General features: G+C 31.0%; 12 protein-coding genes, 1 long non-coding RNA gene and 2 other non-coding genes across 20 annotated transcripts; 6 read left to right on the top strand and 9 right to left on the bottom strand.

Moving 5' to 3' along the window:
* Positions 1-389: 389 nt before the first annotated feature.
* Positions 390-4,384, top strand: LOC100817506 (probable pre-mRNA-splicing factor ATP-dependent RNA helicase DEAH2). 3 transcript variants are annotated; one of them, XM_003554511.4, is made up of 7 exons: positions 390-868; positions 1,102-1,304; positions 1,442-2,526; positions 2,929-3,054; positions 3,151-3,389; positions 3,516-3,634; positions 3,933-4,384. In XM_003554511.4, exons 1-7 carry the CDS (start codon positions 602-604, stop codon positions 4,057-4,059), a joined length of 2,166 nt encoding a protein of 721 aa, XP_003554559.1. In that variant the 5' UTR covers positions 390-601; the 3' UTR covers positions 4,060-4,384. The 3 variants fall into 3 exon arrangements, 1 of the variants encoding a protein (XP_003554559.1); XR_003265814.2 differs by lacking the exons at positions 3,516-3,634; positions 3,933-4,384 and having other exon boundaries at positions 464-868; positions 2,824-3,054; positions 3,151-3,174; XR_003265815.2 differs by lacking the exons at positions 3,516-3,634; positions 3,933-4,384 and having other exon boundaries at positions 464-868; positions 2,830-3,054; positions 3,151-3,174.
* A 1,507-nt stretch (positions 4,385-5,891) lies between these two features.
* LOC100818394 (long chain acyl-CoA synthetase 1) lies at positions 5,892-12,668 on the bottom strand. Of its 2 annotated transcripts, XM_006604687.3 has the most exons (20): positions 12,583-12,668; positions 11,629-11,837; positions 11,368-11,431; positions 11,199-11,288; positions 11,066-11,122; positions 10,912-10,960; positions 10,666-10,742; positions 10,515-10,554; positions 10,342-10,436; positions 9,586-9,753; positions 8,940-9,050; positions 8,322-8,409; positions 8,177-8,243; positions 7,980-8,055; positions 7,697-7,814; positions 7,105-7,350; positions 6,882-7,021; positions 6,573-6,755; positions 6,285-6,404; positions 5,892-6,176 (listed from the first exon to the last, which is right to left on the bottom strand). In XM_006604687.3, exons 2-20 carry the CDS (start codon positions 11,772-11,774, stop codon positions 6,123-6,125), a joined length of 1,989 nt encoding a protein of 662 aa, XP_006604750.1. In that variant the 5' UTR covers positions 11,775-11,837; positions 12,583-12,668; the 3' UTR covers positions 5,892-6,122. The 2 variants fall into 2 exon arrangements, with proteins under 2 accessions (XP_006604750.1, XP_040868649.1); XM_041012715.1 differs by having other exon boundaries at positions 11,629-12,657.
* Positions 12,669-16,922: 4,254 nt separating this feature from the next.
* On the top strand, positions 16,923-17,787 carry LOC100527356 (uncharacterized). Its single transcript, NM_001251776.2, has 2 exons — positions 16,923-17,393; positions 17,476-17,787. The coding sequence occupies exons 1-2, from the start codon at positions 16,923-16,925 to the stop codon at positions 17,668-17,670; spliced, it is 666 nt and encodes a 221-aa protein (NP_001238705.1). The 3' UTR covers positions 17,671-17,787.
* A 568-nt stretch (positions 17,788-18,355) lies between these two features.
* LOC100818926 (SWR1-complex protein 4) lies at positions 18,356-25,662 on the bottom strand. 2 transcript variants are annotated; one of them, XM_006604689.4, is made up of 17 exons: positions 25,414-25,662; positions 25,234-25,320; positions 25,075-25,140; positions 24,637-24,696; positions 24,460-24,516; positions 22,795-22,924; positions 22,594-22,661; positions 22,421-22,513; positions 22,277-22,324; positions 21,275-21,421; positions 20,910-21,020; positions 19,673-19,768; positions 19,424-19,495; positions 19,239-19,275; positions 19,103-19,137; positions 18,926-18,993; positions 18,356-18,692 (listed from the first exon to the last, which is right to left on the bottom strand). In XM_006604689.4, exons 1-16 carry the CDS (start codon positions 25,522-25,524, stop codon positions 18,934-18,936), a joined length of 1,278 nt encoding a protein of 425 aa, XP_006604752.1. In that variant the 5' UTR covers positions 25,525-25,662; the 3' UTR covers positions 18,356-18,692; positions 18,926-18,933. The 2 variants fall into 2 exon arrangements, with proteins under 2 accessions (XP_006604752.1, XP_003554562.1); XM_003554514.5 differs by having other exon boundaries at positions 19,239-19,299.
* A 2,096-nt stretch (positions 25,663-27,758) lies between these two features.
* Positions 27,759-33,830, top strand: LOC100777233 (gibberellin 2-beta-dioxygenase 2). Its single transcript, XM_003553625.4, has 3 exons — positions 27,759-28,180; positions 31,986-32,331; positions 33,312-33,830. The coding sequence occupies exons 1-3, from the start codon at positions 27,786-27,788 to the stop codon at positions 33,600-33,602; spliced, it is 1,032 nt and encodes a 343-aa protein (XP_003553673.1). The 5' UTR covers positions 27,759-27,785; the 3' UTR covers positions 33,603-33,830.
* Positions 33,831-35,583: 1,753 nt separating this feature from the next.
* LOC100819467 (uncharacterized) lies at positions 35,584-37,064 on the bottom strand. Its single transcript, NM_001254995.1, is given in 3 exon segments — positions 35,584-36,094; positions 36,673-36,802; positions 36,923-37,064. Coding segments are annotated over 3 exon segments (783 nt in total).
* Positions 37,065-40,944: 3,880 nt separating this feature from the next.
* On the bottom strand, positions 40,945-41,044 carry LOC113000507 (small nucleolar RNA R30/Z108). Its single transcript, XR_003265841.1, has one exon. It is a non-coding gene; the product is annotated as a small nucleolar RNA R30/Z108 (small nucleolar RNA).
* A 118-nt stretch (positions 41,045-41,162) lies between these two features.
* Positions 41,163-41,272, bottom strand: LOC113000604 (small nucleolar RNA Z107/R87). The gene has a single exon (XR_003265936.1). It is a non-coding gene; the product is annotated as a small nucleolar RNA Z107/R87 (small nucleolar RNA).
* On the bottom strand, positions 41,164-41,537 carry LOC106797203 (uncharacterized). Its single transcript, XR_001386372.3, has 2 exons — positions 41,401-41,537; positions 41,164-41,287 (listed from the first exon to the last, which is right to left on the bottom strand). It is a non-coding gene; the product is annotated as an uncharacterized lncRNA (long non-coding RNA).
* Positions 41,538-44,223: 2,686 nt separating this feature from the next.
* LOC100777760 (transcription factor MYB2) lies at positions 44,224-46,199 on the bottom strand. Its single transcript, XM_003553626.5, has 3 exons — positions 45,713-46,199; positions 45,471-45,600; positions 44,224-45,377 (listed from the first exon to the last, which is right to left on the bottom strand). Exons 1-3 carry the CDS (start codon positions 45,867-45,869, stop codon positions 44,948-44,950), a joined length of 717 nt encoding a protein of 238 aa, XP_003553674.1. The 5' UTR covers positions 45,870-46,199; the 3' UTR covers positions 44,224-44,947.
* A 14,075-nt stretch (positions 46,200-60,274) lies between these two features.
* LOC100819991 (galactinol synthase 1) lies at positions 60,275-62,349 on the top strand. Its single transcript, XM_003554516.4, has 3 exons — positions 60,275-60,729; positions 61,111-61,566; positions 61,811-62,349. Exons 1-3 carry the CDS (start codon positions 60,412-60,414, stop codon positions 62,042-62,044), a joined length of 1,008 nt encoding a protein of 335 aa, XP_003554564.1. The 5' UTR covers positions 60,275-60,411; the 3' UTR covers positions 62,045-62,349.
* A 6,205-nt stretch (positions 62,350-68,554) lies between these two features.
* LOC100527744 (ADP-ribosylation factor) lies at positions 68,555-70,921 on the bottom strand. 2 transcript variants are annotated; one of them, NM_001354835.1, is made up of 7 exons: positions 70,702-70,921; positions 70,326-70,479; positions 70,106-70,176; positions 69,314-69,433; positions 69,087-69,205; positions 68,919-69,000; positions 68,555-68,801 (listed from the first exon to the last, which is right to left on the bottom strand). In NM_001354835.1, the coding sequence occupies exons 2-7, from the start codon at positions 70,471-70,473 to the stop codon at positions 68,796-68,798; spliced, it is 546 nt and encodes a 181-aa protein (NP_001341764.1). In that variant the 5' UTR covers positions 70,474-70,479; positions 70,702-70,921; the 3' UTR covers positions 68,555-68,795. The 2 variants fall into 2 exon arrangements, with proteins under 2 accessions (NP_001341764.1, NP_001341763.1); NM_001354834.1 differs by having other exon boundaries at positions 70,326-70,484.
* Positions 70,922-72,428: 1,507 nt separating this feature from the next.
* On the bottom strand, positions 72,429-76,118 carry LOC100775624 (nitrogen regulatory protein P-II homolog). Its single transcript, NM_001254410.2, is given in 8 exon segments — positions 72,429-72,751; positions 72,846-72,881; positions 73,612-73,681; positions 74,306-74,373; positions 74,854-74,941; positions 75,588-75,615; positions 75,748-75,793; positions 75,874-76,118. Coding segments are annotated over 8 exon segments (588 nt in total). The 5' UTR covers positions 76,061-76,118; the 3' UTR covers positions 72,429-72,686.
* Positions 76,119-76,316: 198 nt separating this feature from the next.
* Positions 76,317-77,841, top strand: LOC100778297 (uncharacterized). The gene is made up of 3 exons (XM_003553627.5): positions 76,317-76,449; positions 76,613-76,687; positions 77,463-77,841. The coding sequence occupies exons 1-3, from the start codon at positions 76,324-76,326 to the stop codon at positions 77,631-77,633; spliced, it is 372 nt and encodes a 123-aa protein (XP_003553675.1). The 5' UTR covers positions 76,317-76,323; the 3' UTR covers positions 77,634-77,841.
* An 11,721-nt stretch (positions 77,842-89,562) lies between these two features.
* On the top strand, positions 89,563-94,243 carry LOC100776705 (boron transporter 1). The gene is made up of 12 exons (XM_003554519.5): positions 89,563-90,121; positions 90,275-90,357; positions 90,519-90,711; positions 90,841-90,979; positions 91,121-91,286; positions 91,436-91,602; positions 91,703-91,876; positions 92,129-92,224; positions 92,316-92,453; positions 92,628-92,953; positions 93,051-93,318; positions 93,643-94,243. Exons 1-12 carry the CDS (start codon positions 90,018-90,020, stop codon positions 93,958-93,960), a joined length of 2,172 nt encoding a protein of 723 aa, XP_003554567.1. The 5' UTR covers positions 89,563-90,017; the 3' UTR covers positions 93,961-94,243.
* Positions 94,244-103,570: the final 9,327 nt, after the last annotated feature.

Here is a 103,570-nt window from a genome sequence, read left to right on the forward strand (position 1 = left end):
CCTCATTCTTAGAATATGTATTATGCTAGAATTTAACCTAAATTTTTCCTTACAAAGTCAGCTCTAAGTTACTTTCAAATTTGCTAGCCAATCCAGACTCTCTTCTACATTCTGCAACCACATTCAATAGCCACTTTTGTAGCTATTTTTCGGCCTGGGGCAAATCTTAGGTTGCTATTTATATGTGACTACGTGTACCGTAAATATTTAAGCACCATAAATGTATGTTCCTGTAAATGATGCATCAATACAACATTCCTTTTGTTTTATTATTTTATTTGGGTCTGCTATTGGTTGTGTAAAGACCGCTTGACCCAAAAAAGATGGCCCGGCCCATACAGAGATTTGGCAAGACGTATATTGGGCTTGAGTAAGTGAGCCAAGTGCTCACCAAAAAACAAAGTGGGCCGCATGACAATACAATAATGAAAGAGCCGTGGGCTCACTTGTAATTGTAATCAGGAAACTTCATCTTCCTCAGTAGTCACTAGTCATTAGGTCTGGTCGTCGTTTTATAGTTACACACAAAAGCTTAGCCCTAAGCTAGCATTTTCCCAGCACCAATTTATTTGCTTGGATCGGAACTAGGGTTTTGAAATTGATGGGTACAGAGAGAAAGAGGAAGGTGAGCTTGTTTGATGTGGTAGACGATTCTGCGGCGAAGATGGCGAAATCCAATGGCGGCGCCGCTGCTAATAATCTCACCAATCATTGGACCGCAAGGCCTTACTCCCAAAGGTACTTCGAGATTTTGGAGAAGAGAAAGACCCTCCCCGTTTGGCACCAGAAAGAAGAGTTTTTGCAAGTTCTCAAAGATAACCAGACTTTGATTCTCGTCGGTGAAACTGGTAGTGGCAAAACCACTCAGGTTTGTTTCGTTCAACTCATATGTTTTATGTTTTTATTTTTTGTTTTTCCAGAGATTGGTTTTATTTAGTTTCAATAATATGTTTTGTAGCGTGTTTTAGGGCATTTTTTTATAAAAAAAATCATTTGGATACACAAATGTTACGATGATAGATGTGTCTTATCTAGGTTACACCATGTGTGTATGTCTCTAATTTATGAAAAGATTATGCTTTTTTTTTCTTGGGGTTACAGATTCCTCAGTTTGTTTTGGATGCTGTCGAATTAGAGACACCGGATAAACGTAGGAAGATGATGGTAGCCTGCACTCAGCCTCGGAGAGTAGCTGCGATGTCTGTTTCGCGTCGTGTGGCTGAAGAGATGGATGTAACTATTGGGGAAGAGGTTGGTTACAGTATCAGATTTGAAGACTGCAGTAGTGCGAAGACGGTTTTGAAGTATGTTTACTTTTGCTATTGAATTGGTTTATATTATTGATTTTGAGCTTGATATGTGTTGTCTGTGTTTTTGTTTTCCTTCTGCTCTTGTTTTGTGTTGTTTTGTCTAGTCTAAAGTGGAGTGCTTTGTCTCACAGGTATCTTACGGATGGTATGCTCTTAAGAGAAGCGATGACAGATCCGCTTTTGGAACGGTACAAGGTTATTATTCTTGATGAGGCACATGAGAGGACTTTGGCCACGGATGTGCTATTTGGCCTTCTGAAGGAAGTGCTTAAAAATCGACCTGACATGAAGTTGGTTGTTATGAGTGCGACTCTTGAAGCTGAAAAGTTTCAGGGTTATTTTTTCGGTGCCCCTCTCATGAAAGTTCCTGGAAGGCTACATCCTGTTGAAATTTTCTATACGCAGGAACCTGAAAGGGATTACTTGGAGGCCGGCATTAGGACAGTGGTACAGATACACATGTGTGAGCCTCCAGGAGATATACTTGTATTTCTGACTGGAGAGGAAGAGATAGAAGATGCTTGCCGCAAAATAACAAAAGAAATTTCTAATCTGGGAGATCAGGTGGGGCCTGTCAAAGTTGTACCCCTGTATTCTACTCTTCCTCCTGCTATGCAGCAGAAGATTTTTGAGCCAGCTCCACCTCCACTGAAGGAGGGTGGACCTCCTGGAAGGAAGATTGTGGTATCAACTAACATAGCCGAAACTTCCTTAACAATTGATGGTATTGTTTATGTCATTGACCCTGGTTTTGCTAAGCAGAAGGTTTATAACCCACGAATTCGTGTGGAGTCTTTATTAGTGTCACCAATATCGAAAGCTAGTGCACATCAGAGATCAGGACGTGCTGGAAGAACTCAACCAGGGAAATGCTTTAGACTTTACACTGAGAAAAGTTTCAATAATGATCTTCAGCCACAGACCTATCCTGAAATATTGAGATCAAATCTTGCCAACACAGTTCTTACTTTGAAGAAACTGGGTATAGACGATCTAGTGCATTTTGATTTCATGGACCCTCCTGCTCCCGAGACCTTAATGCGTGCATTGGAAGTGTTGAATTACTTGGGTGCACTGGATGACGATGGTAACTTAACTAAACTGGGTGAGATTATGAGTGAATTTCCCTTGGACCCTCAGATGTCAAAGATGCTCGTTGTCAGTCCTGAATTCAACTGTTCAAATGAGATTCTGTCAGTTTCTGCCATGCTTTCAGGTATTAATCTTTTATCTTGTTTTTTTATGTCGGTCCAGTATCCCCCCATAATGCTAAGGCAAATTAGTTATGCTGGGATCCATTTTGAAATGGACTCCCTGCTGTTGTGCTTGTGCAAGATGATAATCTTGTGAATATGATGGGGGATGTTTGACTGCTTACATGTGTGCTTAGTTGCACATGAACGTGGTCAGTTGAGTGTGTCCTGTTAGGTTGTCATCAGCAACTGTCTTCTCTGGGTTCCATGTCCCCGGTTGGCATGCACCATAGGATTCTAAGCAAGTGCTGATGCATTAGTTGCAGTTTCTCAGTATTCTCATGAAGCAAATGGTGTGGTCTCGCCTCTATGCATCTGCTGACCTTCCGTGGACCTCCTCTGTGATAATCAATTTCTTTCTTTAGTACCCAATTGCTTTGTCCGGCCTAGGGAGGCACAAAAAGCTGCGGATGAAGCTAAAGCTAGGTTCGGGCACATTGATGGAGATCATCTCACTCTGTTGAATGTCTATCATGCGTACAAGCAAAATAGTAAGTAGTTATTTCTACTAGCTCCTTTTTTTTTCAATATCAGGTTAAATTATTAATTTTTTGTATTAACTTTGTTAATTGTAAATGTTTTTTCAGATGAGGATCCCTCTTGGTGCTACGATAACTTTGTTAATCATAGGGCATTGAAATCAGCTGATAATGTTAGACAACAATTAGTGCGTATCATGTCCCGGTTTAATCTGAAGCTATGCAGCACTGACTTTAATAGCCGTGACTACTATGTCAACATAAGAAAAGCTATGCTAGCTGGGTATTTCATGCAGGTAGCTCATCTGGAGCGTACAGGACACTACTTGACAGTGAAAGACAACCAGGTTTGTTAAGATGAACTTCTTTTGTCTTCATCTGTCTTTCATTTGTGTTATCGGAGGAGCTAGACTGTCAGCTTTAGTATTGTATTGTACTTTTATGGTTCCTAAATGTTTCTGTTTTGTTTGTAGGTGGTGCATTTGCATCCATCCAATTGCCTGGACCACAAGCCTGAATGGGTCATTTATAATGAATATGTTCTTACCAGTCGGAATTTTATTCGTACTGTTACAGACATACGTGGTGAATGGTAAGATTCTTTCTCTGTATATGGATTATTGATGTTTGTACCATCAGAGATGCAAAGTCGGATGAAATGGGAACTCGTATTCTCAATTAAAATGGGAACTGCATGATGAAAAACATTTGAACACAGTACTCAGACAGATGCAATTTGTGACTGAATTACATCGTTAGATTTTAGAGAGAAGAGTTGGGAGGTAGTTGGATTGTCTAGTATAGTGTTGTGTTTTTTTTTGTTAAATAAGATTTTGGGTTATCTTGTTTCCCTATTCCTGACATGCAATTCTCATTCTCACCTTATACAGGTTGGTTGATATAGCACCACATTACTATGATTTGTCTAATTTCCCCCAATGTGAGGCAAAACGTGTCCTTGAGAGACTTTACAAGAAGCGAGAAAAGGAAAAGGAGGAAGCCAGGAGCCGCAGATGAAGTCATAGCTGTCCACACTATTTTTGCCTTCGGATTTGGATTGGATATTTTGCCTTCTGCAGCTGAGACTTTCATGATTCCTCGTGACACTTACCTTGTAATATCCTTCACATCCGAAAGGAATACTGAATGTCGATAGTTTAGTTCAAAATGAGCTTAAGTTCCTTGTACCATTGCTAGAGTAAAGTGAACACTTTTTTAATCACCGTCCTTCTTCTGTTGTACCTTTAGTCCAAATTTGTTTCTGGATTTTATTCTCGTTAAAGGATAGATTATAAATGTTTGGATGCCTGGATATACTAAGCAGTCTATTATGTTTTAGTTATTCTTTCTTTCTTTTATAACTAATTTATTGTTACTCCTATTCTCAGTTCTCACTACTTGGACATGTAGCCACTTCCCAACTATCATGCAGTATTACCTAGATGTTTGGTTTAAATATATGATTTTCGTTGAACTAGACTGTCGAGGTTTTCACAAAACTGTCCATCACGTAGTTGAACACTGTAGTCCGATACAAAAATTATAAATAATTTAATAATTATAGATGAAAAACTATCCTATGTATATGTTTGGTTTGTATTTAAAAATACTGACATGTGTTCCAATACAAATTTATTAGAAAAAAGTAAAATAAACACAAGGGTCATGATTTATTGGTAAAATGACTTTGGTCTTAAACAAAATTTTGCAACGGATTTTCAAGCATGCCATATATGTAAAAGCTCTAGCCAAAGTCCAGTCTCTCATCTCTCACCACAAAATAGGCCACCAGTGCTTATTGAAGGAATTAAGAGTGAGAGTATAACCACCCGAACCTGGAAAAAACAAACGAAGTTTTGGAGTTGTATTTCGAGATCATGAATGCAACTCATGTTCCTTGGACCGTATGAGTCCACCATAACAAAGGCCCTCTGCTTTGGTTGGGATGTCAATATGGCGGCTCAGCTTCTACTGATCAACGTAACTTTTGAAACAAACTATCAGTGATTAATGGATGTCTGGTGGATCCACACCATGAAGCTACCTCCAAGGGATAATGGAGGACTACAGGACCTTTCGGATTGAGGATATTTCCTACCAAGTATATCGTATTGTCCTTTCTAATATACAAGCTTTCCCAATTCTATAAAAATGAAATTTATCCAACATTTACTCCTAATAAAAAGGATGAAATCATTGCTGTTAAGCTTAGTAACACAAACCAAAATATATTAAGCTGGGTAGTGTTGCTTGTTTTATCCGTCGATGAAACACAAACGTGAGATTGATGAAAAGAGGAGTTTCCTTTATCACGGCGACAACAATGATAAATAAACTTGTCTACACCATAAACACTTATTTAACACTTTTTATTTCTCTCCTTTTTTTGTCATGCATATTACCTATCACATTATCATTAATCTTTCTTTTTCTTTGTGTCTTTCATTCTCATGATGTAGACTGGCATTTAGTGTTTACAAAACATTATTTTTAAGACATGCTATTGAAATGTGACATTTATGCAGATTACTGGTTTAAAATTTTAAACAATGGCTGTTAGAATCAATTAACTTCAAAAGCATACATTATGCATTAATTTTTAAATGGATGCAACTAAATCCGCGTTCCTTTTAGATTAACCCCAAAATAAGCATAATTATAACTTCTATTTTAAAGGGGATATAGTATTTAGACATTCATTTTGTTTAAATATGTATTCAACATTTATCATTTCTTTCTATATCTCTTTTCCTATCATATTATATCACCTTCATAATGGATAAATATATTTGGACATCAATTCCTATTTAACACCTAGTGAGAGAAATTAAAAAGATAAAAGATATAGATATAATAAATAATATGATATTGATGGAATGTTTAAAATTAAGGAGTGTTCAAATATCATTGTCCTTGGAAAATACACATGGCAATTAGGTACTCGACAATTTTGCACCTGTGGCACAGTACATGATAGAACGAACCATAGCACTGACTAAGTAAGAACAACGTAAGTGAGAGTTTTGGGAATGGGAACAACTGGTATTATTATCCTTAACAGCTTCGTCTGGCAAGGAACCTCAAATTTTAGGCTTATCTCCCCTCAAACTTCGGTATAGTTCATCTATTTCAACCTGTTAGAATGTCACCAATTTGTGATTGTGAGGACATGCTATATAAATTAACTACTTTGACAGGGCTGCAAAAAGAGCAAGAGTGAGAAAAGGATCATATGTGATTACCTGATAATACTTGAGCATATTATTTCTTCGCTTCTTCATTGTTGAAGTGACCAAATCTCTTTCCATGTCAAATGGTTGCGGGTCTAATATGACCCCTTTGATATATTCAAAGCCCTTCAGCTATTACGTTGAAAGACAAAAGGAAAAAGGAAAACAACAAAAGCACAAGAGCACCAAAAACCGGATTAGAACATATAAGCGTGTAGAAATAGTCACGAAGATGGAATAAGTAGTCCATTTACAATATATATATAGTTAAACTATTATTTCAATATTCATGGATGTTACCTTGTTTCTCTCAGCGGTCATCTTGAGTTCAGATAACACGTGCTTCTTCAATTGGTCAAGAGAACATAGTTTTGAGAAAGGAGCCATGTGACCATTTGAAAATGCCCACTTCTTGGTAGTTTCTTCATTTGGAACTACTACTGCAACCAGAGCTGACTTGAAGCTATTCCCATAAACCCAGACCTAGCAGAACAAATTAAAAGCAAAAAAGTGAAAAAGAAAAATCACTAGCATATATCATTAAGAGTCTAAGCAGGGGAAATTCTAGGTATCAAATCAACAGTACTAAATCCATGAAGATATGCTTACATCTTCAACTATTGGAGTGATTCCATAAACATTTTCCAAATGCTCAAGAGCGATATACTCTCCTTGAGAAAGTTTTATAAGGTTCTTCTTCCTGTCAATAATCTTTACAGCCCCATTAAGTTGCACTTCAGCTATGTCTCCTGAGGAAACCAGGCAATGACACAACACAATCAGATAAACACATGTAAATATTCAAAACAAAAATAGATACAGTTGAACCAACCTGTGTGAAACCATCCATCTTTTATGGCTTCCCTTGTTAACTCGGGGTTTTTGTAGTAACCAGTAAAAACAGTTTTCCCTCTGAGACATATCTCACCACATGAAGGACTTCCAAGAGGGTTGTAGCCCATCTCTGGAACCTCCTCCAGCCTCATTTCATTGTAGATAGATACAGGACCAACAGTGCCAAGCATGCACATTTCATCAGGATAGGCAAGAGTAGTTGACCCACAAGTTTCAGTCAAACCTGGATTAACCAACCATAATGTCAGCATTTCATTGTATTGCATGCTTTATGTCCCAAGTCTGAGAAATAATCGTATGATTCAAGATCACCATATGTCCATGTTCTTGATCAATTTCCATGTGGAACGTAGTTGAACTTTTTTCAGTTTATGAAAAGAGTTAATAAAACTTACGGACCACGTGAAAATTGATTGAAACTATAGACACGTGATAATCTATGGTGTATCTAATCTTCCACACGATAATCTCATATTATACAATAATTTCCTCCTAACTCCCAACACAAAAGTTTTTTTTTTTATCTTTTATTTATGAATTATGAGCTGTATAACAAGAATGTTCCTTACCATAGCCTTGGCATACAAAGGCACAAGAAGTAACACGCAAGAATTCTTCCACCTCTGAGCTCAAGGGCGCACCTCCAGATATTATTAGTCGAACACGCCCACCTAGGCGAGCTTTGACCTGACTCACCCGGGTGAGGGAGAGAAGGGTGGAAAAAAAAGTCAAGGTTTTACAAAGAAAAATGGAATGAATTGGGAAATTGGCCTTTTTAATTTCTAAAAGCAGCTGGGATTAAAATTTGGAAAATAGCAGTTTTCAAATACAGGTTGGAAGATTAGATACAACCTTTCTGAAGGCTAACAGATCTGCTAAAGGTGATGCATTACAGTGCTTATATCCTTTGTTCATCCAACCAAGCTTGCTGTATCAAATATAGTGATAATAGCAAGATTACATGAACTGAAAATCGACAAACATATAAACAAAATCCACCTTCATAAAAAAAATAGTCACAAGTATATAATTATAGAATATCAACTTACTGTTTGTAGAGCATGCCAAAAACTCTTCTCCTCACTGGATTGAGTTCTTCCACTGCTTTTTTGATACCTGAAACAAGATGATCTTTGATGAGTTTTATACTGAATTCAAATAAAATATATATTTTCTGCTGATGTGTGAACTTGCCTTCATGGACCTTTTCAAAAACTCGGGGGACCCCAGCAAACAACGTTGGCTTCAATTCCATTAAATCATCCCTCAACGCATTTAGATCCTTCATGCAAGAGATTCCAAAAATTCATAAGATTCTTAAGTAAATAAAATATTTCTTACGACGTATTCAAAAGGACAAGGAAATTGAGGGTCCTGTACTTCAAATTGGTTTCAGAAATTTACGGAAAATCATATGGAGAAATACATTGCTGGAAGATTATTAACTTAGTTAGACACAAATAACTGAACAGAGAAATATATCAGCATTTTTTTTTTTTGTTTTTTCTGTTTTTTTTGTCAGCAAATATTAGTTGTTAGTATTGTTAGCTTTTGTTAGCAGAGGATTCTAACCCATGACCTCTCCTCCCTTCCCTTCTCTCTTTACCACTAGACTAATCTTATATCTTGTTAGCATTTTTTTTTGTATGTATAATCCTCTGACATTACTTAATTTGGATTTACTATATTGTTTATTAGTCCAAACTTTTGTTACCCTTTTATTAGCATCTATCTTCCTCATGATCTTCTACTCATATTCACATTATAAATCATCATGCAAATCCAAAACAGAAAAATATTCCTTCAACATACCCCATGGTAGTAGCCAACAGATGCCCCCTTATGGAAAAAGTACTCCTCGATCGTGCGATCAAGAATATGAGCCAATGGGAGGAAGGACAAATACACATCTTCTACAGTCATCTATGCAACATAAGATACAATGTCAGAATGGTTGTTAACAATAATAAATCAGTTAGACAGTTATTAAAGTTAGTCATTTTGCAGATTAGAAAATTAGCTATTTAGCTTTTCATTCTATGCTATAAAAACCCATATATATACATGTAAATGGTCACTTAAGGAATGAGGTTTGAACTTCTCTCTCTCTTTCTCTCTTTTCTGTGGTTCATTCTCTGAACCTTATGTTTTTCACAAAGCTAGAAAGGAAAGTTTCAGAATTTGAAGCAAATGAGTATAAAACATGAAAAAGTCAACGCAAAGTCAAATATATCAAGTTTACTGCATTATCACACCACATAAATTTTGCATTGTCATTTATTTAGTATTTTTCTATCCCTAGTTATTTATTTAGTGTTTGATTCAACATAGTCGAGACAGAATTTCATATTTACAAGATATATTTTGTGCATCCCGTTAAATGTACAAGGATTTAGAAATTATTGATGTATCACTATATGGAACTGTTGTAACGGAAAATAACTTCATAAAAGATTACCTTATCTTCAAATTGTTCCATGAAAAGATCCATTCCTCTTACGAAAACCGTTATGTTTTCATGCGTCAACACTACACCCTTGGGGTCTCCACTGGTTCCACTCGTATACATTATTGTGCAGATACTATTAGGCTGGGGTGGTGAAATGTTTGATGGATTTTCTTTTCCCTGTAAGATATTAAGCTGTTCAGATTGACCCGAATAGAGACAAGCATGCGTAATTCACAGTCACAGGCTCATAGAAAACAGCATTTTTGCACAAGGTTAAGTATTTCTATTACCAAACCTCGAATCCCAAAACTAATGATAAAATTTTATTGTCTTGGAAATTTGTTCGGAAAAGTTATGTGACTTCTTTAAGTAGTAGTAGTAATGTGATCATTAGACAACTTTAATCTTAATCATTTACCTATAATTATATAGTTCAGATTTACTTATTTCACTCTCTCATACAAATTTTTTTCTCGCTCACTCACTTGTACTAACATAAATTAAGAATTAAGTTATGTGACATAACTTAATGTCACGTAATGTTAAATCTTGATCATTTAAATATATTTTATAATCTGTCTTTACTTCTTTCACTCTTATACAAACAAAAGTTCTCTCTGAATGTTCCCCCATATATACATACATAGAAAGACCATTATTTAATAACTTTTTAATGATAACAAGCTATTACAGAAAAGAGAAGTTCTTTTTGCAATGAGAATGAGAAATATGATATTTTAAAGGATAAATTCTTTATAGACCAACCATGTGCAAGAACTCTTCCCATGAATATGGCTTAATTCCAATGGCGATGGCCTTATCTTTCTCTTCCTCTGTTAATGAAGTGAAGGACACCATCGCTGTATCCACAACCAAACTCAGTTAAATGCCTTCTGTTGTAAGCTACAATACAGTAACATTAAAGTAGTCGAATTTACCTTTGAGTCGTTGGGCAGATTTACAATCAGGATTCAAAAGCTGAAAATAGTACGTGTACCCAATCAGAACCTTTATTTGCCTCTGAAGTCTCTGGTATATAAATATAAATCCACCCGGAACAGAAAATGATTTATCTCAAGAAAACCTTACATGTATAACCTTCTTATCTTGGACAAACACAAAATCCAGTTCTCCATGATCTATAATAAAGTTTACAGCACCTGGCCCTGCGTTTGGTGTTTTAATTCGGAACAATCAATGCTGTATTAGAAGTAAAATGAAGAAAATCCAAAAAAAAAAAAAAGAATACCCTGACTTGATCATTTATAGTCATAGCTCCTCATTGCTGAAAAAACAGAGGATAATAAGCTAAATTTATTGATTTTTATTTCTTACCAAGGGTGTCATATAGAGGAACACAAATCAAGTTGTGCGCGCAACAAGCCTACATAAAAATAAACATGTTTGTGAGTTATGATAGGAACAAATAAGAATAGTTGAAAAGTTGAAGAACAGAATGGATAGGGAAGTGAGTGCTTAAGTGCCAAACCTCCATTGCCACGATCCATTGAGGACAGTTAGCTCCATAAATTCCTATTCTAGAACCCTGTGACAGGATCACCACAACATATATTAAGAATATTCCCTTAAATGATAAGAAAATTCCTTCTGCAAGCACTTACAGGTTCAGCACCAGATGCTCGTAAAGCAGAACCAATATGCAAAACTTCATCATAAACTTCCTCATATGTCTTCCAGACATATGGTCCTATCTATAAACAAGAAAAAAAAAATTCCCTTATTTTTTTGTAGTTGAAGTTTTGAACACATAATAAAATTACCATAAAATACCTTTCCATCAACAAATTCACGCCATCCCAACATACGATTTTTCCGGTACTTTTTAACAGCCATGCTGCAACCATAAAAAAAAGGGGTCAATTTAAGTCTCTACAAGTTTATAAACCATTATGAAAATTATCATTCATTAATCAACTAGTACTAAAGTTCCATTTGATGGAGTCCAGCACATTATTATTATATGGGTGAAGTCCGTTATATAGAATAGTATCTATAACTATCAGCTTTTAGTTTTACTTAAAAAGAAAATACCTGAAAATATCCCAAGCGGTACTTAAATCAGGATCTAGTGGAGGAAATTCATTTTTGGAGAGGAGGTTGCGATATACAGGACCTATAGATAGCTCACCATTTGTACCTTCTCTTCCTTCCTCAACCTTCACAGCAAAACCCTTCATCCTTCTTGATTATCACTCTATGAAACCAATGTAAGAAGAACACCAACTAAATCTATAGTAGACCTGTGAAGTGGAATTAAATCAATGGATGGTGATTCCAGAGTTGTTTAAAAACGGTAACCTTATGCTTCTCCTTTAGTTTTCCAAAATTTAAAGTGACAAATAAAGCATGACGTGAGAGATATATATGTGGCATGGCATATGCCAACTTGCAACCAAAGCAAATAGATTTACGTGTTACATTAAAAAGAGTACGGGTATGAGGAAACCTGGTTCCAAGCACCCAGGAATATTGCAAAGGATATAATATTAGTGGTTTTACCCGACACAAACTATAAATTATTAGATAGTCCAGAAGCAAACAAGAAATTACTAGATAGTTCGGGAGCGTTATAGTCTTAACTGATTTTCACCATATGAATGTTATTAATTTATTTTTTTCGTAGATTAAAAAGCTTGAATCCATGTCACAGAAAAATCGACAAGGAGCATGGATGCGTAGCAGAGGTAGTATGGAAGTACCTAATAGTTTTTGGAGACCAAGAGGAGTCAAGTGGGAATTAACTCAAATAAACAATGACTTTATTATAAGGCTTAAAAAAATTAGCCTGAGGCCGCACGCATTCAAGCAAAAGCCCACGGAAAAACCAAAAGGGTTGGGTGTGGATGTAGAAAAGAAAAAGTAGATATACTCTTTGACCATCTAGGAAATACATGACAATAGTTATGATGGCAGCAAAATCGTCTATCATATCATATGCGCACAAATAGACACAAAATCATCTATCATATCGTCCTCGGTTATCACCTGTTTTGTGTCTTGAGAGAAATTAAGGTAGAAGCAAGAGGGTGTAACTTGGAAGTGACTAGTGAGATATGCAATAGGAATGAATTATGAAGGCGATGAACATGGTTCAGATTCTTATAGCAATAGAATTGGAGCTTTGATATGGGTTAGTTGAAAGTTGAAACCGAATCCGCGCAACCATTTGCATATTGAATTCCATTTATTACTCTTCATGGGTCCTTGCCTTTGTCTTGTCCAAAAGTTTAGCAAAAAATGAGACGGAAGAACAAACTGTTTTATTTTTCTTGGTAGTTGGTTTTCTTATAACTAATTTCCTTCATTTATTTTTCACGTTAAAATTCAGTTCATCTCTGATTTATTTATTTATTTTATTGTCGTTCATGAAGTCACACTAAGACCGCAAATATGTCATATTTCTTAACATTTGTTCACCGAATTAAACAATAGTTTAATCTGAAGTTGATTCAACTGAAATTTGAGTTATACAAAGTCAAATAAGTTTTTAAACCGTCCAAATAAGTTAAAATTTTAGCTTAAAATCTTATTAACACACAACTAATATAAAAGTATAAGCTTAATTGTTATTTATTTTGTGTACTTTAAATTTATTAAGAATACTAGGTTGTTATATTATTGCAGTCAAAAATAGGTTGTTATATTATTACGACAATATAATTTTAACCATGATTTAGTAAAATGAGAGGCTTGTGCAATTTGTATCCAATATCTCAGGAAATTATGAGTGTACACGGTACACCCTTCTTTGAGGTGTAATTAGCGAGAGGAGAAGAGAAAGAAAAGGAAAGTTAAAGAGAAGTGGAATTAGTGTACTGAGTAGTATATGAATATTATTATTGTATTTAGGGTTATATAATTTACGTCCAAAATGTTATAAATTGCACACTCGTTTTACGTTCGACGTACGGACATGCATGTTTTTCATTTTTTTCTTACTGATATAATTATAAAATTGACTTTAGGCTAAAATTAATGATTGATAAAGAAATTGTTTTCAAATAACAAGATAAAGTTATTTTATACAATTAATTACTACCATTTTATAAATCTAATTCTTCTTTAATTACTAGACTATTTTATAAATCTAATTCTTCTTTATGGTTGCCATTGCTGGTTGTTAATTTGCTACCATTCTCTTTACCATGGTCTTTTAATGAAAACCAAATAACTAATGAATAACAGTACAGGTAATATTAATCATTTACTACAATTTCTTTGCTTCACACTTTCAAATAAGATTAATGAATACAATTTCTATGCTTCACACATTCAGGTAAAGGAATTGGTGCGTTTACAGCCTTGTGAAGTTTGGTGCGATGCCGGATGAGATTATATTTAAAATTAGTTGCTAGCGGACTCATTGTGAGTGTCTTATCCGTGAAGTTAGTTCTTTCTATTTTTTTGTTCTTATCTTTATTGTAACAAAAAGATTTATTACTTCCTTTCATCTTTTTTTTTTTTTTACATTTAAAGTTGTCGATAAGAATTAAAAATAATAATTAATGTTCTAATTTTAATGAAAATTGTTAAATAATTAATATTGTACTCATATATCTTATACAGTATTAATTAATTTTTTCCAAAAACACACATTAATTTATGAGTAATGTTATTCTCACAAATCACGATAATTTTTCACAACTCGTGTTTGACTGACTTAGGGCTGTGTCCAGAAAATTTGGGCCTAACGCAAACTTTTTAAAAAGATTAAATATAGTATTAGTAATAAATTTTTATATTTAATATTTTTGTGCTTTAAGTTGTAAAACAAATATAAAAGTTTTAAGAAAAATGGTTACAAAGTAAATAAGGGAAAATGATAAAATAATAGAACCTAAAAATGGAAAGAATTATCTAGCGCAAAATACATGATGATATTATCTAACCAAATAATTTAATATCAATTATCCATTTTGACCATTCACGTTCAGGTCTTAAAAAAATGAGATAGTAAAGAGAATTTAAAGTATAAACATTAAATTTTATAATATACATGTATATAAAATAAAATAACTTTTTTTCTTTCGATTATTAACTACTAATTATTAACATTAAAAATAATTGACCTTTCAATTTTAATAGAAAATCATTTATTACTTACAAATAAATACTATTAATGGCTATTGACTTGCGATGATAATCATAAGTAAAATTGTATAGAATCACGATCAAATTTCACTTAACATATAATATGGTGGCTTTAAAAGCTTAAGTTTGGGATTGATGTGGTGTGAGTTATGTGAATTAGAAAAGGGAAATACTGAAGGTTACAGGATGGTTTTCGTAAAAGCACACCAACCGTTTATTTGTTCAAATTTGTTGTTCTTTTTTTTTAACATTTCAATTGATAGTTGTTTTTGAATAAAGCCTAACCGTTGAAAGTGTAGTTTTGGTGCTATTCGTGCAAGAGATTGTTGTGCGAAATTACAAAGCTCAATGGATATACTACATAGATATTAGTTACTATTTTCCTATCAATAGGCCTTAGTCCTAAGGAATTCAGCTAAAAAAAATCAGAAGGCCAAAGAAAATGTACATTTTAAGTAAAAGAAAATGTAAATATTTTATTGATTTTATACATAAAGATTTTGATAAGAAAATGTACATTTAAAAAAAAACAAAAGATCTAAATTTAAGCAAAAACCATTTGAAAATTACAATTGTATATTAATTATGATATAAAGATTAGAGTAAGGTTAATTATGTTTTTGGTTTTTAAATTTTTTCAAAATTTTGTTTTTAGTCATTGAATAAAAAATTCATTATATACTTAGTTGTTCTTGATGTTTTTGTCAGCGGATAATTTTTTTCCTTTATCATTAAATGTTAGGATGATGATATGTCATTATTTTTAGGTTAAATTATTCATTTGATTCCTATAGTTTTATAATTCTTACTTTTTTAATTCCTATAATTTGAAATTGGTCTTTTTAATCTCTATAGTTTACATTTTAATTCTCTTTTAGTCTCTATAGTTTGGAAAGTGGTTTTTTAGTCCCTATAATTTCATTATTCTTACTTTTTTTAGTCCTATAATTTTCCAATTATAAAGACTAAAAGAGAATTAAAAAACTAAAAAGAACACTTTTAAACTACAGGACTAAAAGAGAATTAAAATATAAATTATAGGGATTAAAAAGATCACTTTTAAACTATAGAGACTAAAAAGATAAGAATCAAAGAGAATAATTTAACCTTATTTTTATTATTATTTAATTATATTTTTTACTACTAATCACTAAAAATTACTTGTCCAATGTGTGTTAGAAGGTTTTTGAAATTTTTTGCTCTTTGAACGGCAAGAAAATAATTCATATTGGCTATTGAACTCGCATTAGAATATTTGTGGATATCTTCGTCATCAAAAATTAAATTCTAATATTTATTATAAACCTCTTGTTGGGGAAAAATTAACAAATGAAAAAAAAAGGAAAATCTACTCATATCTGCATAGAAAAGATGGATGTCGACTTCCTTGCTACCTACTCGCAAGACCTGCTGACGGTGTGCAGGTTGCAGCTGTTAGGTTTCCATCCTTTTTATTATCTGAAAAAATAAAACAAAAGAAAAAGTAAAATAATAGTGGGCAGTTTTTATGAATAATGGGGTGTGAGTTAGTTGAAGAGAAAAGTGATAGTGATAAAAAAAAAATATTTAAAAAGGTAATTGTAAAGGTAAAATAAGAAAACAAATATAGATTAACAAAACATCTTATTCTCTTTATATAGTTATATAACTTGCGTTAAAGTCTGGGTATCGTGAAACCAAACCCAATCATTTAACTACTAGTACCGGTTACCGCACATGAAACCAACAAAATCCAATTGGTGCTACCAGTTACCATATTTGAAAGCAACCAAGAGCATGGTACATAGGTGAGAATAGTGTTTTATTATGAGTGATAAGAAAATTAAATAGTAATTTTTAAATTAAAATAAAAGGTCTATATTTAATTGTTAATATTGAATAGACATGTAGGTTTAATTGTTGTTAATATTAAATGTGCGTGAAAGAGCCAATATTAAATGCACTTAACAATTAAATCTGAATCTTTTATTTTGATCTAAGGCTACTATTTAATCATCTCATCTTTCATAATAAAACATAAAACACTCATTTCACCTTATATGCCCAGTGATTCTATTATGTAATATTTTGAACAATTATTAAACTATTGGTCAAAATAAAGTAGTATATGGGATTGGGCTAGTTAGAAGGAATGCAAAAGCCCAATAGGCCGAACTCGGAGTCAGATTGGCTATTAGCTTTAGGAGGCACTTGTAGTTGTCCTATTTGAGTGTATCTTGACTGCATTTATGGCCATGGCAACTCTAACCCCAATGTGTTGCTCATGTTCAACACCCAGATTCAGTGGTCAACACCATCAGCATGGCTATCAACTAAAACTAAAACCCTCAGTTTTGAATTTCAGACCTCAGAAGCAAAATAGAAGCATCAGAATCCGATCACCCTCTGCCTCCAACCCGAACCAGAATGAGTCTTCTTCTCCCGGATTATACTCTGCCAAGAAATTCGACCTCACCGCATCCAACGTCGACCTCGTTCTCGACGATGTTCGCCCTTACCTCATCGCCGACGGCGGCAACGTGGACGTGGTGTCGGTGGAAGACGGCGTGGTATCTCTCCGTCTCGAAGGAGCATGCGAGAGCTGCCCCAGCTCCACCACCACCATGACCATGGGGATCGAGCGCGTTCTTAAGGAAAAATTCGGAGACGCTGTTAAGGACATACGCCAAGTCTACCTTACCGAACCAAGGGAGACAACGGTTGAGGTTCGTGTTATTTATCTAGATTTCAATTTTAATTCTAATTCGAATATCAGAAATGGAAATGATGGTTGTTAATTTGTTATAGGCGGTGAATAATCATCTTGAGATATTGAGGCCGGCCATTAAGAATTACGGAGGGAGCGTGGAAGTGGTGTCCGTAGAAGGCGGGGAGTGCGAGGTAAAGTATGTTGGACCTGACTCCATTGGATCCGGAATCAAAGCAACCATCAAGGAGAAGTTTCCAGATATTCTCAATGTTACCTTCACCACCACCACTTAGCTCTTTCTCTGTAATTATTCCTTCAAAAGATAAACTTCCTCTGCTGCTAAATGTATTAGTAGTAGATTGTCTCCTTTTTTCGCTTGAATATTACATGCATCAGCTCTGAATGAATTTAAGTATGGAATTGTTATTTCCTTTTAGAGCCTAACACTAGGAATAATTTGAGTCAGCCTTCCTGTGATATCAATTTCCATGGTTGGCTAATTATTGATTGCTGAAAGTTTCATTGGGGTAATGGATGATGCACAGATACTTCAGGGTTTATTAATGCAACTAAACGCAACGTCGAGGCGCTGAGGAGGAATTTCAGTAACCTTCTCCGTTCTCCCATTATATTGGGCTAACCCACTGAAGAAAATACCTACGGATGAAAGTCTTTTGCTAATGTTCTATTGTAATTAAGTTTTCAATAAACTTCTCTGTGACTCTTTTATAAAAACAAAAACTTTTCTATGAACTAAAATTAGCTTATACAGAAAATTATTTCAAATATGGGAAGGAGATATGTTCAATTAGTTACTCGTGGCTTCTTCCTTATGCTCCTGTGCCATTCCACAAATTTACTACAATGACAAATTTGAATAATATTATCTTCGTTTAGTTTGAATGATCATGTTGAATAAAAACATTTTTTTTTTCATTGGGTGTGTGAACGATTAGAAACATTTATGAAGCAGGACACTTGTTCCATCCGCACCCAATTTCTACATCCCGACATAAGCTGTCAAAGGCATCTGGAATTCCCATGTCCAAACTTATATACATGCATATTCAAATAAGATGCCTTTTTTGTACCTGGTCTCCCTACAATTCTACAAAGCATTAACAGCACAAGAAATAAAGTCCAGCTTCTCAGGGCATGGTTAAGATGGCAGATCTCACTCATCTCAGGGATCTCACTTTTCTTTTTACATCGAATAACAAGAGTGGCATTAATCTAAAATTGCAGACCGAAGTAAACCAAATTTCAGTTTGATTGAAAGAATTCTGTGAATTGAAACACCTTTCCCGGTTGCCACCTGATGGATAACATGCAAAGCATCATTCAGTAAATACAATGCATTAACAAGCTTTTTGTGCTAGCTACCTTTACAAGCAACAATCGACGGAACAAGTACCATAAGGATGTTGAAGAACCCAAAGATATCATATTACAGAAGCACACAAATGGTACAGATGGATATTTAATTATTAAAAAAAATGGTACTTAACAAAGTTGTGTGTATCATCTGCGCAAAATTTAAGCTCTCACCTGAGAAACTAAAGATCTGAGGCCTTTAGTTTTCTAGGTCTTTTATGAGCTGATGGAGCTCCAGGTGCCTGTAAAATATAAAATTTTCAAGATACAAATAATGCATTAGAAAATAGTCCAACGGTAAGTGGGAATCGACAATGGAGAAAATATTTAGACAAACACTTTGCAGTGTACCTTGCGCTTTTGGTCCTTTTTGCCAACCCTTTCCACTGAAACCACATTTATATGCATAGTTTTAATAACAAATAAATGAAATTCCCATCACTTACAGAAAACTAGGTAGCAGGTGCAAACATGAGTAATCTATTACCTCCGAAATTCGTTGAATCTGGAACAAATGTTCGGTCCTGATCCCCAACACGATGTAAATGCTGTCAGTAGTTTCCAAATCACAAATTCATGGTTCGGGTAACAGAATGGAATGCTTGGACAATCACAGACAAACAATGAAAGCAATAGAGGGGGTAATACCAAAATAAAAACCAGATTTCTAACCTTTGGTGTTCCAGGTGTTTCACCATATGACCCATCACGAAAAGAGGAACCTTCAGCCTCTTTATATTGCACCTGAAACAAATATATTAACAAGTAATTAAATTAAACAAATTGGGGAAATGCAAGCCAATATTGATGTTGCCACTCCTATGGACATTCTAACTAGTGAAATCCTCAAAATCTGGTCAAAATACAAATTAATTAATAGCATTCCCACTGGCAAGTATATTCCTCTCAACCCTTGTATACCTGCTTCTGGAGATTAAGCCAAGTTAGTATTTCTTTTCTTAATTCAAGATGCTCTGCACAAACAGCTTTCGTTGGAACCCTTGGCTTCAAATTGACCTGCAATCACAGTAAAACCAAATTAGAAAGGATGCATAACAGAGTCAATATTGTTTTTGTGTGATTGGGCAACGCTCATGAATCCATAGATATGCTATAATTCAATACATAATAAATATTTCTGCTCAGATAATATATATATATATATATATATATATATATATATATTGTTGGAGAATTTAAAGCAAGCTGATTTTAACCTTAAATAAGCTCAAGTATATTTATTTGTTAATGTAAAATATGATAAGGCTAGTTAATCAGACACAAGCTGAGAGCCTGAGCCTAAATAGCTCTCTGAAACTGAAAGTACGCAGCTCATTTACGGCCCTACTCACAAAACCAAACATCAATTTAATAGTTCAATAAGGCGTTCAAAATCATCAGCCCTCCCAAAATGAAGAATGTAAGGGTTTTATACATGGGCTCTACTAAATACTACCTTTAGTCTTTTATATATAGGGCCCCTTTAACCATTTCACAAGAATTAAGAAATTTAGTTAGTGATATTGAATTTGTCAAAATTTGTATTATTTTCCCATAATTACCCTTAAAATTACAGGGATCCTACTCTCTTAATCTATTTCTACCTAACTGATTAACGTATTTCCACTTAAGTAGTGACTTTTTGCATTCTATACAAAGGCAAGGTGAACGAAAGAGGCAGTTCTGACTAGTGATCTTCCCCTATCTTCAGGAGAGAGTCCAATAAATTAACTTACAGCATTTATTATTTATTGACTAGGAAAAACTGTTGAGTAATTAAGGACATATCTTTGTAAAGAAAAATAATGCAGTAAATAATTTGAAAGAGGTCTTACAAAAAGGACCAAAGCATCCTAAAAGGTTCCTTGAGAAAAGCAGAGGGAGTACTAATCAGCTCCCAAAGGAGGGTACTTGTTAAGGAATTAAAACATGTGAAGTATTAAATGAAAAGTACCATTAATACATTGGAAACTTAAGAGAGTTTATTTTTCATTTAATATTTTCCACTTTTTCATCCTTAACAAGTGCCTCACTCATTAACATTTGCCTTTAAATGTTGTTAAAAATACAGATCAGTGAATACTAAATGACTGCACCAGCAACAAAAACAAATGAAATATCTAAACTGCATTAAAAGTTCAAGGGAATAAAGACAAACCCCAAGATCTTGCAAAGTTTGTTCAACCCGTTTGATAGTCCGAAGTCCAGCAGATGCGTTCGCAGCTTGCACCATTTGCTCAAGTGCATATGTTCTCAAATATACACGAAGCTGAAATATTTCTCACTATCAGACTATGCTCAGATGTATAATTAAAAAATTGTTGAAATGGTCTCAAAAAAAATAATCATTTGAAATATTATGATCAATGCAAGATCAAATTTTTAAACATCAGTATCTGTGTGTTAACCTTCCCTATGGGCAGGGCAGAGAATGAGGTTTGGGAATTGAGAGGTGTAAAGAACAAAAGTGTCAATGAAGAAAAGGCACAGGATTCATCACTGGAAACCTTCCGTATAACTTACCATACGAAGAGAAGCTAGAGTAGATGCATTATCTGGAACAGCCATTGGAATTTGCACATTTGATGGAGATATGGTTTCACCAGGGACAGCCCTCTCTGTAGCTTCTGCACCAGCATTAGAAGCAACCAACTGAGACTGTTCAGCAACCTAAAACACAAAATCAAACACGGATGTTATCAGGTGAAGACCTCAGTCAATTTCTAGTGTATACCATGAGCAAAAAAAGAGAGAAGTCTATCCCACATCCCTTATGCCATATATTCCATGACCTAGACAACTACTCTCCATTGGCACCCGATTGTGGATGACTTATGGGGACATGCTCTGTATCCCCAAAGGCATCATTCAGTATATGGTTTTTAATATAAGACAGCATGGGTGATGATATTTTGAATCCAATTCCATTAATAGCAACAATCAAAAATCCTGATGACCTGCATAAAATAATTTGCTCGGGGACCCAAAGAAAGCCCCTATAAATGAATTGGGTCATGACCAGAGGCAGAGCTTAGTCCACAATTGATACTAAAGATGGAGGTAACAATTAGCAACTAGGTCAATCCATATGATGCCCCGAATAGCATGATATCACAATGACAGGCACACAGGTGCTTGTGGAGCTTAAAGTGAATATGTTTAATATATTCCATAAGTTTTGCTCCCCCAAATTGCTAATTGAGAACTGGGAACAAACAATTCAGTGACACCCTTCCAACATGTATTTTACAGTCAGTAAAAATGCGAATTAACAAAGTTATGAGTTATGACTACATAGCTCTAATTACCTTCCAGCTCAAATAAAAAGATACATGGCATGAAAATTTTGTGTGATACATAAATACAATTCTATAATAGTTTAAGGTAGTGAGTGGGAAGGAATCTAGAATCACAAGTAAACAAGAAAAAGAATTAGATCATCTGAAACTTAATTTTAATTCATGAAAACAATTCCTCCCCTCCACAAGTAATGGCATTATAGAAAAGCAATCTTAAAAAAATTACCTTGGGAGGTAGGCGTTTTTCCGCTATTTTTTTTGCTTCAACAAGAACCTGCATAAAATAACAGAAGGTAGCTATACCTTATTTTCTATGAAAATGCACAGATTGCAGAAACTACTAATTTTAATATAAAAAACCGGTCCAAACCTCTTCATCTCTTCGTTCTTGTTGCCTTGTTTGAGAGAGGACCATGGACAGTGCTCGTTTTCGTTCCATTTCTTGTGCAAAATTATATGTTTCCTACAATGGGACAAAGGACAAGTTACTACTAGGACCATTTGGCATTGTCCTGAGGAATATCCAAGCTTTTTTTACGGCACCTTAACAATAGGATGTGCTGCGACATCCCCAGAAGATGGAGCCCTAGCAATCAATATAGCCCGGGAAACTACATGACAAGCCATGAGAATAAAAAATCATGTTAAATATATTCTCCATAAAATCAAACTGAAGTATGAATAAAAGAAAATGTGCATTGTGCAATATATAATAAATTAATAATTTATTGAACAAATACATACCACTATAATATCTATCCTTTAATTCCTCTACAGTCCGAGAGGATGGAAACCTATCAGCTATTACAATAAATCGGAGATCAAATCTCTCACATAAGTCAAATAGTTGATCCGTCTCCTCTTTGGTCCACATCTACATATATAAAGCATAATGGAATAGAGCAATGCACTTAAAACTTGATAAAGATACATGTAAAAATACTGATAGAATGTCAAATGTCTCAACTTTCAATTGTGAAAAGCACACAGAATCACAGTTGCAGTTAAGGGTGAGTAGTTTTACACAATGAAAAGTACAGTTTAGTGTAGTGAACAAGAGAAACAGATGCAAATTTAAGCAAGGTTCACACATGCGGATCCTTCCAAATTGATCACAAATTTGTCCATTTGTTTATAGCTATACCGATAATATTTTCCTGTTCTTGGAACCAATCATCATGATAAAGTGTAAGGAAAAGGGCATGATCCCATATACCCATCCATATGGTTGCCTGTTTGATTCAAAATACAGGTTCTTTTTAACAAGAAAACCTCAAGGTAACAATTCAGAATGTGACCCAACTCTTACTGTTGTAACCCAATTCAAAAGCTTTAAAAACAATCCAAAATTTTACTATGATCATTCTACCAAAACCGCCAACTACATCACAAACAGCATTAGTTATCCATCTGGGAGGTAATAAATTTTCCTAAGCCACCCACATTAATGTATACATAAGCTCAAGTAAGAGCAGGCTCCAAACAAATTTTGTCACATCAAACCAAAAGGTATCCCTCACAAGAGACAATCTCAGCAAAAGTAAATTGAATACTTGGTCAAGAGTCCAAGACTCAATCACTGAAACTAAATTAAGCTGTGATTGTGATTATTATGACAATATGACTCTGATGATATGATCAAGTTTATAGAATCTTGCTGTTGTCATCCATACAAAACTTGGGGTTCAAGGATTTAAAATGGAAACCAAGGAACAGAGATGTGTGGTTGCATTATTGAATAGAGAGAGAAAAAGAACTATAACCTCCCCCAACAAAGCAAGTGCTCCACAGAGAAAACTATCCCTGCCAAAGCTAGAAGCCAAAAGGAATCCTGAATACATGAAGATCACTCCTCCCCTATAAGGCTATAACTATCCACACTATCGGAATATCCCACAAGCCAAAACAGAAACCAAAACAAACCGGCCTACATGTATTCTGTTTTTGTTTTTCTTTATTGTTTCTCCTAGAGTAAATCTCCAGGTCTTATGCTCATTTGCTTGGCTGACCATTAATAGTTCTCAATCAATCCATCAATTCTTTTAGACAAAATCTCTTTTAAATTAGTGACGGAAGAAAACCTCTCATGGATGTAACAGGGTAACTTGTGTTGTCATTAGACCACACAAGAATAACAAGATATCCTCTTCCAGAAAAAAGAAATGGCTTTCAATACTATGATTTATAAGCTCCAACATAAGTAACAAGCAATTTAACACTTCTAATGGTCCATACACAAAAATACCTTTCAATACTACTCGTGCACTAGAAGCCAATGGAGACCCCAAAATCACAACTTGATACAGTGAATAAAATACGGTTTGGGTAGCACAGAAAATGGCAACATTATGGTATGAGCACAAAATTGAATAAGTTCCATAAAATTGTACAGTTAGACATGGTACTCACAGGATCTGTCAAATACTTGTCATACTCCTCATCTGTGTATTTGATAACATCAACGGACTGCAACACACCATGTAAACCAACATTCAATCATACAAAAAGATGATGCTAACTAAATTCATATTAAAAAATAAAGCAATGCAGAGCATGCATGAAGACAAAAAGTACACTCGCATTTACCTTGTTATACTTGGCAAAAGAATAGTCCCCTGTGGGAGGAACACCATTAACGACTCGTACCTGAATTGCAAGAGACAAATAACCATTACTCGCATGCTCATAATCACATATAAGGTTAAACTATTCATTTGGTCTCTTTATTTGTCTCAAATTTAAGTTTTAGTCCCTATATTAGAAAACAATAAGTTTAGTCCCTAGACAAACTTTTGCAGCAGTTTTCACCACCAGAAAGTTTCACCGTGGTTGTATACCTCCAGAAAATTATCTCCGGCGTTAATGCCAAGGAACAAAGCTTAATTTTTATGCATGTGTATGCACTAAAACTTACAATTTTTCTCATACAGTGACTAAAACTTAAAATGGGAAGAACTATAGAGACAAAATGGATAGTTTAACCCACAGAGAATGTTTTAAAAATATCCTGAGACTGATACTGACCCAATGGTAAAGATGAAGATTATCTTTACGAGCAGAACTGGTGAAAGGAAGCCACTGCCAAGTGATCTGAAAAAGGAAGAAAAAGGTGAAATTACTCATTAACTTAAATCACCAGAGTAATTGAGTATTCCCAAAACAAAAACAAAAGAAGAAACAAACCTTTTCCAGAGGAGGAGGCTTTTTCTTCAACTGAGAGGCTTCAGTTGCAGGCATGAGAGGGGCCAATCCACCCGTAAGCGCATACACCTACAAATTCAATTGAATTGAATTGAATTCAGTAACCACAAACAAAATCTTGAATGTGACATTGTTATTGTTGAAATTGATAAAGATAGGTACCTCGCGTGAAATGCCATCTGGTTTTCTTTGAGACTCTTTGGGAGGACGAGACTTCTTCTCGAGAGTTGGGAATGAGTTTTTGGGCAATCCCAGGATATCCTTCGCGTCCATAATTCACAATCATAGACACAACGTTAAGGTCTATTTAGGGTTTCAGGATCAACTTCGGATTTGGGGGAATTAAACAGGTTCGTTCTTCCTGTTCCAGTTTTCCCTCTCACTTTTCTCTACTGCGGATATTAAAATTTAGAATAGCCGATGCAACGACGTCGTATTAGCTTCTTGTTCACAACTCTTCTTCTTTTAATTCTGATTTCTGTAATTTTCTATGTTTCTTTTTTAATTCTGATTTCTGTAATTTTTTATGTTTAATTTCTATAAATTTATGTTTTTTCAATTTTGAATCCAATAATTCTTTTTTGTTCACTTTTATTTGATGTAAGTTTGTTTTTGTATTTTAATTCCTTTAAAATTGCATTTTTTTTCATTCTTAGTCATTGTAAGTTATAAACATTAAAATTAAAAAAAATACAAACTCAAAGGAACTAAGAAAAAATTATAAAAATTAAAAATAAAAGAAAATACAAATTTACATAAACTAAAAATAAATAATAATACCAAAATTGTAAAACGCAAATTTACAAGCACAAAAACATAAAATAATAACATATTTTGTGAACATTGAATTTAAATTTTTTCTCGCATTTAAAACTTCTTTCCTCTCTCTCTGATAATAATGTATTTTGTGGAAATCAAACTTTAATATTTACTCAAAAATTTAATTTAATGTACACTTCAGCTAATTGAGTCTCAACAACTCATTATAGCAACGTACATTCCATTTTTGAGTGGATAAGGATAGATATAAGGAGGGGGAAAAGCAAAAGTGATAAATATTACAAGTGATATGATAAAAAAAACAGAATAAATAAAAAAAATAAGACAAGAAAAAATAGATGTATACATATAAAAGTATTAATATTTAGACACCCACAAATTGTAAACACCATGTCAATTACCCTTCTCATTTATCTCTATCTTTCTCTTTTTGTCATATTAAACATTTATTTCTCATTTTTTTTTCTCTCAAGGTGTAAACATTCAAAGGAGTGTCTCATTTTTTATTTCTCTCAGCGTGTAGACGTTCAAAGGTCCAAATGCAGTGGGCATGTGAATCATATATATTTGCTGAGCAGCAAAAGTGTATACAACATATGCACGAAAAAGGAAAATGTTTTTTTTTTCCCATAAAAAGGTGGAACAAGTTTTATTATTTCTTTTCATTTTGAAAAGTATATATATATATATATATATATATATATATATATATATATATATATACGGAAAAGATAAAAAAAGTAAATAATAGATAAATTATGTTAAACACTAATAATATAAAATAATTTTATATTATAATAAATTTATTAACTTTTAATGTAATTACTTTCAAGTTTTAACTTGATTTATATTTATTTATCGGCATAATGATTTCTTATCAATTGATATTATAAGATTTTTCATACTAATAGAGTAATAGCACACCGCCAATATAGATACTTAAATTATTTGATGCTTAAATTATGAAATTCATTCTAAATATAGAGATGAAAATTAAATTACACAAGTACGAGTTATATTTTTTTACTGCACTAATGTAACTTATATATATATATATATATATATATATATCATCTCACCGTTGATAGAATATATATTCTATCCATATGCATCCCTAATTGTATTTATAACATATAGACAAAAAATCAAGATGTCTATGAAAAACAAAACAAGACTGAAACTTTATCAACATTTCCCTTTCAATATGATCCGTCTTTATTTCGAATAATGCAAAAGCAGCCGGTTGTTTGCTTACCTTACGTTAATTCTTCTACTGTTTGTTTTTAATCTGATCAGCTGGCTTTCTTTTTCCTTTTTTTTTCTTGGTCTCGCTTTTGTTCTTTCTTCCATTACTGTTTGTGTATTAGTAAATTGAATTTTCAAGTGTACGCATAATGTGGACATTGTCAAACAGGATAGAACTTTCAATTCCTTCCTCTTTCAAGTTCCCCACTGGTCCGTCTTATCTACAAAGTCCATCCTCCTTAAATTAATAAACATACTACAAAAGTTAATTACTTTTTCTTAGTACACAGTTGTTCACCGTACCCCATTTTAATTGTAAAATTTACAATTGAATTAATTTTAATCATAACATCGTACGTCTCTCCCTCTTCCAGCCCTTGAATATATATACATGCTATATGATACCACCTTTCTCTGACCAAGTCATACTCTATACCCTCCATAGCTAGGTGTTCTGTGTGTCAATCAAACCAGATATTTCTTTGTTTTATCAATATATATATATAGCAATGGTTGTGCCTTCTCCTTCTCCAACTTCTATCAAGACAAGTTACAAGAAAAAGAAGACGATAATAAAAATTCCAACGATAGACCTATCCATGGAAAGGACAGAGTTGTCGGAAACAGTGGTGAAAGCCTGCGAGGAATACGGCTTCTTCAAGGTTGTTAACCACAATGTTCCGAAGGAGGTTATTGCAAGAATGGAAGAAGAGGGTGCAGAGTTTTTTGGCAAAGCCACCTACGAGAAGCGTGGAGCTGGCCCAGCAAGTCCTTTCGGTTATGGCTTCAGCAATATCGGGCCCAACGGAGATATGGGTGACCTAGAGTATCTTCTGCTTCATGCTAACCCTCTTTCCGTCTCTGAGAGATCCAAAACCATCGCTAATGACTCCACCAAGTTCAGGTACCACTACTTCATTATCATCATTTGTTGATTTTTCTCGCCAACAATATTTACCTGTAGTACTAATCCTAGGTTTCTTTTTCTTTCCTAGATTATGGGTGAAAACGACATTAACGAAATAAAGTGAAAATGTTTTCTTTATTTAAACACCATGGTTGGTACAACAAAAAGCTGTCGTTTCCTTTTCCTTTATGTGTTTTTTTAGTTTTTTTTTTTATGTAATCACCACCGTAATTAAAGTCTTTTAACTCTAGATATTTTGCGCTGATTATGAGCTTTGACTTAAAGTTTAATTATACTTAAAATTTATAGTTTTTTTCAAAAATGTATTGTGTAGTATTTTTTTTAGTTTATGTATAAAAAACAAATATAGATAATTATATAACAATACTATCATTTTTCAACATTCAAATATCAAACTATTAATGAATATAATATTAGTACTCACTATTATTTAGCAAGTTAGAATAATTTTTTTAGTTTGTTTTTATTTTATTTTAATATATTGGTTATCAAAGGCTGATATGCAGTCTAATTTCATATAACTATCGCTTGAATTACTTTCATACATTTTATCTTATAAATTTTTATTTATTTATTATAACATACTGAAAAAATTGTTTAATTTTTCACTATAAAAACTTACATTATCAATTAATCATAAATGATGATAAATGACTGACTATGTTTTTTTAGGGTAAATTTGATTTGAAGGAAAGACAGGAGAAGAGAAAGAAAATAAGAGAAAGTTTAAAATCAGATCCTCCATTCCTTGTTTCCTATTTTGGAACTGTTTCAAGTAAGATAGAAGGGTGAAAAAAATAAGTGGGACCCTATATTTCTACAATATTTCCATTTTGGGAAGGAAAGATAAAATAAATTTGATTTTATATATGTAACTTAAATACCAAATGACATTTATTTTTACATTTTATATACATATTTTCTATCTTTCTATTTTTTATACAACCAATCAAGAGAAAAAAAAGTTTTATCTTTCTTTATTTTCATTTTCTCTCTTGCTAAGAAACAACCTAAAAATCAGCTCACATACTTTTTTTTCCTTTTCTTTTTCTTTCACTTTTTTTCTCCTAAATCAAACCAAGCATGAAAGTACGTAATTACAATAAAATTGAATAAACTTATCATATATAATATATTAAAAGTTTAATAATTATGCACACTTAGTTTAAAAACTTTAACAACATCAACTAATAAAATATCACCAATGACATACTTTTAAGTTAATCAGCGAAAGTCTACTTTCCATATACTGTTCATATTTATTTTTCTCATTTGTAAATGGATAAAAGTGTAAAAACCTTTTACATGTTTTATACTGTAATTACATTTAAATTAAATTCCTAAAAATAAGAAACGTACAAGTAATTAGTTGTATATAAACGAACGTAAAGGAGGAAAGTCAGGGAACAAGTCAACAAGGCCTTCTGTCTTTGTTTCTTAATTAACTGCCTAGCAGAGTAGCACCTTCAATATTGGTCTGTGGCTATAACTTGTTTGACCTATATGTGATATCGATGTCTAACTTATTGGATACAGGCGTTTAATATAATTAAAGTTGAATTATTTAGATATTATTTAAGTTTGATCCTTATTATAAATGTTTTTAATTAAATTTTACTTATTTTTTAACTAAATTCTAAATTAATTAAGATTTTTTCTGATAAATTGGAGAATTAAGAAAAAAAATTGTGATGTGTTTCTTGTTCTTGTATGTCATAATGAAAGAAGTTCTTTGCCAAAACCAGGCCATCTATAGCATATATATGGTATCCTAATCAAGGATAAGCATGCAAGCTACCTTTTGTTAATCAATATGAACCGTTTATGTAGTTGATTTCACGTGTTTGTTTCGTATGCATGATTAAGACTTATATGTGCACCTGTGAATAAATTGGATCAGGGTTTTCACTGCAACTGGATCCATCCATCGATCTGTGTTTATATCCATGATAGTCACGGTGAATTAATATTCTATTTACATAATAGTTTAAGGATTTAATTTTCATATATAGTAAAAAAAAACATATAACAATATCAACTAATTAAAAACTATCTTAAATATATTTTTTAGATTTATTATTACAACAGTGATCACTATACATAACAATATACATCTTATATATGATAGTATAAAAAACTTTACATCATTAATGTATTTTAATTAAATACATAATTTTATAAATCATGCACTTTTGTTTAACATTGGAAGGATTCAATTACTTTATAGCATTAAAATATGACCAAAAATATTTATCTTATTATAGTCTTATACAATTTAGCTGACTTTTGAAAAAATGAGCTGACTTTCTTTATGAATTTTCTATCAATTTAATAATAATATTAGAATTGCAAAAATGCGACGCAGCACGTGTACCGTCAAACAAATGGGCTACACCAACCAACATTTTAGGTGTGGATCTGATATCCAATTTTAAACAAATAAGACTATTAACGAAAAGACAAAAAAAATGAAAAGACAAAGATACACAAAAATAAACGAAATGATTCTAACAAACCATTTATATATATATATATATATATATATATATATATATATATATATATATATATATATATATATTTGTCACATTTATTCATTTAAAATAAAAATTCTGTTAAAAGAATAAAAAGTCTGTTTTTCGTATTTTATCATTTTTTAAATAATGTAAAATTAATACAATAAAATTACAGTAAAAATAATCTATTAAATTTAATTGAAAAAATCCCCCTAATCTATAATTTTCGAATAAACAATAATATTTTAATACGAGCATATCATAATTTAGAACAAACATTTTTTTGCCTTTATGTATAAATATCTAGCTTAAATATGCTTTTAATCCAGCAAATTTTTTTTTGTCCTTATATGTTTATTTTTAATGTTAATTCTTGTAAGTTGATTTTTTTTTTTTAATTTTGATCTTGGTAATGAACAAAATATCTTACCGATATCAAACTTAAAAAAGTACAAACTTATATGAATCAAAAAATTAAAAAAATGTTAATCTATAAAGACCAAAAGCATATTTAAATCAAAATATTTTAATATTTGTCAGCGATTAACCTAAATTATTGATTATATTTTACCTACATTAATTTTATAACCGCTCACTAGCAACATTTTAGTTCTTTATATTCATTTGCTTAGGTAGATTTGATTTCAAATATGTATTTTTTGTATTACAAACAGATAATGTGTTGTATTTACCAATTTAGACTAATTGAAAGTATAAGTAATAATTTAAACTATATATAATTTGGCAGCCTAACCTGCTACAAGTTAACTCGCATTGGGCTAATTAAAAATGGAGCTGATATTTTTTTGATTAGATGGATCTTACTTTCCTACTCAGGCTGGGCCCATTGGCCCAAAACATAAACTGATAAAAAGCAAAGTAAAATGTACTAGAATCATGTTACACCTTGGGTTTTAGCATAAGCCGACAGTGACTGAGTTATGGACATTGCCCCCAGTGTCACAGTTCATGAACCTTCGTTAGAAAGGACAGCAAATTCAGGTTATTTGTGCTGGCATAATTTGCATTGGTTTCTCTTTGTACAATCTTGTGAGCGTGCCCACGCGTGACCAAATGTCCTTTTGTTTCCTGAAAATAGACCAAATCTTAGATGACTGAAGTCATGAAGAAGTTAGTAACTGACAAAACCCAAAGAATAACAAAATATCTGTTAGACTTTTCTTCGGCTTTTATTTTGTGGTAATAACAAATTGTATGTTAGTATTTACTATAGTATTCATAATCCCTCTATTTGTTTTTGGTAGTTGTGTTGTGAATGATTATGTAGAAGCAGTAAAAGAAGTAACGTGCGAGATTTTAGATCTGGTGGTTGAGGGATTAGGGGTCCCAGACAAGTTCGCACTAAGCAGGCTCATTAGAGATGTGAATAGTGATTCAGTTCTGAGGATCAATCACTACCCTCCATTGAACCAGAAGGTGAAGGGCAACAAGAATAGCATTGGTTTTGGGGCGCATTCTGACCCTCAGATCTTGACCATCATGCGGTCCAATGACGTGGGTGGGCTTCAAATTTACACCCGTGATGGGTTGTGGATTCCTGTCCCTCCTGACCCCAATCAATTCTTTGTCATGGTGGGTGATGTCTTCCAGGTTGGTCCCTTAATCAAACTCTATATCATAGCCACGATCAAGGTTTTCCAAAGTACAATTTTACATTCATCACATTCACATTTGTAAGGGAAAAAAACTAAAACGCTCATCAATTTTGGGTGTATTGAAGCATAGGAATAGAAATGAAAAATAAAATAAAATTATAAACTAGTTGAAAATTTATAAACTAGCTTAAATTTACAAGTTATAAGTTAAGAGTAAAAAAAAACTTTAAACTTATAAATCAGCTTGTTAGCTACTAAATTGATTGAGTGACTTATCAAATGCACTCTAAAGAAAGAAAGCCCTATACATTATAAGTGATGTCACGAGAAAGGGATTGAAGAATAAAAAGAAAATAGGTGAAAATGAGAGAGCTATAATTAAAAAGAAAGAGAAACTGAATGTATGTTTTAAATGTAGTTTATTGGAAATCAACTTATTCAAGAAACTGAATGTATGTTTTAAACGTAATTCATTGGAAATCAAGTGATTTGATATAAGTGATTAATATGTTAAAGATAAAGTCGGATCATTCAAATATTATTTGAGATTGATCATCGGTAAAAATAGTTTTTGATTATGTTTTATTTAACTTCTGATTAAACTTCAGTCAAAATCTATTTCTCCTGTTAAATTGAATGATTAAGAGGACAAACAAAATACAATTTCTTAGATATCGTATTATTCTACTATCAAACTTAGAGTTTCACATTCTTAATTTGCATCCATGTTTAATGTCAATCTTTATTATGTAAACTACCAAAGTGAAACTTTAATTTTTATCAAACAACAATACTAAAAACATATAAGAAACTACATTTAAATTTTATCTTTGTAACAATACTAAAAACATATAAGAAACTACATTTAAATTTTATCTTTGTAATAATCTCATTTCTAAATATATGGCAAAGTATTAGCTTGCAAAACATATACTGATAAATTTACATTTTTAATTTATGTTGACATGAATGAAGGTTTTGACAAATGGAAAGTTCATGAGTGTGAGGCACAGGGCATTAACCAACACATTGAAGGCAAGGATGTCAATGATGTACTTTGCAGCACCACCACTTGATTGGTGGATCACTCCGCTACCCAAGATGGTGTCACCACCACAAAATCCAAGTCTATATAAGCCCTTCACATGGGCCCAGTACAAGAAAGCAACATATTCCTTACGCCTCGGAGATTCTCGACTTGATCTCTTCAAGGCCCAGCTAGATACCCATCATGTATCTGCCTCTCCATCACAAATTCAATGTTAGTATGTACTATGTTATTGCCCTACATAATTAGTCAGGACACGGGAGGAGTAAGAATTGGGTAGTTATTTCTTCTTTTTTCTCAAGTCCTTTTTAGTTTGGAACATTTTTATATTCTTTAAAAAGCTGAAGTTAGGGATTTGTTTTATTTACAATTTAAAAATGTCCATTGAAGTGGTACTGTTGTGAAAAATATGACACCACTGTGAAGTCCAATTTTAATTCACGGGAATTCTGATATGATGACAATCTTCATACTATTTGAATTTCCAATGTAAAACATTATTCTATTATTATAAAAAAGGACTTTATTAGTAATTAAAAATTTCTATATTCAAAAGATAGGATATTTATGCTGATGATTTTGAACATAAGGAACCTAGCTTAGCAGTTCCTTCAGAAACTGATAATTTAGGTTTTCTATATTTTTTTAAAATTACATTTTTATTTGCTATTTCAAGAATGAAGATAAACCTAGGTTAGAAGTTCCTTGTGGAACAGTAAAAATAGGTTTTTTGGGGAAAAAAAAATTATACTTTGGATGGAAGAATCACTAGCTTCTTTCTTTTTTTTTTTTTTTCTTTTTTTTGTTTTTAAAAAAAAGTCTAATTCCTATCATTTACAAAACTAGTACCTCATATAGAGGTGAAGGATAATTGCCCGAAATCAAATCAGAGCCAAATTTAATTAAATCCTAAATCCCGATTTAAATTATTCTCAAACCCATCCATCCGCAAATTATATTATTTATCAACACAGTGCACACAGACACACAAAAAAAATCTATATCAGATCCTCTACATTTATTAGTTGTTCTATAAGGTTAAGGTTGTTAAAATACTTGTTTCAGAAGATCCAGTCATGCCACTGCAGCCACTGATGCATGTGTTCTATAAAGAAGAAGAAAATAGGTCATGCCACTGCATGCATCTCACAGACCAAAATCTCCTCAATAAGAAAATGTCATGTCGATTAAAAAAAAAAAAAGATGCAACTTACTTAACAATTAACAACAGGTTTTATGACGATTAACGGTGTTATGTTCCTTGGTGTACGACCTTGAGTTGGACCAAATAGATTAGAGTGTGTAGATCTGGGCCTATTTGTAAGATCTGCAGCAATTACTATTAATCGGGATTTTGGGTCAGCTGTGCTGTGACCATGCATGGGACAGAAAAATAAAAGAAAGTTGACTGTCCAGTTACATGTGAACATCTCAAAACGAAGAACTAAAAAGTTTTAGTTTCAAAGGTTGCTGCTGTTAGTGCCTCAGCTCCAACAACAAAGTCATCCAATTTGAATCATATTATACTGAATATCTCCTAGTCTTAATTCATTAATGTCAAACCTCTGTCACGTTTTCGTTCTTCTCTTCTAGATAACACAAGTGTAAAAGACCGTGACTTGCAAGCCACTCCCAGAAAACTAGTTTCCAGATTAATTTTCCATTCGCAATAATAATCAAACCCAACTTTTCATCTCTCAGAATTAGCAAAACTTATATATCGTGTAGTAGGCTCCATTAGCATTCTTCTAGAATCATGAACTCATCTCTCTCTTTCACATTTTGTAGCGTAAAATTTATGATAAAAATTAGGAAAAATGCTAAACTACACGAGCATGAAACTGCAACAGAGATAAATCGATTTTCATTGATAATTTTTTTTTTATATTTATAAGCTGTTTTTTTCCAGCCAAATACAACTCATCACATGTTATTTCTGTCAAAAACTTACACTCATGCATTTGTATGATTTTTTCGAATCACATTTTATTACTCTATTATTAATTCTATTTGTTGTGAACAAAATCGTCTTCTGGGAAATTAAAATACTCATCATTATCTCTTAGAAATCAGGCTAAATTAAATTTACAACAAATAGCAGTTCTCTTGAAATTAATTGAAGTATACATAATAATAGTTACGTTGATACTTGATAGATGCAAATTAATTTCACCTAAGTTTAAAACAAAGATGCATGTTTCACGACAAGTCATGATCAGCGAGCAGCTGTTGCAGAAAGCAAATATTTTCATCCGTCCACAAGTCCGAACCACCAAAACCATTTCCTGCTATGTCCGAGTAGTAGCAATATTCTGCACTATACGATGAGGAACTACCACCACCCATTAGATTGTAAGACGCACTAGAGTCATAGAGAGAAGGCGCGTGGGCATCAAGGGCTGATGATGACACCTCCGACAACAAACTTGGGTTGGTCGTCATGACTCCGCAAGGGTCACTGTGTGCTTGAGCGTTGGAGATTAACGTGGTTTGGTGGGCTTGGCCTGATGATGATGATGATGATGATGAGGCCTGAGCTTGGATCCGCTCTAACATACGTGGCATCCACACAAAACGCAACGTGTCCCTGAATTGCTTGCTGTTCACCTCACACTTTAGTTGCTTAGCCTGCTTTACCACTCTCGTTCTCCAATAGTTCTTTATCTCGTTGTCTGTTCTTCCTGGTAAATGTTCAGCTATTTTCGACCACCTTCATTTTATAAAACAAATAACACAACATCACTTCAATTACCAAGTTCTATCACTAACAGATTAAAAATTGGTCAAACTGCTATTTGCTTGCTTCATCTTAAGTTTCAGTTCTGTGCAGGAAATCACCACCTAATTAGGGGATTCAGCATAAGTAATTCATGTGCTGTTGAAATTAAGGTTGAATCATTTGAATAATATTTGAGTTTGCTTCTTGATAAAAATAATTATTAATCAGATTTTATTTACCTCCTATCTATATTTTTCTCATTAAGTATATGATGGTATATTGAGTGTTTCTCAAACATTTTTCAGTTTTAATGTATGTACAACATTTTTTTAGCGGCTTATATTAATTGGAGAAAGTGTTTGTGGCTGCTTTATACTACTAAAACCTAAAAAGTCTTCCATATATGTTAGTAGTGACGCGAACCAAAACTTTAGCAAACATGGATGCATGTGAAGGGATTAAAATTTACAATTTTCTTGTACAAGAGACTAAAAATAAGAAAAATTACATGAACCAAGGAATATTTTAACCTAAAAAATTTAATGAATAATAAACATAAATGATAATACCTGTTGCCCCAACGGGAATGGAGGTCAAGAATCAAGAGCTGTTCTTCGAGGGTTATGTTCCCACGTCGAACATTTGGACGCAAGTAGTTTAACCATCTTAATCTGCAGCTTTTGCCTGTTCGTTTTAGACCTGTAGTTGAAAACGTGATCAGTGTGAGTAACTAGGATTAAGATAATCATAAGACTTAATTTAATCAGCTATATATATATATATAAACACATAAATATAAATATATGTTGTTTTGCTTGCCTGTGTAGCGAGCGACAGAGTTCCAGTGACCTTCCCCATGGACAGTGATGTAATTGAAGAGAACAGAATCCTCTTCCTCTGTCCATGGACCTTTCGTTATTGACATCTCCTCTTCACTACTTCCTGATAAACTCCTCTCCATCTCACAAAAATTTAACAACTTAATTAATTGTTGTGTGGCTTTTCTTTTCCGTTTATGGAGTGTTTGTTAGAGAGAAAAGAGAGAGAGGTAATAGTTTTGGTTGAGATATGGTTTGGCTAATTCTGTTATAAGTAAGATCATACTAATGAAGGTGATTATATAAATAGATTTGAGGATCAAACTCATCCGTCGTTGGATTTAGGAGGATTTGCACTTTTGGGTAGAAGTAATTTTCTATACCAAAACAATTTTGGTGGGCTGCCAAATAGTTCTGCAACTATGACTTGTTAATCGATTATTAGATATTAAACTAGTTTTTATTCCTTAGCTTTTCCTGTCTTTTAAACTTTGATCTGAGGTTAAGCGTTGACTCTTTGACTTCTTAACACGTTTATAGGACAAGTGCACCTTAATATATACTCCTTTGATTTGACCACACAGAGTCAAATACACAGTGGGTTTGCGGCGACTTTTGGTCAGCATTCTGGAAAAAAAAAACGGAGGGGTCTTGTATCTGCCCAACTTTATTGCGACCATAATTTCTATTTATTACTATATTTTGACACATTCTACGCGATTTTGCAAAACGTTGGTTGTGTCAAAAAAATCTTTTTTTTTTGTACGAAAATATTCAATTTAATTAACATCAACTTATGTTAGTATAAAAGTGGAAGTATTTTTTATTAAAAATAAATGAATAATTTTTGTATGATAAATACTTCCTTTTTAATCAAAATACTCCTTTCTTATATCCTTAACATCAACCCTGAGAATTAGTTCTAATAAAACCGTTAAATATTATTAGATTTTTTTCCACCACTAAACGTATGAATACAGTACTGATGATGCATAATTGTTTCAATTAGTTAGTGGTTCTGAATTTAAACCTTAATATGTAATTTTGTTAAATATTTTTTACTTTTAGAAAAAAATTCCTAGGGGCCTTGCTCCCGCCCCCTCCTCCCTCAAGATCCTTCGTATACATATACATGAGAAGAAAAATAAGTTAATATTAATAAAGAAAGTTCGATTTAAAAAATAGAATATTAAATTAATGTTTACTTAATCTTCCTTCTAGTAATAGATTTTATCTTTAGTTTACACAAACTTAATAATAAATACTTTTCTGAAACTTTCTATTTATCAAATAATAAAAGACAATGTAGCAATTTTTCACTCGTGTCTATTTTGAATTTTTTATAGTTACAATTTAATCAAAATAACTGATAATAAAAAAATTAAACATTATTATGTTTAACTTATAATAATTATTTAAAAGTTATTCTTAATTGATTAGCAATATAAAAATGTTTATACTTAGTAGATGAAACTTTAACTCTTATAGTTGACATATCACTACCAAATCTCCCCCAAAAGATGGTTAGTTAAAGTTTTACCCACTAACTATAAACATTTTTATATCTTAAATCAATTAAGAATAACTTTTAAATAATTATTATAAGTTAAACATAATAATGTTTAATTTTGGGTATATTTAGATTCTTGTCAAATTTGAAAAATATTATTTTAATTCTTATAAAATTTTTGTATTAATTTGATTTCTGTAAAAATAAAACATATTTTATAGTCTTAAAGTGATAACTCCATTATATGATAATCTAATGTAGATAAAAGATAAATATGTAATTTGATTACAAATAAATTAAATAATTTGTGGTAATTAAAATTCTTTTAAAATAATGAATTAAACAATTTTTTGTTACTAAAGCCCCCCAAATATTATAATGTCACTTTATGGACAATTTTCTCACACTTTGTGATTAAGGGAGAAGAAGAAATAATGGTGTGTTTTTGTGTTTTCTAGATGCACTTGAAAAAATAAAATAAAAAAATTAAATTCAAACATACTTTATAATTAAAAAATAAAATAAAAATTGTCTAACAAAATTATAATTAAAAATTATCAAAAATGTTTTATTTTTATAAGAAATAAATTAATACAAAAAATTTAATGAAAACCATAATAATATTTTTCAAATTTTACGGTACTTCAAACATACTTTACCAAAAAATTAAACATCATTATTTTAAATTGTTAACTTAAAATAATTATTAAAAGTTATTGTTGTTTGATTAGCTATATAAAAATGTTTATACTTAGTAGTTGAAACTTTAACACTTATAACTGACGTATCACCTCGTAAAAATATTCCTTATTAGTAACATAACCAAGTCTTTTGTGGGAGACTTGGCAGTGAAATAAAAGATCAACAAAATAAAGTCAACTAGAATATTTAAGATAAAATAAACAACAAAGTAGGGAAAGGAACAATGACACGTTTTTTCTTTTAAGAAACTATCTATTCTTTCAAGACCCAAAAATTGATCTCAACTCTCAAGAGAAGATGTAAAAATTGCGGAATAGATTTGTCCCTCTACTTATTCCTTTGGAATCAAATATATGTTTGATACAAAGTTGTAAAAATATATGTTCAAATTCTAATATGAACTTGCATGCTTAATGTATAAAAGGAGAAGGAAAATTTTATTCCTTTAGAATTATCGGGTTCGATTTTAATTTTGAAATGAAAAAAATGCAAAATAAACAAAATTTTCGTCCAAGTATATATGTGTTAATTTTGGATTGACAATAAATTAAAAATTAAAAATTATTTTTTAAAGAACAAGTCAATATCACTCTCACAAATTAACTTCGGCTAGAGCTTTCTTATTCATATTACTTTAATCTCCCTAAACATGAACCTCCTTTATCTACTAAATCAGTTTTTTTAGCGACAAAAACAAGTGTGTATTTTACTAATACCCCAAGGAAGCATGTGTAATTTACTCTCATCTTAATCTCTACGAGGCTTTTTGTCGCTGGCAATGGAGGCTGACCAAAACTCAGAGGGAGCAGGGCAAAGTGAAAGCAGAGGAGGAACGAATGACCAAATTTCTTCCACTCGGAATGAGGAATGAGAGGAGGCATACATGATAGAGAAGAACAAGGGTAATTGTTGATCTGGCATAATAGAAGAACTTGCATGGCGGAAGCATTGATTTGAGAATTTTATTGTTTGATTATTGATTGTGTTTTGATTTTGTATTATTTGGGTTTTATTTCATCCGATTGATAAGTTGACAATTACTTAGGATCTTCATCTGCCCCAAATTTGTTCTGCATCGCCGTTATTCTTATACAACAAAAATATTTTGTTTTAAGAACAAAGTTCAACAAACGGTTCTCAAAGCTAACGATCCAAGATCAACACCGTGGACGAACGAATACAATTGAGTTCACCCTTGTGACAAAGGGTGGGAAGATCCACTACTGGTTATGCTCCATATACCATAAACAAAAGACTAATCTACAGTCATTCACATGGTCTGCTCTATAACAGAACCCATTAACAACTAACAAAATTCAATCACTAGATCTAACTTAACAGCTGCAAAATTTTAAACCGCATAAACTAAATCCAGTAATACAAATTGTTAAACTGAATCCAGTATATTTAAATGCAGTGAACAAGCACAAATAATTGAACGCCTCTTTCATTGTTTATATACACTTTCATAAATCTTTAAATTTTATTCGTCTAGTTTCTTCCCTCAATTTCAGTCTTAATCAGATAATGTAAAAAGCATCTTCCACAAGATCCAAAATTAAAAATCCATTTGTGTTTCGCAAAAATCAAAATACACATTCAGTGGTCTCAGACTGACAAGACACATCATAAAATAATAAAACCAGATACTCACTCAGCCAATGTAGGCAAATTGAATTCATCACTGACCTCAACGGTATCAAAACAGAACGTAATAATAATTCATAAACCGAATTAGATTAAGAGAAAAAAAAATAGGTACAATGATGATCAGTATAAGAGAAAAAGGCAAAATTTAAGGGGGAAAGAGATCACTCAGTGATGACTAAGATTTTATGGTTCGATTCTGCCAGCAATTTTCCTCAACTCTAAATCAGAAGAGGGAGCTTTTGTATCCTCATTGCGATGACTCTTTCCCCACACACAAAACATACTAACAATTGCAACATTGAAAAAAAAACAACAGAAAAACAAACATTTCAACGAAGCGAGTAATAATCAAAGAAATAAGAAAACTAAAAATGGAAGAGATCACTCAGTTCAGCGGGGTAATCGACACGCATGGCAATCTCCACAAAGAGAGAAAGCTCTGCATTCCGGTCTGTTGAGCTTGAATTTTATGGAGTCATCACCGTGATCTTATACGATCCATAGCTAAAATTCATCACACAAAAATATAATAAGGAAAAATAATACATATATATATGTATGTATGTATATATATATGTATGTATATATATATGTATGTATGTGTGATGAACCCAAACCTAAGACGTTAATAAGAAACAGAACGGAAAGAAAATGTAACGCGATAAGGTAGCGTCGCCGGTTGCCCAGATGCAGAATGTTGCTGTGACTGTTAAGGATGGATCTCGCGTTCTTAATTTATAGGAAGCATACTAGGGTTTCTGATAAGGCGAGAACAATGGACCAGACGCCGTCGTTTTAAAACAAATGAAACCTCGATTAGAGAGACTAGTGGGCTGGGCTGGCTACAATCCCTTGTTTTTTTTTTTTACTTTTTAGTTGAACAAAAGAAAAACGACACCAGAAATTACAAAGGAACTATCATTCCCACCACCAACTCTTGCTATTGGCACTACCCCGTGGGTAGTTTCTTTTTTATTTCCATAACTGCTCTTTACAGTAAAATATAGTTCCATTGTGTATTATATGCAGAGGAATCAAAATTTAGTTGTGTTCAACAATAAAATCATGATTTCGTTATATATTGTTTTGTCCCTAAACAACACAAACAAAATCATGTTTTCTTTGTGTAAAAGGGGTTTAAAAAAAAATACACAAAAAAATCTTAATTCTATTGAATTGTTCAACAATAAAATCATGATTTTGTTGTATAAAAGGAGGTGTAAAAAAAATACAATAGAAACATGATTTTATTATGTATTTAGTAAAAAATACACAACAAAATTATGTTTCCATTGTATTTTTTTTACACCTCATTTTAATTAGTTTTAATTGCAAGTTACTTTTTTCAAAGCAATAAAATTAATTGTGATATAATTTACCATTTTTAATAGTAACCATTTTTTTAAAAATTGAATTAATAGGATAGAAGTTACCATTTATAAGTATAACCATAATTATTATTATAACAATTACCTTAATCAAACCAATTTATGTTAATTTGTATCATAATTCATTTTATTACAATTAAAAATGGAGTGAAATAAAATAGTTTGAGAGGAAGGAAAATGGTGGGATTGTCATGATAGAGAAGTGAAAGAGGAAGGGAGAAGGATTTAAGATGTAGAAAAACTCACTGAGTATAAAATGGTCATTTGCTAAGGCGTGGATAGTGCCAATAGTAATTCTAGTAATAACAAATAGCAATGCTCAAATTACAATCAGCTTGCGTTACGATCGTGTTCTGTTTGTTAGAATTGGTGCCCAATTTTGATATTTAACTATTTTTGTTGCTCTATCCATTTTTTAAAAATTAAACTAGTGGAAAAACAGGTACATGCCTGTCCACATTTTTATTTTTTATTATATATTAAAAATTTATTATTTACAAAAAGATGTGAAAATGAGGAGGATATGACAGACTAAATAGAAAATGATAAAATGAACTTAAAATAGTTCATGTAAGTTAATAATTAAATAAATATTTGTAATAATCAATATAAAGCATAAATTAAGAAAATAAAATTAATTTTTCCGTAGTCTAGCTCAATTCGTTAAAATATGGGTCACTTCTAACAAATCTCAAGCAGCTTAAGCTTATCCGTTTACCAATTCTATTCTTACCTTTTGTTTATTCTGTAGTTACAATTAAATGATCTTTTTTTAGATTAATGCTGTTTGGTAAGAATATTTTTTAGTGAAAATACTATGAATCCCATTTGTGTTATTTTGATTGGTTAATTGAATAATTTAACAAATGGATACAATTAGGGAATTGATGGAAATCACCTGGGGGTGTCTTCGTATACAAGATTCGTGTATTAACCTTTCATACCAAACATCATTGGACCCTTATCTTTATTCCACTCAATTTTTGTAGCAAAAAGTTGGAGGAGCCTAAAAGTTATATGCCATCAATAAATCTGTTCAGCCTCCAATTTATTCATCCACTTGCCATTATTACATTTTATTATCAAGTGTTACTCAATTGCTAGTTACAGGGTACACCCTCCCTCTTTCTCTCTTTTTTTTCTGTGATTTTTTTTTTTTATTGTTTCTTACATTCATTGTGCCTTTGCACGGGCCCATACCTAGTTTTATTTAAAAATTGTCAAATAATATTACGTGAAATGAAACACGTGTTATCATTTCAAACATGAATACATTTGCTATTCAATATGTGTATCATGAATGTATTTTTATATGTTAGTTTCAATTTTTTACTTTAAATAATATACTTAACAATATAAATAACATATATAACAACGACTTCAACATATTGAATATGTATTTCATAGTTTACTTACTTTTAAACCACATACATCTCTTAAAAAAATTGGTTAATGCAACTTCATTTACAATCTTCCATAAATAATTAATTATCTTGCAATTTATTTGCTGTCCACACATGTACTACACTGATTGATCAAGAAGATATGCTTGATTTTGTTTTTGCTTCACATCAAGTTTTATACAATGGATGTGCTGCTACATATACTCATTTTCGCCTGCCATTATGCTACACTGATTGATATTTTGAAGTTCAAAATTTGTCTTTTTGCAAATATTATACTATAGATATTAAATTCAACATATATATAATTTATTGTCAAGTTTCTTTACAACATACACGAGTATCGTACTAGTTGTCAAATAATGTTAATTAAGTAAAATAAAACACTTGTTATCATTTCAATGTATACATGTTATGTTCTGTCATTTCAATTATTAATCAATTAAAATAGTTTATATAAGTTAATAAATAAATAAATAATTGTTTTTATCGTGAATTAAGATTGGATGTTTTTTTTTCTTTTTTTTAGTTTACTTAAACGACTTTAATTTCAAATACAGTACCACTCAAAAGTGAGATATGTGGAGGCCATTCACCAGCCGTGTCACTCGTGCTGAATATCAATCTAAGCACAGAAACAGAAACAATGTTTAAAAGAAGAAAAAATAAAAGGTCAACTTTTCCAAATACAACATATTATCGTCTATGCTTTTGACATATCGAACGGGACCCGTGTAATAACTTCTTACATGGAACACATAATTCTTGCTTCATTTACATAAACTCTTCTTGTACAAGCGTAAAAGCAACTGAGAGTTGTAGTCGAGGTGATCCACATCTTTCACCAAGCTTGTGGTAGGGGTTGGGTCTAGTAAACACTGATTTGAGTGTCGAAATCTTTGAAGATACCTCATGAAAACTTGATAGAGAAAAAATAATCTTCAATTTTCGAATCTGGCTCGAATGTTCTTCGTTTATGTAACTCTATGGGTTAATGCTTATTCAGCCGAATAATAACTAATACACACATGGATGGATATATATATATAGAGAGAGAGAATTGTAATAATCCAGGTTAATTGCCCTCGTACCATTCCACTCCATACCAAAGAAAATAAAACGTAAAAGCAAGCCACTCGCCTCTCTGAAGAGAGCACATACCAAAGCTAATAATCATAAAGAAGCTTACTTTTATTGGTTAATAAAGTAAAAGACAAAGCGCATGCATCTTTTTAAAGTAGAAGCAACTCTAGGACAAACTCATTGACCTGTCCCTTATGACTGATGCGATTTTACTTACAATCTTTGCTCATCAAAGTCACCAAATTAGCACACACTTGCTCTGCTTTATTTGGCTTTGTTTTTGTGCTGCGTCACGCAAGGAAATTGTGTTTAATTTCCAAATCATCCCACAAACTTTCCATCAAGTCCCCACCACCTAAAGGTAACGTGCTATTCCCATTGAAACAGTGGCATGCACCCCAAACATGATGTTCAGAATCTAAAGGAGCGTTTAACTCCAAGGAACCATGAAACTCATGTTGGGCCTGAGCGGTTGGGTTTGGGCCAAGTTGCGAGGTGGCAATATGGGCCGGGCCGTGAGTTAATTCCGATGGTATTGGTAATGGTGGCTGAATCCGCTCTATCAAACGGGGCATCCACACGCAACGCAAAGCATCTTGGAACTGTTTACTGTCCACGTCACAATTGAGATTCCTTGCTTGCTTAATCACTCGGGTCCTCCAATAATTCTTTATTTCGTTGTCTGTTCTACCCGGAAGATGCCGAGCAATTTTCGACCACCTATAACATCATTCTTATTAACGTACGTGGTCGATTATGCGGATTAATTTATTCCACTAACTCACAAACATGTTCAAATTAATTAATAATTACCTATTGCCCCAGCGAGAGTGGAGCTCCAGAATAGTTATCTGTTCTTGGAGTGTTATATTTCCGCGACGAACATCGGGACGCAAGTAGTTTAGCCATCTTAACCTGCAACTTTTCCCCGATCTTTTCAGGCCTGCACATATTATTAGAATTGAAAAAAGAATGGCGTTAACTAAATGATTTTCTATTTATTTTTTAAATATGCAGGAGATCGAAGAGAATTTTTGTTTTGGCAAAATAAGTGCCTGCAGAGCGTGCGAGGGAATTCCAGCGACCGTCGCCGTGGGTGGCGACGTGATTTTGGAGAATGGTGTCCTCTTCAACGCTCCATGGACCTTTTCTGATTTCTTCTTCACAATCCAGCACTATGGACCGTGCTTTCTTCACCTTATTAACATCCATTTCTCTTATTATCTATACATCGTTAGCTACCGTGCTGCCTGTGACTTGTTGGGAGATAAGTGTAAGTTATCAGCACTATATACTACTATAGGAATGCAGGGGATGGATGTTGCCTTTGTTTTTTAAGCGTGACCAAGTATATATAGCTACCAGTTGCACCATCCATTCGTGTCGGTTTTTTTTAACAATATTTTTATTTTTTTTGTTTTAAAAGTTAAGCTTAAATAAATATATTTTTCATACTTGTAAATTTTGATTTCCTTGTTTAAATTTCGCATTTTTTTTGTTTTTCTATTCAAAATAAAATTATGTTTAATTTTAGTATTTGTGATGGGTCTTGATCCATTAAGTGATGATGTAATATTTATGGATTTTAAATGATAACAAATACTAAAAATACACATAAAAAATTTAGATAATAAAATTTAAAAAAAATCAAATTAGATAATAAACTTAAAATAGAATATATTACAAATATAAAAATATATTTAAGTCTTAAAAATAACATAATTTTCTACTCTTTTTTAGTCACGGGTTAATTTTTATTTAGTCTCCTACTTTTTTAACTAAAATACATTTATCACCAAAAAAAAGTAGAGAAATATATATATAATAAATGTAGTAAAAGTATTTTTAACATGAGAATCGTAAATCACTATTTAGTGAACCCTACAAGTCATGTAGAATCGCAAATCTTAATAGTAGATCTTATTCTAAGATCTTAGATAAATTTTGATATACAAATTTCACATGAATCTCATGTTAGTGTTCTTCTTCCCCACTTTTTCTTCTTCTCCCTTTCCCCTTTCCCTCTGCCTCGACCCCCCCCCCCCCTTTCCCTTCCAGACCTAGTTTTTTTTTTCCTTCATCTTCTTCTATTATTGCATTGCAACTGTTATTCTTCCTCTTATGTTTTACTATTACCATCACACAATTATTTTTTTTATTAAATTGTACGAATCTACACTATTCTCCCCTAAGAAGAATTGGAGATCTTGATGGGTGCTTTGTTGTTGGATGTGAGAAAGATTAGATCTTTAACTTAAGATCTATCTCAAAGATCCAGCATTAAAGATGCTCTAACTACTTGATCAAAAATGAAAAAATCCATTACATTTCCTAATTGGTGTATAAAATATTAAAATTTTTAAATGAATGCATAAAACTCACGGGACTACCCTTATTTAATTTTGTCTTATTCTCTTTTTCTCCGAGTTTAGAAGAAGGTTTTTAAAAGGGCCTCATTAGTTTTTATGTATATATATATTCTGTCCTCTCCTTTCCTTCCCCTTATTTTCTTGCCATTTAGTTAAATATAGAGTGTAAATGTACTTGAAACTCACATCAAAACTTGAATGGTTGTTGTGCTTGAAATTATAAGACAAGGGTAGATTAAGATTATTAGCTTTCTCTTAATAACTGTTTTAAAAATTATATCTAAAATAATTTGTAATTAATCAATATAAATAAATCTTTTCGAAAATCAAACTCAATGAATAACACCTCTGACTACATTCGTAAGCCCAAAAGAAAAAACCCGACAATTGTCACTGTTTCCTATTCACCTTCTTCTTGTTTTCTCCTTGCGTAATGAATCAATGTATAGACTTGTTAAGGAATAGAGCAATCAATCCAAATCAAATCTTTCCCAAGAATGAAGGTGTCGTCCGTGGAAAACATGCTCTTACTGCGTGTCACGGAACAAACAAGATCAAGAAAAGGTTACTCATTACAACTACAAGATATAAAATTTTAGTAACTACGAGAATTAATAACTCTATATATATCAGTTGCAATACATTATCATACACTGAACAAACATATGCAAATACATTGGTAGACCATATACATATCAACAACAACGTGTCAGATTGTCGATGATGCTTCAAAACTTTTTTTTATTGAATTGACTAATTTTTGTGTTTTTTAAAATCATTTGATACTTAATCAAATAAATTTGACTAATGTATAATATACTTTTTTAAAATCTAAATAAATGTTGATTATAAATTTTCATTTCTGTGGAAATATTTCTTCTTAATATTTTATGTTTGAAAATTGGGATCTGAGAGCTTCGGATAATGGTCAAAAGTTTAAAAAGAAACTAAATAGTTTAAAAAGAAAATAAATAAATAATATATCCTTAAATGTCAAGGAGATTTATTAAGTTAATTGAACATAAATTATTGTAAATTTTTTAACATTGTCTTTATATGAATAAAATAATACCCTTGAATATTGTATGAGCTCCAAGTTCATCAATAATAAATTCCATGACCAAACATAGGAATATTACTAACACATAACGGTGCGTTAGCTGTGGTTTAAAGCAGTTATGGTTTTCCCATATTTACCCAAAACCCTACGCCTATTAAATATTGTATAATATATATTTGTTATGTTGAAACATCCAAAATATATAAACCTCATGACTGAGTATCGGATAACAGAAATACAAGATAATTAAGCTGTGTGCATTCATTTTATTTTGATTTTTGAGAGAAAGAATGATGCACTATCAATGTCAAAAGTTTTATATAGTTATCTAATTACAATAATAAATTTATTAATTTTTAAAGTAATTATCTTAAAATAATTTAAATGATTATTTATGATTGAATAACAATATAAATAATAACAAATAAATAAAAATTATATTTTTTTAAGGAAATATAAATTATATTTGAGATACGGGGTTAGGCAATTAACTATACGAGTTAAAGATAAAAAAAAAACTTATGATTTTCATATTTTTCAATATCAAAGGTTTGTGTTTTAATTATTTTAAAAACTATATCTGAATTTAATATCAATGTCAAAATATACATATCATTTTTAGTGACAAATTAGAAGTTAAATTATTGCATTCCAAAGTTAGAACACAATAAAATTCAACATAGATCCATTAATTGACTGCTATTGGACATGATTACATGGTTTACTTAACATATAGTGAGATAGCTAGTCATCAAATATTGAACTTCAATTCATAATATATGCCCACGCCTTATATATCCATAGAGAATGCCGGGAATATAATTCTTTGAAAACTACAACAACCCACACACAAAATACTCAGTTATCCATAAGACACATATAAATAAAACTTAGTATATGTTTTTATCTTCGGAAGATCTTTTTATAATTATCATTGTAATTTTTTATATTTTATAATCGCCTAGATAAAAAACTATAATTACAAATTGTTCGATAAATTATTTGTCTATTTATAGGAAGAAATGATGGTATATGAAAAGATAATTATTAATATTAATTGTGTATTCATTAGCTTTTGAAAATAAAACGTATAATTGAACATTAACTTGGATTTCTTAATTTTTGATTGAAATGTTACCCAAAGGTAATTAATTGAGCAGTTAAGTTATAATGAATGCTCTTCCATTAGTGCAAATAAATTTTTCTGTTATTATTATTCTTTGATTTTAATTTAATGACTTGTTATTTTTTTAGTTTATTTATCTTTATAAGAATTGTTATAGTTTCAAAATTTATATATGATAATTTAACTATTATAAGGATTACTTATATATAAGAATCATTATTTATATGTGTTAATAATTTTTTTAATATTATTATATGTTATTTCATATGTCATTATTTTTTTAATTTGAAATGAATTAAAAAAGATAACGTTAATAATAATAATAATAATAATAATAATAATAATAATAATAATAATAATAATAATAATAATAATAATAATAATAATATTAACTACATTATTATTTACAACTATTTTATATTTATGATATACGATGGGTATATTATTATTGTCTGATTTGTATATTATTTTTATTTTTTATATTAAATTTAATCAATATCATAGATTATGGACTATTTAATTGATTATCTATAAATAATTCTATTTATTATATTATTATTAACTAATATTTTCAAAATTATATAAGAATTATCATTAATGCAGCCCTTATTTATTTATTTATTTGTTAAAAGTAGATCTCAAGTCTCTTAATTATATCAATTTGTCCAAATATTAATTTAAGATAGTAAAACCATACTTAGATTGTGATGACGCATAAATGTAAATTTGATATAAGTTAAACCATAGAATTAGCATGTGCAACGGTGAGAAAACACATTCATATAATTGTGCATAATTGAAGTTTTAAGATTTTTTAATCCAAAAGCCATTTGATATAAGTTAAACCATAGAATTAGCATGTGCAACGGTGAGAAAACACATTCGCATAAATGTAAATTTGATATAAGTTAATTGTGCATAATATGAATCTTACGGTGAAAAAATATTAAAATTATGCATAATTGAAGTAATTAGAATTTAAAGTATAAATTAATATTTAAGATTTTAACAGGTTACACATAATTGATTTAAAGGAATATATATTTAAAAATAAATAAAATAGCAAAATAATTTCTAAAGAATATAACAGACTAAGAAATTTAGTCGCCCTCAAAAGGATGAATTTTAATTCAATATAAAAAATAGTATTAATATAAATTACAAAATACATGTATATATATAGGTTCCGAATGGAGGAAAAGTGTTCAATCACTACAAAAGTATAAATGTCAATTATCCAAGATAAAAAATGTTAAGTACTCATAATGTTTTTGTTAATATATTTTTTTATAAACCTAAATTATTTATATAGATATTATAAGTTCAACTTAAAAGTAATAATATATATAACATAATACCAAAAAGTAATAATATAATATAGTATGACATAACTTTATATATTCTTATAATTAAATATGTTATTATATTATATTTAAATTTACTATGTATATTAACAAAAATATTTGTTGGTATTAAGGGAGTTAAGGGAATTAGTTTAGTTAGTTTGACACAATGTGTAAATTTTTGTATATCTTCTAGTATAATATTTAAAATCCTCTGTTTGAATAAATAAAAATCACTAATTAATATAATGTTTCATATTTATTAATAAAAATCGTTGAGTTAAGGGAGTATATTAGGGATTTCATTTCTATTAATTAAAAGTTATAGAAGCTAGCTAATTTAATGCTAGGTGATAAATGTAAAGGCAACAAATTAAGAGACATGTAACTTGCCTACAAAAAGAGAGACATGTAACTTAGGATTGAAAATGAATAAATGATTGACTTAAAGTTTAATTTGTATACATTCTCAAAATTTAAAAAAATTGCAGACATTTAATAAAAATTATTTTATTACCACATCATATTAATGAATGAAGAAGAATTAAAAATCCTAATTATAGTATTGAAAAAACAGAAAGTATGATAACCGAAAACCTAAAATAATATTTGGAAATGGTCTTAAGAATACTATTACTCTTTCTATTTAATTCTTTTAAGGAAAATATAAATACTAATATACTTTCAAAATCTCATAAAAAATAAAATATTAGGTGATTTTAGACCATCTCTTATCTATAATTTCAACCAATCTTCACTTGAAGTGTTTGAGTTTTTTAATTTATGATAAAAAAATAATAATACTTGATAATATGTTATGCAGAGGTATGAAAATCATGTGATTTTGGACACCTAATAATTTATTCTTTGAAAAAAAATAGGATGCAAGAGAAGAGAAAATAAATTAATGAATTAATTTAAATATATTGTCAATGTAAATTTTTACACATTTAACAAATTAAATATACATTTTTTTACAGAGAATTAAATAATACCTTAGATATGACTTTTTTTTTTTACGAACCTTAGATATGACTTAGTTATCACAAAAGCTAATGATTTTAATTTATATGTACTAATGTACTGTGATTATATAACCGTTTTATGAGACTTGAAATATATCCCTATAAATTTTTATTTTTTGGACTAACGGTAATATTAATTCTTAATTTGAAAATTATTTATAACTTAACTATTTGTCGCTTCTCAAAGATATATTTTGTAGAAATTATAGGAAGGTCTATCTCCACTGGCACTCGACGGACATACTTTGCCCTAAGATTATGATTTCTCCTACATAATTTTATATTTCATTAACGTTATTAAAATTGGGGGCTTCTGCCTCAGTAAATATTTGTTTTATAATTTAAAATTTATAAAAATATATTACTTATATTAATTTTGTGTTTATAAAATAAAATATTTGTTTTAAAATTAAAATTCATATCAATACAGTTTGTTACATTTGTTTTGTTCTATTTTGATTTTCAACAGTTATGTAACTTGAAATCTTTTGTTGTTGGATAAGGTGATCTATGTTTATATATATTTCTCTTTTAACAAAAACACCGGTTTTCTTTTTTTTTCTAAATTTTTTCATTTCCTTTTCTTATATAAAAAAATTATCTTCTTGCAAATAAGAACATTAGTGTTAAGGTTTGAGATGCTTTCACATGCGATCAGAATTAATAAATTGTTATATCTTGAAAGATAAATACAATCAAAATTGTTTAATAGTGTACGGAGAATATTTGCGTACTTTAACCAACCTAATAAAAAAAATTATATTATTGATTCATATTCTGTTATACTAAAATTACATTGATACTGTTATTTAGTTATTTAGTTTAGACATTACATTTTCTTATTATTTATTTTATTTTAATTTTCTAAAAAGGTACATGACCGTACTATTCAGGAAAGTCGTATGAAGAGAAGAAGCAAGACCGACACATAATTTATTTATTTCCTGTGTGTTGCTTTTGATGCGGTGTCCTATATCCTCGTTATTCTGATCCCCCATTATCGTGTTACTGTATTGCGTGCATGTCGCACTTGCTGTCTCTTGGATTCTAATCTTTCTGATGAGAGCATTTCCACTTATTTGTTACCACGATTTTTTATTCCGAAGAGAGTGAATAATGGGTTTGACATATTCTACGCAAAGGATCTGCTCGCATAAAGATAAGTACGTGTTTGGTTCTACATCCATTGAACCAAAATTATGGTACCGCCAGTTTAACGTAGAGGCAATTCTACATAGCTTTAGATTTTTACCATTCGTGTACATTCGAATAGTCTCCAGCAACATTCTTTTCCAGCCTTTTTTTCATTCCAATTTAATTTAAGTTCTCTCTCTTTTATATTATCTTATCTCTCCTCTTTATGTGTTTCTTGCTGTAGAGGCAATTCAGGCAAGAAGCCAGAGGGGATCCAAGTTACATTTAAGCACGTAATCATCTCTTCCACGTGGAATAATGTTAATTTTTTTTATTGTTTAAAGATTAGAATAAGTAATATATCTAGTAGGGGTATTCGGAGTGTTTATTGATTCGATTTTTAGAATAAAATAATTAATTAAATCAAACATAAAATAAAAATGTGGTTCAATTTTATTCAATTTTAATTTAACACAAAATTCAAATTAAACAAAATCAATCTTTTGTTATTTGATTTAGTTCAATTTAACATTTTTTTAATATATTATCATACTTTAAAATCTATCAACTAAAGTTAAGTAATTATTATGTTATATTATTTAAAAAAGAAATTTATTTTTTATTAAATTTTATTCAACATATTTTAGTTAAAAATTATTATTTGTATTTATATTTAATATTAATATAAAACAATATTATCAATTCGTTCTGTAACATAATAGTTATTTATGCATAACTTATTTTTTGTACTATTAATATATTTTTTTAACATATGAAAGTAAATTATGTATATTGATTATAAAACAAAATAAATTTAATAAATTATTTAATACTTATTATTAATTATCATAATAAAAATAATATAATTATAATATACGATTTAGGATCTAAAAATCAAATCAAATGATAAAAAAGTATGTAATTTTTTAAAAAAATTATTTTGATGGTTTTCGATTTAAGTGATTTTTGATTTTTTTTAAATCGATTTAACGGTTTATACACTGTTCAGTTTTGAACATCTTTATACCATTAACCCTACATGTATTGACAAAAAAAGAGAGTAAATAGAATATATACTGTTGATACTAAAAATAAATAATATTTAAGTAATTTTCATTTGCGAATGTCCACAAGTAAAGGTATCTTACTATCTTTTTTTTATGAGGTATTTTATTATATATCTATCCACACTATAAATAAGTGAGAACTCATTAAGCCTTAAGCTATCTATTTTATACTAATAATATTAGAGGATATCTACGTATGCAAATTTTTTTGTCATCCATTTATACGTACAATAAACTTCTTAAATTTGATAATATCTTAAAAATCAAATTAAGGATAGTTTCATATTAACTGAATGTATAAAAACTCTTATACCAAGAATGCATGTCAATTAAACTCTTAAAATAAATAAAGAATTAAAATAAAAAATAAATTAAAGGATTAAAGTACTTATTTCACCTACATGTAATTTGAACCCGGCTAAAGTCAATAATTTTCCTTCATCAAATACGGATTTTTGTCGTTTTAAAGAATTTCTCGTTAAGTTGCTACGATCAGAATTCAGAACTGTGGCTTTGGCGAAGCGGAGGGAGAAATTTATTGGTTCTCTCTTCTTTTTGGTATAAAAGAATGACGGATTCTTCATTGTTCTTTTCCCCTTACATTTATTGGGTTGAAAAATGATAGAATCGCATACTGGGTCACACCTTTAGACAAAACGAACTACTGTATGATATTCACATCATATTCCAATGGAAAATTATCATAGCACTTCTCGCTCTCTTATTCAATGTATGGGTGAAAGAAAATAAAACGACGTACGTGGTCGTTTCTTTCTTCTAGTACGGATGAGTTTGATTGTATAAAAAAAAATATTTAAATTAAAATAGAGAAAGAAAATATGAGACTCACAGTAATTTTTAAAAGTTTACTCATGAATAATAATTTTTTTCCAAAACCAAACAAGCACGTGGTTATGATTACAGGAGAATATGGATTATAATATCGCCTGTAATCTGTTTGTGATCGGAAAAGAGATCATGATGGAAAAAAAGGACGTAGTAAGATCCCTTGAGTATCCTAGTGATTTGAATGTTCAATGCAAGTGAATGCGCACATTAGTTAAAGCGAGTCACTTAATGCAAGTGAGGACACTTCTCTCTCTCGACAAAATCGACACATATGTATATAAACAGTTAAAAAAAAATGTAGATGTAAAGCTTGAGCACGCGTCAAGACATTTGAGCTTCCCTGTTGATGACATGGTGCTTTATGGTAGGGACCTTTGGTCGCCAGAACGTGAAATGTGTTCCAATTAATAAACAATATCACTATCGGAGTTTCAATTCGTTGACGTCACAAGTCCTGGAGCAGCGGCAATGATAAAGTCCTCAAAATTATTATTAAGATAAATTCTAATTAATATTCTTAAGTTATTGATCAAAGAATCAAAGAATTTTTTATTAAAATGTTTAAAATCGTGTTATTTATGATTTTTTTCCACTCTTCAAATTTGATAAATGCTATCTTCCAATTTAATTAAAAAAGAAAGAGATAAATATGTGAATAAAAGAATAAAAATAATAGTACCTTGTCCTCTTTTTTTTTTTTTTTAAATTATTTTCTTCACCTGTATTTCCACTCTTTGTTATTTTCAGCCAACGGTAATCCCACGGACTCAAGTGAAGCAAATGCCCAAGGCCCCAACCCAAGCACACGAAACTATGTCTGTGCGTAAGCGCTGACGCGATCCTCTTGATCTCACTATCCTATTAAGCTATTTTATTTTATGCTCGAATCCACTGACCTACCATGGCATAAAAATAATCTTGGAGTAAATTATACTCTATTACTATGACATTATGAAGATATATTCCCACTATGGGCCTGAACAATTGTATTTTCTTAGTGTCATTTCAACTTGAGGAGAGTAGCACAATTACGACATTGGGAGATTGAATAACCTCTTATCGAATAGACGTCTAGACAGACTAGACGAATTATGTTCCATGTCATTTTGAACCAAAAAAGGAATGACACACTTATGTTTGTACACATAAAAATTGAAAAGACATTTTTTTTTTTAAAAAAAATGATTAAGAATTATAAAAGTGGATCATTCTGCATTTGGGCTAACACTTGCCACAAAGATGAGCTCAATTTTTTATCATTAATATCATATTGTTTTCATTCACAAAATTTAAATTTAAGATATTGTTAAAAAAAACCAAATCTAATACCATTCGTTTTAACAATTGCTACTTGCTGGTAAAAAAAATAAAATTGGTGTTAAAAGTAAAATCCTAAAGAAACTTAAGTTGTCTTTGACCAATCAGGAGCTGGTTGAGATTGCCAATTCTGGAATTTGTCCACCTCGTCATCCTCATGCAACCATTGTGCAGAGAATTATGGAGTTCAGGAACCGTGACTGGCATATTTCGTTTTCTTATGTTGCTAGAGATGCCAACTGCATAGCTCATTCTTTAGTTGGTATTGGAGTGCGTCAGCTCTATAGTATTTGCATTTGGGATTCCCCTCTCCCTTCTCTCAACAATATTCTTCGTAGAGATAGTGTCAATTAGTTTTCTTTTGCTGTAAACTTTCAAAAGTTATAAGATTAGAAAAGTAAGAACAAAAAAAAAACCATTTAGTCCATTATTTTCCAAACAAATTTTAATTAATCTAAAAAATCATACGTATCAATTTAGTTACTAAAATCACAAATTAAAAAAGTCATCTTTATCCTTAAGTTTATCTAATTAAGATAATTTTAATATTTAAAATTATAAAAAGAAGGACTAATTATTATGAACTAAAATGGTATTTTTATAATTTTAATAAATACATTGATCAATTCTCATAATTTTAGTCACCAATTTGACGTGTTATTCAAGTCACACTATAACCTTATTTTTAGGAAGGCGGAAAGGAATTTAATGATATCTCTTTTAAGCTGGTTCTAGAAATATCTATTGTTAATGTTTTATACAAATCTCCATATAAGGGCGTTGGAGCAAAGAATACCACAGAATTTCACACTTTCTATTTCTCTCTTTTTCTTCTTGCACTGTATAAACACATATTAAGAGTTAAATTCAACACTTAACATATCAAGAGGAAATATCAAAATGAGACGGACACAAACTCGAGTTCATAGGGGCCCAAAAGCAAGGAATAACCCAAATCTGCCTCAATATATTTGTGAATTGTGATTAATGTCGCTACATCCTTTTTTTTTTTTGGAACAAACTGAAGTTCACCAAGGCCCAAGCATGAAAATGGCTAGGGTCGCTATCAATTTTTCTTTTCTTTTCTTGGAAACAAAAGTGAAAAGTGTCCCAAAAATATGTGTTTGAAAGGAAAGATGAAAATAATATTAGAGGAATTTTTTTATTGAGATGGGTTCCATACGCGTGGATCCTTGAGTCGCTCGGTTTCTTACGCGTGGACACTAGGGATACATTTGAGATGGGTTCCATTTTGTTGTGTACATGAGGGCCATGAAGGGTTTGATTAATAAGGGGTGTATTTTATTTTATTTTAGATTAAAGTGTTGAACGACTAAGATTTTAACTATTTTATATACGTACATGTAATTATATTGATTTTTCTAAAATGTGCCCCTACAATCTGGTTATTATTTTGTCAAGTACACTCATTTTTCTTTATTGTATTAAAATTGGAAAATGATTAATTAATTGGAAATGGATTGGGCAGGGGGAGCAGAATTTGTGGAATGTAGCAAGTTGCAAGATGATGTAGTTGGAGGGAGACTACATTCAGGAATTTGAAAACAAATTCAGTGATGCACCTATATATCCTTTGGTTTGGGAGTGAGTGCATGAGAATTGAAAGGGTTGTTTCTGGTTATTGTTCTAAATTCGACCTTACATGGAGATATAGCGAGATGCAGAGGGAGAGGACATAAAAGGTGCTGATGCAGAAATGGTGGGATATCTAGCTTCTTGGCTAGACTAGAAGGCATTGATGGTGTTGACACTGAACATGCTGTATCAGATGTTGGTCATATGCATGTTCAATATGTTGCGGAGATTCACGTCATGCACGAGAACAAGGAATAAAAAATAAAGCAGCAAGAGAAGTGAGAATGAAAACGTGGAGGAGTAGGTGCAAGGCTAGCTTTGCGGTCCAATGAAGGGAGGTTTCCTTTTCTTCTTTTTGTGTATAGATGGGAGCTCTTCAGCTTATGGATTTTTTCTTCTTCATTAAATCCCCATCTTTTGGTTTAATTAGCCTCTGTTAAGATTCATGGGTCTGTTCTCACTGTTCATAGTTTTGCCTCCTGTAGTAAATTAACCCTAAACCCAAAAATCGATATTGAACCCGCTTTTGGCCAATTTTCTGTCTTTTTATCTTCATTTCTTAAGATGTCTTCAAGTTAATTAAATTGTATCCCTTAAAAAAATTCAAGTTAACATCATATTTAATCAATTTAAATTTTTATGTTATAAGAGATACAATTGATGATGATTTCAATTTTGATCAATTTTAATTTATTATGAACATAACTAAACATTTCAAATATCAACAGCACTCTTTAGAAACTGAATGTCACAGCATTCTAATACATAATTGATAACAATCAAATATATAATTATTATTTTATTATTCTATATATTATATTGGATAAATATTTATTTAATATAATTATAAATTATCCTATATATTATATTGGATAAACATTTATTTAATATAATTATAAATTATCATACATATTTTTCATGAAATATAAGATTAAGAGATGATTTTTTATAATCTCTTCCTATTTAAAATCCGATTACTGGTAGTCTAAAATTTACTTTTTTTAGATTTTTTTTTCAGATTGCAAATCTTTTGTATTACTCCTTCAAATTGACTCTATTCAAGTCTTCCCTAAGTAGGACCTTCTGTCATTGCTACTTTCAACACATATTTGGATATTTCTTTTATTCTAAACTCTTCCCTTACATGTTAAGATATATGATGTGTGCGATTCTCTATATGATTGTTTTAGAATTTCTTTATTTGACTTATGTTTTTGTTTGGATTTTGAGTTTTTTTTAAATGATTATTGTGAAAAAATAATTAAAATGAGCACTAACTATTGTAAATACATAAAAATATTTACATTTGCAATAACAAAACACTTTTACAGATTTTTATTTTATAAAAAGTGACGAACTTATTATTTCAATACGAACTGCGAAGCAATTCAAATTGAGGTTTTTGAAATCTTAAAATCAAATACTATTAGTTATGATATATTATAAATTCAAGACATTATATTGGATTAAATTATCTTCCGCAATTCCTCTTTAAGATGCATTAAAAGGAATGTTGTTTGTATTAGATTAAAATTTGCTATAATATTTTTTTTTAAAATTAAGCATTTAAAAGCACGTTATAAATGCTTTCTTGAAACTAATAGTTAGTGTAAAATTAGTAATTTTAAATTTATTGATTTTAATTATTAAAAAATGATAGATGTTTTTTTTTAAAAACAATTACGCTTTTAAAATGTTATAAATTCTTTTTTGATTACGGTAGTTATAAATGCTTCTTGAAAGTAGGTTTAGTTGGTGTTGATTAATTAAATTTAATTTTACTAATTTTAAAAATTGTTATACATATTTTATTCTTAAAATTTTAGGTTTTAAATATATCATCTTATAAATTTTAATTTATAAAAAAACATTATTTCATAAAAATATAAAATTATATTTTCATAGATTTTTGTCTGATATATCGCACGAATTTATAATCTAATTAGGAAGAAGGAGGAAGTTATAGATCTCTCTTTAAGGATGCATAACTATAATGATCTCTTGTTAACGTTGTAATACAAATCTTCACAAGGACGTTTGAACAAAGAATACCATATAATTTTTCACTTTCTATTACTCTTTTTTTTTTTTCTCTTGCATTTGTATAAACTTAAACACATTATTAAAAGTTAAATTCAACAGAGCTACGTACTGATAACAAACTGAGAGTTCGCAGAGACCCAAGCAAGGAATAACCCAAATCTGCCTCCATGTGTGTGGTTGATTTTATTTTATTTTTATTCAAAATCTAGGAGTGCGACTCAGAAGAATGCGAATTAAGAAGCTATTAATATGAACCCGACGTAGACCATACTCATGATGAATGGGAAAGCACTGGTTATGAGTATACATGGAGATATTTTTTGAAGCAGAGAAAGCTTTGACTGCATTAGAATGAGAAAGAGATTGTGCGAAAGTTCAAGAGTTGTTTGAGAGTCCAGCCAGGTGCACCTAAAGTGGGTCCAAGTGGCGAGACCACAAAACTTGATGCTGACACTCGGTGACCGTGACTGCGTGGCATGTGAACCATGACTTAGATATTGCCATGGACCCTATTCTAGTCTCTTCTACCAGATACTACTACGGTTCCCGCGGTCACCCTTTTCCAGAACCTTCCCATGATGATTCCTCCCCGTTGGATCATTTAATTTGGACACGTGGCAAACATACAGTTTACGATCTCCTAACTTGCATGATCAAATGTAACCACAAATTCGTCAAATCACACCATCCCCACCTCATTTATACACACACCCACCCCCTCCCACTCTCCACCAACAAAACAAAACTTCTGCATTACTCTCTCACTCTCTTTTAGGCTCACTCACCAACACTTTTTTCACTACTTTCATTACGAACGTATATTATATGGCTCCTGAACTTGTCCCCACCGTTGCGTTCACGAAACCCGCAACCCTTCCAAGGCGTGCCTACGTGACATTCCTCGCCGGAAACGGTGACTACGTGAAAGGGGTCGTTGGTCTTGCCAAAGGGTTGCGAAAGGTGAAAACCGCGTACCCATTGGTGGTGGCGGTCCTCCCAGATGTGCCGGAGGACCACCGTAAGATCCTGGAGTCTCAGGGCTGCATCGTCCGCGAGATCGAACCCGTTTACCCGCCCGAAAACCAAACCCAGTTCGCCATGGCTTATTACGTCATTAACTACTCCAAGCTCCGTATATGGGAGGTACGCCTATATGCCTGTGTTTTTTGTTTTTTGTTTTTGTTACACTTAGATTCTCTACTCGGTCGGTTTCTTACGCGTGGAAGCCTCAGGATACACATGACGTGGCCTCCTCAATTTCTGCACCCTGTCTTCTTAAATTTTAGTACTCTTTATCTCACTTCTATTTATATTCCTTTCGTTTTTCTTGACGAAAATACCCTTGCTCTTATCATAATTTAGGGTTTGATTTTAGATTAGTACGTATTTAGGTGTTAATATATTATGTTATATTATATTGAATTGATTTCTTGATTGAGTAAGGTGTGAGAATTGTTGGAAAAAAAATGCTATACTATAGTAAATTGTGAAAATAATTAATTGGAAATTGGATTATGGATGCAGTTTGTGGAATACACCAAGATGATATACTTGGACGGAGACATTCAGGTATATGAGAACATAGACCACCTATTTGACCTACCTGGTGGTTACTTTTACGCTGTGATGGATTGTTTCTGCGAGAAGACATGGAGTCACACCCCTCAGTACAAGGTGGGGTACTGCCAGCAATGCCCGGAGAAGGTGCAGTGGCCCACCGAATTGGGCCAGCCACCTTCTCTTTACTTCAACGCCGGCATGTTCGTGTTCGAGCCCAGCATCGCCACCTACCATGACCTATTAAAAACAGTGCAAGTCACCACTCCCACTTCGTTCGCAGAACAAGATTTCTTGAACATGTACTTCAAGGATATTTACAAGCCAATCCCTTTAAATTACAATCTTGTCCTTGCCATGCTCTGGCGCCACCCAGAAAATGTTAAATTAGACCAAGTCAAGGTTGTTCACTATTGCGCAGCGGTATGGGGCTAATTTCCCGAACTCATTAATTAGTTTAAACAAATTCTAGTCCGTGTTTTTAAGAAATTTTTTAAAAAATTAAAAGAAAATATTTGTTTTATTGAAGTACGTAAAACTATGTTACTGTTTATGACTTTTTTTAATATAGTTTTCAAAATAAGTATTTTGTCCTTTTAGTTTGTTTTAATAATGTTGCTGCACGTACGTAGAAATTAAAATGGTTTTTGTTGTTAAATGTTTGTAGGGGTCGAAACCGTGGAGATATACGGGGAAGGAAGAGAACATGCAGAGGGAGGACATAAAGATGCTGGTGAAAAAATGGTGGGATATCTACAATGATGCTTCGCTTGACTACAAGCCATTGATGAGTGCAAGTGAAGCTCCAGCACCGGATGGTGTTGACAATATTGAACCATTCGTGCAGGCTCTGTCAGAGGTTGGTCATGTTCAATATGTCACTGCGCCCTCAGCAGCTTAAAAAAACAAGGAAGTGAAAAAAAATATATATATAAAAAAAGAATTGTGAAAAGAGAAGGTAGAAAACGAGGAGGAGTAGGTGGAAGACTTTGCGGTCAAAACAAGGGAGGTTTCTTTCTTTCTTACTTTTTGGTGTAGTTATTGGGAGCAGTCGTGGCTTGCTTTAGAAATTGGACCTCTCCAGCTTTTATGTATATTTGTTTTCTTTAATTTTGCTCTTTTGGAATATTCTTAATCTTTGGTGGGTCTGTTCATAAGAGTCTGTATCTGGTCTTGGTCTACAAGTATATGTGTTTAATTTATGTATATTTCTGTTGTCTCCTTAATTTCCTTTGGTTGGACTTTGCCATTGTAAAAATACTTTTAACTTTTAAGGCAATGCTTAATGATTAAGGGAAATGATGTCCTTTTTATGGTGTAAAGGGTTTCTTGTCTGTTTCCCGTAAAATTTAGGATATATATTGATCGCTCAATGTGGAATGATAGATTGCTCGAGGAAACAATGCGATTTGTTTTGAGGAATTTCCGACTTTAATTGGTTCTTCCTAGTAAAAGTAGTAAAATGAACCACTGGTCAAACGACATCAAGTTCCATTTGTCCTCCATATTGAAGCAAGGGTTTATTTGAGCAAGAAGCTAGATAAAAAGCTTTTACTCCTTTTATTTTAGTGAATAACATAAAGCGTGCAAATCTCTTGATACCATCATGTGTCTCCCCCAGTCTTCGGAATTAGTTCTTTAATTTTTTTTTCTTGAGGATATTATGTTAGCATGAACGGCAGAAGAAATAATAAGCCTGTCAATTTCCCGAATCAAGGTATGCTTGAAATAACTTTCCGATTAGACGCGGATAATTTGAGTGATCATATATAGAGTAAATTAAGTATGTTTTCCTTAGAAAATTATACATTTTTTTTAATTTTCACGTATTTTATGATATTTAAAGAAATTACACTGTCTTTTTTAGAAATATTATCTAAATATTTGATAATAAAAAATCATATGCATTGATAATTTTAATTTAAAAGATTAAAATATATTTTTTATTCTTATAAATATAAAAATGTTTAAAATTTATCACTTTAAAAGAATTTATTTATTTTTTATATTTATAAAATTTAAATATGTTACTGAAGTGATATTAGTCTTTTATTAATTAAAATTGTCAATAAATATGATTTATTACTTTAAATACTTAAACAATATTTAGGAGACCTATGTAAGTTTTAAAAATAAAAAATATATATGTAATTTTCTTAAATTTTAGGAGAGACATATATAATTTTTTAAAATCTTATAATTCTATACATAAATAAAATAGACATGTATAATTTATTTTCTTTAATATCATATGAGGTATATATAAATGTAACTTTTATACATTCTTTAGGATTGTTTGGATATGGGTGAAAATAAAAAATAGAGAAGACATAAAAGATAATAATGTGTTTTTATTTTTTTTCCTCTTTAGATATTAACTTGCATTTTGTTCAACAGATGTCTCCTTCGTAGTAGTTTCCTTCCTAACACCTTCAAAAGTGGTTAAGTTTTCTTTTCCAGACTTAATTATTACCAAAAAACTTTATTGTTGCAAGAAAACGACACTTTCAAATCAATAATAATATAATATTAATTCACTTTATATTGCTGGATCGGTGCATATTACGTTATTATGCTTACAATTGTTAATATAATATTTACATTTATTCCAAAATAAAAGTAGTATAAGACTAATATCATCGTGTGTTCATTTTTGGAATCGTTGGTTAGCTCTGAAGGATGGATTGCTTGACATATTGTCTATTCAATTTGTTAATTTTATGATATATCTATGTAGGGTAGGGAAAACTTTGATAAAGATTAAATTTTCAAATAATTATTTTAGAACATGGATTATAGATGTTATTTATTTTTATATTATTTTTTATTCGATTCTAACTAATTCTTATAAAATTGACTTGTAAGATGAGAATTACTTCAATATATTTTCACATAAGAAGTTCATCGTATTAGATCTAAGATAAATCTAAATATCATTTTAGATGTCATAAACTTAATTCAATCTTACATTATCACAATATAAATATATCTTTAGGTCAAAACCAATAATATACAAATAACATTTTTAGAAAATATAATAAAAGAATCCTAATAAAGATTTTTCTTATAGTATATTCTTAGTACTCAAAACTTGAAGTGTTACAACTATCCCTCACAAATAAGTCATGATAAAAAATGTAATATTTTTCTATCAAGATCTTTTTTCCACAAGCATTCCCTTTCATTCAAAAAGCTCCACATCTATTTCCCTACCAAAACTTTATTTATTGAAGACCTCTATTTTTTTTATCCCTAGACCCCCTTTTTTAATAGGTGAACACACCACTCCCCATTTGATCCCAGAAACTTTCCCTTCCTCACCTTTGACCATCCACAAAAATTCTTTTTAAATTCTATTAAGGATAACAATAACTTTTGAAGGTACTTTTAAAAAAGAAAAGAAATACAAGGATAAAGATGACAATACTGATTTGATGAGACAAATCCTTCCTCCGAAAGACAAATGTCTTCTACGCCATGGTGCTAACTTCCTCTTCATCATGTCAATGATTGGTTTCCATGTTACTAGCTTTCTTGCATCCACTCCCACAGGAATACCCAAGTAAACAAAGGTAAATTCATAGTTGCATAGTTGAGGATGGTTGCACACCTATGAATCTCCCTTTGATCAACATTAACACCCGCCAATCTACTCTTGTAAAAGTTCACTTTTAACCTGGCAACTAAGTCAAAGCATCTAAGAATCACCTTCAGTTTGATTGCATCTCTCGTACATTCCTTAAGGAAAAAAATGGTGTCATCCGCAAATTGGAGAATTGATATCTTCAACTTACCACTTCCCACCTCTGCACCAAAAAATAGCTCCTTCTGTTCAGGTTCTCATATCAAACCGCTCAAGCCCTTTGCTACCACCAAGAAGAGAAGTGGTGCAAGCATATCACCTTGTCTAAGCCCCTTTGTTGCTACAAATTCCTATGTTGGACTTCCATTAACTAGAATTGAGGTAGTAGACGATTGCAAGCAACCTCAAATCCAATCGATTCATTTAGCACAAAAAATCCCAATCATTGAAGCATGTAGAACAAAAATTCCCATCTCACAAAATCATAAGTCGGCCTTAAAAATGAAGCACAATTTTTTTTTTGCTTTAGCCCCATCAATAACTTTATTTGCTATCAGTAGTCCATCCAATATGTTCCTCCCCCTTAAGAAAGCTGATTGCCTATGATCCACCACTTTGTCCAAGATTTTGCTTAATCTTTTAGCCAAAAGCTTAGCAATATTCTTGTACAAGCATCCAATGAGGGATATTGGCCTATATTCTTCTAAGCCTTGTGGATTATTTCTTTTCGGAATAAGAGTCATGAATGACGCATTTGTTCCTCTAGGCAATCTACCATTTGCATGGAGTTCATAAATAGCTCTAACAACATCGCAATCCCAATGGCGGCTTTAATATCCTCCTTTGAAAACATAGTAGTGAGCAAATCATTGTCTTCCTCATCAATAGAACTAAGCTTTATTCCCTCCAATTGAACCTCCATGTTTCCTTCCTCAAAATTTTGTTGTTGAAAGAAGCCATGAATTTCCTTTTTCACCTTCCACTTGTATGCCTTTGATGCAGTTTGTTCTTCTCTTCCAATTTACCGTTGTGTGAAAAAATCTAGTATTTGCATCCCCTCCATGAGCCATTTGATTCGTCACTTGTAAATTGTAATGGCAAGACAAGACGAGCTAAAATTATTCATCGAAATCCAAATGGTAAGCTCATAAAATGTCGATTGAAATGAGAAGGTTAATTATGCATTCTATCTCTGGACTGGTACATCCTCTTTATATTTGATTATATGTAAATTCGATTAATATCCATTTGATAACAAAGAATTCTTTTAATATAAATGCATCACCATGTTATGTATACTGATGGCATACCATGTAATTGATAACATCTAAATGATAAATGCAGCCACGAGGACTTTCAACTCAATTTTTTTTTTCAAAAAAGAAAAATGAAAAATGGAAACATTGATGCAACACTGAACTCGACGGTTCGATTAATGAAAAATGGAAACATTGATCACTAAAATGTGAAGGAGGAGCAATAAGACTTGTTTGACATTGTGTCAGGAAGATTTGCCTTTGTTTTTAGGATAACTAGGAGGATACCCGTGTATATTGTAGCACCTATCAATAGTGTGGCTAGATAATCCATAGTGGGAGTTGCTTGGGGCATCCAGCAACTTTTTAAAATACAGAAAATACTCTTATGATATTTTCATTTATAAATAGCAGCTGCTTTTTTTCATTTCTGCCGTGTCATTTTTATTGCAAATTGCCCGTAACTTAGTGTAAGTCCTTTTCATTAAGGACGGTTTGGAAGCGTATTTCGTCTTCAATGATGTGTGTGAACTTGTTAAGTAGGAGTATACGGTGATTTGTGGTTGGTTTTCATCGTCGGAAAAGGAGAGGTAAGCAAAAAAAGTGGTATGCACATACGGATCAGCAATTCGTATGTCCATACGGATTGTCAATCCGTACGTGGCCCATAAGATTTTTTTTCTCAAAAATATAATTTATGATTTAATTTAAAATTAATGGTACAAATAGGGATCAAACTTGTGTAACCTGCATTATTAATAGAACACTTAAATCAATTGAGTTAAAAGACACATTATGTTATAAATAAATAGTTATATATAACACTAAAATTTTTAATTTATATTTAATGTATATGTAAATTTACATAATAAATTTTGTGATGATTATTTTTTATATAATAATTAATTTGTTTACATATATAAATTATAAATAAAAATGATAAGTTTAATAAGTATTAACAGATGTAACAAAATATCAAATTTATTTAATTATCAATTGCTATAAAAAACATCTAAATACATCATTCAATTAAATATCATATTTTTAAATTTGATTTCAATCATTATCTTAAACTAACAATCTTATCATATTTTTAATTTTAAATTTTAGTTTCAATATTTTTTATAACTACAAAATCAAATATATTTTTAAATTTACTTTCAATCATTATCTTAAACTAATAATTTTATCATATTTTAAATTTTTGTTTCCATATTTCTTATAACTAACAAATTTAATATATTTTTAAATTTGATTTCAATCATTATCTTAAACTAACAATCTTATCATATTTTAAATTTTAAATTTTAGTTTCAATATTTTTTATAACTACTAAATCAAATGTATTTTTAAATTTGATTTCAATCATTATCTTAAACTAAAAATCTTATCATATTTTAAATTTTAAATTTTGGTTTCATAATTTTTATAACTAACAGATTTATTGTACAATTAAAAATTATGTTTCAATACTTTTATAACAAATTTTAATTATTACAAATTTTCATTTAAATATTTATTCTAACTAAAAATTTAAATCATTTTTAATTATGATTTCAATATTTTCATAAGTAACAAATTTAATATCTTTTAAATATTTGTTTCATTTTTTAAAAAAGTTAAACAAATATAATATAACAATATTGAAAATTAATTGTTTCACCAATCTAATCTTAATTTTAGTAATCTAATTTAATCTTAGTAATAACTAATATATTTTTTGTAAATAAAATCAATACTTAACATATATATCAGAAAAAATTATAAAATTTCACTAACATTACAAAACAACATGACACTACGAAACAATTTAAATAATAATTGAAAAATAAAAAATTTCAAAAAAAAAAATTTATTCAACAAGAAAAACAAAAAAAAAACTCATACGGATAAGCAATCCGTATGGTTCATACGGATTGCCAACCTGATTCATACGGATTGCCGATCCTTATGGTTCATACGGATTGACAATCCGTATGAACCATATAGATTGATGATCCGTATGGGATTTTTCCATAAAAATGCCATTTTTTTTTGTTGGAGACGAAGAAGAAGAATCACAACGGCACGGGAAGCAGACGAAGAAGAAGAACCGCTAGGAACAACCATAAACACGAACGGTGACAGAAAGAAAAAGCGGCGTAGGAAGAGGAAGACGAACAAGAAGCGAAAGAAGAAGGCCATAGGAAGAGGAAGAAGAAGATGAATGGACCATAGGTGGCCGTAGGAACAGGAAGAAGAAGGATGCGTATGCGGTGGTGGTGATCGTAGGTACAGGGATAGGAGGAAGAAGAAGGCCATACGGACACTAGCTTTATTTATATCATTAAGGTGAAGGACATTTTTGTCATTTCATCCTACGTGTTGGATGCACCAATGCTGGGTGCACCAAGTAACTCCCCTCCATAGTTTGTGCATTGAAGTTTGTCCTTCTTGGCATTGTTGGGTTTATCATCAATAGAGGAATTCAAATTGGTAGGCTTTAGAAAACAAAGGCTAATTGAGAATGAACAAAATTGGTAGGCTTTAGAAAACAAAGGTTAATTTTATGTTTAATATTTATGAATAAATGTAAAAATTTCAATGATAAATTGACTTCACAAATCGATGGGTAAGACAAATGCCTTTTGGTTATACACGGAGAAAAAATGCAAATTATTTTGATATTAGGTAGTAGACAATCTGTTCTTTATCGAAGACAAATAATACATGCTAGAGAAAATAAGATTCTAAACAGGGTAAGCACATCAAACATTGGAAGTCACAACCGCTAAACTCAAATGAACTTTGATGCAACCCATGACCGATAATCACTATGCCTGCAATCACAAATCATCAAAAAGAAAACAATTTAGTTAATGCATTCAACTGAAATCTTTCAATCTGTATTTAAAATTGCTGAGTCCCTGAAAAAAAAAAAGAAAATCTGTATTAACCTTGTTTGCAATGTTGTTTGAGAGCCAGTCAAGCCCTTCATAAAGCCCTTCACCAGATGTGGCACATGTGCTCTGGATATACCTGCACGTGAAGAACATGTAGATGACAATGGGTAACGGAAGGAGCAAGGAGACAAGTAAACTGCAGACAACAATATTTTATATTACCAGTGACGCTGACGAAGAGAATGAAGACCAAGCTTATCAGTTATTTCAGCAGCATTCATAGCATTTGGAAGATCTTGCTTGTTTGCAAAAACTAGAAGCACAGCATCTCTCAACTCATCCTGACAAAAATTATAGGCAGCCATACAAGAGAAATAACAAAATTAAGCTAGGAAAACGGGTCCTCTAAACTAAACTAAGCCAATTTCTCATATTGAATCGTTTACTACCTCATTCAACATCCTGTGCAGCTCATCCCTAGCTTCAACCACACGATCCCGGTCATTGCTATCAACCACAAAGATAAGCCCTTGGGTATTTTGGAAGTAGTGTCTCCACAGAGGACGGATCTAATAGGAAAAAGTTAGAAAACATTCGGTGTTCACTACTGTATCTCAAAAATTTAATTCTAAATAATTCTGAGATAAAAAAAGATAGCAAAAGGCCAAACATTAGACAATTTAAGCCATATATAGAAGTCAACCTATATAATGGTAACTAGATGTTCAGGACCATAGCCAGACCTTGCTACAGTATTGGATCCAAGCAACATACATTAAAAAAGAGAGTAGAAAATGCCAATTTAGTTAATGGTTTAATTTTTATGTGCTTTCCGTGTAAAGACTAAATCCCAAATCTTTCACAATTTTAACTAGCTGGATCAAAATTGAAATTGATAAAAGTACTCACAGAATGTATAAACAGCACTATTTGGAAAGGAAAAAAAAACCCATAATTACAAATTACAAAATAAATGAAATGCAACCCCAAACAAAATATGCAGTTTGAATCATATGTCTTGTAAAGGAGAGTGTATGTATGATAGCACCAAGTTAATATTATTCACCACCAACCAACCCAACATTACTAGTGTAAGAAATTAGAACTACATTTCTCTCTCAAATAACACATAAAATGTAAGCAATTACAGCGAATGATAATAATGTTATAAAAAAAATCAATGAAAACATTCAGAATCTGACATGAGTATAGATAGAGAAAGGGAAGGGAAAAAGAAATACCTTGTCCTGGCCACCAACATCCCAGACAGTGAAGCTGATGTTCTTGTATTCCACAGTTTCAACATTAAACCCTATAAAACAAAAGTTACAGATTAACAAAAACCACATTCTTTTTCATTTTATTTTTTGATCACATATATTGTTGAGTGCATAATTTACAATGACATTGGATTTAATTGATGGAAAGGAATGGGAAGAAAAAAAAGGAGACGAAACATACCAATGGTGGGAATGGTTGTGACGATCTCTCCTAGCTTGAGTTTGTAGAGAATGGTGGTCTTACCGGCGGCGTCGAGACCCACCATAAGAATACGCATCTCCTTCTTCGCAAAGAGCCGGCTGAACAGCTTCGTGAAAGACAGCCCCATTTTCAACTATTCTGGAACAAACGTTAAAACATCATCGCCACATTTAAATTACCCTAATTTTATCGCTGAAAATTCAAATTGGAAAAAGAGAACGAAGATTGAAATCGTGATCTGAAGACACGGGACGCAGATCGAGGCCAAATCGTAGATTAAAACTCAGATCGGGGACGGAGAAACAAAATGGAAGGTGAGCATTTCAAAATTCAAATGAGAAGAGAAGGGACTTGCCTTGGTGATTTGAGAAAGAGAGATCTGGTTCTTCTCCTTGTGTTGTGTTTGGTTTGCAAATTGATTGCAGAAGAGAAGAGCGTTTAGTAGTAGATTTTATTTATGAGGGAGGGGTACCGTTCATTTTACGCGTTCCAGTTTTCAAAATCAGATTCAGAGCTTTGTTCTAGATGCCTTCTCAGGACTTCTTGTTCAATTTTGGGTGGCCCCTATTTTTTTTTCTTCTTCTTCTTATAACTCTATTCACAGGGATTTTTAATATTCTAAACAACAAATTATATTGCGTCGATGTGGAAATTAAATTCTTTTTTTCTTTTATCATAATTCCGTTTCATTTAACGAATAATATTTTTACATAATATAATAGTATTATGTTAAAACATGTACAGTAAAATATATTTAAATTTTATTATTATTTAGAAGTTCCAATGATAATAATATAAATTATTAATTTAAGATTGAATTATTTAAGTATTATCTGAGTTTAATTATTAATGAAAATAATTCATAATCAAACTTTATTTATTTTCCTTGGACTGATTAATAAGAATAATGATAATAATTTTAAGGAAAAGATGTGTATATTTGTCAAAAATTTGTCACCTTGGACTGATTAATAAGAATAATGATAATCATTTTTAGGAAAAGATGTGTATATTTGTCAAAAATTTGTCACAATTTAAGAAAGTTACCGAATAAAATTGACATATTATGAAAATGAGTTAAATGATAAACATAATTAGTCAAAAAGATTAGAGAACATTTTTAAATATTATGCTATATTTTGACTTAGTATAACTTTTAACATGATAAACTTATAAGAATTTAATTTTTATGCATTATCATTCCATATTATTAATAATAAATTATTTTAAAGAATCTCATTCCATACTATTAATTATAAATTATTTTAAAGAATCTCATGGGCTTAGATATGTAAATATTTCAAAATTTTATTCTGATTTAGGAAAGTTAGAAAATATTTTAAATGACGCACACATAATTAGCCAAAAGGATTAGACAATATTTTAATATTATGCTATATTTTTGTCTTTTTTATGTGAATATTATAGTACACGAAAAATGAATAATGAGATGAATGTAAAGTTTCTTTACATTGTTAATATTTTCTAATTAAATTCAACTTGTAAATATTATGTCTATTTCTTTAAACTTTAATATGTTTATATTATTTAATACATAATTATAAATATATGTATATATATATATATATATATATATATATATATATTATTTTTTATCAATATATTATTCTATTATTAAATGTATAAATAAAAATAATATATATAGTTATCACCATTTTAGCCACGATTATATTAATAAGTTGTGTTTATCAAAGTTAACAATAATAAGGTCAACTCATAAGGTTATCAAATAGTACTTGTATAGACGATGAGTTCCATGGTATTTTCCCATAAAAACAAAAGAAGTTAAAACAAGAGTTAAAGGATGTATTTAAAAGTAAACAATTAATTGTCTATCAACAACTGAGCCAATTAAATAAATTAGTATTCTGATGATTAAAAAATTAATATGTAATTGACATAGTATCAAATTACTTTGAAAAAATTTAAATGCAATATCATAGACATTGATATCATTCTTCAATCGAAAGTGGCATTTCATTGATTTTTGTCACAAATATTAACATAACAACAACTGAGATTAAATATAAATTTTAATTAGAGAAATTACGCTCACACTTATGGCACTATATCTAAATTATGTCATTAACTTTATTGCACATCTTGGTGTCATATGGCATATGAAGCAACTCAGCATTTGTTTATTATTTTCTCTCAGTTTTCTTCACCACATAACTACAGTGCCCTTCCAATACTGTCTGTCATATACATCTTCCCACAATTAAGTGCAAGACATATAAAGCATACAGCATAGTAAATTCAATATTCCACAAGGGTAAGAGAAGCAGATGACAAATGCTTATCTTTCATTCCAACCAGTCATACAGCAGATAACATGTCACTTCGGCCCCCAGTCATCCTAGCTGCCTGCTCCCCACGTTCACCTGGAAAATTCATACTCAAAACCTGAGTGGAAATGCTGACAACAGAAAATTATATTTTTTGTTAGTTTGACAACTCCAGGAAGAAAACGGTTACCTGTCCGAATTCTTATAACATCTGAGATGGGGATCACTGCAAAATCAAAGTTCTATTAGAGATGTGACTCCAAATTGAGGCCATTACATTTACTTGTTGACTTTAGAAATTGGAGTTTAATTCATATTGCCTCAAAATCTTTCGGCAAGAGTAAGCATGAACAATCTAATAGTTCTTGAATCATAAGATCACTCTTGCAAGTTTCTAGGCAATCCAATATATTAAGGATTCTGAAGAGTTCGGCGAACAGGCATGGGCGCTACACGTGAATATAATAATGTCAAAATGTCCATTTTCTAGATTAAAGACTCCCAGACTGTATTACACATTCGGTTGTGTTTTTAAACCGTGAGAACTGAGAAGGATATTTACAATAAACAGAAAAACAAAGATTTTCAGCTTGAAAACAGGATTCATAAATTGTTATTATCTCAGACTGCATAATTCATTTTAGTTTTTTTACTTCTTCTTTCAGTTGATAAACATTTTTATTCCTGCCCAGTTGCAAGAAGAAAAAACAAATCAGTGTTGAAAATGGAATAGCTATTGAGCTTCTACATTTAAACAGGATAAGCTGTTTGCCCTGGACACCAAGAAGAGTGATATCTGTAGTTTTGTACGAGTCAGCCTAACTGACTAAAATGGCCACATAAATATCCCTAGATTAGCACATAACATAATGATACAAACACATACAAAATAAAGAAAGCTTCAAATAGCTCACAATGTACAGTTCAACACCAGATAAAGTAGGTTTAGGCCTTACAGAAAATTTTGCCATCACCAATCTCCCCAGTTCTTGCCTCCTCAATAATTTTGTCAATAACTGCCTCAACCTATAGACATGTGTGGCAATATAAGGGAAATGAACACTTTCGTTGGTCCAAAAGTTATTGATGTGAAAAAAATTCAGAATAACATTGAAAGTGCTTATTGCAACTTCTCCAATCATGTTCTTTGCTGTTACAAGACAATATTCTGTTTTTCTTTAATCTTTTTAATATCCAGAAACTTGAAACAATGACCAGTCCTGTCACTGCAATAAGAAATTATGAGAGAGACAAAGCAGACCTGATGGTAATGGAATTATCATATCCATTAAAAAAAGTTTGTGCTTTTCTGTGCCTGATTGTTCTGGTGATGAAACTTGAGAAGATTTAAATCCATATGGAACGGATTTAGATTTTAGAACCCATGAAAACTATGGAGCAGCTGATACAATGGTGGTTATGGACATTATCATATTCATTACCAATAATATTAATCATTTAAATAGTAATAATTTGTTGATTTTTTCAGAGAAAATGGTTACTAGAGATTCAAAGCATATAGGCAGTAACTGAGGAATCTCTCATTCCCCACCTTGCTTTATTGCACTAATAAGAAAAGTACATTCTACAAAGTCAATTAGAGTGTATGAAGCAGTGATGTTACTGCCAAATGTCTACATTCTACCTTACCTGGTCCTTTCTCACCACTACTTCCATTTTAACTTTGGCAACAAAATTGTCTTCTGAAAATTCGGAGCCTGTGAGGAATACACGATTAGTTAAAGACAAGGGTGTAAGTGAAAGTGAGCATGTGACATTACTAAAAGACCTATATGCATAAAAGCAAGTATAGAACTCAAAGCCAAAGGAAAAAATGTATCTCTTGCACTACAGGTGATTAAAATGAGTTACGAACTTAAAACACAGCTAAAGTTGGTTGGCCACACAGGTATGGATGAAAACTAATTACTAACGATTAGTTTCAGAATGAAAAAAAAAATGGAATGAAGACAATAGAAGAAAAAAAAAACTACTTTAAAGTGAGTTTGTTTGTGAGGTAAACAAGGGTGTATTTAGTATTTGCCCTAAAATTTTAGTGGGTTAAGATTGCAATGCATTTTAAATTAAATTAAGGGTGAATGCACACTATCACTTTAAATAATAGCTCAATTTAGGAGTCTTCTTTATGGAAGGACATATATTCAGTTTTCAAGTACTTGTAGTCAGCTATGACTTACCTCCCTGCCTCTCTTTTGAACCACCCTGAGCACCAAAGCCCCTGACATCAGATACAGTGACACCACGAATTCCCATTTTCAACAAAGCCTTCGAATCAAGAAAACTAAAATTTAGTATCAGCATAAACTTGGTAAATCTAATGGCACAAGACAAAAAGTCTACGAGCTACATTAGCCAGCCAAGCCAAAATTATTCAAGAGTGGAGAAGGTAGTTGCTTTTCTCTAACACTGTCAATTAGGACAAAAGCAACTTACCAACTCATAGCATGTTTGGCTAACAGTTGCAACTTTTCTAAATGCTCAAAATAAAATATACAAAGAGTATTCTTCTCCAGGAGCATTCAATTCATTATCCAAAATCAAAAAATACCTTTAGAACAGTTATCCAAACAAGCACTCAATTAACAAAAAGCCACAACTCTCTTTCCAAAGAAGATGCCCCTTTCCATAGACAGTCAGTGAGAAATCAATGCAGTATTTTCACTTCTTTCAGAACAAAATTATTAGTAGTAATAACAACAACTAACAAGCACCTCTTAATTTGCACGAATTACCAACTGCTAGAAATCTACTGCTTAGCTCCACTTCAAGAAAACACAAGTATCAAAGTGAAGGGATGTTGTGGCAGTGCATTCAATACAGTGAAAATAACAATACTATATTTTGCTGTAGATACCCCACGGTATATATAAATTAAACCCCAAAAAATATCAGTCAAAAGGTAATGTCGTACCGCAGAAACCTGGGGAACTCGCCATGGCCTGTTCCACAAGAATTCAACAACATAAAAACGCCGAATATATATACATCAAGCTAGAAAAACTCATTTCAACTAATTACATAGCAAGAACCTCCCCGAGCCACAAAAAAAGAAGAGGGTTTTAGCTTGTAACCTGAGAATCGCTTCTACTTTGTAAAACTCGGATTTTGGAACATAATCTGGGAAAGAAAAACAAATAGCAAACAACAAATTAAGTAACATTAGAGTCATAGAGAACACATGCATAATGCATTTGTACCTGGAAGATTCTGGGCTCTGATTTGGGGAAGAATTGTTCCATTTACTCTGCGTCTTAGAGCCACATTGCGCTGAGGAGAATCTCCAATACGCTTGCGGATTAAGCAAGAACATGCAAAAGGCATTTCAGCTTGTTTGAGCTGAAAACTCACAACACCAAAAACGTGCGTTCCCGCGATCGCAGTCATTACTTCTCCTCTGAAGCACTCGGTCGGAGCAAACGCCGCTTTTCAAGTTTCAAGTTTCAACCCAGACAAATTTTATTTTTTTTATTTACTTACTTTTTGGTAATTAATAATTTTAATTAAGGTTTGGTCTGCCGATAAAGTAGATTAAGAGGAAGCCCAGCCCAATTGAAAACGGGCCCGGCCCAGTTGGACAAGCATGAGTAACGAAACGACGTTGACAGTTACCGATTTGGGAAAGAACATTGATTTTGTGTTGGTTGAAGATGAGTGAATTGGTGTACAGAATCAGTACGACGAATGAGTGGGAGGAGTTACAGAGCAATGGGTCCAGTTTGGGTGGGGACCTTGACAAGTCTTCTGGTTTCATCCATCTCAGCAAGCTCGACCAGGTTCATTTTTCATGCTTTTGTCTTATATCTGATGCGAACTTATATTAATAGTTCTAATTGATTTGGTGGTTTACGGATTTCGTATGCTTCATCGAGGTTGCGAATTTCTACAATGTCCGATTTTTTTGTTGAAAGACGAGTTATGATGTTGATATTATTGCAGGTTCGGTCAACATTGGAGAACTTTTTCTTGAACTGCAAGGAGGAACTCTACCTGCTTCGAATTGATGCTAAAAAGGTTTGCACGAAGTTTTCTATACTTTTCAATGGCTTTGGGTTTGATTGTCATTCTAGGAAAATTAATGCTGTTTGTAAAATCAACTTAACATAATAACATGTCTGTCTTAAGATTAAGATTGCGTTTGGATAGAAAATTTTAACTAAGGAAAATTTGAATTTTTGTAATTTAAAATTCATTATTTGAATGTTTTTTATGAAGAATTTAAAATTTTGGAATTTTAAAACAGAATTTTAAACAACTTAAAATCTGAAATTTCAATTTCCTTCTAAAAGATAAACTCTTAAAATATCGATCAGGTATAAGCATAGAAAGGAACACGTATAACTAGTACACAAAATCATATTTTCTCTTTTTTTTTCATTCTCATAATTTTAATTTTTTTTATCTAAACACAAAATTTTAAAAATAAAAGAATTTGAATTGAAGTATTTGAAATTCTTAAAATTTAAAATTTCTCAAAACTTTAAATTTTTCCATCGAAACACACTATACATTACTTTCATTTATTCAATGAAATAAAATCAAATGTACAATTGAATTAAGGCTTTTCAAGTTATATTTGACATTAATAACTGCCGAGCAAGCCCGTGAAAGTTGAAACTTGGAACTTCCAAGCAACCAATTACTCCAAGATAAAGCGGCCGAAATGCAGGCTCAAATTTTGTACTTGCGTCAGTGTTAAGCTCTGATGTAGATTGTGAGTATATAGAGTCTCACTTATTTTCTTGTTAATAGTAATATTTTCTCTTTCTGTGATACTGGTATCCCTCAGCTTGGTGATGGTTTGGTGTATGAAATTGTGGATGGTTCAAATAGCTTCCCTCATTTCTATGGGCCATCTAGAAGCTTTATTCCTCTCCCTCTTGATGCAGTAACAAAAGCAGAAAAGCTAACACTATCAGATGGTCGATTTAGTTGTAGTTTGCTTGATTTATTCTGCTGATCATTTGCCATCTTGTTGTTGTCTCATTCTTCTTTGTATTGAGTTTGTAATGAGAATGCTTGCTGCGTGTTATCTATCTAAGAATCTCTGTAATGGATAAACTAGACCTTAATACCTTAATGAAAAGGAGATGGATGCTGAAATGTTGTTAGAATCTTATGTGGGTTTTTACAGACAATATTTTACTTTTATTTTTTACATATCTCAGTCAACATTCTACTCTATTTTTTGTACCCTGCTTACACCCTCTTTCCCCTACAGTATCACCAATATCCGATACCTAAAATTAATCACCTGCATAATTAAATCCCATTGCTTGCAAAGTGAAGATTAGACCCAAGAACCACGCATTGCTGACAGTTAGAATGGCAGAGTGAAACACATGGGTACAATAATTTCATAGTGCAATGGCTGGGGTCTTCGAGGATGCATTACCTAAGTCGGTATTTATGCAATTAATTAACATCACCACAATTGTTAAGGTTTTTTTATTCAAGACATTCATGAAAATGAAAAGGGGAAATCATCAAGTTGCAAGTTTTCTTTGTTGGCCATTGTAGCAAGCTTTGCTTATTAAATTGTTCCAGGTTACTTTTTCCAAGCAATCTCAATTATTTCCTTGGTTTGCTTGATTTGAAAAAGTTCCATCACTTTAGTAGTTTTTGAGACCATTTGGCCACCTTAAAGAGTTTTTGGTGATAAAATAAAATGCTTACTACTTAATGATATGTAAGTATTCTATCATGGAAAAAGTTTAATGGAGACCCAAAAGTCTCTGCAACACTTAGAAAGACAGTAAAAAAAATATAAATATGATAGAATTTTTACGTGATACGAAGAGAAAAATAATGAAAAATGAGACCAATTTAATTACAAATGAATCATTTTTTTATGGAATGTTTAAAATAATAGAGTGTTTGTGTATGATACTCTTCTACTATTCCCATTCCATCATCTCCGCTAAGGATTGGTTAGTAGAAAGATTAAATGAGACCAATTTAATTATGAAGGAACCAAATTGCTAAAATTGATTTGTAAGGAAATATGAAAATATTAGCAAGGGACGAAAACACTGAAAGTAGGGGTTTCGTCGTTAGGATATCAGTTCGCATTTGTGAAAAGCAATTACAGTCCGAATGTTACTTGTCGTAAAGGTTGTTTTTACTCTTGCAACGAATAATCAGAGTACATAAGTTAAATGTCATGTATAAATAAGTGGTTGTTGGAAGAATAAGGTGAGATAATTCTCTCACATTAAAGCAATTAAAATTTTATAATATAATAATGATATTTTTTTTTAATAATTCGGTTGATACTATTGTTGTAACCTTTATGGTTGTCCATTTTTCGGTTATTCTCACACTCTAACATTTCATATGATAGTATTTCATTTAAGATCCTTATAGATTAAAATCCATTCATTGGTCAAAATCTTTGATATATAACCTTATAAGACCTTTACAATCAATTCTGACATAGTTCAACTATTCTCAAGATTATTTCTACAGACCAATTCAAGATTTTTTAACATGTTTTATCTTCATTTATGTTTCTGGAAATTTTTTTAAAAGGTTATCCATTCCATAACTACTCCAAATCAAGCACTCTTATCTATGAAACTCTTAAGTGATTGACTATCGAAAAAAATAGATGCATCTTGTTGGTACAGTTAATACCAATTAATTCCTTTAAATTACCTATATAATCTCACATTTGTATTATCTTTAGATCCCTTTTATTTTAATATGATTCGATTGGAATATTACAACTACACTAGCATTGCATCTATATGGTGGAAAAATTAATCTATATACACAACACCAATTCTTTGTTGGAAAAATAATTAGGTGGTCTAAAATTATTACCTATTCATGATTTTAACCATTTTTTTATAATGTATTCAAAATTTTAATTTAAATAATAATAATAATAATAATAATAATAATAATAATAATAATAATAATAATAATAATAATAATAATATCTGATTGTATGTTATGCATAAATTAACAATAACTGTATAACCTAAATTACCTAATAATTTATTCCCTTAGCAGGTGTGCTGCCAAAGAACTTGCATTATGTTCTCACAATGACATTGATATTGGCACCTTTAAGGAGCTTTTAATAAAGGGATTCACGGTAATTAAGAGGAGACCGGAATTGCATGTGGTGAGCATCCATAGACAAGGTTATCAAACTCAAGAATTTATATAAATTCATGAGAGTTCCATAAACTCGACTCATGGGTTCAACTTGTAGACTTGTAAGAGTTTACTTCATATAAAAATAATAACAAAATATCTATAAATAACATATTAATTAAACATTTCAACAATATAATAAAACAAAATAATAAATAATAAAATTTAGAATATTTAAATAACCAAGTCTAGTAATAATATATCACTAATAAATAATAACTTGCAGACGTTATAGTAGTGTTAGATTATTCTCATCGAGAGTTTGATGTTATTAGATAACAAGGATTTTATATTATTAAAGGTGAGAATTTTGCATTTGAAAATAACACACTAAATGAATGTATGTTGAATGCTAAACATACAAAAAATAATTAAAAAATGACTTATATTTTGGTATAATTTTTTTAACTTGTTAACTCGTTGATTCGATAATAAACTCGAGAGTCTACCAAATTTACTTAGAATTTATAGAAGAGTCAACTCATAGAAGACAAGTGTACTTATAAACTCATAAGAGTTAACGAGTTAACTCGAGAGTTTGATATTCATGTCAAATATAACATTAAGTACCACCTCAATGCCATCTATATATGTCTAGAGGTTGATTGTTTTTTTTTAAATGCAAAATAATTCAATTAAAATATAAATATTCGATGTTGATTGTTGACCAAAAAAGTAATAAAAATTGGATACGCAACTGTTACATTTGAAAGCATGGATTAATTAGCTTGAAGACATTATTTACTCAACAAATTTTTAACATATTTTATAATTCATTTTCTCTCTCTATTTCTCATCGTACCACCTATTTTATCTCACTATTTTCTTTTTTTCCTCTTCCTATCTCTCTCTTTTTGGTAAAAGTAAAATAAATTTGATGCACAATATAACTTTTCATTAGTTTGTTTCTCTTTGTTCTGATATACCGTTTTTGAAGATCCATTGATGGCTTGTTATGGATATGGGATTGAAAGGCCTTCAAATAGTTACAACGTTAATATAACACGCGACCAGCAGGCAGATTACTATAATATGGGAACTGCCAAGATAGCATGTTATTGTTCAGAGCATAATAAGCGCTCAGTGAAATTATGCGACAAGTTGCCCGGAAATGATTCAACACTAGCCACAAATAAAATAAAATTTCCAATTTTTTGAGGCGTACATTTTACAGCTCTCCTCGTTATGTTCATGAGCATGATTGCTTCCTTGTGGATCTGGTTCAATACATTTCAATGGAATCGCAAACAGTAAAGTATATGTCAAGAGTCTTGACAGACAAATAGTCCTTTGAGAAAAAATAAATAAGAGAGATAAAAAGGGAAAAAAGAAAAAGAAGAGTGAAAGTGTAATAAATGTTTTTATTTTGGTGTTATAAATATGGTAATTGCGTGTGATGAGAAAGAAGGGAAAAAAATACATGGTTGTAATTAATCTTTCCACTAAATTCATTTATTTACAAAGAAGCTAGCAAAAATACTGTTCAAGAAATAGGTGCACATTTTCAACACAACACATTCTAATTATATGTCTTTTCATTTTTAAAATTGATGCACACATTTTAATTAACAAAGTATATGCCCTTTGGTGACACTAATGCAAAAGTAAGACAATTATGATTAAGTATCATGAGCTAAATTGAAGATTTGAATAAAATTGTGAATTTTTAAAATTTTAGTGATTACAATAAAAAAAAGGGGTCTGAAATTGCAGACTATGAATTAAAGGGGACAAAAAAATGCAACTTAGCCTAATTTTTATTTGGGATAGTAAATATTTTTATTGGAGTATTTTTTTTAATATGTAGGCTAATAGAGATGTTAAAATACATTAAATTATGCGTTTTTTTATACTATTTTTATCTATTATATATTTTTGTATTATGTTGCCGTTTTCAATCCTTATTGAATGTTTTCTTTTCTTTTAACACATTCATAACTTCACACGTATAGCAAGACAATATATGCGGGCATAAATCTAACAATACAATTGGCTAGGGTCAATCTATTGGTCTACAAAGTACAAACATTGCCACCTGCCTAATGCCTACCAAATGTATATCATTGTGGGGTATAGGCATGAGTAATTGGATCAAATCAATATCTTTGCTTGTGGGGTTGAGGTTAGGGAGTACAACAAAAGAGGTAATTAAGGAAGAATCAATGTTGGGAAGAAGCTGAATTAAGTCAATGGCAAGTTCTACTTTGATGAGTTCGTGCTCTTTTGTCCTCTTGTTCGAAGTGGAGGTGATGAATCCCACACGAACGGCCAAGACCAATTGACATTGATGATTCAAATCGATGCTTTGAAATTGTTATAGATAGGCATTATCTTTGTCCAAGGAAGGAATATCCGTTGGGTGTTTCTAAATGTAAGTTCACTTTCGCCTACTTCATCATGTGGCCCCTTCCCTTTGGTTTTTACTTTTACGTGCAATTTAAGCCACACAGTGTTGCTAAAGCGTTCAAGTCCTAATGATTAATTACCCATTAAACCGGTTTTACCATATGAGGTGGAAATTCATGGATCCGTTCAGACAAAGATTTTGGTTACAAACTTTGTAGCAAATCTAATCGTCCAGATCATCAAACACGTGGAAAAGTAAAACAAATCCACATATATTCGAATAATTTTTGTTCACGAGTCTCACCTGAAAGAACCTTAACTCCCACGGGTAAAATATTTGTGGGAACTGGGAAGTACCTCAAAGCAGTTTGTGATGAATTTCTCTCCCTTTTAGGATCTCAATCATATGTTATAGCAGCACCTAATCTATTTTTTTACTACTATTTTCATTTTTTTAATAAAAGAAAAAATAGACATTTAAAACTAATTATCAACAAATATTACATTCTTCTAGCAATTTAGATTAAGAGTATAATAAATTAATAATCATGTACTAAGCTTGTTTCAGTTTAATCTAATCGATAATTTGGAGTTGACCATGATGATACTATAAAACTCTTAACAAAACTACTTTTCGTAAAGGATATTTGTTGTCTAGAATGAAAAAAAAATAAGAACATAATATACAAGGAATGAATATATGTAGGGACGTCCGGTGCTGTTATTCTAACTTAATTTTGACAACAAAGGACATTGGACGGTTCAATTATATTCTGAATATTAAAGCTAGCTAGTGACAGAGATTGGGGAGAGCTGATATATCACAGATTAGGCTATATCAAAGGTGCAACCGATCGTTGTGTACATAGTACATACATTGACTCAGCCTCATATAAGCCAAGCATAAAACAGTATGTGAATACCAACTAAGCTTTCGGTTGCAATTAGTCACAGGCTCTAATATTTTATTTTTTAATAATTTGGTTTTTGTGGAAGCATGCTTTGTATATTGTTCATCAGTTACCTATAGTTTTCAAAGAAGTACTTATATGGAACTTATTTTACTTAAGCTGCCAATGGTATTCGTGTTAGTACCGACACCCATGTATCCATCTCTTTGGCATGGACTATGGGAATGGGAAATTAATGGGGTATGCGTATTGGTGCTTTTGGTACATTCTGTCTGGAACCAGATTCAGCAATATTGTTGAATTGAAAAGGCAGACATGATTATATATAGTTGAAATTGATTTTTTGTTGAAGGAATTTCCTTTTTATGGACAGGGTCAGAAGTAGAGATATGGACGAGTTGATCTATTTCTAAATTATTCGAGTTCGATATTGTTTGTTTAATTAAATAAATAAATATAAATTTAAGATTAATTAAATAAGTTAAACTCAAACTTTAAAAGTTTGACAACAATAGTTTGTGATTATTTAAATTGATGATGCAGTTTTTATCCTTTATTATTTATATATTCATTATGAAAGTATGTAAAATTTTATTAAGAGTATTAAAATCAATCTTCAATTTTACATGTTGAACACATATTTTAATATGTAGATTATCATCTAATACTAAAATATTTATTAAATACTAAATAAAGTTAAAAGATAATATAAGGAAAAAATTCATAAACATAATAAAATTATAAAATGAGTTAAACAAGTCGAGTTTAAACATTTTTTAACAAGTAAAACTTAAGTTTTCAATTAGACTTTTTTAAGAATCATAGGAATTGAACTCCTTTAGTTCAATCCATTTTTCTTAACAAGTATAAGCCTAAAGTTGAACCTTTGAAATAAGTCAAATTGTGATTCCATAATAATCAGGGTAAGGAGGAGATTTGTTGGAAAATATCTTTTTCAGGATGGCATTGAATAATTGATTGTTAGCAAATCAAGTCTTTGAGAGAAGTTTAATTAATGAATTGTTTTCTGTTATATTTTATTTCTAAGAACACTATATAATAACAATACTAATTTAAAAAGATTAAAAACATTTTTAAAAAGTTTATTTCCGTTTCATATATAATAATTTGTTTGGTTTTCCGTAGGCTGCAAATAGACGTTCCAGTTGAAAGGAATAATTTTTTGTTTAAAACGCGGTGTCTTGGAATGAGTGCCATAGCTGATCAAATGTGTAAGCAAACATAGCATATTGCGTGCATGTAAAAACACTTCTCACAGTAGCATGACAGGCCCGTAGAGAGTCCTTGTGTTGCAAATTAATAAAGTATGACTCTATGAGCGCCATTTACTACTGATGTATGATGATATGATCCATTTTATGAGCAATCAAAACAATATAGCCACACAATTAGTTTACAGCCTTCCCCACTCTAGCCTAGACTGAAAAAAAAAGTTAGAAATTAGAGAAATGAAGTAAATTAAAAAAACTTCTTAGTATACAGCGAATTGAAACTCCAAAAAAGATGTAACCAATTTAGTGAACTAACCATCACACAATAGAATGGACCTACCACTTTGTCAATGACTCAATGGTGTTGAACTTCACATTAAGTAGGGTGCTTAATGCTTATCGCCTTTATTGGCAGGTTTATTGTTCCTTATTTGCCTTTGACATCTTCAATCATGTGTAAGACTAGAATAAAGTTTTGTGCTCGACAAAATCATTTCAAGCCTAGCAACAATTATAGTGGAGGAAAACTACTTTGGAGGGACAAGTTTTGTGTTCATATGAACCTTCCCCAAGTTGTTACATTAGGTGTGCGACTGAGCAATAATGGCATGCGATTTTTTCTTTAATCATTTAGATGAGTTTCAAAGTGTGTATATGAAATATACTAGTTTAAGATAAACAAACTGAGGATGAAATTATTCGCGCTTGCACATGATAATCAATGATAAAAAATTTGTTCTGGATTGCTTTATTACCAGAGTTTCATTATTGCAATATCTCTAATATTAGTTCAGCCTTTAATCATTGATATTAAAATTCTTAGATTCAATTCAGAACCATAATGCACAACGCTTTAAACAAAAGAAACAATTAATTAAATTAAAAAGGCTTATGGTGGTGAGGTTACTGGATAGTGCGATACAAGGTTTCAATCTTTCTGACAAATTAGGGCATAAGAAACATCGTTTGTTGCCAACATACGAATAAAGAGGATTTAGATATTCTTATTTATTAGAATTTAATTGAAATATAAGTGTAAGTTTTTTTATTCTGTTATCCAATAATGAATTGTCAAATGATTGAACATTGTCAATTATCATTTATAATAATCATTTTAAAAATCATATGTAGGTAAGTTTTAATCAGTTTACATTACAATAAGAAAATCTTCACACTTTTGCGTAAAAAAAAACTTTACACTATCAAAATTAGACTCGATTTATTAGCATCGTCACTCTTATTATTTTTTCTAAGCAAAATGATTTTTGTTAATGTAATTCACATTAATATCTATCTATATATAGATATACACTTAATCTAATACAGTATTCAATTATTAATGTGTATGATAAAACTCATTTCACTAATTTATACGTTTTAAGGAATTAGTGTTGTGGCTTTCCGCTAAAAGATATTTTACTTTCAACGAAAAAGAAAACACTAAAGATTACAGAGAAAAGCGAGCAATCGAAGAGTAATTAATAGAAGAAGTTTTTTTTTTTAAGAGATAAAAATATTATTAAAATCACTTAACTTCACACGAGACGTGCTTAAAGCTAAGCCCAGAAAAATTACAGTCTTGTGAGTAATTAGCTACCGTTTTTCAAATCAAGAAGATCACAACTATTTGAAAGAGGAGCACGCCCAGTCATATTCGCATAATATATTATCATGATGGGTCCAAACTTTATAGATACTAGTACGAGTGTTAAATGTTATTTGTTTAAAATTGAGTTTCCAAACAAAACTTTAATATACAAATACATTTTTAAAGGTAACTATGAGAATATTTGGAAAGCAAGAAAATAAATATTTGAGACAAAAGTATTTTATAAAAAGATCAAGATTTTTATTTTTATCTGTTGGATGATATTAAAATGCATCTATAATAATTTAAACTTTTTAAGTGTAAATCAAACATGTACCGAATGTATTACAAAATTGAGTTTACTATGCAAACCTGAAATGCTAAATGACGTTGACCGATGAGCATCTTTTTAGTCCTTTTGCAGAGAATGAACGTTGGGCAGCACAACAACATGATCTGCATTGAATAGTGAAAATGTGATGAGCCCGAAAAGCCCAACGCTATTTTCACAATTAAAAAGCCACCAGATTTAGAGAATAAAAACAGAATAAATGGATTTTATATGGGCAAGTTGCAAATTTTTGGCTCAACGACAACGAATCTCTCTTTAGAATTGGAGTTTGTTACAGAGACTCGGGGCAATTGGGCATGCTCGTGCATGAATCCTTCATGACCTAGCTAAAGTTGTTAATGCTACTACTTTATTAATACGTCTGAAACAGATATTGGTCCCATGCCAATACCATAGCATGATGCGACATTCTAAACTTAAATATGTGCGACTCAGTGTCCTATAACATTATACTCCGCATCATTATTATTCTTAATAAAATAAAAGAATTTTATATGATAAAGATTTTGTTTTTGCTTTTGCGACATAGTCCTGTTACTATTATTTTGTTTAAGATTCAAAGCATGCATGCTACTTTTTTTTTATACTAATTTAACTTTTTTTTTGTGCTATACTAATTTAACTTTTAATTATAAAATATAAGACAAACAATAATTGATAAACATATATGAATTCTAAATTAGAAACTCAATTTTGTTATATTCGCAATTTTCACGTACTTTGTACATTTATGATTTCTTTTATAAAAATGACAAAATGAGTCAAACAATTTTGTAAATGATTGAGTCAACTCGCCTTATTTTTAGAAAATAGATCCAACAGGTTAATTCACTCCATTTTAGAGTGAGTTAGCATGATAATTGACCTAAAAATTGAAAGAAGACAATGAAACCAAAAACTAAAGAATAAAACTTAAAGTTTCACTCAAATAAATAATGAATTTAATCAATTAACTAGAAATAAATTAAAAATTCACAAGTTCACAAAGAACTATCATTTATAAAAATTGCTTAAGGTGTAAAAAATATACTTTAAGTATACATCTACAAATAGCGGTCGGCATTCTAATATAATCCCCGACAATTTATTTTGAGTTCAAAATAATTTTAGATATATTTTTATATATGTTTGGTTTTACCTTTAAGAAAAATTTAGAATTTATTCTCATCTAAAATTGATTTTTGGATCCAAACTATTTGAATAACTTCTATGTTTGATTCAAAATTTTGTATTAAATTTTATTTTAACTTATTTTATAATAAAACATACATGGATTACATTATTTCAAAATCAATTTTACAAAATCAAATTTTATTTAAAATTAATTTTGTCAATGTCCATCTAAATAAACAGTATGTTTTTTCTTTTTCAATTTTTCTTAATTTTTGTGATTTTTCTTTTTCATCAAATGTATTATTCAAGTCAAGTACTAACAAAGATTGATTCAGTTGGTAAGAATGAAACTTATATTTTATAAACATGTGAGTTTGATTTTCTCGTCTTGATGAATAACTAGGATCCAATTCATCTAAACTTTTTCTATAAGAAGAAGAAAAATTATTGTAGTATAAGGTTTTCATCCTATGACCAAAACCAATTGATGTTATACGTGTGAGTGTCAACCATTAAGGAACACCGGGAGGTATGTATAAACCAAATTCTTGAACGTAGAATTATACAGTTTAACATGACAAGGGGAAGCTAATAAATATCCCGGAACAAACCTCTATATGCATGACAGCATGAGTTGTCAAACTTCGAAAGGCACATGGGCAAACAAAATATACATTATGGGGCTTTGTTTAGGTGTTTAATAAGCTGTTGAAATTTCTAATGTTGTCTTCAGAACAATTTGGAGACTAGTTTGATACATAGAGAATTCAATGTTGGTTTTGTTCAATTTAATAAACAAACCATAGCGGTTCTGTCAACAACCAATCATTCTGAAATGTTTAATCGTTGAGTGAAAGTTTAGAAAATGAGAGAAAAAATAATTAAAAAATTAAGTGGCGAATAATACCACCATTCTTTTGATAAAATAATGATGACGTTTAAATATGATTTACTTCTGTTAAAATAAATAGATTAATACAACTTTAAACTCATTTATTATTTTTTTTCTTTACAAAAATCCATTTATATTTTAGAAGTTTAAGTTGCTATTTAAAGGTCAAACATTATATATGAGTTTAATTTTTATGTGTAAAAACAAAATCATTATCAAGTGATTAGACATTATGATACATTAAAATTTGTTATTGAATTGAATGATAGTAATTTTATATGAGAGTACATATATTATTTTCTCTAAATATATATCCCTAAATCTTTAACACGTGTTTTGATGTAAAATTTGACTCATAAACTTTAATTTTGTTTTAGAAAAAAACGAAAACACTACTGCATTCTTCGGAACAACGCGAGCAGTCATGTACTCAGCGAAATAAACCGAAGGTGGTGGATCTAAAATTAGATTAAAAAAGTTAGAGAGTCTTTCATTGGGTTGTTTTGTATTTTAATTTTTACTGAAAATAAAAAATAGTGATAAAAATGTATTTGATTGAATTTTTATTTTTAGTAAAATTATTTTTCCAAATGAACCAAAAACTAGGAACAATAAAATTTCATTTTTAATAAAAGGAACCTCATTTTGGGTAATGAAAACGCGGTGACAATATAATTTTAATCAAATTAAAAAATATATTTTCTTTTAAAAATGCATTTTCAGTATTTTTATTTTTTAAAAGCAAAAAATAAGAAATTAAATCAAACATGTTTTTGAGAATTTTAATATTTTAAAAATAAAAATAATTTTTAAAAAATGAAAAAAAAATAAAAATATATACCAAACACACCCTAATAGTGAAGTAAATCGGTTGCTATATACTCAACGAGGGATGATATCGCATCTCTTGCCACTATATACAGATTGATATCACCTATCAGTTGCATTACTGCTTGAAAGTTATGATATGTTTTTAGAGCCAATAAGCTGCTGTTGACTACTCGTGTTAATTACCACAACTTTTTTAAAACATTATCTTGTAAGTTAAGGACGGCATGGCGTAAGTTACTTTCTATAAAGGATTCAATATGTACTTCTTTTTGTAAACTCAGCAATTTTTATTGAAAGATCCAACATAATTCAGTGGGTCCGGATTATAATTGATGCTGACTTTTTGGCATAAAAGCATTGAAGGACTATTGATGATGAAGCTGGAAAGATTGGACTGATCTGTAGTATTTACATTTTACGAGCCTGCCAGTGGCACACAAAGTGCTTTCCACACCAAATCTACCTTCATTTTTTCTTTCTCCAATGCTTGCTTTCTTTTTTAAAGCTTATAAATACTCTCTACCCACACACACATTGTTGTTATTAGGAAGAATACAATACAAGTTGCTCTTTTCGTGGTTCTAAGTGCTAACCAATAAGAGCATCTATCCCGAGTTCCAAACACTGCTTTTTGGTACAGCTGGCTTCTCGGCATATTCATCCCATTGAACCTCTCACTCTCCCACATGTCTCTTGAAGCCAGACTGCACCATTCATGCTACATTCTTGTTTAATTTGTCCCCACATTCTTCTATTTTCCTTCCTCAATTTGCTTGTGATTGAGCCTTGTCAAGAAATCTAACCAAAATAAACTCAAAACAAGAAAAATCATGTAAATTATACATTGTTAGTTTCTGGTTAGCATTTGAAGGCCTATATTGATTCCCTTTGACCCTTTTTGGTGGGGAAAAAGATATGGAAGAAACATTTGTACCCTTTGAAGGAATCAAGAATGATCTGAGAGGAAGGTTGATGTGCTACAAGCAAGATTGGTCGGGTGGAATCAAAGCAGGTTTAAGGTATGTAATGTATATATATGCTAGCTGAAATTGTTTAGCGATTAGTGGGGTATGTATGTACTGAAAGGTTTTAATGTTTCTAGGCTTCAACCAATGGTGTTTAATTAAACAGACATATATATAAGTTTCACAATTTTTGCTTCCCTTTCACAGGATTTGGGCCCCCACCACATACATATTCTTTGCTTCCGCAATACCAGTCATTTCATTCGGGGAACAACTAGAACGAGATACTGGTACTAAATATTTTGATTTCAATGGATTCTTCTTTTTCCTGAGAAAAAAAATAGTAGTATTATAATATATGATCCTTTTGAATTGAAAGAACTCTGGAAATAGGACGGTATTATAATTTATAACTACACTATCACAACTTGATGTTGTTTTGCATTTGCAGATGGTGTTCTAACTGCTGTTCAAACATTGGCATCCACTTCAATATGTGGCATTATACACTCAATCCTTGGAGGTCAACCTTTATTGATTTTAGGAGTGGCAGAGCCTACGGTGATCATGTACACGTTCATGTTCAATTTTGCGAAAGAGAGACCAGAGTTGGGCCGGGATTTGTTTCTGGCATGGACTGGATGGTGAATAATTTTTTTTATTTATGTTCTTGATGTCTTCATATGGAGACCTTGATGCAATTGTTTTCTAGTACAATTCATCATGATTTGGCTTAACATTGTCCTATTTTCTTTTATAACTTGACTTTGTAGGGTATGTGTCTGGACTGCACTGTTGCTATTCTTGTTTGCCATCTTAGGGGCTTGCTCTATAATCAACAGGTTTACCCGTATTGCAGGAGAGTTGTTTGGCATGCTTATTGCAATGCTCTTCATGCAGCAAGCTATCAAAGTAAGAACAGTTATCAAAGTTTACCTTTGCCATTCATTTGCTGTTGCTTAATACTAAGAGTTCACATGATATATTAGTATCTGAATTAGCAATGCACTTTGGCCAAATTCATTTTAACATCCTACCGGCATCATTGTTTAGGGACTCGTGGATGAGTTTCGCATACCAGAGAGACAAAATTCAAAATCAATCGAGTTTATACCTTCATGGAGGTTTGCTAATGGGATGTTTGCTTTAGTCCTTTCGTTTGGCCTTCTTCTCACTGCATTAAGAAGCAGAAAGGCTAGATCATGGCGTTATGGTACCGGTAAGTCTTTGTGTTCGGATCATAAAGGACAGGCACACAAGCTCTAATAGACTAATACCATGTCATAAACTGGCAATCCCAAAAACTATTAGCTGAAGACACTTAACTGGTTTTATATTACATCTCTTAACACTATGAATTTATTACAGGTTGGCTTCGCAGCCTAATAGCTGACTATGGTGTGCCTCTTATGGTCCTAGTTTGGACAGGTGTATCCTACATACCAGCTGGAAGTGTTCCACATGGTATTCCAAGGCGTCTGTTTAGCCCAAATCCATGGTCACCGGGTGCATATGAGAATTGGACTGTTATTAAGGCATGTAAATTGCAAGTTCTCATCTAATTATCCATTGTTTACTAACAAGTTGACTTGTAATAGAAGTATATATTGTACTGATTTGTTATGAATATAACAGGATATGGTTCATGTTCCTGTTGTGTACATAATCGGAGCATTTATCCCAGCAACCATGATTGCAGTACTTTATTACTTTGACCATAGTGTGGCTTCCCAGCTTGCCCAGCAGAAAGAGTTCAATTTGAGAAAGCCATCTTCTTACCATTATGACTTGCTCCTTTTGGGATTTTTGGTAAGCCAGTTCTTTGAGTTCCTTCCTAGCTTCAGATTTTAGCATTGAACTTTAATTTGTCATATATTCATACTTAGAGAATAAATTCTCATCCAACCACTGCCTTAAAAGTCATTTCAAAGATTATTTCTGATTGCTTGACGATATAATTTTTTTTTATACTGATATTTAGTACATGCCTATTAAAATTATACTTAATTGAATAATTCTTTTTCTAATGATAAATTTCAAAAAAAAAATTCTGGATGGAAGACCTTAATGTGTGGCCTGATTGGAATTCCTCCTGCAAATGGAGTCATACCACAGTCTCCAATGCACACAAAAAGTCTGGCAACTCTTAAACATCAGGTAAATCAAGTTGTCAATTTCTCCCTAATTAATTTCTAATTGCAAGCACTTTGTCAACAAGTCTCATTGAAAAAGAGCAATGGTGGTACAGTTGCTTCGTAACAAACTGGTGGTAACCGCACGAAAAAGTATGGGAAAGAATGCTAGTTTAGGACAGTTATATGGCAACATGCTAGAAGCCTACAATCAAATGCAGACCCCTCTTGTTTACCAGGACCCCTCTGCTCGAGTAAGTTTACTAACTTTTTTTCTTGTGTCACTGAAAATCATTGCTTAATCACTTTTAATCATTGCACAGAACAATTCCTGCTTAGGTCAGAGTGAACCTTATTATTTGTACCTCAAGTCATCAGCATATGACTTCTTGCTATTTATGCCACATATTATTATGACCATTGTTCAGGCACAAGGACTAAGAGAACTTAAAGAATCAACCATTCAAGCAGCTACCAGTATGGGAAACGTGGATGCCCCAGTAGATGAGACTATATTTGATGTTGAGAAAGAAATAGACGACCTGCTTCCTGTTGAGGTAAAGGAACAGCGTCTCAGTAACTTGCTTCAATCAACAATGGTGGGAGGATGCGTTGCGGCCATGCCTTTACTCAAGAAGATCCCAACCTCAGTCCTTTGGGGTTACTTTGCCTTCATGGCCATTGAAAGTTTGCCAGGAAACCAGTTTTGGGAAAGAATCCTATTACTCTTCACTGCACCAAGCAGAAGATACAAGTAAAAACAAAACATTCTATTTCTTATATATCCTTCTGACGTTCAATCCTCTACTTCATTCCTCTTACTGATCAGCAAATTTCTTCTTTATGTGCAGGGTGCTTGAGGATTACCATGCTACTTTCGTAGAAACAGTTCCTTTCAAGACAATAGCAACATTCACCATTTTCCAAACCATTTATCTTCTTATATGTTTTGGACTAACATGGGTTCCTATTGCCGGGGTCATGTTTCCTATGATGATCATGCTCTTAGTTCCGGTTAGACAGTACTTTCTCCCCAAGTTTTTCAAAGGGGTACACCTTCAAGATTTGGATGCAGCAGCATATGAAGAGCAAACAGCTCTACCATTCAACCTTGCAACAGTATGATTTTTTATCTTATCCAACAAACATAGCTTAAATTTACGACAGAATAAAACTTAGATACAGTTTCGTAAGTGTTTTTAGTACTGCTTTCCAATCAGAATTGAAGATTCACCTCAGTAATCTGCATAATAAATTTTTCCATTAAAGGTCAACATAAATTACCAACAAGATGAAACTTCAATTTTGATTGTAGAACAACACCAGAAACACCAATGCAGCCTCATCTAAGTTTTGCCCTTTATGATAATCCACATTTGCGTCATTTTTATATATATATTTTGTGGATAAACTTAATTATATTCCATGCAACTGTCCTAACAGCACTCGGAGTTTGGAGCTGGTGCTTCTCAAGTTGGAGAAGGTGAAATCCTAGATGAAGTTATTACTAGAAGCCGTGGAGAGTTTAGGCACACTAGCAGTCCAAAGATCACAAGCTCCACCCCAACACCAAGAACTGATCCTAAAAGCCATTTAAGCCCACGCCTCTCATTTAGTGCTCGCGTGGGTGAGTTCAAAACTGAGCAGAGTCCACGATCTGGTGCAAGAGGTCCCCTCAGTCCAAAGGCAGGAGAAGTGAGATTATCAAATCTGGGAAGAAGTCCACTTAATCCAGATTCAAAACAGCAGGACCAAAACTAATAATTAAACGTAGAAGATTGCAGTCATATGCCTTAGAAGGACTTTATAGGAGGCTTATTTGTTGCTACATTTCCATTCTAGTTTGTTCTTTAATTTTGCTTGTCATGGTTGTAACTTGTAAAGTCCTTTCCCTTGTCCCATATTCGACAGATATGAGATATGTAACAAAGTGTGGCGCTTTCCTATATCAATTGTATTAGTGAATGTTACTATATTTGTGCAAATGTATATCATCATCACAAGTTTGTTTCAATAAATTGTGACTAGTTTGAGTCTTGTATTACTTCTGATTCGTGTATACTACAATTGGATTTTATGGTTCATATCCCTCTATCACTTAGTATAATAGTATCTGTCTTCAAACTCATAGAAGTATCTACGAATCACCAAATAAATTATTTGATGCTTGAGATTACGTACCATGTATTTATGGCCACAGTCAATTTTCACATGAGATGTTGTTGAGTTTTATTAAAAAAAAAATCATAAATTAAAAATTCGATTAGAGAAAATTAGACAAGAACATCGACACGTGACAGTTTCAAATCATGCAATCATTTCTCATCAACAACACATATACATACTGAATGTTGAAACCATGATCGTAGGATTCCTTAAGGAATACAATAATATAAATATTTTGAGCATGGGTTCAATATATATAACATCTAGATGTGTACATCAAATTAAACCCGGTAGACACTAGTGGGTATATTCGTATGTTATTCTAAGCCCTAGCCAATACCATGGCATGCAGATTAAAGCATGTGAGTGGTGTTCATGTACTGTTTGTGTGCGTGGACTAACTTTTGGGGTCACCTTTTTGGTGATAGGCATAGCAGCGTCCTGAAATCGAGAAGATTCATCATCCTCTTATTGGTGGTCAAAGTGGTCATCATTGCAACATGAAAACAAGACCGCACTTGGCAACAGAGTTTACTAGGAAAAGAGGCTTTTAAAAGAGAGAGAGCGAAATAAAGTAAAGAAGCAAGTGTGAGCAGAATCGATTTCCAACCGCAAATCCAAATAAAAATGAAGAGGTAGCTCCCACATGACATTGTCAATTTCAGGAAGTAATCGTGGATGATCAAGCAATGCTAATGTCGTATGCTATTCTACTATTCCGTGGTGGGGTTAATTTCATTCATTTGGTCTAAAGAGGTTACATCTCTGTCAAATGATTCCTAAGATCTCAGTCGTTTGAGTACAAATCAGCAAAAAGCTCCAAAATAAATAACGTAACATCGGGTTATATATAAAGACAACAGAATTGGGTGCGGAATAAAACCAGAATAGGAGTATTCAAGAAATGACACCTCAGTTGACCATGGACCACTGCATGAGGCTTTGCAGAATGTGAAGTTATAAAAAATCATTTGAAAATAACCTTGTCAAAATTTGTGACCACACAAGGCTGGCACCCCTTCAAGCCACCAACTCCAAGTGCATCATCTTCAACCCTTTACATATACGAACAAAAAATCACTGAGCCATTGACACATCTTGTTTAACACAAAAAACTAGTTATAGAAAAAGGGTTCCAACTTGTAATGTGTAACATTAGAGAGCTGATACGTGCTCACTACTTATCTATGGAAACAGTAAGAAAGAAACTTATTTAAGAGAACTACACATGACATGACCCAGCAATTAATCAACCTAATGTATATACCAGTTATAGTGAAGACTAATTAATGAAGGACTAGTGGTAGAAATCAAACACAACTTTTTTACGATTCTATATATGCTATCAGCTGATTTTGGCATCAGTGGAAGAAGACAGAAATACAATGAGTCGTGAGATGATGGTCCCGCTAGCAGTATGGGTGTTGACCAACCCAAAGGCTAGGTAAGTAGATATCAGCTCAGTATCACCAATTTTAGAAACTTTAGAACATAATGATTAATGAAGTAAAGAATACTTGTAGATTGTTGAGTGGTAGAAACAGATGTAGTAAGCTAGATTCCTCATGTCGTCTACTCTGGATGAAGAATGTGCTAGAAAAATTGGTGGCCATCATTATATGCAACAAAGAAATAACGAAAGAGAAAGCATAGTGCCATAGTACTATCATGATGTGTATGAAAACTAAAGTTCCTCTTGGTAGAGAAATAGCCCATCATAAATAGCCATAATTATTCATGATTATACATGATCTTATGCATTCTTAGGTCTTTTGGTAAGGAGATATCCTCCAAAGAAAAACATCTTTTCATGAAAAATACAATCTTTTGTACTTATAGCTTTTCATGTGAATAGATACATACTGAAAGAAAATAATTCTTTTTTATATTTACATCTTTTCATTAATAAACATACAATTTCATGAAAAAATATCATATTTCATTAATTTAAAATTCCCTCTATTTAAATTAAAGAAGTTGTGTTTTGAAACATGACTTTTAATTTTTTTTTTAAGTTGTGTTTTTAATCATGACTTTTTATTTATTTTTTAATACATTTTGTTGAAGTTGTGTTTAGCAACAAGACTTTCTAATTTTATTTTTTTTATTGAATTGGTGTTATTAAACATGACTGTTTTATTTATTTTTATTTTCTAAAATCGTGATTCAAATCATGATGTTTTATATTTTTTCATTTTTTATTCAAAAATCAGTTCATTTAAAACAACTTTAATTTATTTTTAAAAAATGAAAGTCATGTTTTAAAGGCTTAAAAAATAGTTATGCTCTACTTAAATATTAAGTTATATAAACAATTATATTATATTAAAATAAATATTGATAAATTATATTAAATTAAACATCAAGTATAAATTTCATCTAAAATCTTAGAATTTTTTTGCATAGCTCTACACTTGAAGGAAGGTGTAAATAGTGAGTGCAAGAATATATATATATATAATGGTAACCATGGTAACCAATAGGGATGAAAATGCGGACCAAAATTGCTACATGCTTAAGTATATATGGATCCAAGTATGGGTATTTTCTTTTTCAAACATAGGTTTTGGACAAATGTTATAGTACCTACTCATTTTCTACCCTTGTCATCCTTATTCAAAACATGACTTGCCCATTTATGTAATGTTTTCAAAATTTACCTGTTTTTCATTTTCGTTATCTTGAATAAAAGTAATCCCTCGTGTAAAACTCCTGAGTGAAGCTATTTGCCTATTTTTGAAACAGGGGAGGCCCCGCTCCCAACGCACGCTAAAAATAAAATTGAAGAAGTCTTTTATTTTATTTTTAATTAGGTCCAACTATAAACTGAGTTTTGCACCAATTTTTTCTTGAGGAATTTAATTCCTAAAAAAAAATATTAGTTATAATAGCACATTGAATAAAATAAAAAATAGAAAATAAATAATTTTATAAAATATAAAATGGAGTACAATCGCTTACTTTTGAAGTTTGAACTTCTACTGGTACAAAAGCAAAAAGAATAAAATTTGTATATGAGTAAGTCACATAAGATTTAACTGAGAATTTCGGGAGAACTAGGACATGAAATTACTTAAACAGGAAGGCTTGGAAGTTGGAACGTTGTAAAATGCCTTGGGGCTCCAACAAGCACTTGATCTTAGTCTAGGTTTGACTAGCTGACTTGGCCCTCAAGTGAGTTTGGGCCTGTACTCTTAGATGGGCCTATACCATAGAGCAAGCTGCTAAAAACGTACATTGCTTAGGCCTAGTTTGTTTCGCTGGAAATAAATTTTTTGTTCGTTTTACCAAAAATATAATACTGCAGTTAAAAAAATTCCTTGACTTCAAAATTTACGATTAATTGTTTGATTCCTACTCACGTTCTCACCACCATACACAAATAGTTAAACTTTATATAAATGGATTACATTGTAGATATACATTGGAAAGCAAATAAAGACTCAGGTAGTACTAAAGTGTGTCCCAGTTTTGTTAAGTTCACTCGTAATTTTTTTCAAATATATTTTTTTGATAAAAGAAATACTCTTAAAGGAAATACATTTTCATCGAATATTGCAAAGTCAGACGTTTGAGAAAATACGTATTTGTTATGTATTTCAACTAGGCATGACAATGAAACTTATATCCATGGGTGTCCGCCCAAATCCGTCCTGATTTTGACAGAAAATATCTGAATTGATCGGGTATGAGTTTGAGTTCGGTAATTATCCGATTTTTTTAATCAAGATTGGGGTCAAGGTCGGGGATGAGAATGTCATTATCTGTTCCATATTCATTCTCGTACCCGCTCCGATGATGAAATTATTAAAATTTTATTATTTACTTGTTAAGTTTTTTTTTATAATTTTTACATAATTTAAGATTATTTTTCTTTGATGATTTTTGTAAACAAATAAGTTGCAAATAAAGTAGTTATAAATAAATGTGTAACAATCAACTTTTTTTTAAATCAGATTTTTAATATAATTTAAAAAAAAAAAAAACTTTTTTACAAATCAGAATCGGCAGGGGCGGGGATATCCGATATCCAACGGGTATGAGGATGAGGTAACAAATTTTAATCCATAAAATATTAGGGACAGATACAAGTTGGGAATGATCAAATTGGAGAGGATCGGGGAACCTGAGAGACAATATCCGTCCCCACCCGTTGTCATATCTAATTTCAACAAGATATCTCAAAAACATATTTTATCCAACAAATAAAATAAACTCTGAAAGATCAACAAATGCAGTAAAACTCCAATTGGCTCGATAGCATACTGACCAACACATTGTTACTTGATACAATCTTATTTGCATTCCTGCCACATTGTGACTTTTTCTCCCCCAAAGATATTGAGACAGAAGAATTATTGTAACTGTGAAATTAATTACAATGTTTGCCTATAGCCTAACACGCCGGAAAATAAGAATAATTTGGATGCTTCTAAATTTGCATTTTCATTCTAGAGTACACTACAATTTAAACACAATATCTTTCAGCAGTAGGTAAATCGGGAAAATAATTTAAACACAATATCTTTCAGCAGTAGGTAAATCGGGAAAATAATTTAAACACAATATCTTACAGCAAGAGGTAAGAATGGGATTTTGTCTGCGATATGGGCAATTGGGCCCTACGGTTTTGGTAACCACCAACACCAAAGTTTGTCAATTTTCCATAAGAAAAACTGGGACTACTAACAGATTCTCTTCCTGATGCCATTTCTTTCTTTTTTTAAAACAAAATTTAACTATAGCTTTTTGAATAAATAGTATAATTAAATTTATATTATTATTTAAGTTTAAATTATTATGTAGGATAAATTTATTATTAATGTATTATAATTATTTTAAAATTTATATTAAAAATTGTTTTTATTAATTGATAGTGTAACAATTTTTATACTTATAGTACATAAAAGTAAGATTACAATCAAAAATTTATTTAATCTAAATTATTCTAGTCTAGGATAATAAGCTCATAGTTTAGTCTTATTTCATCATTGAAAAATGAAAAAAAGACTTCTATCTCTAAATTTTATTCAGATATAATTCGCTTAATCAAAAGATCCTGAATTAATGTTTTTGATAAATATTTGAAAGAAAAGTTTTATCACTTGTCTATGTAATTCAAGTGAAACAAGATTAGTTCTGGTAAAAAAAATATTTATTGGAATAAAAAAATTTACGCAAAAGGAATTCACAGAATCACATTAAAAAGATTTACGGAAAAATATTATAAACAACTTATTAAATAAGTACTATTTTTCAACTAAATATATTAAAAACTAGTTTAGTTAGTTGCCACTCTAGCACGGAGTTAACTGCCTCATTTATATACGATGACGGTTGAATCCGGGAAATAAATTCGTGAGTATAGTAAAAAATCATCGAGATCAATTAATCAAACTGTTAATTATGAAGAAAAAAAGTACTTGGTTACAATTTTCATGATAAAAATTAAATTCTGGGGAAAAAGGGAGAGAATAAGGATTCAAAGAGGATATAGAGCTAGCTAGCTAGAGAGAGAGGTTGAGATCCAGAGAGTGAGAGTGTTGGTCGTCGTTCTTACGTTGTTTGTCTGTGCCACCGCCACGTGGCGAAGGAGATGCAGATGAAGTTGGGAATCGCAGAGGTTGTTGTCCTCTGAATTCAGCCTCGTTTATGAAATCTTCCAATTCAAACGATGGCACCCAAACATGGTGTTGCTCTGTCCCCACTTTACTCCTCTTCTTCTTCCTCTCACTCTTCTGTAGTTCCTCAAGCTCCTTTCGTCGTCCATCGCGCGCGTCTCGGAACCTCCGCAACAGCGTGTAAAACTTGTTCATCATCTCTTCTTCTTCTTCTTCCAGTACCCCATCGTCTTTTCCCTTTCTCTTCTTATTTTCCATTATTAATGAATCTGCACAAATAATACCAACCTGAGAATATAAGAAGAATAGATAACAGTGTCTATTACGGGATCGACGCGGGGAAAAAGTTGCAAGTGTTCATACGCCGTGTCTTAATTTCCTTCTATCATGGTTTCTTTTATAAGCATACTTAACAAATATGGAATGTGATGTGTTGTTCATTTTTATGACAAGAGGAAAAAAATTTACTAAAGCTGCTCAAACTTTAGATATTTTTTATTTTATTTTAATTTAAGTTTAATGGTAATGTATACTCTCTTAAATAAAAGTAACTAAAATCTCTTAATTTTAAATGTAAATAAATCTTAATTACTTATATCTTATTTAATAAGATTTTCTTTAAAACATCATTAATTTAATAAGGTCAAAGGTTTTTTTATGTTTGATATCAATTTTAATAAAAGATAATTTAATAAGAATATTTATTTTTTTAATTAAAATTAACATAATATTTAATAAAGTTAACTAACGTATATTATAAGTGTAGAGTATTTTTTTCTTCTTCTTATAATCAAGTCTCAAGAAAATATATGAGTACATGTCTTTTAAAATAATTATTGTGAATATAACAAATTTAACATAAGTAGTAATTCGTGAAACATAAAAAAATATATAATAATTTGTGATGGGATAATAATATAAAATTACTTTATATATCCTATTTTTTTAGTTTCATTTTAATTATATTTTAAATATATATTTTTATAAAGAAATGTTATGAACACTAATTTTATTCTAAGTAAGCTTTAAATTTTAATTTAATCTAATTAATTATTAAAAAATTTTATTTTTACAATTATTTCTTTCTATAAGGTTATAGTTAAAATACTAATCGGAAAGAACCAATAGTTTATTTATTGTAAATGTTAATTATCAATTTTAAATAAAGTATTTATTTGTAAAAAGAGTAAAAGAATCAATGTGTACTTGTCAAAAAGAGATAAAGTTTATGTTTTCTTTATTCTTTTTCCATCACACGTATATTTATTATTTTTTCTTGCGAACATCATTATTCTAAACACAATAATGGAACACAGTAAAAAGGAATGCAAAAAAAAAAAAAAACACACACACACACACTTAGGAGTAGTTATTTAATATGTCAACTAGGTCCGAATTATTTGTTTTTTTAAAGTAAATAATAATATGAAATTATTGTGGGTAAAGAAAATGTCATCATTTATACAGTAATATGATTTTGTAGAACTGTTAATTAAACGAAATATAATAAAATCAAATATGAAGTATTATAATGTAAGATCTATTTCGAAAATAGTATAAAATAAAATTAAAAAAACATTATTTTGTTTTCTAAAAGAAATAAAATTAAGAGGAAAGGATTTTAGATTTGTCTATACTCCAAGTGTTATTTTAGTATTTTTTTTTACACTGTATTGATAAAATATCAATGTTTTTAATCAACAGTCTCACATTTTGTTTGTTTTGAGAAAGAAAATATTCAAAATAGATGTGACTATATAAAATAGTTCATTGATTTTATTTATTTAAAAAATAAAATTAGAAAGAAGAAGATAGATGCAATTATATGAACAAGATATGTTAATCTCATATTTACAATTTTTTAAGAAAACAAAAAGCTGAATAGCTTTTCATGCTAATTAATTTAAAATAGAATAAAGTTGATGATGTATCTCTTTTTTCCCTTTTCCTAATTCTTTTCTTTCGTTGGTGGGAAGAAGGGGCATAATAGTAAGTTCAATATTTGCATCATCAATTGGTATCACGTCATGTGATCATGTTAATCACGAAGATGGATGGAACTGGAATCTGAGACACCCATCAACTTACACAGAATTCTTTGATGACGTGCCATTGTTGGCGTCACAGCTTTGTGCTAAGTTACGTTAATAATTGGTCCAGAAAAGATTCGCAGCTGATAACTTGTATATAGTCTAAGTTACGTTACTCAACTTTAAATTAAGACATTTATTTAGTATCTAGCGTGTGGATTTAATTTTTGTATAAACTTTTTTTTTTTTAGATAAACTTAATTTTTGTATAAACTGTTTTGTTTATCTATGTCCTTCATTTCCCTGATCTGATATAAATTTAATAATTTGTCATGATTATTTTATTAAATAAAAATACTAATATAATTAAAGAAATATATGTTAATGACACTCGTTTTAACATATTCTATATTAATGAATTAAAATCATTAATTTTGATGACTTCTAGTTTAATGATTATTTCTTTTGATTTAGAGTTCATGAAAATAATAATTTTTAACTAATATCAGAGAGAGTATTACTAATAATTTATTTAATAATACTTATTTATAGAAATTATTTAATATTTATTTTTAAGATTTTAAAATATTTGATAAAATAAATTAAATACTTCTTAACTAGTATTTTTAAAATATTAAATATGATTTTTGTCTCTTAAGTTTAAATTTTTTTCTTTAGTCTCTTAATTTTTTTTTTTTTTTTTTTTTTTAGTTCTTCCATAGTAAAAAAAATTGCCACAAACATAAGTCGTAAAAAATTAATTTAATTAGAAGAGAATTTTTTTTTCTTTTGAAACTAAGGACTAAAAAATTTAAATTTAAGATAGAGAATGCATATTTAAACATTTTTAAAACAAACGTTATTGTAATCAAAATTAATTAAGACCATCCTTCCACGTGGCAGTTTTAGTCAAAAGAATGCTAAACACAACTTGAAAATGCATGCCATACCACAGTGGAGAAACGGGGGTAACCTAATTAAGTTATGAATAAATATATAGTTCTAATTGTATGTATTGATAATATACACGAATAGATGAAGTAATTGAGAGATTGAAAAGTACTTGACAAATAAATAAGGGGTTATAGAAAATTAATTAATAATAAGTAGTTAAAAAAATTATGTAATTAATATTGCATTTGATCAATTATCATATTTTAAAAAAAATCAAATTATTAAGTTTTAAAAATGAAAATCTATTCATTCAAAATTCTCATTCTAAAGATAACATAATAAAGAGATGATGATGATTTAAGGTTAAAAAAAAATTGAAATATCTTAAAAGGAAAACAAAATTGAATTCAAATAATTCCATACCCGTGTCGGATAGGATACTATAGTGTATCTGTTTTCATATCCGCCCTTTAAAAATAATATTCATAATTTGTTCATATTCATATGAATAATAATTTTAATCATAATCTTCGTTCCCACTGAGTACTTATATATTTCTTATGTATAAGATTAATAATAAAAAATTAATAAAAACAATTACTACAATTATAATAAAAATTTATTCTTAAATAATTCAAACATTACATTAAAAATAAGAAA

Source organism: Glycine max, chromosome 19, assembly GCF_000004515.6.
Source record: "Glycine max cultivar Williams 82 chromosome 19, Glycine_max_v4.0, whole genome shotgun sequence".
Lineage (NCBI taxonomy): Eukaryota > Viridiplantae > Streptophyta > Magnoliopsida > Fabales > Fabaceae > Glycine > Glycine max.

Coding starts and splice junctions, on each gene's coding strand:
- LOC100776705 (XM_003554519.5), top strand. CDS start 90,018: ATGGAAGAAACATTTGTACCCTTTGAAGGAATCAAGAATGATCTGAGA. Junction 90,980..91,120: donor TCATGCAGCAAGCTATCAAA/GTAAGAACAGTT, acceptor ATCATTGTTTAG/GGACTCGTGGATGAGTTTCG. Junction 92,225..92,315: donor TGGCAACTCTTAAACATCAG/GTAAATCAAGTT, acceptor ATGGTGGTACAG/TTGCTTCGTAACAAACTGGT.
- LOC100819991 (XM_003554516.4), top strand. CDS start 60,412: ATGGCTCCTGAACTTGTCCCCACCGTTGCGTTCACGAAACCCGCAACC. Junction 60,730..61,110: donor CCAAGCTCCGTATATGGGAG/GTACGCCTATAT, acceptor TTATGGATGCAG/TTTGTGGAATACACCAAGAT. Junction 61,567..61,810: donor TTGTTCACTATTGCGCAGCG/GTATGGGGCTAA, acceptor AAATGTTTGTAG/GGGTCGAAACCGTGGAGATA.
- LOC100818926 (XM_003554514.5), bottom strand. CDS start 25,524: ATGGACGCGAAGGATATCCTGGGATTGCCCAAAAACTCATTCCCAACT. Junction 22,514..22,593: donor CAGCACATCCTATTGTTAAG/GTGCCGTAAAAA, acceptor GTCCCATTGTAG/GAAACATATAATTTTGCACA. Junction 19,300..19,423: donor AAACACCTGGAACACCAAAG/GTTAGAAATCTG, acceptor AACTACTGACAG/CATTTACATCGTGTTGGGGA.
- LOC100527744 (NM_001354835.1), bottom strand. CDS start 70,473: ATGGGGCTGTCTTTCACGAAGCTGTTCAGCCGGCTCTTTGCGAAGAAG. Junction 70,177..70,325: donor CACAACCATTCCCACCATTG/GTATGTTTCGTC, acceptor TTTGTTTTATAG/GGTTTAATGTTGAAACTGTG. Junction 69,001..69,086: donor TCTCTTCGTCAGCGTCACTG/GTAATATAAAAT, acceptor CTTCACGTGCAG/GTATATCCAGAGCACATGTG.
- LOC100778297 (XM_003553627.5), top strand. CDS start 76,324: ATGAGTGAATTGGTGTACAGAATCAGTACGACGAATGAGTGGGAGGAG. Junction 76,450..76,612: donor ATCTCAGCAAGCTCGACCAG/GTTCATTTTTCA, acceptor ATATTATTGCAG/GTTCGGTCAACATTGGAGAA. Junction 76,688..77,462: donor TTCGAATTGATGCTAAAAAG/GTTTGCACGAAG, acceptor GGTATCCCTCAG/CTTGGTGATGGTTTGGTGTA.
- LOC100777760 (XM_003553626.5), bottom strand. CDS start 45,869: ATGGATGTTAATAAGGTGAAGAAAGCACGGTCCATAGTGCTGGATTGT. Junction 45,601..45,712: donor TTCCCTCGCACGCTCTGCAG/GCACTTATTTTG, acceptor TAATATGTGCAG/GCCTGAAAAGATCGGGGAAA. Junction 45,378..45,470: donor CACTCTCGCTGGGGCAATAG/GTAATTATTAAT, acceptor ATGATGTTATAG/GTGGTCGAAAATTGCTCGGC.
- LOC100527356 (NM_001251776.2), top strand. CDS start 16,923: ATGGCAACTCTAACCCCAATGTGTTGCTCATGTTCAACACCCAGATTC. Junction 17,394..17,475: donor CAAGGGAGACAACGGTTGAG/GTTCGTGTTATT, acceptor AATTTGTTATAG/GCGGTGAATAATCATCTTGA.
- LOC100777233 (XM_003553625.4), top strand. CDS start 27,786: ATGGTTGTGCCTTCTCCTTCTCCAACTTCTATCAAGACAAGTTACAAG. Junction 28,181..31,985: donor AATGACTCCACCAAGTTCAG/GTACCACTACTT, acceptor TGTTTTTGGTAG/TTGTGTTGTGAATGATTATG. Junction 32,332..33,311: donor TGGTGGGTGATGTCTTCCAG/GTTGGTCCCTTA, acceptor ACATGAATGAAG/GTTTTGACAAATGGAAAGTT.
- LOC100818394 (XM_006604687.3), bottom strand. CDS start 11,774: ATGAAGGGTTTTGCTGTGAAGGTTGAGGAAGGAAGAGAAGGTACAAAT. Junction 7,815..7,979: donor ATCTGTTAGCCTTCAGAAAG/GTTGTATCTAAT, acceptor CGGGTGAGTCAG/GTCAAAGCTCGCCTAGGTGG. Junction 7,022..7,104: donor AGATGGATGGTTTCACACAG/GTTGGTTCAACT, acceptor TGGTTTCCTCAG/GAGACATAGCTGAAGTGCAA.
- LOC100817506 (XM_003554511.4), top strand. CDS start 602: ATGGGTACAGAGAGAAAGAGGAAGGTGAGCTTGTTTGATGTGGTAGAC. Junction 869..1,101: donor GTAGTGGCAAAACCACTCAG/GTTTGTTTCGTT, acceptor TTGGGGTTACAG/ATTCCTCAGTTTGTTTTGGA. Junction 3,390..3,515: donor TGACAGTGAAAGACAACCAG/GTTTGTTAAGAT, acceptor TTTTGTTTGTAG/GTGGTGCATTTGCATCCATC.